At 40.3% G+C, this 121,896-nt stretch overlaps 7 protein-coding genes across 9 annotated transcripts; 4 read left to right on the top strand and 3 right to left on the bottom strand.

The window, feature by feature from the left end:
• The first annotated feature begins 4,151 nt into the window (after positions 1-4,151).
• Positions 4,152-7,243, top strand: LOC113161891 (up-regulator of cell proliferation-like). The gene is made up of 2 exons (XM_026359706.1): positions 4,152-4,338; positions 4,794-7,243. Exons 1-2 carry the CDS (start codon positions 4,152-4,154, stop codon positions 7,241-7,243), a joined length of 2,637 nt encoding a protein of 878 aa, XP_026215491.1.
• A 215-nt stretch (positions 7,244-7,458) lies between these two features.
• cabp2a (calcium binding protein 2a) lies at positions 7,459-25,712 on the bottom strand. The gene is made up of 9 exons (XM_026359704.1): positions 25,656-25,712; positions 25,052-25,234; positions 14,253-14,375; positions 13,770-13,994; positions 11,059-11,089; positions 9,440-9,574; positions 8,983-9,092; positions 8,685-8,832; positions 7,459-8,555 (listed from the first exon to the last, which is right to left on the bottom strand). The coding sequence occupies exons 1-9, from the start codon at positions 25,710-25,712 to the stop codon at positions 8,530-8,532; spliced, it is 1,038 nt and encodes a 345-aa protein (XP_026215489.1). The 3' UTR covers positions 7,459-8,529.
• Positions 25,713-27,724: 2,012 nt separating this feature from the next.
• On the top strand, positions 27,725-51,381 carry vwa11 (von Willebrand factor A domain containing 11). 2 transcript variants are annotated; one of them, XM_026359697.1, is made up of 18 exons: positions 27,725-28,300; positions 43,316-43,505; positions 44,199-44,335; positions 44,457-44,601; positions 45,400-45,493; positions 45,663-45,791; positions 45,930-46,116; positions 46,200-46,369; positions 46,586-46,698; positions 46,800-46,916; positions 47,008-47,181; positions 47,288-47,420; positions 47,510-47,662; positions 47,810-47,902; positions 48,042-48,313; positions 48,459-48,592; positions 49,241-49,400; positions 49,506-51,381. In XM_026359697.1, exons 2-18 carry the CDS (start codon positions 43,323-43,325, stop codon positions 49,884-49,886), a joined length of 2,775 nt encoding a protein of 924 aa, XP_026215482.1. In that variant the 5' UTR covers positions 27,725-28,300; positions 43,316-43,322; the 3' UTR covers positions 49,887-51,381. The 2 variants fall into 2 exon arrangements, with proteins under 2 accessions (XP_026215482.1, XP_026215481.1); XM_026359696.1 differs by lacking the exon at positions 27,725-28,300 and adding an exon at positions 39,195-39,303.
• Positions 29,915-35,772, bottom strand: LOC113161886 (prostaglandin D2 receptor 2). 2 transcript variants are annotated; one of them, XM_026359700.1, is made up of 3 exons: positions 35,660-35,771; positions 35,432-35,465; positions 29,915-31,543 (listed from the first exon to the last, which is right to left on the bottom strand). In XM_026359700.1, exon 3 carries the CDS (start codon positions 31,534-31,536, stop codon positions 30,154-30,156), a length of 1,383 nt encoding a protein of 460 aa, XP_026215485.1. In that variant the 5' UTR covers positions 31,537-31,543; positions 35,432-35,465; positions 35,660-35,771; the 3' UTR covers positions 29,915-30,153. The 2 variants fall into 2 exon arrangements, with proteins under 2 accessions (XP_026215485.1, XP_026215486.1); XM_026359701.1 differs by lacking the exon at positions 35,432-35,465 and having other exon boundaries at positions 35,660-35,772.
• Positions 49,882-59,681, bottom strand: LOC113161882 (flocculation protein FLO11). Its single transcript, XM_026359695.1, has 5 exons — positions 59,164-59,681; positions 56,577-56,758; positions 56,403-56,493; positions 53,699-56,283; positions 49,882-53,461 (listed from the first exon to the last, which is right to left on the bottom strand). Exons 1-5 carry the CDS (start codon positions 59,432-59,434, stop codon positions 51,605-51,607), a joined length of 4,986 nt encoding a protein of 1,661 aa, XP_026215480.1. The 5' UTR covers positions 59,435-59,681; the 3' UTR covers positions 49,882-51,604.
• Positions 59,682-59,844: 163 nt separating this feature from the next.
• On the top strand, positions 59,845-63,472 carry si:ch73-109d9.2 (C2H2-type zinc finger protein). The gene is made up of 4 exons (XM_026359699.1): positions 59,845-60,338; positions 60,831-60,967; positions 61,169-61,277; positions 62,123-63,472. The coding sequence occupies exons 1-4, from the start codon at positions 60,083-60,085 to the stop codon at positions 63,292-63,294; spliced, it is 1,674 nt and encodes a 557-aa protein (XP_026215484.1). The 5' UTR covers positions 59,845-60,082; the 3' UTR covers positions 63,295-63,472.
• Positions 63,473-64,429: 957 nt separating this feature from the next.
• si:ch73-109d9.3 (zinc finger protein 768) lies at positions 64,430-68,693 on the top strand. The gene is made up of 5 exons (XM_026359698.1): positions 64,430-64,679; positions 64,912-65,235; positions 65,317-65,456; positions 65,585-65,693; positions 67,249-68,693. The coding sequence occupies exons 2-5, from the start codon at positions 64,935-64,937 to the stop codon at positions 68,406-68,408; spliced, it is 1,710 nt and encodes a 569-aa protein (XP_026215483.1). The 5' UTR covers positions 64,430-64,679; positions 64,912-64,934; the 3' UTR covers positions 68,409-68,693.
• The last annotated feature ends 53,203 nt before the right edge of the window (positions 68,694-121,896 follow it).

Raw genomic sequence — 121,896 nt, 5'->3', positions numbered from 1 at the left:
AAAAAAACAGTTACCAACTGGATTTAACTAAGCAAATAGGGAAGAGGTAAGTTATTTAACCCTAACTGATGCAGTGAGTCCAGGATGACCATCCTGTGGTCATGGAAAAGATGTTAATTTGTTTCAAAAGGGTCAAATCATTGGAATGTATCAAGCAAATAAAACATCTAAGGAGATTGAATGAAACTACTAAAACTGGTTCAAAAACTGTCCAATGGAACAAGGTCATGTGGTCTGAGTCCAAATCTACCCTGTTCCAGAGTGATGGAAGCTTTAGGGTAAGAAGAGAGGTGGGTGAAGTGATGCACCCATCATGCCTACCGTTCAAGCCTGTGGGGACAGTGCTATGACTTTTCACAGCAGTCCGACTCTCCCATCATCAATACAAGATCTTGGCGAAAAATTAATGCATCTTTGGACAGGAATAACTAAACTAATAGTGAGCAGAGCTAAATTTTATTTTAGACAAGACAGATTATAAAAAGCCAGATAGAGTGTAGTAAACTAAGCTCAGCCTCTTTGTTCTACACTGTACCTATATTTAATGCATGCTTCAAAATGGATTCACCATTTAAAATTTGTCTAATGGCTTTGGAAACTGTTTTATAATCTGTTACATACTGTATAAATATGTTGTTATGGCTTTCAGGGTAAAGGTGAACAGTCCAAGATCCAGTTTGGAATTACACAGGGCAAATCAAGGGATGGGTTTCCCTCCACATGCTGAGTAAGACAAACTTTTGAAACTGTACACTGACATCATCCCAATTAACACTTAGTAATATTACTGTGACTTATTTTAGGCTCTACGTATATATTTTTTGTTTGACTGGAATTGATTAACCCTACTTCTATTTCTTAATGGTTTTAGCCGAGACTTTTTAGAGACAGCGGAATCTCTATACACATCTGACACGTCGGATTATTCATCCAGTAAGTCTGGATCGAAGGATTCCCAATTTGATGAAGAGTCAGTTTTATATGACGAAATGTAAGACATTTGACCTTTTCCTACATTAATATGAGGTATTCTGTTGTGTAAATAAATATGTATCAATATAATGTATATAATATATATACATATAATATATATATATTATTAAATCTTCCTACTGACTGAGAGACTGACATTTCTACCTGTAGGTCTTCAGACTCAAACATGAGAGTCATACTAGAAAAGAATTGGTTTGGACATGATGCAATATACTTATTCAGTCTACAACATTCTCTTGTTTTAAAACATAAACAAAACTAAACTATATTCAGAATCCTCATTAGAAATGTTTCAGCATACACTTATAGCATACGTTGTTACTCTGTGCACTAATTCATAGCTCTGCTTGATTTGTGTGTTTGACAACAGAGAACCGGTAGTCATCTGTGATATTTGCTGCCAAGCTCCAGCTGTGAAGATCTGCCTGACCTGTAACAGTTCCTACTGCGAGTATGATGCACGACAGCACTACACGGTTGAAGCCCTGCAGAGGCACATACTCAAAGATGTGTGTGAGGAAGTTGGGAGAAAACGCTGCTTACACTATTCAAAGTCTCTAGATTTCTTCTGCAGGACAGATCAGATGCAGATCTGCAGCGTTTGCGTGAAGGGACATCACAGAGGACATGACATCATTTTGCAGAGGGCAGAGTATGCTGCAAGTCAGGTGAAAATCAGAAAATGTAAATAATGCAAAACATAGATGTGCTGCAGTTTGCTAAGCAATTCTTTTCTACTACAGATGCCTGGTGGTGAAGAACACCAGGACCTTGGACTGCATGATAAAGGTGAGAAAAAACTTTGGGGATTGAGACAAGATGTCATGATTCCAGTCTGACTTCCTGTTTCATGCTTTTGTTTTTTCCTATTTTCCTAATTAGCCCCTGTCTTCACTCGACTATTTAACTTGCTCGTTTTCACCTGAGCCCTGCTCTCTCATTTATAACCACCGTGTAATCCCTAGTGTCTCTGCCAGATTGTCAGCTTCCACTCTACTTTGCAGCCCTGTTCATTGTGACTCGTGCCTTGCCCTGTATGTTTTCACTTCTCTTGGGATCTGGACCTAACATCTGAGGAACGAGAGAATGAAAAACCTCTTTTTTTTCCCCCCGGACATAAGGTTCTTGAATTCCCATTAAAAGGCAAGGCCCAGAGCATTTCGGAAGAATGACGCTGACCAGAAGAATTCTTGGAGCTCCCCGACTTAACTGATCTAACCCCCAGATCGATTGCTCGTCTGCATGTTTCTTGGCTAGGGGTCTAAGTGTCTCTCGAGTACTTTCAAATTCTCTCACTTCTCTTCTCGAGGAGTTTGCTGAGTTCTATCAGAAGTTCAATAAGGGTTAGTGCTCAGTGGCCTCCCCTCTTCATCATCTCAGCTCCACTCTCAAGACCTGTTTTTTTTTGCTCCTATACTTATCCTTTCCAATACAGATAAACCGTTCATTGTTGAGGTTGATGCCTCAGACTCAGGATTAGGTGCCATCAAAAACAGCAAAGTGGACACCCTCTTGCATATTCATAATCCTGAAGAAAAGATGTTGACCCTGGTCTTATCCAACTCTGTCTGTCTAGGAACTGCCTGCCTAGGGATCAAACAGAAAGTAATCCCCTCCACCCTGGAGAGGGAGCCTGGCCCATCCTCCTGCCCTTAGGGCAAATTGTATTCTGTCCTGAACAGCTCCGTCTGAGAGTTCTCCAGTGTAGCCATGCATCCAGGTTCTCTTGCCACCCCGAAGTCTCTCAGACTCTCTTCCTCGTTACGCAGCAGTCCTGGTGGGCCAGTGCGATCCAAGATGTTGAGGAGTTTGTCTCTGACTACTCTGCAAATAAGACCCCCAGAAACCATCCGGCCGGCTCATCTGGTTTCCACCTTAAATTCAGCCAAACTAAGAGGCTGAACCAGCAGTTTCCCAACCTCAATCCAGAAATCAATGTCTCTTCTGCCCACGCCTTGGTTCAGAAGTGCCATAGGGCGTGGCAGCAAGCTCAGTGCACCCTACTCCAGTCAGTTGAGGGCTAACCTCAGTTACTCTGTTGCCCCAGTGTATCAACCCTTTAATGTAATTGATGTGGGTATGGAAATACAAGGTTAGGTTAGGTTGTGGCATTCTGGTGGATGTTACTTTGAAAAGTATGCCTACCAAGTTACAGACAACTACACCCTTTCATGGTACCGTGGGGACCAGGGACCTGTCAGCAGGTTAACGTGCCCTGTCACAGTGGACAGATTGTGTGGGAAAGAGTTCAAAAGTCATTTTCAATCATTTTTGAAATATGCAATAAAGGAGCACACCAATAAGGAAACAAGGAAACCTGTCTTTCAGGTGATGTTTTTATGAGGCTGTTAAAAGATTTATGAAAGTATTACACCTGGCACAACTGGTAAAAACTGTAATTTCTTAGTTAACACATACTATTTCCTTAAATTGAAAAAAACTATTGATGTTTAAACAAAAATTTTAAAATTGTTTCCAATTTTAAATTATTTCTAAATTATTTCTCCGGCACAGTAACACACGCACTAAACAATAAGAAAACATAAGAAATGAACTGATTTCTCCTACAATGTGTGAATTACATTTTTTAAATTGAAATTCATGAAGATAGCACATGTTGATGTGTTGAGTCAGGTATGACCAAAAGCACTTTACATGTTGATGTCTAGTTTATAGGTATAAAATAGGTGTACGAGTGACTCAACGTTGCCACTTATGCTGTGTTTTGTTTGACAGTGCTGCCTCCTCCTGGTAAAATCAAGTTCCTTTCAGTAAAACCAACCTCTGTGGTTGTGAGCTGGGGATGCCCACAGGAACTGGAGGGGCCTAAGAGCTTCAGAGTGAAGTGGAGCTCCTCTGTAAAAGAGGAAAGTTGCTTAGTTGTCAAAGACTTTTACAAAATTGAAATAAGCAACCTTCAGTTTGGACAAAAATATTTCTTCAGTGTGGCCACAGAAGACATTAATGGCAGAATGAGTGCATGGGTCACAGAATCTGTTTTCACAGGTAAACTTAGACATGCAAGCACAATCTATGTTCCTGTTACTGCAGTTATGTCAAGTGACTAATCTCTTGCAGCTGTGCCGCCCCCCCGGCTCTTAACAAAAGTCCACTCAGAAGCCACAGCACTGTGCTTGAAATGGATCAAAGAAGACATCATGGAGGGAATTCCACATCAGTTCCTTATAACTGTCACAAGTCCAGGGAAGGAGTCCCTGGCGATACACACCACAGACTGTAACAAGACAATCAGTGATTTAGAGCCAGACACAGAGTACACCATCTCCGTCTCAACAGTGCTGAACAGTAACTGCAGTAAGCCCATCGTGATCACCACACGCACAGGTACGAAATTACTAGTTAATATAAATACATTAAAATTCATAGCATGTCTGTTATAATAAAGGCACAGGTACCTGAAATAATAGAAGAAGATAACCTATTAAGGAGCACAGCACTCTTTTTGGCAAGTATTGCAAGTATTTTGAAGCTGTTAACACACAAATCGTTGTGAGCTGTTTACTATTATCCATCCTGTAGTTTCTGAGACATTCCTGTCTGAATCAATCAATAATTTCACCCTCTGGAAGGTGCTTGTGGAAAAGTCAGTGTACACCTGAATCCTAAATATTAAATAAGTTTAATGGACCTAATCAGTGAACTGACTGACCGACATGGTAACAGATCAAGTGACATAAGACTTTCACATAAAATAGTACTTTGTAATATTCAATTAAAAATTTGACATCTGTGATTGTCATGTGCTGTACATTCATTGGTGTCTTCTTGTTGATTCACAGAGGCTTGTCTCAAGGAGGTGCTGTCAAAGATTGGACTTGAAGACCAGTATGACAACAAGCTCACACTCAGCACTGCTCTAGAGATCAGTGAAAGTGATGTATCAGAGTGTAAACCTGAAACTGCAAAGTCACTTTTCGAAGCCTTTTTGAAGAGACTCATGATGCTGAACCCGAATGCTAGAAGTGTCAAATCAAGTGATGTGGATATAGACGAGAGCAATGCCATTAATCCCGTGGACCTGATAACCATACTGTTTCTTTGTTCAGACAGCTTTCTACAGCAGACCATGGTCCTAAAAATGTCCCATTGCCAGTTTGCTGTTCCACTGCTGTTGCCCAACAGTAGAACAAAAGAAATCACTATGATGCTGTGGTCCCTTCGTGAAATCATCCGAACTTTCACACCCTCCAAGCAGGCTTTCCAAAACTTAAGCTGTGAGGAAAGAATAGTTAACTCTAATATTCCTCTGGTGTCATTCGTCAGGCTGGGGAAGACGGTCTTGTCCAAGTCTCAGCTGCTGAACAAACTTCTTAGTAACACTGATCACTACCATGACACATTTTATCATCGCAACATTGGGTGTGCTGATGTCCCGAGGTGTATTTCAGATGGGCTTGTAGAAATCAGCTGGTATCTGCCATGTGGAAACAGGAAAATTGACAAATTCACTGAACCTCTGGCTGTGGCCAACCTCAGAGGGGACATAAGGACTTTTAACACTCAATTGTCATTGCTCTTTCAGACATCTGCAACTGTGTACATCTTTTGTGAGGAATCGGAAACTGATTACTTTAAGAGTCTGAAAAGTAGAGACATCATAGCAAATGTCATTTTGATAAGCAGTGTACAAGGTAAAACCTTTACACTCAAAAAGTTGTCGATGAAACCAAGTTTTAAGACAACTGATGTGACCCAGAAGAAAACCACTGACATGGAGTTGATAAAAGCCCTCCAGGAATCAATCTCTAAGATGTTAGAAAACTGCCCAAACAAAATATCAGTAGCAAATCTGGCTGCTAGAGCTCGCTCATGTGGGATCCCGGTTGATGAGGATAGTAATAAATGCCAGAGTGCATGGAAGAAAGTGTGTAACATCACCAGACACATCACTAGCACCTCAGAGTTCAAAGACAGACAGCTGCCTTTCCAAGGACACATCTGGAGAAAGATATCATGTCTGCAAACCAAGAGCTGGAGACTCCCAAAAGCTGGCAACCGAAACACTGATGCATACTGTGAATCTTTGAAAAGAAAAGAAAAAGAGCTTAGAAGGAAACAGCAAATGTTAGAGATGACAGATGCAATGTCAAGCTTCCTTCGTGGAGTTGTCCCGTCAGAGACAAAGAGGTACTATTTCCTCAAATGGATGGAAATGGAACTGGACGATCTGTCTCGGCACAAGCTGTCAACTCTACAGGATCAATACAAAGAGCTACAGCACAGATCTCCCCAAGAAACTGAAAAAATTGCCATTGACAAGCAAATTTCTGTGTCTGCTTTACGCCTGGATCACTTTTTTCGAGAGTGTGGGCAGCTGTTTGAATGTGCAACATTCTTGCCAGAGCACAGTCGTCAGAGAAAAACACTGGAACAACTGCCTGCACTGTGTGCTCGGATGCTGCTGGATGGTTTCCCTCTTGAGCTTGTTGATGGAGATGCAGCAAACATCCCAATGAAATGGGTGACTGCTGTGCTTACTGACCTTCACTACATGAAGCATTCCAGCAGTAAGGTCAAGGTCGTCACCATCATCGGCGCTGAGAACTCAGGTAAATCAACTCTGCTCAACACCATGTTTGGAGTCACGTTTGCTGTCAGCAAAGGAAGATGCACAAGAGGAGCTTTCATCCAGCTGATAGGCATCAGCTCCAGCATGAGGAAAGAACTCGGCTGTGACTGCATTGTGGTCATTGACACAGAGGGACTAAAACCAAATCAGATGGTTCAAACCGATCACAGTCATGAACGTGACAAGGAAGTAGCGAGTCTTGCCGTGGCACTCAGTGATGCCATAGTCATCAGTCTTTCCAGGGACAGCTCCAGAGAGAAAGACATCTTGGAGATGGTGCTTCATGCTTTCACAAAGGTGAAGGATGTGGGCAAAAAGCCCGTGTGTCATTTTGTACACAGTAACCTGCCTGCTCAAGACGAGATGAAAGGTAAAATGTTGGCAGAACACCTCAACGCAATGATCCAGAACGACTCTCGGATGAAGGAAGCCAACATCACTAAAATCTCAGATGTGATGGAGTTTGACCCAGACTCTTGCAGCTGGTACCTTCCTCCAGTTTGGGATGGAACTCCGCCAATGGCTCCTTTCAGCGTTCGTTACACTGAGACTGCACATTCCTTGAAAAAGCGACTGATGTGTGACATCAAAACATGTAAAGAAAGAGGCGATCTGATGGATTTTATAGTCGAGGTAGAACGCTTGTGGAAGGCTGCATAAGATGTGAAGCTTTCTGTGAGAAAAGAACTATTTCTTTGGAAATGATTTCAGTTTTTAAATGGAATCTCTGGTGGCCTGTAGGTGAACAATACAACACCAACGCAGAAAACAAAACGGCACAGTAAAACATTTTCTTGTGTTTTGTTAAAGTTGTTTATCTTTTTTTATGTTTAACTTTTAGTGTGTGTAGCTAATGTGTAAAAAAGAAGTAAAGATAAGACTTACGTTTTTATTTACAACGCATATTTATCAACGATCCGATCTGGTGGATATTACAGAAATAAAATATTACATATACATATGCTTTCATAAACATGTACTTTGAGACAGTGTGTAAATAAGAAAACGTGTATGGATGTAATTCACACATTTTTATCAAAATAACATAAATGACAGTTTGTGGAAGAACTTTTTTGCATGCATTGGATAGATTATATCAAAAGGAAGTCCAGCTAAAGATAATGCTAAAAGCAATTGACATGCTTAAAATATGTGTATAAATTAATGTGATAGTTTGTACAATAATCATCTCACAAACAGTATTTGCTCTATTATTAACAAAGTACTCACTTTTTCTGTCTATACAGCAATAATATCACATATCACAGCATCAAAGTCAGAGCAGGTAAATTCAAGTTTGAACTGAAGATTCTTTCATGTGGATTTAATAAAATTTCATATCTACATATTACTTCAGACTCAAGTAAGGTAGTGTAGTAAACTGCATATTTAAAGGGTCAAGTTCACCAAATTACAGCCCACAATTTTCTCATTTACCTTTGTGTGTCTTACCTTGTTGTGTCTACTTATTCAGATTGTTTGGTATTTAAATGCATTTGAAATGCTATAACCATAAAAAGCTGTTTCTCCAGGCAGTGGCAGAAATCTCAGAGATGGCAACTGAACCCTAAGTTAAGAGTTAAGGCGAATTAGGAACTACTTTGAATGTATGAGAAAATGTACTTTGTGTGTACTTTGTGTTCCTAATTTGTGAATTGACCCATTCTATAATGTCCTATAAACAAAGATGTTGTCTATATATTCATATTATGTTAACAGTCTATGATTCTCTGCTGCTGCGACGTCACTCTACAACCTCTCATTGCATGCAATGTACAGATTACATTCATACCACAGTAACAACCTGAAGGGTTTCTCCTACACTTGAGACAAAAAATACAGACACCAAGAACTCTTTGTACATCAGAAAGAATTACAAGAACAGTAACAGTGTGCAATCTGGTCCTCGTCGTGTTTAGTGCAGCACAGTGCGGTTTGATGAAGGATCAGCGCGACATCATCCTCACAAACTCTGTGGAGAGACAAACTTTACTATTATTGTTATAGACAAACATAATATTACTGTTTAACCGTGCTACTGACACCTGTGTCTTTATCTATTCTACACTGAGCTTCAATAGCTAAAGTATGAATTACTCACCTTCAAAGTCCACCTGTCCGTCCCCATTGAGGTCTACGTCTCGCAGGATTTCATCGATCTCTCGGTGGTTGAGTTGCTCCCCCATCAGCTTCTTCATAGCTTCTCTCAGCTCGCCGAGGCTGATCTGACCATCGCCATCAGAGTCGAACTGGGAAACATTGAGGATGGGATGAAGAGAATTTATGAAAAAATCTCCAAAAGTGAAAGTGATGTGGGGGGGGGGACCAATGAGGTCGCTCCAAATACAATGATGTGGATGACCTGCTTGGCTAAAATTGTATTACATTACATTACAGACCTCTCTGAAGGCATCTCTCAGTTCCTTGACTCCAATCATGTCTGCAGTCTCAGCGAGCATTTTAGGACCCATTAGTTCCACAAAGTCCTCAAAGTCCACTCTGCCTCCACCTAGATGACAACAAAGTAATATATCTGACTTAGATGTGTTGCTTGCTTTTAACTTCACTTGCAAGTCGCAAACGAGTAAAAGTAAATGTAACCAAAGGGATAGATGACACTTTTATTTTACTTTATGTTACACAAAGCCCTAAGAACTCTTAGGTCAACAAAAGTCAGTCAAAAATATTTTTTATATGAGTTCAATACAATACAATACATGCATTTAATAATAAAAACTAGCACACTTTAAATTTCACTAACTTATAATATGGTACCACAACTGACTGTGCATACAGCCAGCAGCAGTCCACTGTGTCTGTATGTGTGCTGACACGCTGTGTGCATGTAGGACTCACATATCTGCTGGCTGAGCTCTATCAGCTCCATCTCTGTAGGCATGTATCCCATAGTCCTCATGCACTCGCCAAGGTCCTTACAGCTGATGAAGCCATCCCTGTCTTTGTCAAACTCCCTGAAGGCCTCACGCAGCTCTGCATGGAAGATGTGAATATGAGAAAAAGAATGAATGAGTATATACAGTATGTACACTGTATAAAATCTGATGTTAGGGGGTTCGCACAGGTGAAATGCAACTTTTTTAAAAGGAGAATATATTTATTCTCAGCTCATTTCACATTAACATTTACAACATAACTGATATAGCAGCAAACATTTCTAGTATTTAATAAATAATGTTCAACTTCATGTGGAACAAAAACAGCAATTTACGTATTGACAGGTGGTTAACCCTTTCATGCATAGTAGTCACTACAGTGGACAGTTATTCAAGAGCTGTTCTCTTGTATATGCATGGGTTAGAGTTAGGGTTAGTAGAGCCATGGACAATATAGCTCTGTCTCATTGTAGAAAATTCTAGAAACTCTGCAGTTCATGGGTCGGTGGCTGGGTTGAACATTAGAACATGTTGAAATGTGAGAAAACATCAGATTAACTTTTTTTTCTTTTTTTTTTATATTTCATAGCTTTCACGCAGCTTTTCTGCTATTGATTTGGGAAATTTTCTTTTTTTTTGTTAAAAAGTGAAACACATGTAAATTTACAACTCCATGACAAATAGGTTCATAATTTTTTAAATTGCATTGTTTTTTTCATGTCTAGAGGAAGAATGAAAACATCTTGACTGAGGTTCTCATAATTCAAGCATGAAGGGGTTAATTGTGAGAGGCAGTGTGTAGCTGCAGACTGGTCAGTGCCCACGCTAACCCTTGTCAAACACAGATAGCTCTAAAGTGTGCTCACCTACAGTACCAGAGTAAATGTACTTACTTTCCACCTCCTAAAAAGTTTGTTTTCATTGCACTCTGTCACATTATGCTTTTATCAAGACACTAGCTTTTCCACATGAACCAGGCGTAAATACGTCTTCACTGAAAATGTTAAGTGCAGCTGAAAAGAGGCAACAGAAACCGTATGAACTGATGCTTTATAGATTAATGATGAACAACTGAAAAAAACAAAGCAAAAGAAAACAAGCAAAGAGTTGGAGTTGTTGGAAGCCGGTGTGGACAGATGGGTGGAACATTGGTACTCTGTCATCACATTTTCTTTTATCAATGGTGTATAAGATTACTAAACTAGCATTACATCTTATAAGTTCTTTTTCACAGGTATCTCATTAGAAAGTGGTATCCTGACCTGTCACTGCCACCAAAAAGTCAAGAAGAGTGATGTGTGAGCCAAACCTGAGGAATATAAAAGACGGGATAGTAGAAGCCTAATCTCGTCCTTTGAAAAATAATCCTTCGCTTTGATCTTACACAGCTCTGCCAGCTCACATTTCTTACATTCAAGGAGAAGACACTCAGGGAAGTCTTTTTGAAAATCCTGCACTATAAAGTAAACCACAATTTGTCACAGTCAAAAAGAAAGTTTGATGGAAAGCGGTTCAGGAAGACCACAGGGGATCGACTGAGGGAGTGAGGATTTGGGTGAAACTTTTTTGGTAACTCTGTACCTTCCATTTCCTCTGGTCGTAGATCTCTGTCCTGCAGTGGTGTGGAAAGAAGCCATACAAAGGACAGACATACAGAGAAATGGACAGCCAGTCAGGCAGGTTACACACACACATACACACTTTCAATCTCTATCTATTTCACACACACAAACACAACGACAGTAACAACCTGGAAACATTTTCATCTACATCTTCTACTGAGCACATGTTCCAATGTAAGCATTCAAAATGTATAATTGAAAAAAAATAATACAGATGCACAATTGCAAAACACAGAGACTCACATCCTTTGCAACCGCACAGACAAAACGCACACACATCTGTAAGCGTGCACACTCATGCAACAAATCTGATGAGATAGTTTGTATGTTGACATCATTCTGGGAAACCAAAGATAGCCGACACAGCTTAACATGAACTGATGACATTGGTGTAAACTAAAACTGGGACCTGATGAAAAGAGCAACCATTCAAAAGTAGATTAAACAAAAGGGAGATTTTAGCTGCGGCTGCACACATGAAAAAAAAAAAAAAAAGGGTTTATAGTTGATGTTGAACAGGCTCCAGAATGTACTGGCATTGACCAAAGGTGATGTCAGGATAAATTTGTTCACAACGTGTTCTGCAAGACTGTGACATCAACAGCAGGAATAATACAGGCCGAGATTAGAGGATGCAGGGGAGAGAACAGTGGCAGGGAGATTACAGCCGTAAATTGTATTACAAATCACGAAGGCTTATCGGTTTTTCATTTCCCTATCTGCTGCAGACTTTTTTTTTTTTTTCATTTCAATCTGCACTACCGTCCAGTCGGCACTTGATCAAACAAACATTAACACACCTGCACATGTAGCATACGCACCATGGAGCATTTTTGCTGGCTGGCACTTTGGCTAAAAAGTGGGATTTCACTCTTAGGAGTTCTTCCATATTTTCCTCATCATATACTAATGCAAACTACAGACGTATCGTCTACTATACACTGTTTTACTAAAGGAACATTCATTCTATGTGATTTATGTTTAGTTCGCCATTTTAAGAACAAAGGGGATTATGGAGGATTAATAAGGTGTGAAATCTATCAATCTCATCCTATCAGTTTTTAGACTAATTTGTGATCTCTGTTGAGGAATCCCATTTTTCCTAGATCCATAATTTAAAGAAGGATCCAAAAGTGGTCACACAACGACTACAATTAGATTTCTATTTGCGAGACTGCACCATAGACTGTTTAGGAAACAATAGTACTTTGGATTACAGAAAATGATAATGCAGGCATAGGGACATGGAAGTGCTTTAACTCTGTGTGTGTGTGTGTGTGTGTGTGTAGACAGATAGCACAGAAGACAGAAATATTTCCAGGGAGAAACATATAGCCTCCATCTATACTGTTATACTGTATCTAAATTATGCCATTAGTTTAGCACATCATCCAGCACCAGTCTACTTCATTAACCTGGTTTAATTCACCATAGCAACAATCTGCTTGTCCCAGCTTCGTTTATCACTTCTTATCGCTCATCTGAAAACACTGCAGATAAGTGTCACATATGCAAACGTCTGTTTCTGGGGGGCACGTGACGTTTACTGTCTAAGAACGTCTGTAGGTCTGTATTGAAAAGTTCTGTATTGGGTTGTGTTGTCTGTGTTTCGATTGTCCTTCAATGAAGTGCTGTGTTTGTTTTACAACATCACAGAATATTTCACAGAAAGGTTTTGATGATCAAGATGTAATTTGGTAAAATAACATCCTGCTAGATTTGGTATCTTTGATAATTATTTGCTTTGTTTCTTGCTGAGAGATAGATGGACGTATTGATGTCATTTTCATGTGTAAATGTTAAACATGAAGCGCTTAGCTTAGCTTAGCATAAAGTCTGGAAACGTGTCATATTTAGTTTGCTTGCTGTAATACTTAAACATAATGTTGTGGTTTATGTGCTGCATGTGGCATAAAAGTGTGTCTGAACAAAACACTAACGTAGGGTTCAGTACCACTTTCACATGTGACGATAGGAGCCGGAAATCGAACCATATGACCACAACTGGTAGACGACTGCACTACCCTCTGAACCACAGCCGCCCCTATGACTAATACAGTGCAGTGATGTAGCTTTGTATTATGTTTCCCCTCTAGACTCCAAAGTCTTCCCGTATCTCAGGACCCTGTGGCTCAGTAAAGCTGTGATCAGGGACCACACCACCGGTCTAATGGCTCTTTTCAATTAGCACTGCCGGCTGCAGCCAGCAAATGACTCGTTATCGATTCTGCCACCTCTGTTCACTCGCTACATAAAACATTCATCTGAAGTGTTGCCAGTAAGTTGTCATTACAGTACAATCCTCTGCAAAATATTGATTTTCTATAACGTGCACCTTATTTCTGTTTTTCATTATTATATCTGTTACATTTCATTTTTACACCTTGTTCTAACATTCTGCAGCGGAGCTCCTCTAGTGTTAAATATAGTCAAATGGTGGTGTGGAGGATTGATGCGGAGGTTTGACCCTCACAGGATGAAATTCTCTTTGGTGGAGAAAGGACGATGATGTCACACAGCGTATGGATGGATGACCTTAAATTCACCTTTCTTTTGCACAGCCAGGGCTCTATGAAAACGGATGGTTGTAGAGATTTATGGGAGATTGTTGCCATGATAATTCTGTATGATATGTGTGTGTGTGTGTGTGTGTGTGTAAGTGATACATACAAGCTGGCTCTGAGCGAAGCCTTGTCTGAGAAAGATACAAGCGGGCCCCACTATATTGTGCAGCATGTTGCAGTTCTTAACCAGAGCGCACAGCGGCTCATCAAACTCCCGCTCGCTCCCTGCTTCATCCTCGTCCTCTGTGGTGTCCACCTCACCTGCATCACCCAGGGCCCCCAGCATGGCTGCTGCCAATGGGGCGCCACTTCGTTCTACAGGTGACGCCCCCTAATCCCAACCGGATTAGGAAACAAGCAAAGTGAAGATTCACTCACTGCAATGCAATTGGCTAATTCACATGTAAAGTTCAGCCTTAAGACAAATGTTATCCAAAACACAGATGTATTCACTTTGTATAGTATAAATAAAATCAATCTGAACTACTGAACTACGTTTAGATGTGAGCGTCCACTAAGAACCATTTTACACATCTCATCAGTTCAAACTCCTTTTTTCTCAGCTAAAAGTAACTGAACGAACCCTTACCTTCTTGCTCTTACTGTTCTTTTTAGAAGCCTTGTTGATGTTTCCCATCACCCTGCCCTCCTTTTCCCGTCTTTTCCCCCTTCCTCTCTTGTTCCCCTCTTCTTTTCCTCTTTCTGTCCCGCTCTGGCTCAAATGTCACACCAAAGTCCAAAATCCATTCTACATCCAGTGCATCCCAGGGGCCTATCACACCCGCTGAGGTGAAAGCAAATGTTTCTACTTGCACCACTACTGCTGAAAGCGTCTCCCCTCAGAGCACATGCTACATTCCAAGATCCTATTGGTCCTGTGAGCAGCAAGGTAGGCATATGATGTCGCATTAAATCCTAAACTCCTATAGGTTGCTGGAGGCTGTCATGATGAGCTTTGAGACGTGTAGTGTGTGATATTTAGAATAGCTGGAGATTGATGGGGTGGGACGTGAGAGCTGGGTCATATCTGGGCTGAAACAACCTGCTGCTGCCAAACTCTGGCTCTGATTGCATGACTCGACCATTTTCTCTCTTTATCTCCCTCTGCCTATCTCTCTCTCTCTCTCTCTCACTCACACAAATGCACACTTTTTTTTTCTCCCCACCCTGTTTATCTGTCACCCTCTCTCGCCACAAGTGATCCCTTGAATTTGGACCAACTTAATCTAATCCACGCCACCCACCTTCCCCTCTCTGGCTCTCAAACATTGTGTGTATGGTCTCAAAATGACGAGTCTGGCGGAATTGCGCTGGTATGTGTGTGTATGGGAGTGAGAGAGAGAAAGGGGGAGGGGATGGTAGAATTATGGATGGAGAGTTGGCTGCTGGTTTAATCCCTGGCATTTCAGATTAGAGGGAAAGAGTTATGTTGACAGGCCATGGGAGTACACTGTTGAAGCGGGAAAAATAGAAGAAAAATATTTATAGTGCTTTGTTTTTAAAGTACAAAAAGGTAGAAGCACAGATAGAAATGGAAAGAGTGTAACCTCAAGAAAGCACATGTGTAAAGTTTGGAGTAACAAACCACAGGAATAAGAAAGATTTTCAAACACTCACTTGTCACCTTTTCTATATTTTCACTTATTATGCCATATTTCCCTGACAGCTACGCAGTGTTTACTAGTTTGTTTTTCAGGTCAGGATTTCACACTTAGTAAAATTATATGTTTGATGTGATTACGGGTCATAATCGGTGCAGTAAGTTGCTTTCAGCCTCTTTATTGGGAGTGATAGAGGTTTCTATCCACACTCTCCGTCATAATACATCGCTGTGAAAAAAGTAGGAATTAAAGAACAGATATAAACATTGTAAAATTAGACTTTATACTGTCATTTTTATTTATAAAGGATTTGAAATATGAATGTTTTATCCCACTAGCTGGTTTTAAACCTAATTTTCCACCCACTGTTTTCTCATTTCTTTCTTTTTACCACTGAAAAGCACAAAAGTGCCTCGACTTCCTTTACTTTTTAGCCTACACAGCTGCAGTCCAGTCGAAGCTATGAGAAGGGATTATATGATCATATATATTATCAAATATATTAAACCTGTAGTCTGTAGGACAGACTTTGATTCAACATAATCTCATGAACTGTAACTTCATAGTCTGCTACATTATCCTGATGCTAAATTTAGCCCAGCATATGTGGGTATTACCGGTGTATTATATGTGGCTACAGTATATAGTAAATATGTATACACTTCCACACGTGCACATCTGTGGCTGTCTGAGGACATTGTCTGACATAATGTATTGTCACCACTTTACCCCAACAATCATTCCCAAAAGCCTAAACCTAATTCTAAAATCTGGCACTAAAAGAAAGTCTTAACCCCCTGAATTCATTTTTTTTGCATCTTGTTTTCTACATTGTACATTACTACTGATGTATCAAAACTAAATTGCAGCATGGAATTGTAAAATATATTCAGTTTTTCTACATGCAATTACTGTTAAACCCTACTTCATTACTCAAACTGTTATTTAGCTTAGAGACACATGTCACATACTGATGGTGTAAACGTTGTGTTTGTGTGCCACAGATTAACGCAGTCCTGTATGTGGAAGGCCAACACAGGACGCCTGCAGCATTAATCCTCCACAGTCAGTCTAGGTGAACTAACACATTCTTTATGTCTCTTATTCTGATTCCTTTCATCTGATTTCATCAATATAAACTAAATGAGAAAAAAAACACCAAAGAAACACTAACCAGGCACATATATGATATCGCATTCATGTGGTAGTTTTGCAGGAATAAAGATTCATCTGTGAGCTGCTGGGATGCACTCGACACTGTCAGTCTACGATCAGCAGAGCGCAGCAAAGCTCAGTTTGTTGCAGAGACAAAGTTGAATCTGCGCTCAGTTGTGATACTCCTGAAACACCACTAGATGTCAGTATAATGGGTTGCTGATATCTATGTGTCTTCAACTATGCACCACTGTGCAAGACTGTTGACAACCGCCATGCATAGTTGTATCTGACATTTTGACATTGAGCATTTTTAGACAGCAAAATGCATCACTGTGGAACAGTGAGAAAGGAAAGCTGCCTGGCATAAAAAGTCCATTAAGTAGAAAGAATAGGGAGTGATGAGATGACTTGCCACGAAGAATCTGAATCCACATATCTATCTTATATAATAGAGTGTTCCCTTGCCCACTGATCCAGCTGGACACCAACCAGATTAGTAAATGGAAGCCTCAGTCCCGATGCAAATGCAGTTTTGCCCTGCATTTGAGCCTATCACATATTTCACAAACATGCACAGGATCCTTCAGATTAACTGAAGCCATGCCTTCAGGTGGTATTAAGTGGACATGTGACACAAGTAAATGGCAGATAGCTGCAAGTGCAGAAAAACACGTGCACACACAAAGAGAAACAACGTTCTGGCTCAAATGGAACCGATTTCACCCTGCGTCAATCAACAGCTTGGTGTCAGCCGTAAAACCCAAAACAGGGCAGCTGGGCGACAATTCATGCTCCGTTCCTAGACAACAGCAAGCGCACCAGATGCCTGATAGACAAAGACAGAAGACAGGCCAACAGAAGAGCCAATGCCGGCGCTGTGAGCAAACATGATGGACACATTCCAAAAGTCAGGATTTCGCATGCCCTACTACACTAACAGCGTTGGTCAGGCCAGGTCAAAAATCTTAGCCGAGATGGAATGCATCCATGTGTATGTGCATGCTCACATATGCATGCTGACATACAAACACACATTTTTCGCAGAGACTATAAATCTGTTTATACATTGCACATGAGGTGACCTACATATGAAACTATGCAGACACTGGCGGAAAGTTTCACAGTCATCACGACACTATAATTAAGTAAGTTTGGTAATAGAACTTCATTTCAATGAAAGTGGCAATGAAACCTTTCTGTGTGGTATATGTGAAACCTGTTTGATGTCAAACATGAATATACAGTGCTTATCCCTTTCTAGTGCCATCCACACACTTTAAAAAATACTTGTAGGCTACATACTGATGTTAAACGTCAGCTGATGTGCCTCAATTTGAGATGAACTGAGCTGAACCCATCTAAGCAAAGTGTGTGTTTGTATAGAAGTCCATCATACTGACTCAAAAATAGTTAGAATAGTTTGTTGCCGCTGTCCCCAAATGGCCAAAAGATATGAGAACTGTCCTGAGTTTTATGTTCCTCTTGGTTCTGTGGACCTTCTTAGCATCTTTCAGCTCACTGCTTTGGTCTCTGTGGTTTGCAACTTTAATGTTTTGGTTCAGTCTCACAGCTCTCAACAGCTGGTAGCTGCTTTCAGTGGATAGGCCATAAAAAAACAGCATCAAATGGCGAACATACAAAGTTAGCCATCAGCTACATTTAGCAGTTAAATAACCAGATATTTCCATTTTTGAGTTGACGAAGACCAAAACAGGGCCAAAAGACTCACTCCCCAGAAACACAACTACAAATGCTCTGTTTGCTCATTTGTCAATGACTCTGGGTGGAGCAAAAATATATATTTTATATTAATGAAGCTTCAAATCCATAAACATAAGGAGAAGAATTATGCATTTAAATTGAAGGAATCAAGCCAGAAAAATCTTGTTCAACATCAGAAATATTAGGTTTAGTGAAATAAGGAGAATAAAGAACTACAGAAAAATTCAGTGGTGGAATCAGACATTCATTCATTCATCAGGATTCATTTTACAGACTCGAACCACATATGGCTGTGTGGATTGTTCTACATTTGCTGCTCTCATTCTTGCCCACTTATCCATTTCCAAAAGGAGGATAATGCCTTTTGCACCTGTCCAAATATTGTTGATGCATTTACATGTGACCTAAAAGTTAGATTTCAGTTTCCTCTGAGGTCCTGGAGGTCATGTGGATTAGAGATTCTCTATGAAAAATAGGATGACGTCACGGTAGGGGTTTAACTGCATGTTGCTTATCTCCATCCATGAGTATAGGACACAACTGTTGCTGCTCAGAGTGTCCCAGTGGTAATGGTCCATCAGCTAACCCACTTTTAAATCTGTTTACCAAAGCTGCTCTTGTTTTTAGTTCTCATTGCTTTGTGTGCACGAAAGCTTGCAATGAAAATAGCTAAGAGCAAGTTGTTGTTGAAATTGATATGAATAAGTGTTCACGTTCAAAAAAACTGTTCTTTAAGTTTACGTGTAAAGTTCAGAGCATGACGGAAACATAACGAAGTTGTAATAATATCAAATAGAAGCTCATGTGATGATATGATGGAATACACAAACATGAGAACTTGAACTAAATTGTGCCAAAGGAAAACAGATGTACACAAACTCACAGGAAATTTCATGTGTCTCAGAATTTTGTGAAATACAAAAGAAAAATGTTTTAATTTCAGTGGACAGAAAAAATTATATATAAAAAATAACTTTAGTTACATTTAGGTAAACAACCTAATAAATAAATAGAAAATGAGCCAATTTCAGGTCATAATAAGAACATTAAATGCTAGCACACATGATAAAGGTGAACATATTTGCAGAATGTCCTCTGTTAGCCCTGAGAGGACACTTCTCGGGTATTTCTTTTTAATAATTATCCTCAGTACAGTTTTATGTAATAAAAAAGTTTTATATTACAAAAGACTATTTCTTCTAAAACAATGACTGTTTTGTTCCCTTGAATCATTTTGGTTGTGACTAAAATTATTAGCAATGAATGATAATTATAGCCAATGTGAACTTCCTGTTTTGAATAACACCATGTTATTGTGAGTAGAACTATTCCCACAGGCTTTCCATTGATTCTTTGGATTCCTTTCCTAGCAGCAACATTTTGGGCCATCTGCAGACGGGAGGGTAAAGACTGGCTCATGCTTGTATATTGTTGTACTGTAATCAATCCAGCACTGTGGTTCATACATAAATGCACCACAAGCAGATTCTCCACCACTGATAAAATATTATTTAAACTTATAATGGTCGCAGATTCTGCAATGTGCATTAATGTTTGCTAAAATTCATTTGAATTGAGATATATTTGAATACTTTCACAGCAAACATGTATATGCTGTGCACAATTAATCTGGGTTCAATAATAATCACAGAGCACCTCATTTCTTTAATCACTTGAAATCCCTAATTATCAGATTTTGGGCAATGAACATACCTCAGGGTTGACTGCTTTGAGGTGATAGACCAGAAATCACCTAGTGTTGCCCCATGATGGATTGTGTAACCCCACCACATCAGCTCTGATGACATGTTGGGACATACTTAGACAGCATGTCCCAACAATATAGAATATGTCTGTGTGAAATGGTTAAGGTCACATAGTTTGTTTGCCATTTAGCTTTCTTCTTTGTGCCAAAAAATTGGTAATGCATGTCCCTCTTCAGAGTATACTGTGCTTTCCTGGGGGACTCAGGTAGTAGACGGACAAATAGAAATAGGATTATTATAGGTTATAATATAATAGGGGATGGGAATGGGGGTATGCAGATGGTTGCAGTCTACAGACTTACACACTGCACCTTTAACCAAGATTCAGATTTAGGTTTTGAGCGCTTAGTGTTTAAATGAGTAACAGATTCTGTCACAGCATATGTGAACAGGGCAGGTAAATGCACATAACGCCTGTGAAAGGGGGTCTTCATCGAAAAAAACACCCTTGTAGGCTATGAGACACTATCTAGCAGTAGCAGGACTAAGTGAATATAGCGTAGCGAGGTTTGACTGCGTGACATGAAACTGAAACACCAAACCTAACAGGTCTACGATCACATAGAGTTAAACTGTAGGATAAAATGTGTGTTCATGTTGATGTGTTACAACTTTAACTCACTGAAAAAGAGTTGGTTTAAGAAGTGTTTTATCAAATGTTTTGGTTCGATATTATACATTAAGTTCAAAATACCACAGTCAAAAAATAAGATGGTCATACTTATATCGTTCACATGATTTCTGCTAAAATGTTGTTTCAAACTAGCCAGTTTCAACTCGTCTAATATCAGGCAATTACAGGAAATTATTTGTCAGTTACAGAAACTGGTTCTTACAGTACAATAGATCTTGGATTTTTCTCACAGATATAAAAAGAAGCTCTCAAATGACACAGAAAAATGTTAAGATGGTGGTAATGTTTCATGATACCAAAGCTTGACATTTTTAAGAGGTGACATTTTCAGTTGGCGGAAGAATTGTTTTTATTGCTTATTCTTACTTAAAAAAATATAAGAATAAATATACGATCACTTATTTAAAAATCAGCCCATTTCATTCAGCATTTAGAATGGTGAATGAACATGACATTATTATGTGATTACATTACTCACATTGCGCAATAAAATAGAAAATCATTACATATCATCATTCTAGCTGCGCAAAGAATTAATTTAGGAACACAGCTCTTGTTTGGTACCTTTAGAAACAATGAAAGGAAAAAAACATCATCTACATAAAAGAAATGTCCTACTTTTAAGCAATGTAATTAATTGATATGTATTATCCCACTGAGAAGTACTTATTGCATTAATATAACAACTTATTTTTATCCAGTTCAAACTGTTCAAATATTGGACATGAACAATACGTATTAGTATAATGTAATATTCAGGAATACATATATAGAATTAAGATAATAATATTGCACAAAACTAAATAGCAGTATGTATGACCCTAAGCTCTAACATGATGCAAGCCTTTGAAGAAATTGCAGTATGAATACAATTTCCTGTATAAATGTGATATTGTTTTTTAATTAATCTGTTTTTGTACTTTTTTTCTCTGAATAATGCTAAACTCATACACACATGCACCCTGTCTCCCCTGCAGCCACGGTGCATGGGTAGATGAATCAAAAGCACACACATTCTTTAAATATGTTGAGTCTTTGTCTCTTCTCTGTCACTTCTTTGACTCCAACAGTGTCATAACCAGTATAATGGCACAATACCTTGGGAAAGTACATGATTCATTCCTTTTGAGGAATAGTGTTTTTCCTTTTTTTCATCTTAAGAGATGGTGAGCTTGGAGATGACTGGGGTTTAGGTGAGTCAAGATTTGTAAAATCATTTTTTGCATTAAAGAAAGGAGAATCATGGTCAGTGCATGGTCAGTCTCCAAACATGTTTCCGCCTGTTGTCAATCATGCAATTATATTTCTGCAAACAGCCCATCAGTGAAATAAACAATTTTCAAGATTGCACACGCTATTTTCTTAGTACATCATGTCCTTACTGTCTTCTCTGAAGTTGAGACCAGATATGTTTGATACTGTATGTGTCAGCTGAAAACTTAATTATTAGCTTTAAAAAGGGTCATATAATGCCTCTTCAATAAGCAATTAATATTCTTATTGCGATTGGTCATTCACAATAGTGAATGATAATGTTGCTTTTGACAAAATAAAACAAAGAAGTGATTTGACGTCTTCATGCTAAAATACATAGAAATACAAATAATTAAAATCACTACTGTAAGGAAAAGTCTGCTGTAAAACATGTTTGTTTTTTTTTTTATTGCAGAAATGGCTACCATTGACACAGTTGCCACAGCTGACAATTCAGATCAGCATGTACGTAGTAGGATCACAGTTGAAACTTATACTAGCAACAAATTCTGTTCCTATACAACCAAACGATAATCAGAAATATGATTTTGTGGGGAAAGTAATTGCAAACTGTTAACATTATAATAATTATTTTACGTAACCCATTTTTGTTCACCAAAATATACAACATCCTGTTATGTCTTCTGCAAAAATATCTGATCTGTAACAGTTACACAATAGTTTTTGCAATTAAACTGACAAATAATGAAATTTACAATGGATTGTAAATAAAGTATTAAACCCGTAAAGAATTAGTCAGTCTCAACTGTGTCTCACTGACACTAGACTGAGCCAATAATGTCTAATTTGATGAGCTTTATTTGATGCAAGTTAATCACATTAATCACAATTAACATGTGGCTGAAATGCATCAAATGTGTCCTTTCATCTGTAGGATGACTGATGTGAGTCTGACTTGAGTGTTGTCCTCATTAAAGCACTAATCTCCCTTTACGTAGCAGCCAATCTCTTTGCTATTTCTTGATAACATTCACCCACACATCACTCTCCAGCTCTCATCCCAGCCCTCCCTTCCTTAGCGTTCTCATCACTCCCTCCATCTGTTGCTGAGTGTATGGATGACTCATGGGAACAATAACAACTTGAAAACAAACAACAACCTCTCACTCATCTGATCGTGGCAAAAGACTAAAACAGGCATTTTGAAACCTAAGTGATCCAAAGTGACTGTTTGCTCTCTTGCTGTCATCCTGAACATTCTGGCATAACATAAATTGGGGTTTCAAGTCGTTCCTAAAAATGTAGTTGCAGCATTAAGTTAGAACATATAAACAAGATGTCGTATTGACTCCTTACACTATGGGACCATTTTCTTTTTTTTTGCCAGTGGACGTGATGCTGCACATTCAACGTTTCTCTGTCGCGAGTGTCCATTAGTTCAGTTGAGAGACCTGAAACCCAAGACTTATAAAAACCTAAAACACAAAACATACTTCTGCAAAATACTTTTAGTTGATATGCAGTCAGAATCAACCACATAAAAAAAAAAAAAAAAGCTTTGCATAATACTTTCTTTCAGGCTTCAGGCTGCTGTATGCTGAACCACAGATCAAGACACAGCGCCTCTGAACACATCGCGGTACACTGTCATCAGGATAACTTAGCAGGGCATTTACTTAAGTGCAGCCTAAGCACAGGCCACTTATCGAAGTCCAGTCTGCCATGTTTGTTCTGCTATTCTGCCTCTCCTGCTCTTCTTTTACTTTTACTTTCTTTCTGATACACTCTGCATGTCCTCCTCCGCCTGCAGCCTGTTTTTCTGAGCTCTTAATGAGGCTTGTTCTGTCAGTAATTACATATTAATCTCTTAACATGAAGTTAAGTTGAAATGAAAAATAAGAAAACCCTGTTTACGCTGCATGATCACTCATAGAGTGACAGGGATACTGTCAGTGTGTTTTTTAAGAATGTACCAGTGCGTGCTTTTACTACTAGCTGCTTCCTTTATTCAATATCTACAAATTGTTCTAATTCATTCTGGATGCTATTTTCTTAGCATATTTTCTTCCTCTCCTGTAATCAGAGGTCTCCTGACTTTAGTAATCACTTTTCCACAAATGACTGAATTATTGTTGAGCTGTTGATCGTACAGTACTAATAGTTACATCTCAGGAACGTGCAGCTCTTCACAGACTGGTGGCATTCATCAGTCTGAAACTAATCATTTATGACAGGTTTGTGCAGTTATGTGAATCCGACTTGGAAAACTAGTATGAACAAGTATTGAAAAGTTTGCTCTTATGATGGCTTTATTCAGTAATTAGAAGATTAAGACATTGAAATCAGCTTCCTTTAAATAAGACAAGCATCAAATTAAAACCTAGTGTGATTATTATTGTGTTTGTAACATTTTCTTAACCTCTTGTATGTTTCCACACCCTGATCTGACTCCCTGAACAACAGAATGTGCTCTTTCCCAGTTTGTGTCTCATTTAGTAAACTGATTTAATTTGTGTCCAAAACTTAAAGATCGACATAAGTTCAGTCACCTTACGTGAAATGACTATGAGTCACAGTTGATCTCTCCAAATGCTTGTTTTAACTTGTAATGCAGCAACCGTTATGTGTCAATAATGATGCATCATTGCATTGTTCTCCACTAGTCAACATCTGCTCTGAGGTGTTTGAGAGGATTTTCTGTCACAAACCAAGAAAATAGTCAAATTTCCTTAAAAAGATGTTGTCTTCTAAAGATTTAAATTCTAAACTAAAGTGTAATCACAAATATTTATTTTGGGGAGCCTGATGGTAAGATGTTTTTTGTTTTTTTCGCAACAATGTCTGATCTACAACAACCGGTTTTCTCTACAATATCCGACCTTGTGGTGCAACATCCTGTCTGCTGTTTGCCCATCATCCATTCCAACCACTTCCCTTCTTTGCATTAATAACTGTAGCTCTTCATTCATTCAAATGTATCATATGATTCTGCCTGATATAAAAACATTATTGCATTTGCGATTTAGTTGCACAGGCAGAGACAGGGTTCCTTCACATGTGCACAGCTGTACCAGTGAGCCACTCTCAGACAGATTTTCATCCACTCCATCACAGCTTGTCAGACAGTCACACAGTGTCTGAAATGATAATGTCATTTTCAACACACCGTGCCGACAGCATCTGTACTTTATGTGTTCAAGCCAAGCATACAGTATGTTCAGTTGGTCCCACAGACACAGATCTGCTGTTATATGAAATGCGCTTCCACTGGGGCTGTAAGACAGTGTCTTACCTGTCCAAAGACTGAGTCGACGATGGGTCGCAGCTTCCTCCGGTCTCCCTCTTGCAGCCAGAGATCTTCAGGGTCTCCCAAAGGGGAGGACAGACTGAGGGTCTTGGCCTTTGGCTTTGGAGGCCTCTTTATACTAGCTGAACTCCATCGCCTGAATGATTCGATTTTCTTCTTGATGGAGCCCTGGGGAACGGAGAAGCAACATTTAACGGAGGTGAGGGAAGATACGGCAAATGAAGGATGGAACAAAAATGAAAGAGAAAGAGAACTAAGAGAGAGAGATTGTTATCCGTGCAGCAATGATGGATAAAGTGAACTCAAATTCCTAGAAAGGAAAGTATTAGAAAAGGTTGAAGTGAAGAAGCTGCAGCGTGTACCACTTAATACAGCCCACAGTTTGCCAGCTCAGAGAAATATTATATAGGAAATATTATAGGAAACACACAGATCCTTCCTGAAAGTTGCATTTAAATACATAAATATCCAGCCAAGCTGCAGATGACCAAACCTGAGGGACCACAGTGTAACCTTGTTGATTCTGTGAGTGCAATAATTATTTAGATGATTTAGGACATGTCACATTTTGGGCTGTACATCCACTGACCTTCTTGGTTAACTTCCCCTCTGGCACCTCCACGGATACGCTTTTCATGTCGGTCATCCTTGCAGCCCAGCTCACTTGCACAGACACGTCCTCTGTCTCTCTGTATCTCTCTCTCGTGTTCAGGCCCCCCCTCTTTAGTTGTCTCTACAGCATCTGACACTGCTTGATAATCTGAGGCATCTCTCCTACTGTCATTGCTCCTCCTTCTCTCATCCCTCATTCCTCTCTCTCTTCATCTCTTTTCATCCCTCATCCTGTTTGTACATCTATCATTTACTTTTACATCATCTGGCAGCTTGGATCCACCTTTTCCCTGTGCTACCTTTTTCTTGTAAATATCACATACAGGCTCAATCTCACAGACCCTTACATTTAGACACATCAAGGTGTGATGTCTAAATTCTCTTAACGCACCGTCTCATAATGCTTGTGTTTACAGGGTTTTTCATGGAAAAAAAAGTTAGATTTTTAAAAATCTAGTAAAAAATACGTTCTGAAAGTGTGCCAGTGGCAGTAGTGTACACATATCTAGTCTTTTTTTAGCCTGACACTATTTTCTGTCCATGTATGGGACATATCCAGTAATCCTGTATTTATTTCCCCCTCGCTCTGTCTCCCATCTCATTTGTTCCAATGCTGATGTGGGCTTGTCCCCAATCCTTTGCGTGTTCTAGCGCTTCTCATTGTATATTACATTTACAGTATGGGCTCACGCTGTGCACACAGAACACATTGCTTAGGGCCAACACACCATTCTCAACTCAATCTCACTTGCATAGACACGTCCTCTTTCTCTCTGTATCTCTCTCTATAGTTCAGACTGCCTCTTCGGTCGTCTCTTCAGCGTCTGACACTGGTTGATAAACTGCTTCTGGCAAATTCCAATAGCAACATATTGGTTCCCATTGTAATAGTAGTATACTGTAGAAAACAATGCATTGCATGTATGCATGTATATTTATGGCCGAGTGTTTCCTGTCTTTCTTTCTTTAGTCAGCGGGCCACTCTACAAAGAGTCCAAGTGAGTCCAAGTTTCTTCTATTTATGAAGGATGGAGGCCACTGCTCTCACTGGAACCTTCAATGATGCAGAATCTTTTCTGTACCCTTCTCCAGATCTGTGCCTCGATACAATCCTCTCTCTTAGGTCTACAGACTTCTTCCCTGGACTTCATGTCTTGGTTTGTGCTCTGACACACACTGTTAACTGTGGAGGTGTAAATAAATTTAATAATAAATTTGCAAAGATTTCAAACTAACTTGTTTCACTTTGACATTGTGGGGTATTGTTTGTAGAACCTTGAGAAATATAATGAATTTCATCCATTTTGGAATAAGGAATAAGGGAAAATGTTGATGTTGTAAATACTGTAATAATGCAATTAACTGTGCAGGGAAGCGGTCTGATTATGTAGTTTCTGTAATATTTTTAGACTACTTATATTACTTTTACAGCCACAGCTTCTGCACAGTAGAAGTTACCTGACCTAAATCCTCTGTGAAAGTGAAATGTTTGTTAATCTTAGAGTTTCCCAGACTCATGTCTTGTTATTTTCAGTTTTATGTAACTCACCACAAATTAACACACACATTTCTGAGAATTTAGAAATCACGTACACAACTGTTACATTGAGCTCCTGTTGTCTATACATTAAATGCTACTATTGCATGTCATTTACTTGGTGCTTCCTCCTCTCTGTCTCCTTCTCTCTGACATCCTCTGCAGGTATCGGCCTTGGAGCTGTATATTTACAGAGTGCAGCTACTGGCACGACCACTCAACCTTTTTTATATAATTTTATATACAGTAAGATTTCGTAAGGGCTTAAACCTAAACACTGTAAAGTGCTTTTCCACTTTGCTACAAGTGAAAATTGTTGCTTCTGCAAGGAAACAACATTTATTCCCGTCCAGAGTTGAATTAATATTCGTCAAGCTCTTGTATCGATGATGGGACTAATAATGCATTGGTCAGTAGAAATGAGAAGCTACTCACTGCATCGGTTAGGGTTAAATAACTTGTTGCCAGCTGAAAAAAAAAAATTTTTTTTATTAAAATAAATAATCAGTAATTATCCAATGGGATTAACTATTTACTTAGTTAAATCAAGACGCTGACTTTTTTTGGACAGTGTACATAAAGTGACAAGCAGCTATCATGTCATGGAGCACAGACATCCATGTTCCATCATCACCACTCAGACTATCTACTGAAACTGAAGAATCAGAACCCCCAAAGGGGAAATGACTGTTTATCTCCCACTCACAGTGACATTATAGTGCTGCTACATAGTCCGAGTCAATTATGTAAAATACCAAAATCTTTCTCATGATCTGACTCTTTAACCTTGAGTACAGCTCAACCACATTCACTCCCACTTCCTTTGTAATGTAATCAGCAAGTCGCAGCAGCAAACAAATTCACATGTTGCTGCATGTGCTCAAACATGGATTCTTCCATGCACTAACGAACATAAAGACAGAATTTTGTTCTCAGATATTTTTGATTAAAAAAAATACGTTTTTGAAATAGCTGAAGGCGTGTCACGTTTTGGAACCACCTTCATAATCAGACCAGAGCTTTTCATCATCTGAATTCCATCACAAGCTTGAAGCCAAACGTTTGTGCTGCTCCGGAGCCCAGAGGTAAGTTTGATTCCGACATTCACAAAAAGTAGCTCTTTCTTTACGTTCTCCAGCTTTAAGCGACCTCGTGGAGATTTGCATTGTAGGATAGTCACAGAAATAAAACTAGAACATAAAGAGCAAACATAACACATGATGTAACGTTTCATAATCCAATCTAAACATACACAAATGTATTGTGATGTATATACATATACACTCACTGTGTGTGCTCTCTTTCTGCGCACACTCTTTATATGTGTTTGCATGTGTGTGTTTTATTACATGATGGTCAATAGAAAATGACTGATGTGCTTTAATTCTCTACTCAGCATCTGTTAGTTATAACTACTATACTATAGTACAGTGCAGTATAATGCTTTAAACTGCCCCTGCCTGCTTTTTCTCTCGCATTCCTTCTTTATCTATCTGTCATCTGTGCCAGCACTTTTTTTTTTTGGCTGCACTTTATATAATCTCTGGTTCTATCATTTTCAATATCTTCTGTTGCCAGTGTTCTTACTGTTCTCATGCTGATTTTTAATCCATGTATTTCTGCTTTTTGTGCAGCTGACCACCTCTAATCTGGTCTCTCCTCATTCCATTCATGAGATTTTCTGAATAACATTGTGTAATTTGAAGAATATGCAGTTCAGCATAGAGTTTGGCTTGCGGGGCTGAACCTCAACATGCCTACTCAATTCATTTTGAAAAGCACAAAGATATAAAAGTGATGGACCTCTGTTTACACCATTCTGTCATATTTCCTCCACCATACTCTTGTTATACAAACAAATGAATAAATCATTATTTTTCTCCACTTTCATTGTTAAATTTGATGAATGGCGAACATACAGAGAATGCATTGCAACATCTGATAACCATCCTTACTCACTGCCTCTTTCTCCTTTTTTATTCCTCTTTGTAGCTTCACTTATTTCCCCTCGTCACTTTCACAAGTTCACTGTAGGTTATTTCTTTTCAGCGTAAAGATAAGGAACACATACTGTGCACAAAAACAGATGAGTAGAAACAGCGAGAAATGCTTGTTGCAAACGGAAACAGAGAGAGAGAAAGAGTTAATCTGCTCGAAGTGAATGACTGAGAGCAAAGTGGAGCTCTGTATGTCAGTCTGACCCGGCAGGTTTAATCCTGCTCTGTCTTTATAGTCTGGATCTTCACTCTCTAATATTCTATCTAAATTACAACTACCTCTGTGGTAATCCCATGTTGCTGTGGCCTACATTACACTTACAGCCTGTGTGTGTGTGTGTGTGTGTGTGTGAGAGAGAGAGAGGATTGGTGTATCTAGCAGACTGTGACAGAACCAGAGACAATGACAGAAGCAGTTTTGAGAAAGTCAATCAAAATGAATGTCAGATATGATCAAATCCAATCACTCAGAAAGGTGGTCAGACATTCATCAGCTCAGATTTAAAGTGCCACTAGATTACAGGACCTGAAAAGCATAATCCAGTGGATTGTGAAATCAGTGCTTTACTGCTCTCTGGTGGCCAGAATGTCCATAGGATAACTTTCAAATGGATTTGTGGCTCTCATGTCAATAAAATGGCTCTAAACCCTTTTATTGGGGGAAAAAGTGACAGAAATCCCAAATCAATCGAATCAGACTAATAACTTCTGTGCAAAATTTAATTGTGAAATGATGACAAATATTTTATAGCAGTGATTGAAGCTGTTCAAGTGTCAACATTTAAATGTAGTCAAAATGCAAATATCAGCAGAGCTTTGTGCATATGTAATACATGGCTTTGTTTTGGTTAAATGCTGAATATATTTGCAGTGACAATGCTAATATTTATATTAAGTGTTTTTCATGTGTTAACAACCCCCCCCCCCATTTCCACCTCATTTCATTCATTTCCTGTGTTTTCTGAGTGATTGCCTTTGTGATCTTCAGAAGACACAGACAACGGGATGGGTGGTTGGATGTGAGGTGATATGCGTGGTGAATATGAACCCTTTGGTGACCCTGGTGTTCCAAAGCTCACGTCTCGACTGCTCCTCCGCCTAATATGAGCTCTTATGCTCCTCCCTGGGATCATCAGTAAGCCCCCTCCTTCCTCCACCAGTCCGTCAAACACTGCTCCCAGACTTTGACGTATTCTGACACAGAAGTGTGGACAGCTGAAGGCGTACAGAATGGGGTTTAACACTGGATTCAAGAATGCAATGGTTGTAGCCAGGGGCAGCCCCACTTCCACCAAGTAGAGATTGTTCCAGTACTGGGCTGTCACTTCAATGATGCAGATGATGTGATAGGGAGCCCAGCACAGTACAAATGCTGCAATCACAAATGTCACCATTCTGGTAAAGCTCTGGGATAGCTGGCCCTGGCTAGTCTGATTAGACGTAGTGGGGGACAACAAAGTAGGTGTCAAAGTCAAAGGTGGACCGGTGGACGCAGGTTTGAGAAAAATGTTAGTCTTTTTTGTAGATGTAGGGGTATCTGTTGTCCCTGATGCTTCATCTTTGTTTGAGGCAATCAGTGCATCAGTTAGCCTGTTCGTACTCTGCTTCCTCTTCATGTCCCTCTTCCTCAGGCTGAGACCTATTTGGATGTAGCTTGCTGCAATCACCACCAGGGGGAAGAGGAATGCTAACAGCAACTTGGTTATGGCTGTTGCTGCTTGCCTAACTTTGCAATCTCTCTCCAGAGTGGCTTGAGAAGATAAAACCAGGGCGAAATTATGATAACACAAATTTTTACCATCAAGTTTTTTAGTAACGGAGCGGAATAAAGTGTAAGGTAGTGTATTAATTGCTGCCCACACCCAACCCAGGGCGCACACCTTCCAAGCTCCTGCTATTGACCGATGATTCTGGCTCCACACTGGCTTGACCACCATAAGTAAGCGGTCCAGTGAAATAGCTGCCAGCAGGAAAGCTGACACATACATGTTCAAGAAGAAGATAGATGCCTGTATTTTACAGAGTGGGTTGCCAAGCACCCAGCTGTGGGAGGAGGAAAGGTAAAAGGTGAACAAAGGGAGTGTCAGGGTGGCCAGGAAGTCAGACATGGCCAGGTTGAGCACCCAGACAGAGGCCACGGTGCGGCGGCGCAGACGGAAGCCAACCACCCATAGGATCAGTGCGTTCTCCAGAATACCCAGAGAGGAGAAAAGACCATGGATGCAAACCACCACCAAATTGGCTTTTGTGTTGTTGTTGAGGCTGTGCTCCCGCATGAGCTGTAGCATGGGGCAGTAAAGCTCCTCTCTAGTCGAGTTTGACATGGGTGCTCTGAAACGAAAAAGAAGAAAAGTTTCTAATCAGAGGAGCTGAAATTGAAATCTAAATGAATAGGATGCATTAACCGCTGCACATTCAATTTTTTCCAAATTTTTTCATGGGGGCCTGCAGTTGATGATAACATTAACATTTAAAGCACACTTTTAAACAAAACATAGTTAGAAAACAGCAAGATACTAATTACAGTATGGCCTTTATAAAGATCAGAACACTTATTGTAATTTAAATTTATAGTTATTCATGAGAGAAATCAGTTTTAGACAAACAAACTTGTCTAAAACGTTTGATAAAAAGTATAATTTTGTCATTAGTCAAACATTAGAAGTGAGTGCACTACTCCGTGCTTGGACTTCTTCTTTCTTGCTTGTTTTGTTATGAGTCATTTATCAGCTGGATGACTGAGAACCTTCACAAACATACTGCACGCAAAAGACAGGAGGGAGCACAGCCAGCTAGACAGGAATCTATTCATGATGGATTGTTGGACCAACACCGTTAAAAACCTCCTACAGAAATTTTGCACGCATAACGTCTCAAGAACCTGATACGATCTTGAGTTTCACAATTGTGTCTTTTAAAGTAAAGTGCGTAACGGCAATGCCTCTAAACAATCCAATGAGGCGAGTGCGGAAAGCACAATTAAAAAGAGAGAAATTGTAACAGAGGAGGCTTCAATTGTTGAACAGGAGATATTTTTTATGGAATCAGTGGTTTTGATTAGTTGATTGCGATGAATATTGTGATATTGGAAAAACAAGAAGACCCTTTACTGCTTTGTGATAAAGTATGTGGATGTTTTTTTTTTTTTTGTTCTTGTCTGCAGACAGCTGGAGAATCAATAGTGGCTTTCATCATATACTATGACTACATCAAATAAGCACTGTAATCATCTTTGCTGCTGTTGACAATTACAAATTGACTTTGCTACCAAGGAAACAGTAAAGACACGATCAACTGTCTGTTATTTTTGGAAATAGAAGCCTCTGTTGTGTTATAGTTATCCCACCTTGGGATTTTCAACCATACAGTCACAATTTGCTCTAACTAGCCTTTCAAGTTGCATTATAACACACTAAGACAACAACTACACAAGCAGATGAAGTATTTCAGGGGAAAGTGATTCATGTGTTAGTTGAGAGTGTACCTTAGTCTGACACAATAAACTGAAATGTTATAATGCGGGATTACAGTTTTAAAGTTTATTCATTTTTATGTGGAACGCCAAATGAAAAAAGTTCTGTCCTTTTGACAAAAACATGTCAAAGCCTGTAGCTGCGGCCTGACCACATACCAGCTCTTGAGCAACTACACATGCTTATTTAAGCAATACAGTCTGGGAATGCTTGCGAACACAAGATACCAGCACGCCATTGTCAGGATGAAAGTGTTATTATCAATGTACCCATCGCTTTTTTTCATGTCAACCCTTCTAGGTGAAACTACATAATACAGATGTTAAAGACATGAAGTTGGCCAAACCCTCTTTTGCAAATATGTTGTTCAACCTTACCTTTCAATGGCAGAGGTCTGTACAGCATGAAAAGAATAGCAGTGCACCGTCTGCCAATGCAAATCACCATAAGTGGAGGATGTAACCGAAGCCTCCTTGCATAATAGCATGGTAATTGGTTGTTAGTTTTCCTCGGAGTGATTTCAAAGTTGGCAGCACTTATGAGGAAGTAAGTCACCAGAATACTGAAGATGGATTGCTAGGCTGCCTAGTTAGTAACTGGATGTCACAATGTTTGTATTGCTGCAATAATTACTAATATAGAAAATGCTTAGAGCTCTTGTATTAAGACACAGAGCTTAAAAGAACAAATAAAAACCTACTCGTAATAAAAACTGATCTTACCCACCATAAAGAAGCAGAAAACCAGTCATATTGAGGCTCTACTCCTATAAACTATGATTTTATAAGTTGTATAAAAGAATGATCAGTACATATAATACTAATATTAATACCCTCACAGTTTGTCAGGAGGTGGTTGGGGTGGATGGTGGTTCACATAACAAATTAAAGGACTTTCTCACAGGAGAAATATTTATTAATATTTGTATTATTTTGCATGGTAGTATATTGAAATTGTACCCCTCCCTCTTACATGGTAAGCCATGGCCTTTAAAGCTAGAAAACTTGTTACACTGGATTCTAGTATCAATGCGCGGGAGTGCAAAATGTGACAAGAAGAAAACTTTAAACAACAGGAGCACAGTAGTTAAGTTAAGTTGATAAAAGTCAATTTAACATACACTTACAGCTAATGTACTTAAGTATAATAACGTGTTTGTACCACGTTTGTAACATGAAACATTAGATGAGCCACAATATAACTAATGTGAGCATGCAAATTAGATGCTCCTCCACACTTGAATCCAAGGTTCCATTACTTAGTCACATCCTATACTCAGTGATGAGATGAGGTAAACACCATGTCTGCACATGAATACGGAGACATGAGTAAAATAGTCCATGACATAGTGCTGATGTAAACGCCTCCCATCTTGGGTGTAAATTACTGTAACAGGTGTCTCTGGCAAATAGAAGAGAGGAATAAAGACCCAAGCGTTCCACTCGGCAACCAATAACATCAATAAGATGCTAAATAAGCCAGATTAGATACAAGCTCAGTACTACTATTAAAACTGGGCTTCCTTCAAGACAAAATGTCCACTAAAAAGTGTGTGTTGTGTCTCAGTTTCCTGACCTTAATAGTCACCGTAACATTAGAAATACGGTTATCCTGCTGTTCTAGGGAAGCAAAGGTTGAGCCGTTATGACAATGTTGAGACAGTAACAGAAAAATACCATGATAAATATTGTATTACATTCATCATAGAAAATTATTGATTCTTTTTAGGTTGACAGGTTCTATCCAGATTAAATGAGTCACAAAGTTGGCGACTGTTTCGTGTTATATAAATTAATTTGGTCAGCCTTTGGGATCATGGTGATTAAGTTGGGTACATTTAAAAGCTGCTCTTGGGACAGTTGTGTGACATAAAGGAAAATAGTACATTTTGAACCGTTTTTAGACAATTTTAGAGTTGTTACAAAATATTTTTTATAGAAATAGGTTAATATATGTATTTGTGGAGATGTTCTTTTGTGATGGGTTCCTCACAGAGCAGCGCTGCCAGCAGAACAGATATGTGCTTCTAAAGATTTCAAGTGAGGCTCTTTTATTTTCCTTAAATTTTAACAATTTCTGCTAGAATTTTTTCTTTAGCTTTCTCATTTATTGTAGTTTTCTGAAGTCAACTATGAAGTGCTGAGTATAGCTGAGTGTCAAGGATCATAACAGAGCAGAGTTGATTGATTTCCAGGTCTTGTGCTAGCGTTAGCGTGAGTTGCATACATTAGTTTTAAATTTGAAATTAAAATTAAAAACTGCGTGTGCATCTTTACTTGATTTTGACTCTAATTGTTTTAGCATCTCTGCTGTTTGACACAAACGTATATTGACCAAGTTGCCAGTTTATTTATTGCACCTTACAAACCATAAAACTTCCCCACAATAACCATTGAACAAAAACATCTCACATCTGTATAACAGCTTTACCAAACAAACAGTAAGTCCATCATAAAGGTAAGATTTACAGCTGGAAACGTTTTACCCAGATGTACTTAATAAACTTGCAATTGGGTAAAAATGTATTTGATATTCATGTTCGGACACCAAAATCTTTTTGCAAATTCCTACCATTAAAGTATAATGTTAGAGTGCAATAGGAAACAATGTCTAGTATCAGAACTTCCTTCTACATTAAGAAACAAAGACAAAAATAAACAAACCCTGATGGTGCAATTTTACAGGTTAATGTCAATAAGAAACCTGCTGGACCATCAATTAAATGTAACAGACAAAATCAACATACCTGGAGTATTAGGGTAGCATGGAAAAAAGTAGGTCTGCAACAACCAACAAAAAGATTACCATTAATGTCTGCATAATGTTTGCAAGTGATAACAGTAAAACATAAGAGGTACAAACCACACCATAGCAGCTATGTAATAAGAGCAATAAGTAGATCTCACATTGACGGCTATAGCAACTCAGTCCTTATAAGTCTGTAAATGAAGTTGATTTAGAAGTTAACACTCACCCAGGTGTTTTGTTTCACTCACAAAAGAGAGTTTTTCTTGTTCCGTCTTCCCATCGACGACACTCATCTCTCCTGTTCTATCACTTTCTACAGTTCTCCTGACACCCGCTGAATCCCTGCCGAACACACCCACAAATACCCATATGCATACAGACATACCTGCCTTTGCTCCACCCTAAATACAGAATACATTTCTAATGAGTGTGTGAGGACGGATGAAAATTTCAGTGAACTTTGCATGCATATAAAGACAGGTACAGAGAAATAGAGACACATGAAAATTTCATATGGAAAAATACACAACGAATGTCACAGAAATAAAAGATGTATTTTGTCTCTGTCCTGCGTGACTAGTTCACACAGGTCCTTCCACGGTTGGGCGTGTGTGAACAGGTTCCCCTGACATAAGCTGTGCTGTAGCGTCCATGATGATACACTGCAATGACAAAGACTGTGCTGTTAACACAACGGTTTTAATAAATGTTTAATAAATATTAATTAGTTTAGTTAAAGTTAATTAACTCCTCATTTGATAGCTCACTGTACCTGTGGGAGCAACTGTCACACTTAGAAAGGTTTCTAGCACCATCTGCTGGTAAGCACCAGATAAGACACTTTTCACTATCAAGCCTTTATCTGCTCTTACACTCGTAACTGCTGATCAGACAACATTTTGACTGCATGTTTTTAATGTTGTGATGGACAGGTAGCTTGTACACTGCCCCATAAACACATACCCATCAAGCTTTGATGCACTGTGTCTTCTGACACCTGTCGATCATAGCCTGTAATACATTTCCCCGATAGTATTAAAATGTAAAATTGGAACAACTAAATACTGTATATATGCATTTCCAATAGGTATGCATCTCTGTACTAGCCATTATGAGTATAATTAGTATTAGAAGTAGTATTAAATTATATTGTACTTTAGTATACCTTTTGTGCTATTATAATGTAATGTTATATGATCACATTACTACTATAATATTACACTGTACTTGTTCTATTACTTAATGCGCTGTATGCTATACTACATTGTTGTGCTACTAAATGTCATGGTACATTAGTCTTATACCATATTATAATTATATAACATATTGTGTAAAGAATTATAAGTTTATAATTCTTTACACAATTATACTTCGTAAGTTCTTAAACCTTAAACACTGTAAAGTGCCTTGAGATGACTTCTGTTGCGATTTGGCACTTTACAAATAAAATTGAATTGCACATTCAGTGGCTGAGAGAGAGGGAAGAGGGGAGCATCATTGTTCATGGCAAGATTTTAGTCCATAAAACTAGCGCAGACCCTGAGTCTACTAATAATGTTACCTGGAAAATCTGTTGATCGGTTGATAGCTGGGCCAAGTTGCACGGTATGGAGATAGGTGGAGAGATATTGTAACGTCAACTTGTCTTTAAATGGACATAATAAAGACCAGTGCCCCGAACCACCAGAATAGAGGCAAAGGTTTTCTCTAAAGCGTCTCTCATGTTCAAAGTGAAAATAGCCCACTTTTACCTGCCTGGCCACTGTATCATTCTGGGGCTGGTACTTTGTTTTCACTTTCACCTCCTGCTGGTCTATTTGCCAGGGAGGCTAGCTGGGAGTCAACAGCTGATAAATTCTCTTGGTAAGCTTGGATTGTTTTCTCTCAACATTGGCCCACCATTGGCGAACCTCTTCTGTAGTGGCACTGGCTGGGTCCATAGCTGGCCAGTTCGTACTGTAAGGGATGTTTAAAGGACCCAATCAAAAAGGCAGTCATAGTTCATAAAGAGCACAAGGTTTGTTGACAATGAAATAGATAGCACAGAAGCCCTGGACTCTGTCTAGGTGTTCAAACAGTGACGAGAATCTACGGGAGATAGCTTAAGGGAGTTGAAATGAATAGACAAAAGAACTGACTTACTGGGGAGCAAGGTGTTCTGCGAAAGGTAGTTAGTGAAGGCTGTATGGCTGGGTCCTGGGGGATCCTGGAGGTTGAGTCCAGAGAGGACAGATGGCTGCATCTCCAGGGGAAACCTGCTACAAGATGAATGAAGGTGAGATGGCTGTAGCGTGGTAGGGCAAACTAACATCTCGAGCTTGAAGGAACAGAAAGGGGAGAACAACAATAACAAGCGGTGATCACAGGAAAAAACTGTGAAGACTGAAAATCACTGCAAGTAAGCAGCAAAAACTCAGCGGTGGGTGATAAAATCCAAGGTCCAAATAGAGATCTCTGTAGGTCCAGAGTGGTGTAGACTGAGGGGAGCTTATGAAGAGGAGACTGATCCACAGGTGAAACTGAAAAGAGGGAGAGCGCACATGCAACTGATGGTGATAACGAGTGGTGGTTGACAAAAAGTCCAAAATCTAAGTGTGTTAGTGATTCTCTGATGAGCTTGGAGTCAGTGTTTACATGACACTAACATCACCAGTTGTATGTTCAGCCTGTGCCGTTGGTCATGAACCAGTTGCTGCTATCCTGTTATTTTATATCAATCCAGGAACATCCTTTCTTTAAATCTGGGCCATTTGCATCCACTTGACCTCTCTGATACTTCCCATCGCCTTTACTTCCTCAGTACAGCACTAGTGAAAGATTGATTAACATGATCTTTGTTAAAATCGCTGACTTGGAGCACGTGACAAGCAAGGATGGTGGAAAGTAGGACAGAAAAAGCATTAAGAAAGAAATACTAAAGGATACTGACAGGACAGTTTTCACATTATTAAAAGATTCTGTGCTGCAGTTTCTCATTATTATGAGATATCTATTCAGTTATGAGATGTTATACAGTATCATAAGCATACACATACATGATTGAGACCATAAAGCAGTTATAAAGATGCAAGGTGTGGTGTTGGTGTGACAGAAACTAGCAGTCTAGCAGTAACACCATGGTTTTCATGATTTTCTTAAAGCTGAAAATACAGCATGGTATCACAAAAAATACCACAGAGCATAACAGATTTATTATTATTAGCTCAGGAGCGCAGGAATCATCACCCACTTGTTTTATCATGGGGCTTTGAAATGACTGTAAAGTGTGAAATGATGGCATCATCATCACAGGCCTCCTCTGATCATGTTTCAACCACAAATTAAAGTTTATATACTTTACTACTGCTGTTTCACTTCATATACATTCTGTAGTGTTAGTATAACCTGATGTCTCCCCCTCCTTATTTATAGCCAACACAGGATGTTCTTAAAGGGGACGCAACATCCTAGTATGTGAATAATAGGTATTTACAGGTATGTGTGCACGTCGGATGCTGCAAAATGTGGTAAACAGGTGTAAACAAACGCTAATGTGTATGTACCGGTCCAAAATATAAAACCGAAAAGTGGACTGTTAGACGCAACAGCGACTTCTTCCTGTGTGCGTGCGTGTGTTTGTGTGAGTATGTGTGGAGGGGGTCGGTGGGTGGGTGTGGATGTGTGGAGGGGGTCGGTGGGTGGGTGTGGATGTGTGGAGGGGGTCGGTGGGTGGGTGTGGATGTGCGAAGAAAACATCGAAGTTTTTTTTTTTTTCCCTTTAGAGAATACTCTGCTACTAAAGTAAATAAAGCACCGGGTCGGACTCCGGATCTGGAGATACACCTCATTCAAGGGTCCCTGAATGCGTCTCGGAGCGCACACGGTTGAGCAGTAAGTAAAGAGATTTGTTGGTGCGTGTTGTTGAAGTGCATGTGTAACATGCTCGCTGCTCCTGCATCAGGGCGTTGTACTACGTAGATACAGATAACAGATGCATTATCTCTGAATGACAGTAACAGCTATTTAACTGAGTCACATCATTACACCCTCTTCAAACGCTGTTACCCCTCTTATACTTATTAGAGGGGTGACAGCTGATACTACTCCTGCACTTCTTTCTCCCATTTCTTGAAATCGTCTGCTTGTCTCTCCATTGCTCCACTATGGAGTTGCTTCACAAGTTTCAGTGATCTCTCTATCTTCCAGAGGTATTTAGAGATCTGTGTGGTATTATGGGATGTTTATCACAGGACTACATGCCATGTGGTGCTGGTACATCAGCTGGATGGTACTGTACCACATGCTGGGTGGTACATGTTCTCTGTTATACACACTGTGGCACCTATAATGAATTATTCTAAACTAGTGAAAAGACAGAATAAAACTCCATTCTCTGTGCTCCTTTTACAGTCTCTGTGGTCCAACCCCAATCCTTATGTTTAGTTGTTTTTCTCTTTTGAAGAGATTTCTGTCATTGAAAAGTTAATTTCTTGCTGCCTCATGCAGGACAGAAGTGGCAGCGAACCTGGCAGCCACCACTGCTGCATTAGTAAATTCGTGTGATATGAATCACATCCTGGTCAGTGTCTTTTCACTCTCCTGCCCTCGGGCAAGAGATATAGGAACATAAAAAGCCGGACAAATAGGCTGAAAATCAGTTTTTACCCCTGGGCCATCAGACTTCTAAACAACAACAAACAAACAACACAGTTTACTCTGTACGTTCACTGATGTACTCTGACTGATAAATGATATTATATGATATCAGTAAAAGTCTAAGCTGATAATATTATTGGCTCACTACCATAGTTGACTAGGCACTGCGAGTTATAATGCCGGTCATTGTTCCAGCAATGTGAGCAAACCCTTTAGGAGGAAATCCAAGGTATTCTATTACTTTGAATTGGTTTCTTCTCATTCTTTTCTCACAATATTGTTTTTTGTTCTTTCTGTGAAGCTTATTTTTGTTGGCTTGTCCAGTCCAAGAAACACTGTCCTGACTGTGTTTCTTCAGAAATCCAAACGTGTTTCTTCAGAAATACTTCTGGGGATGTTGCTAAATCTCTATCAGTGGTTGTTGAATAAAAACAATCATGGATTGTCAACATGTAATTTTCTCTCACTTGTTGTTTTTTTCTGTGTTGTTTTTCAGTGACTTTGGTCATGAAGTCTGTGCTTAGTGTGTCCCTGTTAGTTTTACTGGTGGAGCCTACAAAAGAGGGAAATTATGCACATTGTTGGCACATGTTAGATGTTTACAGGCAGAGTCTCTGACCTTTAAATCACCAGTATGCTCTTCCACATAGTTTTTCAAGAAGTGAATCCGGAGAAGAAAAATACTTTATTATTAATACCAGCAGCATGTGCATTTACACAGGAGGTGGTAAGTAGCTATGTAGATGGACTCCACTACACTTATCTGACATCTTTAGTCACAGGTTACTTTGCAAATGTAGATTCTTAATACCAAATGTAATCAAACAAAAGTTCCAGTTTATTATAATGCCACTTTATAAAGTAGTAGTTTGTTTTGAGTTTTACAGTATCAGTTCATAATATAACCTTACAACAAATATTATCTAGATTTAAAGGTTTCACAGCCTCCAACATTTGCTTTTTATTGCTACTAACTAAAGGCCCCGGGGGCCAGGCTGGCCTGGTGTTACTGGTGTCTCACCACAAAGAGTTCTTTGGAGTTCCATAACTTGGTTTTGTGTCTTTCTAAACTGTGTCTGGTCAGTTTGAACTGTAAAATGTAAAATGCTGTTATTTCTATTTCATAATTGAAAGAATTCCTCAAAGGAAATATTCTATAAATATTCTAACTTGTTTACTGCCCATGCCCAACCACACTTTACTCATGTCTTATTTAGATTGATATCAAAATATCTGCTTTTTCTGTGATACTGAAATGTTTTTCTGTTTTGGTACAACAGGAAATGTTTGTAAGGGTTATTTATCAGCCTCTTATCAGTGTTTTTCCAGGCCACACATTGTTTGCTCTCTGTACCGCTGCACTCTCCCACTTTTTGGGAATCAGGGAGGAGATGGGATGAGATTCAGCTGGTCCCTGCTACTGTACATGTCACAGGCTTCTCTGAGATTTCCTTTTTTCAGGAGTATTGTGGAGAACTTTAGGGCTGTGCTGAAACACTGTCTGTCCAGTATCCAGGTATTTGGCTGGACCTGAGCACATGCTTGTTTCCAACACTATAAATGCAGAGAACCCAGTGTATAATTTTTAGATGCCAGCGACATGTGTGATCTCACTGCCATTTTAAGCATAGTTAAGTTGGTCTGTAATCTCATTTTAGTTTAAGATAAGAGCCAACTGGGAATAAAAGCTGAGATGTTGATTCTTTGCCTCATATCCATCCCTTATCAATCAATACACTGTTGTTGACCTCATTACCCTCCAGTCCCCCACCTCTAAATTGAGAGGCAGGGAATAGATATTAAGTCATATCTTAACTTGACCCACCCTTTTTTTAACCTTTGAACAGTAACAACTACAGAAATGGGCACACATTGGAAAATCCTATACTGTAGGGGACAGGTTAACTCATTATCAATGATTGGAATGTGTTTCGCCATGTGCACTGTGATGTAGGAAGCATACAATGTTCATTTATGTGTAATTAGGATTTGTGATATTCACTTTATGGTGCTATTTAGAATTTATTGTGGGAAATCCTTCCACTGAATTCTGAACTCAAGTGTCCATGACTGGAAATTACATCACAAGGCTAATATACTCACACACCCTGACACCTCACAATAAACCTATTCTAACTTATATCTAACCCTAACCATAAAACCTAGACATGACAATCTCTGAACATGGACAAACAAAGGACAGCACGGAAACATAATTTGTCCAGACAAAGAAATAAAAGCATGCAGAAACACACCTTGCCCGTTACACAAGAGAGTTGTTAAATATTCCATTCTCCACCCTCCATTACAAACACTGCTGGAGAGGGGGCTGCATGTTACACTACTTTAAGAATCAGTGGACGCATCACAGCTGAGAAACATCAAGGTATTTCACAGTTTACTTTTGTTCATGATAATTGACACAGTACTGCACTGACAACACTGTTGTCTGTCCATGACATTAACAAGGGAATCAATAAATAGCAAATGCTATAGTCTGTGTGATCTCTATAGCAAATATAAGTATCTACACTTATATTTGTATATTTCCACGTGTACATTCTTATATTGGCTATAGAGATCACACAGACTATGTTTTCGAAAGCAAAATTTTAAAAAAAGTTATATAATATTTTGTTTCCTTCAAACTGTCATGCGTTCACGTTTTTTCATTACTAAAATGTACATAAATTATCTAATTAAGTACATTCACACATTTGTATAGATTTTATAACCTATACCTGTACATTTTAATTGGTTTTATAGCTGTTTTATTTTTGATGCACTTTGTTGGAACCCACTGTCCACATGCATCAGTTTCAATACTATTCATATACTTTATACTTCAAACCACTTGACTGGACTTAAAATTGAAATTCCCTTTGTTGTGTGAAAAATATGTCCCTGATAAAAATTTCAAAGTCTATGTTGTTTGTCAGCCACTGTTTTTTTCTCACTTTGTCCTTTTTACAGAGTTGTTATTTGTAATCTTTAAAAATTGTAATTATTTTTAATCTTTAAAAATAATCATGAACGCCTCTGGTACTCAGTACTTTCATTTCCCTAAAACAGACTATTTCTTAATTTAAGGATTTAAATTTAAAATACATTTTTATGTGTCTTATTGAGTATATCTTCCAGAAACATTTGCGAACATAAAGACACATCAAAAAATAATAAACAATCATTTTCCATTTCGTCAAAAATTCAACCTGCTAACTGATGATTCATGTTTTTTCCCCTATAGATTTATCATGATGGCAGCGCTGGGCCTAGCCCTGATAATGTTGTCCCTATCAGGACCCACGTTGGCCTTTGTACCCATCGGGGGTGGAGCGTCTACTCATGTCAGCATTACAGGAACGGCCTTATTGCAAAAAGTGACAGAGACATGTCGGGCTTTGGTTGAGGCGGCTGGTCAAGAGTTCAAACTCACGGTAGGAAGCAAGAAACATAGTTACACAACCTGCAGAAACATAAACAGTTGTTTGCCCTCATTTCAACATATCTTTGTAATTTTAATCAGCCTGAAAAAACAAACCACACAAACCCAGAGAACAATACTGGACACGCTCTTCAGATAGATGCTCAATTTGTGGTTTGTTTTGGACCACATTTTTACTGGAATAATTTGAAATATTGCAAAGTTAAAAAGTTGGCTAATTCGTTATTGACTACAGCCAGCAGCAGTTAGCTTGGCTTTTATAAAGACTGGAAACAGGTCTAGGTGGATTTTGTTGCTGTTACATGCAGGCTAGGTATTCTCCTATATATTTTTTCAGTCTTTGTGCTAACCTACAGTAGCTGGCTGCAGGCGGTATAGATTTACATTTAGAGAGAGAGTAGTATGAATTTTCTCTTTCTTTCTAAAAGGTCCCAAACGATTCATTTGAAGGGAAGTAGTGAGTGTACCTTTAGCTACGTCAACAATTTAACAGCGTGAAATGTAAGTGGGGAGGGGGGTTTTATCTGAGTATTATTTATCTAGAATAACGTGATGGGCTCTGTGTTGTACTGTTTGTGTCCAACATGGCTCTGTCTTTAAGGCCTTTTACTTTTGCATACCTGTTTCCAGCCTTCCCGACACTTAACTGCTGCTATTCCTTCTTGACTCTACTCTCTGCCTCCAGGGTTCTTCTCCTGAGGAGATTGTTCAGGCCTGTCTAGGACCCACAGCAACAGGACAGGTATCTGGTGCTAAATTCCATTCTGCTCTTCAAGAAATCTACACCCAGAATGGACTGGTAGACCGTGACTTTGTCAACAGGTAGGAGAAAATAACTAACTAAAACAAACAAACATAAAATAATGGGACATTGTGTGTTAAAAAAATTAAAATATAAGTTATCCTTACACTTATTATTATTATATGTGGAAATGTCTTCCAGTGCGCCCCACCACTTCAACTCAGAGGCCTTCCTGCAGGGACGTAGCCTGATCACTCAGGGCATGGTGGCTATTAAGGCAAATATTCGCATTGACAACTTCCGGGCTGCCAGGGAAACACTGGGCAAAATCCTTCATACCCTACAGGTGGGAGTGCAACTAGGTATTAGTAACCTAAAACAACTTGAAAAGACACTTTAGATAAAAGCCACACTGAAGAGATAATAATTATCCTCATCATCAATTTGTTAAACCTACTGACTCACTGACTACATGAATCACATTGATTATCAGTATCCTGATAATGATCAATACTGTCCCAGGAGTCTGGGTGTGTCAGCAACACTCCAGTAACTTCCCTGGGTAACTAGAGTGCAGTGCTGATACATTTTCTTCTATGTTAACCCAGTTAGGTGCTTAACATTTGGTTTTATCACGTTTGCAGTTTACTTGTCATGTAAGCAGAAATGAGACTGGTTGAGAGTGCTTGATTGTACAGATAATGGCTTCAGAGGATGTAGGCCAGTTAGTGATGTGTTACTGATAAAGTAACAAAAACTTCACTTAATGCATTTACTGGGAGGGATTTCCTTCCTTCTCTTTACTCATATGTCATTTGAAGCCAAGAGTATGACTAAATGAAGTGTACTGTGAACTGTAGTGTTGCAAAAGTTATAAACAGTGTTTTTTTAAACACTATTACAGGCACAAACAGCAGACTTAATAAACAAGAAGCAAATGCAAAACAAATGCAAAGCATTTCTACCTTGCCCTAGGCGGCTGCCTATATGTCTTGAAACAGGCTTGCATTAATGACTCAAGAAGGTACATTAAGTGAAAAATAACTAAAAGAAAAGATTTAAATGTTGACTTATCTAAATTAACTGTTTAGGAAATCTGACCTTGTGAGTGTGCAGAAGTATTAGAGTATGTGTTTCTGTGCAGGACTTTTACAGTCACAGCAACTGGGTCGAGCTTGGAAACAAAGAACCATATATCAATCTCATCCGCTCAGATTTGCCTCTGGATAACCTGGCAGGTGAGTGTGTGTGTGTGTGTTTGTGTGTGTGTGTGTGTGTGAGAGAGTGTGTCACTCATTTTCATCCACATACATTGCGTGTTTATCTGGGTTCAAGGCTTATAAGTATGCAAATCTTAATTAACTACTAAATATGAATCTGCATCCTTTATCCGTCTTGCTTGAGTAGACTACAACACAGCCACCTGCAGTGACTGCGCAAGTGGAACATGTCCCAATTCAATCCTCCCCAACATCCTGCAAGAGAACAAACTGACGTCAGGTTACATGGGAGTCTTCTCTCCTACCAAGCCTAAAGGTAACGGTGACAGTTGACCTTCAAATTATATTCAAATACACATGGATACTGCTCCCACATCTGTTCCTATACCGTGATATGACGTTGTGAGGCAGCGAGCAGAGATTCCAAGAAGTGAATACCGTCTCTTCTGTCTAGGTAAATGTAGTCATGGAGGTAAATCTGACCTGACTAGCACGACACATCCTCGTGGTGGCATCAACAAAGACGAGCTTAGCTCCGATAATGTGGCCTTCCACAACACTGCTGTGAACCTAGCCACAGCTGCCAGCCTCCAGCTGCTGGAGGACATCCGGTCAGCTGTAGGGGATGATAACTTTCTCAGGTAAGATGGTAATACATGAAAAAATGTCTTTTTGTACGTGCTATGAATGAGTGAAAACTGAAAATTCTTTTTTCCTTTCTCAGAATGGTGGGGATTGCCCGGCCATCTGCTTTGTGCTTTGTTATTGACACCACTGGCAGTATGTCAGACGACATTGATGCAGCCAGGCAAATTACTTATGATATTATTGACAGCAAGAAAGGAACTCAAGATGAGCCATCCGAGTACATATTGGTGCCCTTCAACGACCCTGGTAAGAAGTCTTCTACTTGATTAGTCCTTTTCAGGGTGCCATAAAATGTAATGTACAATGTTTAATCCTTGGCTGTATACCTAATGTACAGTTAATACTAGTTAATGTGGCTAATAATAGTTACATTTAAGTACATGATCTTAAGTAACATATACACTGTAATGCACACTGTAAATCTAAAATACTTTACTTTTCTGTGTTGCGTTTCATATGTAGAGTATGGACCCATGATCAGAACAACAGATGCTGATAAGATGAAAAAAGAAATCGCTAAGCTCACAGCTAATGGAGGTGGTGATGTCCCTGAGATGTGTCTGTCAGGTCTTCAGGTATTAAGATGAATTATGATGTCTTGAAATTGGAACTGGGATGGTGATTGGTTAGGGCTGTCACTTTTCTGTTGTTTAACTGAAGTGCTTTATATCTCCAGGTGGCTCTCTCTGGTGCCCCTGGGTCCTCCTTCATCTATGTGTTCACTGATGCTATAGCCAAAGACATCGAGCTGAAGGACACAATAGATGCTCTTATAAGCAGCACCAAAACAGAGGTAAGTACCTACTAGCAGCCCATGATACCCAATGATCACTCACTTCGAGCAGATTAATTTACTCCAGGTGTTGGGGGTATGATCTCCACAGGTATCATTTTTTATGACCTCAAGCTCTAGAAGACGCCGTCGTTCCTTGAGGGCTGCTTCCTTTGAAGACTACAAGGACCTGGCCTTGGCCTCTGGAGGTCAGGCCATCCAAGTGTCCAAGAGGGAGCTGCCTCAGGCCACAGATATCATCCTTGACACGTCCACTTCAGCTCTGGTAAGACGGTGCAATTCTAGTAGCAGTATCTATAGTAAAGCTTGCACCAGTCCTTACTTACAAAAATAGGTGCATTTAGCTTCTCTTGGTTTCTCTTCCACATTAGGTGACAGTTCTTCAGCGAGCAAGGAACCCTGGGAAGCAGGAGACCTTTACCTTCATGTTGGATGAATCTCTTGAAAACATCACCATCTATATTACAGGGACATCCATGACTTTCACGTTGACCAACCCCACAGGTAATTCCCATGGTTATGTCACATGTTAAAGACTTGCTTTTAATTATGATACATATTTAGGATTATTGATGCATGCTAAACAATTGCAGGACTTAGCCAGAGCCAGAGTGAGGCTAATGGTAAGCTGGGAACAGTTCAGACTGTGGGCAATCTAAGGAGAATTCGACTCAACACTGACAAGCAGACAGGAATCTGGCAGATCAACATCAACACCAATCAAGCGTACACACTCAAGGTCACAGGTCAGTTATGGTTATATTTGTTAATTACACATAGTAACCTTTGCAGAGCCAAGCATTTCTCTTCTATTCCTAAAATACTTAAATTTTATTCATACATTCAGAAGCTTTACTGAGTTCTTTACTGTGTATCTGTGCTTGTGCCTGCAGGCCAGAGTACTATTACCTTTATCTATGATTTTGTGGAAAGCTTTGAAGGACCTCACCCAGGTTATGCAGTACTTCCTGGGCGTCCACAAGCAAGTAAGTTTCATGCAATAAAGCACTTCATAATTTCTCTTTAAACATAACATATTTTGTTGTTAAACTGCAAGTTCATTAAATATTAGGAATAAAAATTTGAAGTGGCAAAGGATTAAAAAATGAATTGTTGGAAACGCAGGTCAGCCAGTCACACTGATGCTCTCAGTGATGGGTAGGAAAGGCCCATCCTCTGTGAATGTAGGAAACGTTGGACTTGTAGCTGTGTCTGGTGCAGAGGCTTTCACCAATAGCACTTTAACTGACATGGGGAATGGAAACTTCCTGGTGACTGTCGATGCAGTCCCTGAAGGGGAGTTTGTGATCGCTCTGAAAGGAACAGACAAAGTGTCAAACAGTGAATTTCAGAGGCAGTCTACCACTCAGATGTCCATCTCCAAAGTGAAAATCCAGGTCTGTCTTCTCACAGCTTTTGTTTGACTGGTGACAAAAATCATGGGGATAGCAAATATATCCTGGCACACCACTGCTGTTAAACGATTTCACTCTTCTTTTCATATGTTTATTGCCCTTTGTCCTCATTGCATTTCCTTTCTAGGCTGTGGTGGACTCCAGTGTGGAGCCTGGGAGCCAGTTCAAACTCCCCTTCAGTGTAATGACCGAGGGCCCTGGCGGTCAATATTCCATCAGTGCCAAGAACGACAAAAACTTTCCCATGTCCTTCCCAAGCAGGTTAGGGGAAACAGCTGAAAATATTGTCCCTGCTGACATTGACAAGAACTTTCAACATTTAGCTATTTCCTTTTTGTGGCATGTAGGTCACAGAGAGGAGATCACTCTCACATATATGCATTACTAGACTACTAGACTAGACTCTAGTAAAAAGATCTAGGCATCTAAAGCTTAACCCATGAAAAAGTGCTGTTTCTTGGCTCTCAAAATTTGCATGATTATCAGGAAGTCAGTTACTGGTCCTGGCCAAGAAAAAGTCACTAATAAGATCCTCCATCAAACTGTCAATTGCTTTTTGTACAGTATTCTTGTACAGAGTAAACAAATAGAATGAGCTAATACTGTAAATGGGCTTTATTATGTAGATGCTGGTATGTGGCTGCTGTCTGTCATCAACAGATGCTGTACATACTGTATGTGGAAATGCTATTGAATAAGTGTGTCCCTTAACATGTACTTTAAATCTTAGCTTTTAGATTAATCTACCTGGTAACCTGCATGTAACTTTTCCACATTGGGGCAAAAGTACATATCTACCATCTTACCACACTCTCACCCCTTTCCTCTTTAATATCATACTCAAATGTACAGAAATGCTCTTACAGTTCCTGTAACACTGAAGTGGACGTTTCTCTTTTGTCTTGACAGCCTCGCCTTATCAACTGGGCAATATGCTAATGCTACCTTGATCATTACACCACCTAACAACACACCATCAGGCACTGACGTCACACTGACATTGGATGCCAAGTCGGCCAGTGGCGTTGACTCCAATTATGCTGTTCTAAGATTGTCTGTTGTTACCAAGGTAACAAATTGTAGGAAAGAGTGAAACAAGTAAACTGAAAAATCTTGAGAAAGATCTAGGCATCTGTTTGCTGTGATTCATGCCCATTTCTCCTGTTCTTCCCAGATAACAGATTTTGTTCCACCTCAGTGCGAAGTGTTCAGTGTGCTGGCTGCCGATTGCCCTCGAGATGCGTCTCAGTGTAGACCTTTTCTGTGGCAGCTCTCGGCTAACCTTACTGACGGAAACGGCACAGGGATAGAGAGCATCTTTCTGCGCCAGGGCAATGGAAGCCTCTCATACACCTCCATGTCTTCTCCAACCATCCAGGCAAACTACAATGCCTCCTGCTGCTCGCAGATTGTTGAGATTATTGCTGTAGATAAAATTGGCAATGTGGGAAAGTGCTATCATTCAATTGCTCCTACGGGTGGGTCCCCTGCTTTAACTCTGTCACTGCCATTGTGGCTGTGCCTGCTGGTATCTGTTTTTGCAATGAGGCTTTAAAGGGTTACATTTCTCAGCAGCTTGTCTGTACACTGCAAGATATGTATTGGATCATCATTTTTATTGGATGCAGTATTAAATCTACTGTTTACAAAGCTTTCTACTGTATACAGTCATCTTATGCCCAGATGTCCTGCCTTAAGAACCTTTTTTTGTGCATTAAAATCTAATAATGCTAAAACTATACTATAAAAACTAATTTACCATGGAAAAAATATGCATGTGTAATTGATCTTCTTTGGATGAATTTTAATTTTTTAAATAATTTCATTAATTGTCTAAAGGCTCATTTTTAGGAGAATATATTTTTGGTGGTTCAATGGTACAGTAATAATTCTAATATATATGACATTCAGTGGAAACGGACAGAAAAACTGAGAACATGGACAGAGAATTACTGCAAGAACAATGGATGTTGATTTCAGTGATGTGAAATCACAATATCCTTACTGAGCAAATGTTGACCAACATTTTCCAACATTAAAAATGTGTTTTCTGACAACAAAAAATACACGGAATGGAGTCAGTTGATAATCTAAACATTTATTTACTATTTTCCTTAATGACAGTGCCAAGACATTAAATTAACATAATCAATAATATGTACAATTTCTTAAATGAATTAACAATTGGAGAAAGGAGTCTGAATGCACCTTTATTAAAAAAAAACTAACAAAAAAAAAAAACTAGTTAGTTGCTAGTCAATTATTGCACAAGACGTATAAATTACCCTTAGTGCCATTTTAGCAATGACAGTATGAAAAAAACAATGTCAATATAAATATTGGAAATTTTATGAACAAGTCAATCTGTTTTACAGTTAAATAACAGCACTTTCAATTCAATAATTCTTACATATTTACTGTATATTACATTACACTGCTTTTCATAATATTGTCTGGTTGAACACAGTGGAAAATGACTACAAAGCTTCCGTTTATTAATATTATATAGTCTATAATTTTTAGCTTCATAACCATAGAAATAAGAAACCAAATTTATAAATTAGGGCTACTACTAACAACTGCTCTCGCTACAGACTGTGTCAATTTATTGATTAACTGTTTAGTTAACAAGATATCAGACAGTTGCGGCAATCATCTGTTTTCAACTTTTTCAGAATCCATAGAGATATCTTCTAATCTTTACTTTTGTCTAACCAAAACAAATTATGATATTCAATATTCACATTACAATATTAAATAGAAAAAAGTAGAAGTAGGAGTTGTAGATTAATTTTTACGTTGATCTTAATAAATAATTTAAATAATGTAAATCATATAACAACAGCAGGATATTTTTATATGTATGCTGATGATATCCAAAAACTGTGGATCTTTCATGATGAAAAAACGTTACAGTAAAAATGTGAGATATAGCAGGACATCTAGCAAGAGATTAACAGTTTTTAAAACTTAAAACTTGTTTTTGTGTGAGTCCTGTGTTATCATTAGTTCAAATCAATTTCTTATTTACCAAGAGAAAAGAAATTACTCGAGGCGCTTTCAGTTACACAAAAGCAAATAATGTAAATAGTTCTCAAATACTGAACCATTATTTTAAGCATTTATGGAAATTAATAAACCAAAAAAGGAACTGCATACTGTATCCTTTACATTCTTTAGAACTACACCACGAAATGGAGAAGATAAAAAAAAAACAACAACTCAGAAATCCAGAGAAAATGAAATTAACAAGGCATTTCCTATTTCTATCCCTTATTCTATTTTATGTACATTTTTAACATGTTTTTTCAGATGTCCCGACTGTGTAAAACGCTTGGGGCAGTGTGGGCAGGAATGTGGTTTCTCCCCTGTGTGGATATATTTATGTCTTTTCAGGTTATTGAAGTCTAGAAATCCTTTTCCACAGTATGGGCACCAGTGTCTCTTCTCACCGTTATGCCACCTCAAATGCACATTTAGTTCTACTCTCCTTGTGAATTTTTTTTCACAAAGGTTGCAGTGGAATGGTTTCTCTCCAGTGTGGATCCGTATGTGGGCTTCAACATCTCTTTTTGTGTAGAATCCCTTGTTGCAGATCTGGCAGACAAAAGGTTTAAGCCTGCCGTGCACCATCTGGAGGTGCTTAGTGAGGCCGAAACGGTAAACAAAGCCTTTTCCACACTGAGGGCAGACGTGGATCCTACCATTACGGTGGACCCGGCCGTGCCGTTTAAGACCCTTGGAGTCTGTGAAGCTCTTTCCGCAGAGTGTGCATGAGAAAGGTCGACGCCCTGTATGGAGCCCAACATGGCTCTCCAGAGCAGCACTGCTGCTGAGGATGCGACCGCACTCCCCGCACTGATTCTTTAGGAGATGGCCACCAATGACTAACAAGGGCTGTAATGGTGATACAACAGGTGGGGCTTTGACAGGTATGGGATGGATTGTAAGACTAGGGGCATAAACTGCTGTATGATCTGGAAATTTTGTCTCTTTCTTGGGTGTTTTTGTGATGGGCATTTTAGGAGGAATCCAAATAGCTTTAGACGTACATTTTTTCACAGGCTCACTATTATCTTGGTTTCCTGCTAACTGGCTTGCTTTAGCTCCAGTCTGCAATTTTTGTTTAGACATTTTCATTTTAGCTATTGTTTTGGCTTTTGCTGCTTTGGCTAATTTCTTAGCATTCGCCACTCTTAAATTCTTTTTACCATCTTGACTTAATCTGGGTTTCTTAGCAGAAGTAGATTCCACAGTCCTTTTAGGACTGAAACCATCTTTACCTAACCACCTAGCAGTTAGACGAGCAGTTTCTCGCTTAGCTTTTTTAGCACCATCTGTAGTTACACTAAATCTCCTGAGACTGAAGGAACTGGACTCCCTTTTAATCTGTTTAGTGCCAGGACTAAGTGTAGCCAAGCAGGACCTCCTTTGACTGCCGAATACTGGTTCACTTGTACTTTTAGACATTCTGGGACTAACAGAAACACATTTGGTTTTTAGTGGGCTAGGACCCTCTCTAGCTGAACCTGTCCTCCTAGGGCTCACAGAAGTGGGTTTTGTGTTGTTAGGACTGGTGCCATTTTCATCTGAACTTGTCCTTCCAGGGCTCACAGACCTGGAGTTGGCCTTTTTCGGGCTGATGCCACCTTTGGTTGAACTGGGTCTTCTAGGACTCACAGAGCTAGACTGCTCATTTGTAGAGTCTATACCTGTACCTAAACTAGCCGTAATGCTAGCATCCTTTGATCTTCTAGGACTGGCAGTTGTTGGTTCACTAACACTTCTTTTGGATCTCATATAATGTTTACACAGTTCAGACCTAAAAGGACTAATGGGGGTGAGTTCATCAGTAGTCTTATTAGGAGATGCCACATTGTTAACCACAATTGCATTTGTAGGGCTAACAGCAATAGGCTCACTGGTATCATTTTGACTATCCATCTCTAATCTAGGTTTCTTTGGGCTTACAGAGGTTGTCTCGGTTGCCATGCATAGCTCTGAAATTTCTTCAGCTCTTCTTATTTGCAATTGAGTTTTGAGGTGACTTCGGAGACGGGCCACAAGGGAAGTTTTCTGTAATGTTTTTTTGTCACAAGCTGTGTCATCTGCAAAGTCATTTACAGAATCCTACAAGAAAAAAGAAACAAGAAAAATACATTTACTACTCTTACTCTTTGCAGGAAGTTTCAGTTAAATATAAACAGTGGATCCAGTTATGCAGAAAATCACCATCAATCAGATTTTAAAAAATACAAAATAGTAGCAATATCCTGTCTGAATGTGTAGAAACCAGTGCAAATATTATTTTATCCCTGTAAAAAAAATTTTGCCAAACAGAATTGGGAGCTATACCTATTATATTACCTTTTCTGAGGCCTGAACAATAGGTGACACTGCCAGCTGTGCCAGGAACTGGGTTTTAGTCATCTGTACATGAGGGTCAGATGTGTCCTTGGTAGTGAGGGCAGTTAGCTGTATTGAGGCGGCTGACTGTTTCTCAACAGGTGGATAATTAGTTAATGCACAGTTTGGTACTGCACTGCTTACTATTTCATTGTCCAATTTAGAAATATTTTCATCCGCTGAAGGTTCAGTCGTGCTGATGACTAGTGCTGGCACACTGGATGATGTAGATGGCTGTGGATAACTACTGTCTTCCTTCTTTTGAACATCATTTGGCTCTAAGATCTGATGGGCATTTATAGAAACAGATATAGATGTTTTCTTTACATTGGGACAAATGTTAGTGGATGACACTGGTGTCTCAGATGGCTGTGTTGATACAATCTTTTCTGCGGTACTTCCTTTCAACTGGGGCTGAGTATCAGAAGACCCTTTTGAAATCAATCTTGAGACTAAAACCGATTCTTTGGTTGAAACTGGAAATGGCAGTCTAGTTAATCGGACCATTGCAGAGAGTTTGTGTTCAACAGTGGGTAGTTTGACTGGAATTACTGATGGAAACACTTTCTCTACTGCCCTTTTTAAACTGGTTTCTGTAATAGCATTTGTTGTTACAGGAACAGTGGTGGTTTGCTTGAGAGACTCCAAATTGTCAGATGTATGAGCTCTCTTTTGAGATAACAATGTAGCCACTTCATCTGAAGTGGTTTGTGCAGCCAAAGAAGCTTTCAGCTCCTGTGATGAAGAGCTCAACTGAGGTGATGCAGCTGAATCCTGCTTTGCTTTAAGAACAAATGTCTTTGACTGCGACGGTCTTGGAATTAAGATAATTTTGGACTGCTGGTCTCTTAAGATGGCGCTGGATTGCAAAGGGACAACAGTAGGCAATTTCCTAGAGGTAAGATATAAACTTTTCTGAAGGACAGAGGAAAGGGAAGGTGTTTTGACGGGCAAGCTTGCAGCTGTAGAGGTTGAAAGTGAATTAGCATTGCGAGCAATAACTGTCGACACAACAGCAGGAAGCTGGGTTGGGGACAGTGCTGCAATTTTCGGAGACATTATTGAACATGCTGATCTTGGCACAACAATTATTTTTTGAGGTGCTGCGTTACTCAGTTTACTAGGTGCCACAGACATCAAAGGATGCCGATTGAACTGCTGAAGTGACCCAACTCTTGTCTGGGTTGCAGCACTTGGTAATGGATAAGGCAATGTAGTAACACTGGACAAAGTACCTACATGCTGTGGATTTGGTATGACACCTGTAAGTTGTCCTTGGGCTTCATTGCTCAGAGCTGCATTTTTAGTGTTAGGGGTAGCATTATGCGTCTTCAGTTTTGATTGCTGTAATGTGGACATCTCTGTTACAGGTAGTTTGCCTTCAATTTCATAAAAAGGAAGCCGCGCCATTGGTCCCTTGGCTGGAATCTCATCTACAGTTTGCAATTTACCCACAAGGGAAGCACACTTGGTTTTTGGTGGCACTGCCCTGTTTTGTGGAGAGGACGATGCATTTTCTTCAGTTGACCCATTCATAGCTTCAACAAGTAACATTGCATCCTGAAGCGTTACAGACGTGCGCCGACGTCTGTCTTCAAGTGCTAGTGCTTGTGGAGTGTTCAGTGTTTCATTTGAAGATGAAACTTCATTGGATAGAGTCTGAACTTCCACTTCTTCCAATTCAATGCAAAGCTGTTGAAATCCAGGTGTTTTTTCCTGTTTCGATAAGCATCCTTTCCTCAAAAATACTTCTGAAACAGGCAAAGAGGAAAAATCATTTTCCTCTAAAGCAGTGTTTACTCTTTCTTGAACTGATCGAGTAATAATGGATGAAGTCTTTTTAAACTTAACTGGAGATAGTTTTGGAGACTCCAATGTAGTTATATTCATTGTATCAACAGCAGAAGAAACCTGAACCTCTTCCTTGCTTACTGAAGAAATTGTTGTGTCCTGTTCTGTTGTTGTAGACGGTAAGTGAAGTACTTTTACCGCCTGCTTCAGTTGTTTCACTCTCTTTGGTGGTCGTCCTCTTTTACGATGCACTGGCTGGAAAGTAGACTCACCTTCTGCCATACAGGTTTTTGGAGCTTGATTTGCTACTTCTTTGTTTTGTGATGTGGGCACTGATGGCTCTTCCACTACACAGCACACACTGCCATTTTGTTGCAGAGTATCAGTTTGATCATTTACGGACACTTCGCTCTCTCTTTGACAATGTTGGGGGGCGACTGATGATTGCCCTCTTTTAAGGGGTTCAACATCTGACTCATCCTGAGCAACTATTAATGGATATTCATCAGAAGCTGTCTGTGTCCCCATTTCTGATATGTCCAAGCTACTTTCAGACTCCTTTTCAAAGCCATCTTGTATTGCAGCAAATGAGATGACTAGTGAATGCTCTGGTCTAGATGACTGGCTCTGGACTCCTTGTAGACTGCAATCAATTTCCATAGAGGGTAGTTCCATTGCCACAGTAGTCTTTTCATCTTCTTGAGGCGATGAAATATCTCCAGTTTTTGTTCCACAAGTAGAGGTTGGTGTTGAACCTAGCCACAACAGGAAGAATAAATGAGAGGCAAACCTTACCAAATTTGTAGAATTTGTTACATTTTACAAATTATTTTTTTTCTTTGGAGATGTAAAGTCAGGTTTAATGAAACACCACCTGCATTAGCACTCAAAACATGCCCACAGATTACAGTGGGCTCATCTTCCTCTAGCTTCAAGATTGTCTGCAGACAGGAATCATCATTATCCTGTGGAAGACGGATGCATAGTTCACTATCAAGACAACACAAGTAAAAGAATAAATGTGTCTACTGCTAAGATGCACACGCACCTCCTGTTTGATTTGTATATATGCCATTTGAGAATCAGAGAGGCCTCTGTGGGACACATAGTTGTGCTCCTGCAAACCATAGTCTGTCTCTTCATAATGCCACTGTTGTTCTTGATTTTGCACTGATGAGTCTCTCAGTGGTTGACACTGTTCTACCAGCATGTTGCGAAGTGGAACAAGATCTGTTAAAAAACAACAACACACACACACACACACACACACACACACACACACACACACACACACACACACACACACACAAAAAGACACAGAGTAAATTGCTAGTGTGAATTCAGTTATATCTTATTTTTAACTGAGCTGTCAGTCTAAGAGCAGTTAAATTGTTGCATTGTACCTTGTTGCCTAAAAAGAAATAACAAGGCTATTTATTTTATTTAGCCCCAAAACTGTCCCAGAGGCCATTTTATTTTCCTCAGAAAAATCTGTATAATGCACATTTTAAGCCTGGACTTAAGGTTTTATTATTTTAGGACACTTCAGAATTCAAACAAAAATTGATTGGACAGAAAAAGAATCAGCAGGTTAATTAATAATCATTATTGATCCAGTTTATAAAAGTACTTTTTTTCCTCCTGTAACTGGCATGCTTATTATTACATTAATTTGCCAGTGAGCTGGTTCACGAAACCCTGTAAATGTATAGCGATAGTGTAACTGCAGATCTTAGTTCCAACAGTGTTACTTTTGATGCACATCGGGTGTAGAGCCAAAGATTGTATATGAGTTTAGACATATCGCTTCATAAGACTTCTGTGCAATGTGCCAAAAGAAAAAGGTGTAAAGCACCAGTCGATCTTGCATTAGTTTCAGGATCTAGCGGCAAGAATATTTACATCATGTTAATAAATGCACATCAACTTTGGTCTCTAAATCCAGACTTTCAGTGTTTAAAAGTGCCTGCTGTTCTTTTTTCTCTCCTCTTTCCACTCACACCAACCGGTCGAGGCAGATAGCCGTCCACCCTGTCTTCTGGGGATTTCTTCCATTAAAGGGAGTTTTTTCCCTCTCCACTGTCTCCTAGTGCTTGCTGAAGTGGAGTTGTTGGGGTTTTTTTTTTTTTAAATAATCCTTTCCAGTTATTTTTTGTAAGGTCTTAAATCTTAAACTGCGAAGTAACTTAAGATAATTTCTGCTGTGATTTGGCGCCATATAAATTAAACTAAATTGAATTTGAGCCAATCACCTATTGGCTCAAATTCATAGCTTAGAAAATAAGCTATGTTAAAATGTAGAGGTGGGAAAAACGAGTCTTTGAACTGACTCAGATCCGTGAGTCTCGAACTGTAAAGTGAACGAATCATTTTGATTCATTTTGTTCATTTTACAGCGGGTTTCGGTGTATCCCTCTAGTGGGCATTACATTATTGTATTATTATTATTATTATTATATTATGATTCAATGACTAAATAATGTCTGTCTGGCATCAGGTGACAAATGACCGTCAGATATCAGACATCATTCATTTCCTTGTTTCTCAGTCCACAGCTCCTTAGCGGAGCTACAGCTGTCACGTGACAAATGAACGAAAGAACGGTCCGTATGAACGACTCGTGAACTACTGTAGTGCTGCTGACACAGAGCCTGAGCGGCCTGACTGTCACGTGACAAGAACGAGGACCTGAGTACAGACTCACAGTTGAGTGAGTCGTGAACGAATCATTTCTGTTTCCTGTCCTGCTGACTGAGCTTATGCAGCTGCTGCCATGTGGCGAGAGAAGGTACTGCAATGAACTGGAAATGAACGAATCACTCACTGAGAGAACTAATCACTCCCAAGTCATAGAAAAGATTCGTTCATATTGAACGAATCGTTCAAGACCGAAACATCACTAAAAGTCAGTAGTCCCCCTCTACTACACTAGAACCAGTTTTATTGGCCTGAAGACTCTTCTTTGCTTGTCAAAAAGCGAAGAACTGCTTGGAAATCAAACACTGGCTCCCAACCAGGCTGGGAACTGGCTTGATGGAACAGGGTTAATAAATAGACAGTATCCTTGATTCCCATTTAAACCAATACAGGGAAGGGTTGTACGGAATAATCCTATTTTAATTGAATGGTGGTACTGGTCCTAAAAACTTCAACTAGATGTTTTGTCCTTGATTTCAGTTTCAGTTGTCACTACATTTCCATTGTTATGTCGCCTGTATCATTTCTACATCGTGCCTTTTCCATATGCTCACTCAATGTTCCCACGATGTGGGAAAGCCCTGTATGTTATTTACGGTATCAACGTAAAAGTGAAAATAGTAATGGTTTAACCACTTAACAGTAATGCAGATTGATATCGGTTAGGTAGCACATGGACGATGTGGTTGAGAGGTATCTTTCCTAACATCTTTCGTTAGCTGAGATAGCTCAGTGTGGTTTCGCTCCCATTTGGATCCCACGCTGTAGCGTTAGATAAGACTGGGCTAGGCTAACGTTACTGAGAAGAGGGTACGTGTAACACGTATAGATATAATACACAGTGAGATGGGCTTAAAAACACCGCACAGTATCAATACAGACGGCTTTAAATCAGCTGTTTTCTGGAAACGTTGACGTTAACAGGTACCACGACTCACCACACTGAATGGCGGTGTCACGCTTTTCAAAGCCAGCGCCAGTTCCTGGAGGTGGCTCGCTGACTCTGCTGTACACAGGCGCTGGGCTTTTAGTTTTCTCAAACCGGCTACATCTTGTTTTGAGATCCTCGTTTTCTTCCTTCAGTCTGAGTATTTCTGCTTTCAGCTCATCGACCATAGTTTCGAAAAGTTTCGTGGTCTCCGCCACAGCACTCTTCAGCATGCTCTCCATGACAGAGGCGTACTTGGTCTGAAAATCGTCCGCCGACATTTTTTGGGATTGTTTAACGTAGCCGTTCGTCCAAGTGTCGATATAAATCTACTTTTCACAGCACGTTTACCGGATCGTTATTAAAGAAATGCGGTATTAGGAGCTGGTTCAACATGGCTTCTTCCTGTGAACAGACGCGGTCTTTGCTTTGTGTGACGCACATCCACCGAACTGAAGAAGGGAGCTGAGCTAAATATCCGGTGAATCTGTTGAATTAATAAGCCTGTATTTTCTACATATGATCAGGTGATAACGTATAAATAAACGGATGTTTATGCTAGTGACTAATTTCCATTAATGCTGAATGTGTCATTCTTGCCTCATTCTTTAACACACTTATATGCTACTGAAGTGATTACGTTTGTCCCCTCTCACGACCCGTATTTTAAATCTCGGAAGTGCGGTTGTTTACGGAATCAAGGGGAAATGCGATAGCTCAAAGGAGCAAACTGTAGCGTTAGATTACAGAGCACTGCAACCATTGAACCATTCGACATATCTAAACTACTTCGATGTTTAATATGGTACTTTTATGTGCCCGACGTTAGTGCGACGTTAACCGAGTCAAAACCAGGGCAGCGTGCTAGTTGGCTAACATTACATTACGAACGAGTCTACGTTAGGTTAGGTGTGTTGGAAATAACCACAATGACCGAGACTATAGTAACGTTTCAGTCCCAGCTCTCTGGTGTAATGGAAACGGTCTTCAAGGCTGCCATGTATGAGATCACAAGGCTTGTGGAGGACAGTTTTTTGGAAGAGGTGACACGGTGCAGAGAGCAGGTCGAGTCCCTGAAGAGGAGACTGAAGTGGTCGGAGAGCCGAAGAGAGGGGGACAGCCGAGGGAGATGTGCTGAATGTGGGAGAATCGAGTTGTCCGGCGAGGAGAGAGCCAGATCGACGGGTCAGTCTGTGTTACTCATAGTTTTTCATTTAGCATGTGATTAAACGCACACTTGCATGCTTGCTTGTATGATTTACATTACCAATTAACCGGACTACATAATCCGTCTGAGGTTTTCCAGTTGGTATATTAGGTCCACATAGTTGATGAGAACATCAGTGATTATAAGATAAAAAGGAAAAGTAATGAAAAATCAATACTAAATTACATCAGAAACACCACACACTGTGTATGTGTATCCTAAAGTGATCTACAATGCTCTAACACACACAAACCTGAATAACATGGATGCAGTGTATTAAACTATCCATATTTTAGCACAATGATTGCAAATTTACTGGTATACAAGTGTGCAGTGCTGCATATCAGAACAGGATTGAAACATTTAGGTCAATGATATGAAGAATGCTCCCATCTGACCGTTTCTAAATGCTTCATATGCTAGTAATGTAAACCATAGCATCCAGTTATAAACGTACATCTCCATTTCAGTTACAGATAAAAGTTTGAAACAAGAGAACATGATGCAAGAAGAGATAAATACTTCTCAGGACGTTGATGGAGGAACACATGATTCTGAAGTGGAAGAGTCAAAACCAGTGCCCCCAAGTGTCACGAAGGGAACACAGGTAGAGGAGGGTGTATTACACTACATAGTCTTCCATCATTTAGGTTGCAATGTTTAAAATATTTAGTGAGTATGGTATGTGTGTTGCTGTCTTTCTTCTTTTAGCATTAAATTAAACCTGTTGAGCCAACAAACTGCAAACACCATACATATGTAACATTAAACATCCAGTAATAATGATTTCTCCCTGCTCGTCTTCCAGTTTGTGGGTGCACAGAGTGAAAAGCTGGATAGGATGTTCAAGGAGGAAGCCCTACGGATCACGCCAGAAACCAATGAGTGCCAAGAGAGATGGGAAGCCAGCTTGGATGGTTAGTCTGTACGCAGATACACATAAGCATACATGCATAAAGTATAATAGACATGCTTAAACCCCTCTTATAAAAGTGTGATACTATGCACTAAGTAAAGATGCAACATGCTCCACTATAGTAAACTCCATTGGCTTTGACAATTGTCCTCATGTTAACAGAAAAAACAAACTGCATAATATGTTCCAGGGGTAAATCCATAACAAACAAAAGATGAAATGGTCGCTTTCATTATTTTAGCACTTTAAACCACAGACTACTTAACTTTAGCTTTTTATTTTAGTAGCTCCCAAAAATTGTGTAGAAAAGCAATAATGTGACACTGAAACTTTCAAATTAAAAGGCTTCTTTAGAAAATTATCCATAGTTTTATGATACAACATATGAAAATGGCATGGACAACCATGTTGGGAAGCCCAAACCTAATATGTTCTATCTCACCCTTTTGAGACATTCACTGGAATCAAGTACTCTTTGTGTAGACAGTAGTGTGACCCATTCCTTCTAACCAAACTGCTTAATTTCTCTTAAGTTTGATGGTTTATTTCTCATAACAACGAGGTTTAACTAGATGTGTCAGATTAAAACATATAGCCAAATCTAGGGAGGATGGTTGCAGTCCCATTGTCTGTAAACTTGTTAATAGCAACTGTTGTCATAGGAATATTAAGCTGCATGTAGAGAGTTTTGTATCCTTTAAATTGATTTTTTTCTTACTTCTCACACAATTTTCTACTTTCTCTTGTCTATGTTTGGACAAAACTTTTAATTTTAACACTTTTTAGGAATAGCCAAGCATTGTGTCAGTGAGATCAGTACTAATGCCACATTTTATCATTATTCAGAAACAGATGCATCAGGTGTGCCTGGGCCCAGTAAACGTTTCTGTGACCAGAAGATCCCAAAGTGCCATATAAATTGGGGAGCTGACTTTGACCAGAGACCAGAGTCAGACCAAAATGAACACTCGGGTAATCCATCTGAACCTCTTTTTCAGAACAGGTATGGCATGGAAGACTTAGGCGGCTTTGACAAAGCTAGCTACGGCGATACCAGCATGATAGACATGGATAATTTGGATGGGTTACCAGAATCACCATCCCACCTGGCAGAGGATCTGACTTACATGGGGCATTATGAGGGGGATGTAGAAACACCCAAAGGAGCTGAGAATCAAGCTTACCAAACATCCAACCCTCGGAATAGAAGGGCTGCAGTCGGTTCACCTTTAGGCTCACCTTCAAGGACTAACATTGATGAAAGTAGGGAGTTCAGCTGTTTACTGATTAATGAGGAAGGATATCTGCAGGATCCAAGTATCTTATACCCCGGGCATATTTCTGGTGAGTCGGGCAGCAGATTGAACTTCCGGGGCCAGGGAATTCGCATTGACCCATCTTTAGAGAGCACAGAGAGCATGTATGGACCCTCAGTTACCAATAACGACACGTTACACTTGGGAGACAGGTTGCAGCATGAGACAGGGAGGAGGGCAGGAAGGAGACACACCTGTAATGAGTGTTCAGTGTCCTTCCCTGATTCTGCCTCTCTTAAAGCCCACAAGCAGACACACAAAGGCACTGCACAAGGGCCACCATTCTCCTGCACCCAGTGTGGAAAGACTTTTACTCAAGCTTGCAACCTCAAAGTCCACCAGAGGATTCACTCTGGGCAGGGGCTCCACCTCTGCAGCCACTGCGGCAAAGGTTTCCTCTCGTTTTCCGACCTAAAAGTGCACAAATGTGGCCAAACAGGCGACAAACCTTACTGCTGCACTGTGTGTGGGAACAAGTTTAGCCGTTTGTGGAATCTAAAGTTGCACCAGAGAATCCACACACAAGAAAAACCCCATCAGTGCACCATGTGCGACAAGAGCTTCACACGGGCGGACATACTGAAGGTTCACCAACGTATCCACACAGGGGAAAGACCATACTGCTGCACTGTGTGCGGTCTCAGCTTCAAGCGCCTGGATCACCTGAAGTCGCATCAACGAAAACACATGACAGATATTTAAAACTATAAAATTTGGAGAAAGGGTCCTGGATAATTTTACTTTTTTGTTGTAATTATTGCAACATGAGTGTTATTTCTGTTCAGATCAGTTTTGAGTTTGTTTTCTTTCTTCCAGTCTTTTGCTTTTAAATAAGTCTTATTTGTATAATTGCATTTGTTACTGAAGAAACCACTTAGTTTCAGCAAAATGTTTTGGTTACAATAAACATTAAACAAAAAGTGTGTTGGATATTTTGGTTACTCTACAGTGTGTCATTGTCATCACATTATTCTGCATTTAAATTTTTCAATCGGTGAATTCACTTGAATTTCTCTCTATATATTTTAATCACCAGAATTGACAAGGGTAATTCTAGCATCAGTCACAAGTCACAAACTTCAGTAATGACCTAAATCTTCTGATGTGATTAATTGTCCTCTCACTGACCTTCAAACATGAAAGCTTTTCTGTGGTCAGTTTTTACACACAGACTTACGGTCAATAAAGGGCAAGTCTGTATATTTTATTTTTATTTTCAGAAAAAAAGTCTAAATATCCTTATGTTCACGTTAGCGTAGGCCAAACCCGGATTTTGTTAATTGGCTAAACACACTGCATTAAACAAATACGATCTCATGTTTATTTTCTGTCAGCCTTTAGGCTTCATCCTTTACAAGCTGTTGAATAACTTTAAGTCTGAGGTGGTAAGTACATTTACTTAAGTATTGTACTTAAACAATTAGAAGTTCTTGTACTTGTACTTAAACTTTATGACACTGTAAATGAGAGGAATATATTGATTAGTTACTAGTTAGTTTACACAGGATTAGGTTATCAACATTATATAGTAATAAAATGTTGGTGTATCATTTATGAATCCACCTCATCCCACTATATAAGGTTGTTGAAGGTTGTTGATCAGCACCACCTTTACTGACATGTTACTACACAGTTTAGAGTTTTAATCCACTATATTCATCATATTAAATCAGTGTTTAATTCAAATCCGTTCCAGTTGTGAACAATGAGCAGAAGTTGTATTTGACTGCTTGGTGCAGCCTATGGGTTTCACTTTAATAAAACGCGTTTCGTTCTTCGCAGAGTTCAGGGAGCTTCAGGCCACCGTACTGCGTCGGCAGTGACATCACGTGCACAAACAAGGCGCCCAGGCGACTGCTGAGCAGCTAGCTCCGTGAGACGATCAACACACACATGAACTCCCCCAGCCGAGCAGGCGTTACTTGTGAAAACCATCACTGAACTAGACACAGATAAGCTCCACTATGGTTTATGTCAGCCATAACGTTAGTAGCGCAAGATCTGTTGACGATGTTAATGTTAGCATCAGAATGCTACCGTTAAGCTAAGGAGCCAGCTGGACCTCTGACAGTTCACGAAGACAAATAGTACGTGTCGTTACTAAAACCTTTTAAACGTTTTAATCTATTGGAAAGCTGTACATCGCCTCATATCTAAGAAAGCCACAACAGAATAGATATGTTTTTGGTGTATAGAGGCGACACTCGGACAGTTAACCTAAACAACGTGGTGAAATTATCCGAGAAAACAACGTAAAACAAAGTCTCCTCCACGCTCTCTGTTATTTTCCCAAACATACGGGATTTCTTTGTGTACCAGTTATTACACACAGGACACTGATCATGTCGGACCTAGACACCCTCATTGTCACCTTCCAAACCCAGTTGTCAGATGTGATGGAGACTGTGATCAAGACAGCCATGTATGAAGTGACCAGGTTGGTGGAGGACGGCTTCTTGGAGGAGGTGAAGCGCAGGAACCAGGAGGTGGAGTCCCTCAGGATGCAACTGCAGTGGGCTGAAAACAAATTAAATGACCATGATGGGAAAGAAAAGAAGAGTAAGAGATGTGCTGACCGCGCAAAGGAGGATGTGGAATTGTCCATTGCAGACAAAGCTGAAGAAAGGAGCGAACAGAGAGATGGTAAGAACAGACAGAATTAAGGACTGATCACCCATTCAGATCTTTCATAAAGCCATATTTAAGTGATTGATTTATTCACAGGAGTTGTAAGGGACGGTGGTGTGAAAACGGAGGGTGACTCTGTGGAAAAGTGGACAAGAAGTTGCCGACGGGACGTTCTATCAGCATCACCACAGGCAACAGAGGAGACCACAGCCTGCATCAGTGAAAGGACGTCACAGGTCGGTCATATGTCTGCCTGACAGCTAAATGAGTGTCAGTGACACTCAGTCAGCGTTGCTGATAGAGGCTCTATGCTTGTCATCTGTGAGAGGTAAAATTCTCAGAATTTGTTTCCTGTGCTCTTCAGGCACCAGAAGAAGACAATTTGTTGCCAGATGCGAACGTGAAAGAAGAAATAGTTAAAAAACTGTCCTGTTCTTCTGTGCATGTGGGATTGTGGAGCGGCGCTCTTAATGGTGAGTATTATGCTGGGTTTATTTCTGCTGATTCGAGAGTTATCATTGCAAAGAACACATTCACATACTGGAATATCAATTCAGAGGACACATCCCTCTGTGAAGCGATCTATACATTTGTCCTTGCACTCTATTGTTACTTCCTGGGCTGCCGTATTACATTCACCTTACATGTAGTCATTTCTGTTACTAATGGAGTAACTTTAGGCTGCTGGCTCACTGGTCATCTGTGCACAGTCCAGTCCGGTTCATATTTTTATTTGTTATAATTTCGACTCTCGTGGATGTCAACAGAATCGCCTGGGCTACTTGGGGTTCAGAACTCAACTACACTTTGACATATAGACAAGATGAGTCAGGGATCAAAATGCCAACTCCACAACTAATGGATTACTGCTCCTGCTACTCCCTCATGATTCACAGCTGCCTCTCTGACATAATTGGGGCACACATTCAGATGCTTTCTGTTGCCATCTTTCTTTTCATTTGCTTGCATGAGTCATACATGGAATCCATCAGTTTATTTGTTTATGAACAATTTTAGATGAAACACTGCCTCCCAGGTGTGATAAGAGGTGAACTCCACGGTATATTGCTTTCCCTCACACTTTCACACTTGAGGAAGGCCCTTTTGATATTGAATTTAAAGCAGATGAACAAGGGGCCAAGTCATCGTTTGGTCATGTGTGAAGCCTTTACTGGATCAGTGAAGTACTTGGATAAATGCAATGGAGCATTGACCTGCATCAACATCATGGTCTATTTGAATGCTGCACACTGCTTCTCATACCACCGCTTGATGAAAGTGTCTTCCAGAAACTGGCAGTAGTTTTTGGAGTCCATTTTCAATCCATCTGCCGCCCAAAAAGGTCCAACTAGTTTATTATTGATGATAACAGCTTTCATCATTACCTCTGCAACCACAACCAAGCTGACACATCAGACTGGTGCCTTGTGTCCATGAACGATCCAGCCACTGGCCGATACTGTTTTCAATTTGTGAGCTGAGAATATTATTATTATTAATATGTTATATGTACCTGGCTATTCGTATATTAAACTCCCATTTATCATCACCACGACGCCGCTCGACTTAGAACTGCGCTTCTGAGCAACAAAACAAGCACCACATCCTGCATTGAAGACATGCTTTCCTCTAATGTCCTTGTCTTGGCGCATCCGGATGCATTAGCATTTCCATTAGCAAATGCAAAATTAGCAAATGCGTCCCAGACTGCCTTCACAAGTGGTTTGACTAATCGAATCGCAATCCGTCTTAGTGGTTATTTACAGTTGTATTTAGCACCGTCCATTTGTGATCAAACTGGCCAAACACGTTTTAAATGGTCTCTATAATTGAGCACCTGGGGAAAGCTCCAGAGGTACATACATTTGTTGTCCTCTGCATGTTTCCTGCATGCAGAGGACAGTAAGTTCAATGCCTTTTAACAAGTTGGTAGTGGAAAAATTGCACTTCTGTTTAAATTTCTCATCAATATAATAATATAACAATAATAAGTCATCAATATAACGTCTGTTTCCTTTAATTTCTTAGATGAAGCAGGGTCTGAACTCAACAGCGCCAATGGGGCTGAGGCTGAAGTACAACCAAAGCAGACTCAGGAGAGCAGTGAGGAGTTACAGAGGGAGGTCATTAAACAAGACAGACAGACATCTGCAGGTTATGTTTTCCCTGAAGACTCGGAGGACTCACACGTGGCTACAGATCCATCTCATGCTTTATCTTTGGAGTTGGACAGCAGTTGGGCTGTCACAACAGCTGGATTGCTGCAGAATCACAGACTTGCAACCGACAAAGACTCTGATCCGGTCAAAACTAGAGGTCATCTAAAGCATCCAGAGCATATGGTGTCCAGTTCTGTCTCAGTAGATCAGGTTGCAACCGCAGTATGTCCTCAGGTGAAAAACAGCACTGCGCTTGGTGTGACGATAAAGCAAGAGGTTATTGTAGATTCTGATGGGTGTGAGGAAACCGAGCACACAGAAAAGAAGGTGGCGCCTTTCTTATGTTCAGTCAAACAGCAAAGCAAGGTGAGCTCCAACTCCCAGAAACAGAACCACATTTCCCATAAAGCCAGTTCACAGGAGGTAATGAAGTTTCATTCCAAGGTGGGCACAGGCCTCAGATTGCAAGCAGCCTTGCAGCACCTCCAACGACCAGTGAAGAAACCGCCATCCGCGCTCGCCAACAGCGCCACTACAGCACTGTCTGCCACTCACGCTCAGGTCGTGAACTTTAACAGACTTCCCTCCACATCTAAAGCTGCAGCATCTGCTCTGCTCTCAGTCCAACGGGTTCACCTGGGCGACAAACAAAGCGCAGCACTCAACCGGGCCAGCGCACCATGGGTCAGCGTTAAAACCCACCATCAGTCGGCTAACTCCCATCACACCAACTCTTTACCCCACCCGGACTCTCACCTTCACGCCGGCCCCAGGCACCTCCTGCGCTGTGGCCAGTGTGGAAAGTGCTTCCCGCACCCCAGCAACCTGAAGGCCCACCTGCAGACTCACACAGGCGAGCGGCCTTTCTGCTGCTCACTCTGCGGCCGCAGCTTCACCAAGCTGAGCAACCTCAAGGCCCACCGACGAGTTCACACCGGGGAGAGGCCGTACTGCTGCCTGGCTTGTGGCAAACGCTTCACCCAAAAATGTAACCTTAAACGTCACCAGAGGATCCATCTGGATGTATGATGACGGACAGTGAGTGATTGGAAAGACAAGTGTGGTGTGTTTGTTTTGTTTAGATTGAGATGCCCCAGTGTTTCTGTGTTGCATCGCAAAAATTCTTCTTGTGTATTTGTCTCTTGAAGTGATTGTCTGTGCAATCAAGAAAGGTTCAGCTAGTAATATCTGAAAGTGTCTTAGTGTTATTTAAAAAAAAAAGTGTCACTTCTGGTCAATAAAGCACTATTTATTCTGGGAATACTCAACTTGTTCATTTATACCAACTTCATCATCGCGCCATATGTGAGCAATGAAGCACTTACTAATCTAGCATCAGGGTTATCATAGTCATCAGCTGCTTAAAGCAAGTTTTATTTAAATGAACATTTTATAAAGGTGAAACCAGTTTCTCCTTATAGTTTTCAACTTGCTTCCTGTGGATCTATTAGTGCGTGTTTGTAAATCACATCAAGTTTTCTGTCTTCATCATGTATTAAATATCTCTCTGCTTCCATCTGAAGAGCTTTTCCAGGTGATATCATTTTGGGGAAAAAAGGTTTTCTGTTCAGATGATATCATGTACATGAGCAACGCTCATACTACAGAGGTGTTATAGTCCCCAACCCTGGTCCTTAAGGCCCACTGTCCTGCAGGGGGCAGTTGGAAGACAAGCACCCTAACCCTAACCCATTACTCTAGAATCTATGGCTCTGTTACAAAAGGTATCATAGATGATACCTTTTGTAACAGAGCCATAGTTTAATATATGGAAGGCAGCAGGGAGGTTTGAAACAATAATTATATATGTTCTCTTCAATTTATAGTCATGGGAAATAAGTTGAAAATAGTTGAAAGTGACCTCTAACTGTAAGAGAGCACTACTCAGCACTGTTATTACAGCACATTGTCTTTTTGTTTCATTACAGACATTATTTTTATTATTATTATTATTATTATTATTATTATTATTAAAAGTGATACATGTATCAGTATTGCAAGAAAAAGTATCTGAACCTTTTGGAATTCCATGGTTTTCTTCATTAACTTCATCAAAATATAAGGTGCCTAAAATAATATGTGTTAGTGGATAAGTATGTGACGGTTTCAGAGGATCTACAATCAAGAATTGTTGATTTAAATAAAGCTGGAAAGGATTACAAAGTTAGACAAACAATCTAGAAATGAAGACACCTTGGGACTGTGGCTACTCCTACCAAGAAGTGGGCGTCCAGTAAAATGACCCCAACAACAAATACTCATTGATGAGGTAAAGAAGCAACCCAGAGAGACAGACAAAGATTTGAAGTCATTGGAACTGGCTAACATCTGTGTTCATGAGTCTACAGTAGGTAAAACATTAAATTAGCAGGGTGTCTATGGCAGGACACCATGAAGGAAGAGCACATTGACAGAACAGCAGTATTGGCAAAATGTTTTGTGGATTGATGAAAATAAGATTGATCTATTTAGAAAGAACACACAGCACTACATCTGATGTAAAAAGGGCACAGCATATTGATTGAGAGGAAGATAAATTCCCAAGTGTATTAATAAATTCTTCAGGATAATGTGAGAATGTCTGTACGTCAGCTGAAACTTTGTAGAAGCTGATTGATGCAACAAGACAATGACCTAAAACACACAACAGAATGGCTTCAGAAAAACAAAATCCTCCTTTTGGAGTGGCCAAGTCAGAGTCCAGACCTCAACCCAACAGAGATGCTATGAAACGACTTGAAGAGAGCCACACACGAGACGTCCAAAGAATATGACAGAGCTAAAGCAGTTCTGCAGGAAGAATGGGCCAAAATTCCTCCTGAACAAAGTGCAGGTCTGATCCACAGCTACAGGAAGAACCTGATGGTTGTTCTCTACAAAGACATGAAAGATCACTATTTTTAAAATTATTTTAGGGACATTATATTTGTTAATACTCTTGATTTAGCTGGAGATCAGATCATGTTTTATGACACATTAATGCAAAAAACCATGACATTCCAAAAGGTTCACATACTTTTTCTCGCCACTGATGTGTACGTGGGACAAATACAAGGTAAGTAAGTTGTGATCACAAAGTGAGGGTTGATTGTTGTACAGTGGGTATACATAGTGTGCACAAGTTCACAGCACTGCTTCATGGTCAGTTTCATGAAAGGTTTTATTTCTTTATTAAAGTGCTCAAGCTCTCAGGTTGGGAAACTTGAGTGAGCACGCCATCATGCTGTGTTATGACTTTTTTAAATAACCTTTTTGAGGAGATGCTTGGATTGCTCTTTCATCTTTGTGATGCGGCTTTTGACCAGCGTATTGATTCACCAGCGGACCCTCCAGAAGCAGGTGCATTTTTACTACAATCACTTGAAACACATTCACTGCACTCGGGTGATCTCCATGAAACTAATTGACTTCTGAAAGCACATGGCTTCACCAGTGATGATGCACGGGAGTCACTTTAAAATGAGGCGGAATACTTCTGCAATCACTTGTTTTCTGTTTCGTGGTTTTAATCAGTTTAGATGACTTTGGTTTCGCTTTGATATGAACAGTTCTTTTTCTGTTGATTACTGTAGTGTCATAAAAAGCAAAATGACCATGATTCAGTGTAGAAATATAAAAAATTAAGGGATGGGGCAGGGATGCAAGCTTTTTATATTTATTTACAATGAGCTAAGACTTTTGCACAGTTTATTTATATCATGAACAAACCCTTGATAACTGGATGAAAGGTTTTTCAATTCAAATGTATGTTTTTGTTTTCTGTGAATAAGCACTCAAAACTCATAAATACAAGGAGGCCTCCCCAGTTGGTCACAAAATGTAATTTTGAGTTTAAGAGTATTTATTATGTTTTTGCTGCAGTTGATAGTCTGTGAGGTTTTGTTCAAACTTTACCACTGCTGTTCTGAAATCTTGGAGACTATAGCTGAAAGCAGCCAGATCAGCCGGAGGCTGCAGCAGGAGGGATGACTTGTAGAAACAGCTGTTCATACGGCAACAGAGGAAATTTCATCTATCATATACCTCAGGGTTACATTTAATCACAACGTTGCAGTACGGTAATTGACCACTTGGTGCCAGCCTTCCACCAAACTGTGCAGACATCAGGCCCTTAGCAGACACTTTCAGATCATGCCCCGTTCTGTTAGTGGGCTGCTAATGTATTAATGGAATACAAGTGTACACTTAAAGAAAACCGCTGCATTACCAGTGCATGAGCACAGGTGTCTGGAGACAAGTTTTAGTCGAACTGTCTGCCCAGGCCCGTGTGTGTGTGTGCGTTTCCTATCGCCTGCTCAGGATTAAGTTTGCTGTGTTGGATCTGTAGTTAGAGTCGCGACTGTGCAGGTGGTGCAACAGATAACATTTAATCTCATTTTCAAGGTGAGAAAAATCTAGCAGAGGTTCAAGTGTCCCCCTCACGCTCCGTGTCTCTGTGCGAGAGAGTGGATTAAAGTGGTGTTGTTGTTGTAGATGATATCTTTGTTTTTTGATTTTGAACCTAAGACAAGTCGTACATGAAGCACAATGGAGAAATACCTACATGGTCAAATCTTCATTGAGAGTAACACACACGGAGAGGAGACCAGCCTGCTGCTGCTGTGTGTGTGCGTCGGGGTGATCAGTATATATCAACATATTCCACTATGTTGGCCAACAAGATCGAAACACAGTGATATGAGCTATGTCTTCTAAAGATGCCTAATTAATTCATGAAAATAACCACCCACAAAACCCCTCCGCTTCCCAATCATTCTCTTTAGTCTCTTTATTCATTTGGTCACATTTTGTGCTCTTTGTATCCACACCCTCTCTCGCCCTTCAGTGAACAGTAGGCCTCACACTAGGACAGCGGTATTATGATGAGTGAGAGGCTGGGTTTTTGTGTGGGGAGGAAGAGATCTGTTTGATATTTTGTTTGGCTCGTATCTGAAAGCTACAGTACAGCCAACTCAATGTGGTTTCAAAAAGAAAACATACAACTAAAAGTTAGAAAAGAAAGAGGGTTTTTGGATCTGGCAGGACATGGAAGATAAACAAGAGCAACTGTGCAACTCTTCTTAGATTTCACCTTTTACTTTAGTATCATTGTGCATGTTACACCAACCAAGGGACTGTACTTAAATTATTTGTATAGAACAGAGTGGAGATGCTATTTTATATTGTATAAAATGATTATTATTGGATATAATCATTTTATACTGATTATTATTAGATATTATTATTATATTAGATAAAACCAAAACCAAACATATCTGGTCCTCTCTTCAAATGTTCACTTGTTACTGTGTCTGCCTGCTATGTGACTCTTGGTATGTAATGTGCAGTGATACACTTACATGACAAATTGCCTCCAAGTTATACAGATCAGATATTTTTTTACTGAAATTTGATGTTTTTCACAGCAGATACATTATCTGGCAAATTGTCTGGCTATTATAATCTGTGAGAGTTGTGAGGTTGGAATTTTTTTACATCTCCAATATGTTAGTGTACGTTTCCTGTCACCATCATCTAGTGATAACGTTTCATTGCCTGGTTAGTAAGAATCATGGAGTAGAGCGGCAGGGGGGTCAAGAGAAAGACAAAGAAGTTTCAAATTTGTTGCACGTTTAGAGGTTTCTGTTCAAGACAAACTGGTAAGAACAGAAAACTGAGCAGTTGTTGGCTGTCACAAGTTACGCCTATGTTTGCATACACATATCAGCTAAATCTGTGCATGCAGATTAAACTGCACAGCCTCCTCATGTTGTTTACTGTCACAGCCGCCAACACATGAAGATCATATTGGAATCCATCATGAAGGTTTGTAATGTTAACACAACCTGTGAGAGTAACCAGAACAAAACAGATATGTTGCAGATACATAGTTAAACTATGAACTGGAAGTCACTGTACAGCTGCAGTGTTTTTCTGCATGTGTGTCACCACCAGTGATGTCTTTCTTTATCACATCCTAGTCACAATAGTTTAGCAAAGTTCTTATTTTTGCCCTACCTATGATCCTTCCCTAAACCCGGCAAAGTCATTTTTGTGCCTAAACACTAATCAAAACAGCGGCAAATCTTGTCTTCCTGTCAGTAAGGACACGGTATCATACAGTCATTCTAGAGGGTATGTCTAAATAATGTATTTGGTCATTTATTGTCGTGCAGCATAGCTGCTCGTTTTTACAGCTGCTAAATGAATAGTCATTACAGCCGCGGAATAAGTGAAGCTGGCACAGCTGATGCCTCTGTGCTCCAGGCAGTTTGTGCACTGCAAAATACAATGTATAAGAAATAAAACAGAAATATAGAGAATAGTTTTCCCCTGCTCTCTCCTTCCAAAATTACAGTACCCTCTTCCTTTGCGTTCACTCCTCCGCCTTCGCTGATCATTTTTTGTGTAGTCCCTGAATTACCTAAACGTAGTGCTTGTTAAGTCTTAACTCAAACAAAGCCTCCAGTGAATTCCTTCACAATCAAGACGTGTATTAGCTTTGCCTTCAGCTCTCCCACTGTTTTCAATATGATCACAATTGTAACATGTGCAGCTCAGCACAGTCTAGTGTGTTTTTTGCAACAGCCTTTCATTAGAGAGGCTGTTAACGTGTCCCTGAGCTGGGGGAGAAAAAAGGAAAATGAGAAAACAGGCTGACAAGTAAGAAAGCAGGTGCGGAATCAAAGGATAATACCGCTTTGAATAGGAAGACAGAGAATTACAGTTTCCTCACAGTTTTCATCTCAAATTCCTGATATCACACAGAATTGCCACCGTCTTTACCTCCAGTTTTAAATGTACGGGGTAATCAGTATTATTAGCAGGGCCTGACTAGACTTGGAAAATAAAGTCCGTCCTTCATGAATTGATAGCTGGGCTATACTTTAAAAGAAACGGCGTCTTTTCTCTTCTGTGGCAAATCATTCCAATATTAAATTCAGTGCTTAACAGGCTAGAGAGTGCAGTGTGGAAGATTTATGCCGAGTGTTGCGGAGCTGTGTGTCTTATTCATAGCACCTTCATATTTCATAAAAGCAGCTCAAGCTGAATAAATTGAACTTTGATGTGTTCTTCATTCTAACTTTATACCCATTTGTTCTAAGTCCACTAGATCCATTAAGAGGAGGTTTAAGTCCTTGAGCTTCACCTTCTCTTTTCATTGTGTGTGAAGGAATAGGTGCAGCTATGAACTTGGCACTACTTTCCTTGTTTGTCATAAAATAGCATTGTACCTCATGGTGATGATGAGGATGATGATGTTACAAACATCACAGAGAGCCCCCGATTTAACCTCTCTCCTCTCGTGAAACATATCACCGAGGCCTGCCTCTTAGAGGGAGCTGAATGGATGCTGTTGCTAGGCATGATGCTGTTTTTACATGTAGTGATTGGTCAGTGAAGAACAAATCCAGCAGGCTTCGCCTTTGGCTTCAGAGTGCAGTTTAAAATGAATATGGCCAATGTATCAGTTTGATGTCAGATCTGATTAAGATGTTGGCCACTGCAAATCAGCTGTGCTTGCAAGGTGCACATGTCGAGGATGAAATCGCGTTTATTATAGTGAGAGTCCCATTTTAAGTTTTTTTTCCTGGCATTCATGTTGCAGTGCATTTAAATCCACTGTGTCTGAAACACTTTAGCCACAATGGCAGCATGGCTCTGGGGATGGCAATGTCTGTGAGTGGGTCACTCGGTTCACCATTTTATTCCAGATTGAAACTATTGGATGCGCTGCTGGAAAGTTTTGCGCAAAAAATTGATGGTGATCTCTAACCTTTGGTGATTAGTTGTTTCTCTAGCACCACAAAATGATGTTAGTATTTTCCCTCTTCATGTTCATATTCATTAGGTGCCTTGTATTAATGTTATGCTGGTGTTTGAAACGTTTCCTGGAATTCTCTTCCTCTCGCCTCTGAGCTCTGTTCATTTGCTGTTAAGTACTGCTCTCAGAGCTTCTTGAATAGGTTTGAGAGGGAACTCTTAGCTCGGAACATTTAGCTGGAGCCATTTAAGAGAACTCCTGGTGGTAAGATACTTACGCTGTGAATTGACACAAAAACACACTTCTCTTTTACACAGAGAACAGGACTGAGAGTGGCCACTTGGCATTGGGACTTATTTATGAAAAAATACATTTATTTCTCTCTCTAAACATATCTGAGCGTAGTGAAAGAGAGAGGAAGAGAGTCAAGCATGGCAGCAGGGTTCACGCTGCCTTTGTCAGTGGATAGCCATGCACATATTTCCTCACTGTGTGTGCGTGTGTTTGTATGTGTGTGTGTGTGTGTAATAATAGCTGTGCTGGACTCTTTCCCCCGCCAGTCTCACAGTTTGACGCTTGTTTGTCCTTCAAGTCTGGCAGAAGCCCCTGAAATCACATAACCTGGCTCACTGTGTGTGTGCGAGTGCACCTACGGTGAACAGGCAAAGTAACAGCGAAATCAGCTTTACATATACAAGAAGGAACTTCAGCGCTCAGACGTTCCTCCTCTGCTCGCATGTTGACTGAGAGTGCACTGTGCTACTACTTTTAAGTGCCTTACACGTCTGATTTATTATACACTTCTTCATAGAGAAGCTTTTGGCATGGACCAGAACTGCGCAGGGTCAGACCAAATCCTTGTTAACAAGGCCTTTCAAATGAATCTGAGCGTGTGCAGTGATTCTGTCAGTAATAACGTGGTTTCATTTCGTCCTTGAATACAGGCAGTCTAATGAAGAATTAAGGTTAAATTTATGTTTGTACAGTTGTATAAGTGTTAAGATATAATTGGATACATCAGTTTGATGTGTTAAGGGGCAAAAAAACTCAAAATGCCCAATCACTGCTCTGCCTTAATTATTGTATATACTGTCTTCTGTTGCCTTCACACAGTGGATTATACATGGCATCTTAAATTATTTGCCCAGACACTCCTACTCCTACGCTGGAATACCAACTAACCATCCCATGTTTTCGTTTGTGAATTAGTTTGAGGAATTTTAATTAAACCTTGTTTCAGAATTTTGAAAGTAGAGACTAGGCTGAGGTTTTTATATAGCTTACTTGTTTTTTGACTTTGTTTTTGCTAACCTTATCTTTTAAAGCTGCACTGCTCAATTTGTTAAGATTGATGTTTATATTATTAATGTGGCATGTTGTGCACAGTCATATTGCCCTCATCAACCTAATTTCCAACTATGGTGCTCTGAAAAGTCTAATTAACTGATAATGTACAGTATCTAGTGTACTTAGCAGTGCACTCACTGTATGACTTTTTAGACTTAGAGACAAAAAAAAGGATGCTTTACTTTGTGAGGTGCAGTGAAACATGACTTCAAATCAACAGTGATGTTAATCTATGTCTGCTACTTGTTGAATGTAACAATTTAATACAGCATGTCATTAAGGTTCTTTAAGGTTCTCTAATCAGATTACAATACAATTCATGCAAAGAGACGTTATCGTTGACCAGTTAAGAAATACATTTTTCAAGATTCCTCCAAGACGTCTTTCCATACTATAGTAGTAATAGTAATAGTTTCTCACTTACAGCTCTGCCATAAACTCCAACTTTTAAAAAGTTCTGTGTGTATGGTACACTTTGACACTGCTAGAGAGGTTTTGGATCAATTTTGGGTCTTCGAGGCTGTAATTTTGTGACTGACCATTGTTCTTCCTTGCTGGAGGCAATTTCTTCATGTTGTCATGTCCACTATATTTGCACATTTGAAAAGTCAAGACAGTTTTTCCTCCACACTGAGTAATTATGCAGTTCCACTAATCAATCCTAGCAATTTGGGCATTGACTACATTCACTCTTTGGAACTCTGCTTTTGAACATCTCTTCCATTCAACTGTGATTGTCTCTGTCAATGCTCACCGGCGTTCAACCTATTGTGTGTTTGCCTTTGTCGTTTTGAGTTCTGCAATTTCGTGCATTTGTGCAGCCCCAATTGCTTGTTTTGTACAGGCCCGTTTTCCCACAGCCACGTCTTTGACCTTCCCGCTCCTCCTCCACATGTTTCTCCTCCACCCACATCACAAAGTGCCTCTGGAAATCACTGAAGTGAATTTATTGCTCAACTCATAGTTGGGGTCAACATGCTGATAAATGTATTTACTGTCACTGCGCTGCAACATATAATGCACACTTTTCCAATGGTGCAACGTTTTTAATAAGCAGATGATTGCTCATGTTGAACTGGTAGCAGCAGTAACTATTAGGATCCAGATCATTGATAAGTGCCATTTGGACTTGGCATCTAACCTTGTTTAGCTGTAGGCACATATCCGCCCACACTCCCAAAACATCGGGGTTCCTGTCGCCGCTGTCATCAGGCAGCAGTTTTATTATTCTGTTTAACTCTCTTTCTCTGTTTCCTTGTCAAATGAAATGAAATGCCACCTGTGTGTTGTGTAAATTTAAACAGCACTTTACTACATAGCTTCATGTTTACTTGGGTAGAAAGTAGATTTCATTAATTTCCCTTTTCTCCTGCATTTGTTTTATTTAACCCTTAGTAAAAAAAAAAAGAAATAATTCTTTCTTTTCATGACCAAAAAAATCTTTTTTTTCACATCTCCACACTGATTTTTAATTATAACCCTCTAGAAAGCAGCTTCCATTTATAGCAAAATTGCACTGCAAATTTCCATTCAAACTTATTTGAGCATATTAATAGTGTGATCATACTGCCAATAGTTTGTTATCGTACATATTCTGAGGTAATATAGTTTTTTGTAAAAACAAACAAAAGTATGCTTCTGACAACCTTCAGGACTTTCGTGACTGGCATTTTTATAAACAAAATTTTTAACAAAATAGCACAGCTCAAATATTCCCTTCCCAGAGGTGTCATTTCAGCTGGGGAAGCGGGGGCTGTGAGTGGGGGTGGCATGCCCCCTTCACTTTTATTGCTTCTTGTCATTTTTCTGAACAATGTCTTCTTCCAAAATCCAAATGAGAGAAGAGAGGAGCAGATAAAAATACAAATACATTCATCATACATTTATGAATGAGTTGTCTTTGCTTATTATCACACCCTCAGAAATAATAAAGTTCTTCAGCACACATTCTGCCCCATCTTCTTATTGGAGGCTCTTGGAGCCTGAGAGCAGGGGAAAGCAGTTACACACCTGCCTCTATGCATTCGTCAGATACAGTGAAATTAATTTAGTCATATTTTAACTTGCTGTTAATATTCTGCTCACAATATGCAAAAATCGAGAATCAACAAACATCTGAAAAGTGGGTTGCTCTTTGTGGTGAAGATGAAAGATCAGCTCTCTGTATATGAAACAGGAAGTAGACCTGGCCCCATCCACCGTCCATTTTAAGGGTATTTTTGCAAACCTGTCTTCCTGTCCGACTCCTGCTCGCGCACACACACACACACACACACACACACACACACACACACACACACACACACACACACACACACACACACACACACACAGAATCACATATCAAAAACAGGCTGACATTAGAGGTTCAATCAGCCGAGAGATTGCTGCCGAATCTCCAAACTGCCATTTGAAAATGTCGTCAGCACTCCTCAAGCACGGGGGGGGGGGGGGGGGGGGGGGGGGGGGGGGCAAGAAATATACCGGCTCACGCTCCCGAACAATCATTGCTTTTTGAAGAGAGTGGGGACGGAGGTCATTAAAAGTTTACGCCACTGAAACCAAACACGGCAAACGTGGCCTTTCAACAGTTTTGGCGAGAGAAGAGAACAAAGGAGGAAAGACAGACGAGTGCAGGATCAGTGCTCAAAGAGAATCTTTCCTGTGGTTATTCATTAAATCCCACTCTGATTATTAACGTGGAATCACAGTGAATTTAGCATCACCTGTCAGCCTGATTGTGCTGGATTGTATGTACACGAAAATACAGTACATCATACCTCTGCTTTTCACAACTGAACCCGCCTGTTACATTAGTCTCTATTTCTAGCAGCACTCGACGCTTTGTTCTTGAAAACCTATTATTTCTTGAGTCTCAGCTTTCACTGGCTTGCTATGAAATGCTGTGATTAGGAGCATCGCACTGACACTGATACAGCACACTTGGTGTCTTGCTGCATTCAGTAGGGGTCAGTGTTGCTCCATGGAAATGTGAGAGACCACCTTCTCTAGTGTGTGTTGATTGAACTGTGTGTGTGTGTGTGTGTAAGTGTCATTTGCAGCAAACCTTGTCAACATAAATTGACATGATACCACACACACACACACACACACACACACACACACACACACACACACACACACACACACACACACACACACACACACACTCAAAAACACACTTGCTAATGTTGTCTCTGGCTCTGATTTCTTCAACTATCAAGCAGATGACATATTCTTCTTTACTCTGAGTGCCTTCTCTCGCTTTCTCCTTTTCTAACTTATTGGTCTTTTTCTGCTTTGTGAAGTGCTCTACCCTCTGGCCACACACACACACACACTATAGCGCACACACACTTGTGACGGCAAAGCGAGGGAGGAGAGACAAGACAGACTATGAATGTGAGTGTGGGTGAGAGTGGAGAAGGATGATAGCAATGGTTTGTGTTTTCCCCCCTTTTCTGTCTTGGTAAAGTGAGCCACCCAGAGCAAAATGACACACACAAACACACACACACACACACATACACATACACAGAGCAGATTGTTTTTTTCTCTTTTGCTTGCAAGAGAAGCGAGCGGATGGAATGAATCCCTACAAGGGGAAACAAGCAGGAAGAGCGGCTGAAGAAATGTCTGACACACACTCACCTGTGAGCTGTGTGTGGTCAGAAAGCGGAGTCACTCGGACTTGAATTTGTTTATGGACGAGTGACTATTTCTAGGAAACACGAGCAGGATGAAGGGTGTGCTGTGTGTGTGTGTGTGTGAGTGCACACCCATGTGTGTTATCAGTGTCAGGCAGGATGATTTAAAATCCTTTAACAGTGTAATGTCCACCTATTGCTGCTCTCTACATCTCTCTGTCTCTCTCTTTGCCTCTCACCAAAACCTATTAGATGGCTTGTAGTGGAAGCTGAGGAGGGAAAAAATTCAAGGCTACATTTCCTCTCTCTGGCTAAGCCTCCTGGCCCTATCTGGACAAACTATTGACGGTCTCCTAGCCAGCAGACAGAGGTCTGTCTCTCCATGTACTGAGAGAACGCGATAGAGGGAGGAAGACAGCGGCTGGAGATGGAGAAGGAGAGACAGATCGGATTAGCTGAGTTGCAGTTATTCCATTAACTCTCAGCCACACATACATGAGAGTCAGTGCGCGTACATATATACACACATACAAACACACACACCCACACTCAGTATCTTGCATGATAGTATTTGGCCAGAGACAGCAAAATTTCCTTGCTGAACACAAATGAAAAGGAGGTGGAGGTGGAGGTGGAGGAGGAGGAAGAGAAAAGCAAAAACGGTGAGAAAATTGATTGAGCAGCGACTCCTTTAATTGCATTTTGAACGCTGGTTCTAGAAGCTCTGCGAGTTCAGTGAGAATTAAAAGTATCCTAGGATGTCCTCTGATGATTTTGAGTAGCTTAGCAGCGTAATATTTAATAACCCCTGAGTAAACACTGGGAGGAATTGCTCAATAAATAATTGAAGGGAAATTTATAAATAATTTTCCCTCTTAATCTACTCCAGTGCACTGCCGCCAGGTCCCCGAAGTGATGCTCATCCCTCTGGACAGTCGGCGGTTCCACGTTCCCACCTCATGATGGCGCTCTGGGTACACCGGAGACGCTGTCTCCTCAGGAGCAACAAACGAAAAAAGAAATAAATAAATGGGTTATTCACAAAAAATAGTACATGCTTTTAAGAAACAGGCCCTAACCCTCTATTAAAATCCTGTTTTTGAGAAGACTACTTTTGTTATCGGTGCTGTCTCAGATTTCTGGGCGTTTTCAGGAAATGAGAGAGGTTTTGTGCTCCTCGAGCAGCTGCAGAGTTCTACAAGCTGCTCCTGGGTCTGTGCTAAATGTCAGGAAGTATATTGAGTCAGGACTGTTTGACTTTGGATTGAGGTGCTCATCATTTGTTCTAATCCCTCCCTTCAAAAGAAGAAAAAAAAAATCACAATTAAGTAGTCATTTTGTGGCCATTGTGCTTCTCCTTCCTTCCATCCTTTCGCCTTTTCTTGCAGGATCTCTCTTTTTTTTTTTTTTTTGTTTTCTCCAATTTCCCTTCCTCCACTCTGTCCCTCCCTGCTTCGTCTGGTAGGAGCCTCGTACACGATTAACAACTGTTTGCTAATGAGAATGAGTGGGGGCTCATTAGTCATTATATCATTAACATTTAATTGCTCTGTGCTAATCCTAATAACTATCTCGCACAGTTTAATCAGCTGTCACTTTCCGGTGCGACCGCAGCGTCAGTGTTTGACACCAAGTCAGCCCGCGTGGTCAAGGTTGGAGCTGTGCTCGTGATGAAAGTTTGTAGGTCAAAGCTGTGGCGTTAACTCGGATTCTGGTACGAAGTTGTTTCAATGTCAGACTGTTGATTGACTGTAGATTGTTTTTCGTCTGCTGCTTTCAGCTGTCTCTGCCTTCCTTTGCTTTCTCTTTGGCTTTTCTTTCACTGTCTGTCCCACCATCTCTCTCTAGTCTTCCATCTGTTTTTTTTTTTTTATCCATCTCTCTGCGTGACCGTGTGTGTCTCTGTCTCCTCCCCCCTGACCCTCATCTGTCCCACAGCGGTTCTATAAATTGTACAGGGTCCAAACAGTTGGAGGATGCGGGAGATGCTGACACCCTGAGTGGCAGGGAGGAAGAGCGGAGGCAGGACAGATCCTCCCTCCATCACTCATCAGCAGGGAAAAGAAGGGATACTTGGACATGGATGTGAAAGGAGGAAGGGACAGAGAGCGAGAGAGAGAGAGACACTGCATGAGGACGTGTGGAAAGGAAAAATAAAGAGAGTGAGCAGCCACCCAACACAGTCATCAACTCCCTTCCATCCATCATCTGTCTCAGCCCAAAGGCTGCCACTGCTTCATCAGCATCAGCTCCTTGTACTTTACGTCTGTGTGTGTGTGTGTGTGTGTATATATGCTGTATCATTCAATTTAAGTTCAGCACAAATTATATGAGTGTGTAAGACTGAAGTCCATACTTTCTCTCAGCTGTCAGGTACTTTTGTGATGCTGTAAATATGAGTTTGCATAAAAAAGTCTGTCTTAAAGATTTACACACATAATATATACGCAGAAAAAATTGACTTCTTTTTTGTGACTGACAATTTTTTAACAATTTCTATACCATTTGAAGTTTTATGCGATGTTAAAATGTAAATAACAAATGCATGCTGGGAACTGGAGCCTATCCCAGAATGCATTGAGTGGAAGGCAACAAAACAAAGCAAAAACAAAACATTACAGTTCCAGTTCACCTGAATTTCATGTTTTTACGCTGTTGAAAGCAGCCAAGACTGAAGAAGAAAACCCACATGACATGTAGGGTCACCATGGAAAATCATCAACAAACCAGACGCTAGTCGGAGAGCATGTTATGTATGTATCATCTTTGTGTACTGAGCAAACTATGCTTGTTTTCCTTTGACAATTAATGTCTGCTGTCGTTGGCCTAGCAATGTGTAGTTGGCCGTGTGAACATCCCATAACGCTCACTTGCATGGGTTGGTCTAGAGCCTGACTTTTCTAGCACTGGGGTGAAAAGCCAAACAATGCGACAATGACTGGTGTCAAACAGGTCAATTACATTCTTTTTTCCAATGTATGAATTTATAGACTTTTTTAAAAATAAAACATATGCTGTATCTTGTTTTATTTTCACACAGAATCCTCCCTGAAATGAGTGTATCGTGGCACCCTTTGCAACCTGCAACTCCACTTAACTCAAAGTCCATTTGTGTGAGGAATACATGAGCTTTGACAGTCTTGCAGTTTGATAGTTATCCTATTGTGACAGCCATTCACGCACTGTGAAGTTTATTTCAATTAAAAGTCACTTGTAATTAATTTTTTTTTTTACTAGTATAATATTATAATATTACAAACACAATATTAGAATAAAATTAGTGTGTAACTCCTGCAATTTAGAAAGCAACACCCACTCAGGCACAATAAATATTTTAAAACCATCTTGACATTTCCGTACAGACCGACCAACCTCCATGCAACTTAACCTTTGGGTTTCTTTCTTTTTTTTTTATTATTGCTTCCCGCAGCTCTCTCCCCCCTCTCGCCAGTTGCCTTTGGCATCATATTGCTAATTGTGCTTTAAGAGCAAGATCTAATTGCGCAGAAAGAAATATGGGCTGGAGGAATTATCCAAGCTTTTAGTACTTTAGTTTATTATTCAGCCAAATGGCAAAACCAGTGGTTAATGCCTTCATTCACACCCCAATGGTGGCAGTCGTTTTAGGGGGTGATAAATATGAATCTTTATGCATGTTGGCTTTTATTGATTTATTTTGGGATGGCAGTAACCTGATATGATTTGTTTTACCTTAATAATGCCCCTCAGCTTTTAACAATGAGAAATCTTTATTTTTTCTACAAGACTCTTGGTTGATATTTTGTGTGAGTTGCCTCTTTTTTTTTTTTTTTTACAAGGCTTCTGTATTTCATTAAACTTCTCCTCTACCCTTTTCACAGTCAACAAAGCCACACACCCAAACTTCCCCCAGCAGTCTCGCTGCTCCATCACCCCCTCCTCCTGCTCCTCCTCCTTCTGAAGAAAGGGCAGATGAATGATGCCGACTGTATCGAAACAAAACTTTTCCTTCACCCTCCTCCCTCTTTGCTAATGAGCAACGCTAGCTCTATTGACCTACTTGTGGACTTAAAGGAAATCCAATCACAAATGCCTCAGGTCGCTTTCTTCCCACTTTGGGAGATTAAAAGATTCAATTCTCCCTGCCTATCCACACTCATCATCATCATTTCTCCTTCCTCTCCTTTCGTCTGTCTGCTCCACCGTCTGCCACTCCCCACCGCACCAGACTGTTGCACTCTCTCTTTGCCCCTCCTTACTCCCTAACTAAGTTTTCATCCTCTTTTACAAACTTGCTCTTTGTCTTTCCCATTCAGACTCGGGGAGAGCAGAGTGGAAGAGAGCAGTCGTGCAGATAATTATCGGTGGGAGACAAGGGTGCTATCGGGACACAATGGAGCTGGCAGACGGAGTCTGATCTAGTTGGCTGCGGAAGGACAATGAATCATTGGCCACAGCACATCTGCAATGTGTCTAAATATGCAGTGAAACACAGTCCTCTGCACGTAACATCACAAATGCTCATAAAGTCACGAATGCAATTTCCCCCAATATTCATAGACTTAGTCACGCTCACCTGTGAAACACACAAGTATGCATTTCTCAACTTTGTCAACTTATTGGAAAGATTGTCTGCTAACACCGATTATTCCAACCTCCAAACACACACACACACACACACACACACACAAACAGACCCCATACTGTGCCTCAAATGGCAGAAGGGTGCTGAGCTACTGTTTGCTTTGCCTATTGCTGTGGTGTTTGTTTGGCTTCATGCATACTGCACAGTAATAGTACACAGTGACCCAGGCTCCGAAGGGGGTCTGCTAACAAACACACTGCACTGCATGAAAACACAGGCTCTCTGTGGGGAACATGCAATATTCAGATGATATAGCCGACATGGAGTTTATACTGTATAGGTGGAGTGAACATGGGCAGAAAAGATGAAAGAGAAAGCTTGATGTCATCAAGATATCCATTAGATGTTTAGTAAATGTTTTTACCTTAAAGGGGTCTTATTATGCTTTCCGTGTTCTGATGCTGGCTGCCCATGTTACACAGAGATTGTTGCTAAAGGATGGTGCTGTTCCAACTGGGCATAGTTTGTCCCACAGGAGGAGTTCCACAGGATGTCCAATCAAAACCTAGTTTTGACTGGACATCCTGTGGATGTGGACTTCTGGAGACGCTAAGAACTTTAGAACATACAAAATATTGTTGGATGTAATGTGCCCATGTCCCAATACATTTACTTACTCCTTTCAGGCTCCTCTTTAGCAGGTACAATTCATACTCTAGAGGGTTTAAGTCTGGAGACTAAAACCTTCCACTTCTTTACCCTGATGAAGTCCTTTGTGTTTTGTGTCATGATCTTGCTGCATGATGAAGAATGTCCCTGTTAGGTTGGTTACATCTTTCTTTAAATTGACAGACAATCTTTCTGTAGACTTCTGAGTTTGCTGCCATCATCTTGTGTTACATCATCAGTTAAAATTGTTTAGCCTGTCCCAGAGGAAGCCGTGCAGCCCAAGTCATGACATTACCTCCACCGTTTCACAGATAAACATGTATGTTTGGGGTCATGAACAGATCCTTTCTTTCTTCAATCTTAAACCTTTTTATCACTTTTTTACATCACTTGTTTTAGGGTCTTTCTTTACAGCTCTCACAATGTTTCTGTCTTCTGCTCTCATCTTTCTTAGTCTACCTGTTGGATGTCTGTTACTCAGTGCACCAGTGGTTTCTTTCTTCTTCAGGACATTGCAGATGGTTCTACTGGTTATGGTCTATGTTTGGTCAATGGCTCTGATTGATTTTTCATCTTCTCTCAGCTTTACAGTTGCTTGTTTTCACCCATATACAGCTCTCTGGTTTTTATGTTGATTACACCTCTTAACTATAAATACAGTCTGAACAGGCAAAAACAAAATCTGGTACTGAGCGTAGACATTCCGTGTTATTTATTGTTTGAATCATCAGTGTAATAGGATAAAACTAGGTGACAAAACTCACCTGTCAGTTACATGTTCCAATACTCTTGATGCTCAGATGTTGAAAATAAAGGAACTGTTCTCCATAGGGCGGTGTATGCGACGAGAATTGTAACACAGCATCTTCATTTACATTTCTTTAGTAAGTGGCAGTAATCTATACTGCATTCAAAGTCATTCAGATACACTGTGGCAGTCTTGCTAAGGGAACAAGTCAATATTTTGGGAAATAAATGTATTTGTTGAGGGTTTAACATAAAGAATGTGAAAAAACACCTAATCTGTATCTTTCCAAAATTAAAAACTAAAGCTAAAAACATAACATGCAGATTTTTTATTTTACCTGTTGACAGTAATTTGCCAGTTGCTGAATACTATGTAATGTTGGACTAGATTAGGTTGGCTCCAGTTTTATATTGAACGGACAGGAGGGTCATGTCAGTGATCTAACTCGAAGAAAGTGAATGTTTAACATATGAGTATTGCTTATAAAAAACACCCAGTGCGCAGCTGTGGAGGAAATGTTGACTGTGGTGAGGATCATTTCCATTTGGAGAGGTAAACAGAAAGTAGTCCAATGGAAGTCGCTGTAGCTTTTGTAAAAACTACTGTATGTAACACAGTGGCTGTCCTGCTGTCAGTGAAACAGCACAGTGTGCAGTCCTCCAACTGTCATTTATCATATATAACTTTCAGACAAAACCGTCTTCTCATGTTTTTTATTATTTGCTGAGCATAGATGGAAAGAGGCTACTTTCTGTGTTTACTTCAGGTAAAATGGTTTGTTGATGGTTGTTTGTCTTGACCAAGAGTCCTAACTGACAAAAACACTAAAAGAGGATTCCAGTTAAAAAATACTGTCATTTTCCTTTAATATCAGAGTTTAATATGTCAGCAGTGATTCCTGTCAACGCTGTATGTTTCTACTTAACATATATAGCTATAAAAGAATAAGCTGAAAGCTATGAATGTGATGATAAATGACATTTGTCTTTTCACTTCTTCAAAATCTTATTTTTATTGTATCAAGTCAGAACTTTTCTAGTAAATCCAACCTTAGGAGAAATGTGGAGCAAGAGCTAAGATAAATTCCAGAGAAATTACCCCTGGAAATGGAGAAGGAAAATAAATGAGATCTTACTTAAGATATGTAGTGCTCATAGGTTTCTCCTGAGAGACCATTTGGAGATACAAAGATAAAGAAAAGAGTTGATGTTGAGATTCGCTTTGGTGCTTTGAACAGACAAAGCAACAACTTGACAACAAGAGTCTTTGACAACAAAAGAATTTGTTATGGCAGTAATGGAGAATGATAAAGTGAGTCTCCCATCTGGGGACAAAGTATGTCTGTGAGGAATTCAGAATTTCAGCTGCATTAGACTTTGATCTCTATTTGAATATTTTTTATCATATTTTCTATTAACTTCTAATCTGAAGGTCACGGACAACTGAATGGTGTGTATTTGTGTCCTACACGTTTTGGTTGATTGGATCACAAGTGGACAATTCAAGTGTTAAATACAACAACCGCAAAGATGGCTTGCGGTCTGATCCCACTCAAACCATTTGCTGAGGCGCTCTGAGATGCATTTGACCACATGTTTGACCACGCTAATGCATCCTGATGCCTCTCTGACAAGGACGTTAGAGTAAAATACATCATCTGTAGTTTATGTTAGATTAGATAGTGATGGAGACATTCATCTAGCCATTCTTGACACTTTATTCACAAGACTGGAACAGACAACCTACAAAATTAATCCCACCACCCTGGCTGTTAGCACCACAAAAGCATAAATATGTCCAGCACTATACAGTGTAACATGATTTACTGTAGTACAGTTTGTGAAGATTTTTGACATCTTTAATAGGTGTTAGTGAACAAAAACAAAACCATTAAGCTTTATGTCAGAAATATGACAAGAAATATACTATGTATGCCAGAAAGTGTTGTTTGGGATCGTTGTGGTCTTGAGAACTTCAGAGTTCTTTCAAACAAAAAACTATGAGGGCAAATCAGATATTTTAAAACAGGATCATGATGACCAAGGCAATTCTCAGAGGCTGCTTTTCACTAGATCTCATAGCGGTTTTAAAATAAGCCTAAGTATGTCAAGGAGAAACAATAGAGACAAACAAAGTAGATTTTTTTTCTAGACTGTTTAAGTCTCTCAAAATGCAATGTTATGTAAGGTAAGAGAAGCTCCTATGCTATTCTTCTGTGACACAAGCACTGTAAAAAACAGCCTCTAACTTCCAAGCTTTCTGCATGTCAGAGAAAGCAGAAGACAATTGGAGGAATGAGACAAGAAGGGCAAAGCTTTTCTGACTCCTCTGTCATTCGGTGCTGCCATTTTGTTGTTCTCCCCCACATTTGTCTGTCTGCTGACGTGAGACAGCTGCAATAGTGAATGAACACGAGACAGATCAAATTAACCCTTTAGCAAGATGAGTAAGACAGCAATAATAGGTGAGTGAAATTAATAAACAAGGGAAAAACCAAGGGAATTAGGGATTTTCACAAGAGTGACGTTTTCATTTACAGACCTGCACTGCGAGTCTGAGCCTGAAAAAAGGAGAATCTGCAAACCAATGTGCAACAATTACAAGTCATCTGCATAAAATATGAGGCAACAACTTTCAAACAGCTGAAGAGACACAAACAAACTGTTATTTTCACCTCGCACTTGCTTTCGGCTCACTTATTTTTGTAGCTGAAAATAGTGAACACCATGAACTGTCCTTGGAAGACAGCAAAATAAGCTTTAAGTGAAACATCCCACCAGGTCTCTGCTCTCTGCCACTCTCTATGAGCAAAAAGGATAAAAAAAGAACTACTAAGAGACTCATTCCCTGTCCTCTCAACTTAATCATCTTCTTTTTTTTTTTCCTGTACAGAAAGATTGCACGGCTTAAGTGCATTTGTGCTCTCTAATTAAACTACCCGTTCGTTTTCCCTCCTCCTCACTGCTTTTGCCTTGTGTTTTGTTGTCTGATTGATCCCTGGATCTCGGCACCCTCATCTACGGTAAATGTAAGAATGTTCTTAGAGTGTGTGCATGTGTGTGTCCTCTTGGTACAGCGCTATAAATGTAGAGGTAATGGGTTTGACCGTAGATCTGTGCCTGGGAGTTGTTCTATTTTTACTGGTAAACAAAAATCAATATCAAGTTCCTTAAATGCCTTATAGTTCTAATGGCTTGTGTGTCTCCGTTGTTCTTGTACAAGCGTTAGGGAGGTGACTTGGACATCATGTTCATTTGCAGTCATTTTCCATGTCAGTTCTGTAGGCACCTTTGCCATGTCTGGTGCAATTTCGAATCTCAGAGAAAAAGATGCCAGTGACAGCAATGCTAGTCACACAGTCACTGATTTTAATTCTTTTCTTGCTGCAAGCATCCCATTCCACCTCGTTCCAACGTTCACGTACAGTACATTCAGTTATGGTTTAAAACGTGCAAGTAAGTCGAGTAAAAAGAAGTAGCTATTGTGTTCCTTGAACCAATCCCAGATAATGTGTGCTTCATGACTCATTATGCTGCAGGACATTTGTATTTGATGAAGGGTAGACTGTGTCCATGATGTGCCCATTTAGCTTCATTTTCATGTACTTACTTGACAGCGAGAGAATCCACAATGATTCACTAATGCTCTGGTCTGTTCAAGTGAAAGTTAATGCTTTGTCATGGATTCTGGGATTTTATGAATACAGTCTTAAAATGCTACCCAGTCAAATATCCATTGTCCATTTTGGTGGCTTCAGTATCAAAGACCTGTTTTCGGTGTTGCCACCAGCTATTCACAAATGGAGCAGAAGAGGTAACCTAACAGTTTAAAGGGGTATTGATCATTGTGATGAAATCTAACAAATACAGTTAATAGTGAATCTGAACTGGAGCATTATTTAGAACCAGCATGAACTTATGGGTGTGATGGCAAAGAGGCCTTGTATCCAGACGAGGGCCCGATCAAAACCAATGATGCAATAATGTCCTAAAAAGCAGAAAGTTGCAACTTGTTTTCATGTTGTCTGTTGTCCAAGCCTGAGGAAAAGAAAATAAGAGCTGCTCACTATATCGTCTCTGGGGCTTTAGCCTCGTGAGAATAGCCAACAGGTGGCAGTTACTGAGCTATGTAGAATAATAATCTCCTTTCATTCTTAATTAAAACAAATACATAGAGCAGATACAGATCTACTCTCTTTGTCTTTACAAATCCCACTTCTGTTAGATTTCAATCATCAACCATGTCCATAAAAACACCACTGACAGCCACAGTGGATTGAGTAAGAACAGTTTGCTGGGATGATGAATAAAGCCAGCAACAGGTAAGCAGTCAGATCTAGCAACCAAGTCCAAAAGGGTATAGGCGTGTGGGGGAAATCCAAAAAGGCAAGCAAGGGTCCAAACAGGGTCAGAAAACAGGCATAAGGCCAGAATGTCATGATGTAGTGGGTAATGACAGCAGAAAAAGGAACAGTAATGGCAAGCTGGCTTCATCTATGGATGCCCATAACATGACAATGATAACAGGTTTTGACCACTGGGGTTGCATTAATATAACACAAGTGTCATTAATCAGGTAAAAACTAAAGCATCTAATCTATGCTTGTATTTTGATGACCAGTGTCGCCATCTATTTCTTGAGCTGAACACATTCCCCAGCTGCCCTGTCATCGTCAGTGAAGTTTCTTGAAGTTGCTGGCTTCAGAGAAAAAGTTGATAACTAGTGATAAGTTGATACAGTTCCACTTGGTCTCATGCATTTTGGTCAGCGTAAAGTACACTGCTTGCCAAATATTTTAATTGCTTCCCATGTGATGAAGATCCACTGAACTGAAGACGAATTGAACTGCAAATGCAATCCATTTCTTAGAGGCAGTAAAAGTTTTTTTTACACCCAAATTTAATATTGAGGGACACATGAGCCTCATTAGTGATACTGTCTAGGTCCAATTTCAATATTTGCACTAGTAATAGTAAAACGTACTGTCATTTTGTGTCCCAGAGAATGAGTTCTTGTGAGTTCTGACTTTGAATCTTTTGCTGTCTGCAGGTCAAACTTGTAACTTTTTATACACAGTGTACTCCACAGATCCAACTTTACACCTATGCAGTAGCATTTCTCAACACTGAACCTGAACTGAAAAGCTCGGACAGGCAGGAAACAAGCATAACATACATAAACATAAATAGCATGGCAGGCATTGCCTGGGCTAGAGCTATGCTAATAAGGCCAGAACATAACAGAAGAGCAAGAACTCTCATTTGAGGGCAATGATGTGCATACTTTACATACTACAGAAGACAGGTGGTATGAGAGGGGCGTGAGAGAAACCATTCATGTGGACATAAGTGTGATACTCCAGCCAGTCAGGACTGAAGAGGGGTAAAACATCTTTAAGAACTTAAAGCAGGTGCTGGACGAGTGTAAATCACAGACACAAAGGGCTGTAAGAGTTGGGACTATTAGATCCTAATCACTCATCTACTCACACCCACCTGTCCCCTTGTCCACCTAATGAGCCCATTCAGGTACAGTGAGAAGTGAAACAACCCTGTCTTACTAACTTTCCTCAGACTGAAGAAACTACTTGCATGAGTAGTTACCAGAGAGCAGAGCAGCTGGTTGTGACCAGGTAATTGTGTGTAGCCAGGAACAGAGGCAGGAGAAAAATAAAGGCTCAGAATACACAAATGTTAGTTTACTAGTGCACTATATAATTTCACAGCACCAACTAAGTTTATTCAATAAATGAGAGTTGTGTCAAAGTGTTGGCCGAGTGTCAAAGTCACACTTTCTTGTGCTGCCTTTTTTATTATTTACAAATAAAACCAGTAAATCCAGGCCAAAAGCAAAGACAAACACATTCACAGATCGCAGTTGTGCTGCTGTGGTGCTAATATCTAAAGTAGACATTCTTAAGAAGCTACAACATCCAGACCACTGTTAAAAACACTTACAATACATCACACAGTGGATCTTGATGAACAACTGAAAATTATTGAAATTACCCAATAACAATACAATTAAAATCACAGACTCATCCAAGCTGCACAAATGTTGTCCTAGGGGACATCCTCTCAGACCTGGATCCGGGCATCAGTGAGTTCCTGAACAGTCTGTGGTGCCTTCATCCAGGTACTTCCCACACACTCTGGGCGCATGAGGCTGGGTGTGGCCCAGTGCCTCATCACACCAATGTAAGAGGATTTCATCCCAGTGCCCCACAAAGGTCCTCACTGCCTTCTGTGAGTCACTGTTTACATGGAGGTCTGTGCGGTCCTCCAAGGATATGACTCCTCTGACCATCACTGACCTCCTGCCAAACCAGTCATGCTCGATGATGTTACAGGCATCTCCAGACTCGTTCACACCTGTCACATGTGCTCAGTGTAAACCTGCCACTTTATACATTTTTAATTAAACCCAATCTGGTCCAAGCCTAAGAGCTATGATCTGCTGGTGGCATACAGTGTGGCAACATATGTTTTACAGATACAAATAAATAAATATATATATATATATATATATATATATATATATATATATATATATATATATATATATATATATAAACCTTTGGTTATAGCTTGTGTGCAGATGCTCCATGGGAAGAACATAATAAGACTTCACATATCATCCATCCTGTGTATACTGTAGGTCAGAATTCGACTGTCCAATGGCGGCAGAGGATACGACTCATGTGCTGAACACATCCCACAGAAAAACAGATTCACAGGAGGAAGCAACTCTGTGGCAGCTACTTTGTATCCGTATGTATGAATGCACTGTTACCCTTTAGTCAGACGCACAGACTCAAACAATAAAAGCGACAAGCTGCCAGTTATTGTGAGCGGAACCTTCAAATAACCTCCAGGTGCTTTCCCCCACAATTTAAGACACTCCAGTCACAGGGAACTTGTGAATGGTTCAACTTTTCCTCTGACACAGAGGTGTGACAGCCTGAAGTCGACCAGCACAGCTGTTGATAAATGAGCTGCTGGCTCCAGCTCAACTCTGTAAAAGCACATAAACAAATTTTGGCAAATCTAATTGTCCTTGTACCTGACTTAATAATTGTTTCAGGTGAGTATTCAGTATGGGATAATATTAATATGGTACCGGGACCTGAAGATGTGTGAAAACACATTTGCATCAGTATAAGAGCAATGGGAGGAGACAAGTGTTCAGTCAGAGCTGAGAAGGTTTGTAAGCTCATTAGTCATGTTCATGATAGTATAACGCTGTACTATGAGAAGCTGTTAAGATGGTAAGTATTGTCACTCACTAGGAAAGGTGTCAATGTGTGTTAAGTTCATTTTGCAGTCTCCTGCAGAAACATGTCAGCGACATTTATAGCATTGCCTTTCAAAGCTACTCGATCATTTGCGATGCTGAGAAAAAACTATTTCACAGGAAACAGGTAAAAATTGCACCTCCCCTTGTGTGAGGAAACCATACGTTTCACCTTGATGACAGGTTTTGAATTAAAACAGCAGGCGGTGACACGAGGCTTTTCCCTCTCTGAAAGATCCTATATTACTGACTTTTTGCTTTCGTGCCAGGCACCGTTTGGATAGAAGTCAGGAAATATTTCAAATGGTTGATGAATCAGTGTGGAGTGCAGCACTTCCAGTGCAGATGGAGAGAGAGAGAGAGAGAGAGAGAGAGAGAGAGAGAGAGAGAGAGAGAGGCAGAAAGGGAAAGGAGAGAAGAGACAGAGGAAAACAGGGAGAGAACCGGGGGATTCTCAGATGCAGGTGTATTTATAGCTGGAAAGAAGAGTCTCGCACACACATACACACACTGGAGGCTATCCTAGTCCTGCTGTTAAATAATGCAACTGCTTTGAGATCTGAGGGACCGCTATTATATTAAGCTTTTGTGTGTGTGTCTGTGTGTGTGTGTGTGTGTGTGTGTGTGTGTGTGTGTGTGTGTGTGTGTGTGTGTGTGTGTATGCCAGGAATCTCACACATGGCACGTGTCACTGGAAGACACAGATCCCCCTATCTCTCTGCTGTCTTTGCTCTTTGTTAACAGCTCTGAGTGTGTGTGTGTGTGTGTGTGTCTCTGTAGCCTTGTGCGTTTCCGACAGAAGTCATTACATCCAAGTTTACAACTCCATCATCTCTTTTTCTGCTTTGCATTCGTAAGTGTGTGTGTTTGCAATCGTGTGTAATTATCCGCACCCCTTTATGTGCCTCTCCACGTTGTGTTTATATTAGAAAAGTGTTTTTGAAGTGTTCCGGCACCAAACTTGTAAGGCCTCTTGTGCCCAATTAGACAGCTTGTTTGAGCTGCTGTCGTCACACGGCTCCCTCTCTTGGCATTCCGCTTCGCCTTCATCACTCCATCCCACCGTCCCTTCATCTGTCCGCCCTGCGGTCTGAGAGCAAAAGAGGAAAATAAATGAATGTCAGTCTTGCAGCGTCACAGTAAAAGAATGGCTATTCCCTGTGAAGTTGTGCCTCAAGTCACAGGCGTGCAGAGCCAACGCCACACAGATTTTCACACTTGTTTTTCGCTGGCCTGACACTTGATTGAATGACAGAAGGAACGAGAAGAGTGAGTGATGGAGACAGGACGGAAAGAGAGAGGGAGGAGAGGCAAGAGTGGGAGGTAGGGTCAGATTCTCTGCTTACCCTTCTTCGTTAGTCAGTAGAGCTGTATCCAGGAGATGGGGGTGACACTGATAGCAGGCTGGGTCCCTGCCAGATGCCGTGGTGCACACACACACACACACACAGACACACACACACACACACACACACACACACACAATCCCAGGCATGCTACTTCTCCCAGGGTGCACTGAGACATTCAGTGACCTTGGTAGGGGCAGCAAACTCTACAACCCTAACAAGAACACACATATAATACAGTACAGACACATGCTGAGAAATACACACATGCACACAGAGGAAAACACAGCGGCGCTGACAAGCCGCTTACTCTCATCTAAATGGTGCTCCATGTTGTCACTGACCAGTTATGAATTCAGCAGGTTGGTATGTTTGTATGTGTGTGTGTGTGTGTTTGTGTGTGTATTAAAAAGCTGAGAAACAACGTGCAACTCTGCAGACTCCACTTCTCTTCCTCACTGCAGAGATAAACAACTGGAAGAGTCTCGTCTTGCGTGTTTGTGTTTGAGCCACAGACTGTCTAAAACGCTAATTAACGCCCTGTGAAGCAGAATGTCACGCAAAGACATTTATGTAATTACTGGTGTTTAAGTGTCTTTTTTGGCTGGGCCCATTCTTTCAGGTACATAACGTTTACAGTCTTTATATAGCCTCAAACGCACGCTGTTGATTTGGTGGCTGACTGCACGAAGTGTGCGTTTCTGTCATGGAATGAGGGAGCGAGGGGGCTGGGTGTAGGAGCACAGACAGAGCGTGTGTTCTGGGTTTTCAGCCAAACAGATGTTCATCAGCATTTCAGAGTGTTCCTGTGAAACCATTAGACTACATTACCAAGAACACACTAATTACGTAGGTGCATGGGGAACTGAGGGCCACATGTACACGCACACACACACACACACACACAGATATGCACATCCAGACAAATACCGTCACTGTCATAAAAACCTTCTAGGATGGGGCACACCCAGTGAAAAACACAAAACTGGCATTAGAAACAAATATAGCAATTTTAGATTCAACTAGCCAAAAGCCACTGTGCTGGTATGTATTTTAACAGATTACTTTTCCTCCTGATGCTATTTTGTACTAAAAGTGGAGAGGTGAAAAATCTGAGGTTAAACTCCTGAGACAAATTGACACTACCAGCCACTATCTGCCCAAGATCTCCATCAATTCATACCAGGAGATGGCTGTAATAATAATGATAATGCACAACTGTGTTTCATTGCCAAAGGACAGAGACGCGACACAAAGATCAGTTTTCATACATTCATCTGAATGAACATCTTCTGAAAGGTGATGCTAAGAGGAAAATGTGGCTGGAACTCAGTTTGGTAAAAAAACATTATTTTTCAAATTTGTCTGCATTACTGTCCACACACACACACACACACACACACACACACACACACACACACACACACACACACACACACACACACACACACACACACACACACAGTTTAGCAAACATTGCACTTACTTTCGTTCATTCCCAGAGGGCTTAGTCTGACCTTAACTCTAACCCCAATTAAGAGAGAAACTGTCTTACATTGTGCTGAGTGAAAGTGCAGTGAAATCAAATTTGAGACACAGATCGTGTCTCTGGTTTGACAAGCAGTCCCTGGTCAATTGGTCCAAGTCTGGATTATGCCCCCAAATGTGGCCTATGACAGAAAAACACGTGCAAGATCCCACAAGATGGCCAGCAGCCAGCAAGAGTGAAATTAGTGAAGAGGTGGGGGTGTGAAGGTCGTTTGCCCCCTCTGTGATCTCACTGATCAGACATAGACAGTTTGGCATCACTTTATACCTCACCCTGTCTCCCCTGCTTCTTCCCACCTCTTCTCCAGCTTGTCTGCCCTCTCCCTTTTTCTCCACCTTCTCTCGCCGCCCAGCACATGCACCACGCTGACCTCCTCCTTTCCTCCTTTTTCTTCTCTCCCCGTCTCGCCCAGCATCTGTCTAATTCAGTGGTCGGGCCTGTGGTGAGCAGCAGTATGGTTTTTATGATCACCTTCTGAGTACACAGTGACCTTGGACATTATTCACACACAATGGATGGAGCTGTCCACGCTGGGGAGCACTGCAACTGCTGTGGGCCATTGCCAGTGTGTGTGTGTGTGAGAGAGAGAGAGGCAGAGAGAGAGAAGCTGAAAGACTACTTTAAAAAAGGGAGCGAGGGAGAAAGAATATGAACTAGAGGCAGCATTGCTCCATTTGTGGTGATGAATGAAAAGAGAGTGTGTTGTGTGTGTGCATGCGTATACTTTTATGATGTGAAAAGGTTGTAACAATGACCAGTGACATTACAGTGCAACATTAACTTGATGAGCCCCGTGTATGGTGTGGGGCCAAAAGAGTGTGGACAGCTCTGTTCTGGGTTTTTTCATGGGTTGATTACTTTAAGAGGGTGCTAGTTAGAACCGTTGGAGGTTAAAAATAACAGCAAAGATACTTTATAAGACACAAATCTGCACTGGGTGCTTTTGAGGAGTAAGGACCAGAGCAGCATTTCATCTGTACTACACTGAGATTAGCCTGTGTGCTACTTCCACACCAAGAACTCAAGTTGTAAAGACTGAAACATAGAGGCGGTCCACGCCTTTACTTGAAAACTTTTTTGTGCAGACAGCAGACTCTTCTACACTGCCCATCAGAGGTGGGGTAACCGCAGCTGCCTTGCTTTTCTATTTAAGATACCATACCAGTGTGGGGGGATCATTGCTGATCCCTTAAGCTGTTAGAGGGCTTTGTGTTAAAGACCTGAGGTGGTGTTGGGTGTTGAAGTTTTGGTGACATTTCATTGTGATGTTAATAATAACTTTTACATTTGGCTTTGTTTGAGCAACATAAGCGATCAGATACGACTACACTGGAGAGTTGGTCAGACTCGTACGCAGACAAAGGCGTCTCAAAGAAGGATCCGCCACCTCACTAACACTATAAACAGAGCCAGTGTCACCTTTTGTCAGTCAAATATATTTGCCTGTTTAATGTACTGCTGTGTCGCACATGCGCTACAAATTGATGCTGGCGCTTTCCCCCTGGTGAACGTTTGTTTTACAAGCTCAAGTGCAGGACAAGTCTTGTATTTATCTTTGTAAGTTTGATAAGGTGGAGAGAGCACTGTTCTCAGACTAATATCAGCCGTGTATGGGAAAAACACTCCCAATTCATTAGACGCTTTGTCCTCACAATGGGGGTGCTAAGAAAAGGCAAGACACTGAGGGGTTGTGTACATTATATACAACATATACACTAGGAGTGGAAAAGAGAGGCAGCAACACAACAGGCTCAGAGGAATACACTATATTCATGACCACCACCTGTCATTATATACAGTGTATGGCCCACTATAGCTGAAATGTCCATCTTAAATCAATAATCATGACGATAATATTGCACACTGGCATCATTTTGTCAAAGCTAATCGCACTATAAACTTTTCATATTGGTACATTTGTATTTGTTTATATCCACCAGCAGCAGCAGTGTGAGTTGTTTGTCCACCTCAGTGCATCCACACACACACACACACACACACGTCCACCTTGTTATAACACCAATCAGTCAGCTGTCAGAGGTGGAGAGTGTTTATGGCAGCTTTATGGGAGGTGAAGCAGCACTCGGTAGTCCATTTGGCTGCCCATATAAATGACTCATCTGAGTGTGTGTGTGTGTGTGTGTTGAATGAATGCATGGTTGTGAGTGACACTCTGACTGACTATATGTAACCTACCAGTGGGTGTGCACTGTTTTCCACATAGCCAGGCGCAGCTCTGCGTTTGTCAGAGTGTGTGAGGAAATTACACATAAGTGCGCTTCCGTAGCGGTGTGCACAACACTGTCCTCTGTGTCGGAAAGTGGAGTAGATGAAGTGAACTGTGAGTCAGTCGGAGTAAATAGAGATAAGAAAGAAAAGTGGAGAAAGAAAAAAGAAAGAATGAACCCGACAAACAGAAACAAAAAAACTTTGTCGGCCTTATTCAGAAAGCATTCACACTCTTACCTTCTACCCACTTTGTGTTGTATTGTAGCTTAATTTGAAATGTATAAAATACCATTTGACATAATGACGAAGTGATAACATACATTTATAAAAGTATTAGAGAATTCTTTTAGCACCTTGTTAAAGCTTTCACTTTACATACCTGGTTTTGGGCACTTTATCCTCTACCTCTTCTTCTATTTGATATGTGACTGAGCTTTGGTTGGATCATTCAAGAACACTCAGAGCTTTGTCCTGATCGTATTTTTCGGAACATTTTGATTTTGAAAGGTGAACCAACACCACGGTCTCAGATGACTCTGGAACAGAGGACCTGTCCTTGAAACTGGAATTGACAGCCAATTCTTGTCCTGGTGGATCCAAATTCTTCCATCACTTGTTAAGGTCTGGGAACAAAACACATTAAAAATAGTTGTATATCCTTGACGTAGCCTATCTATGCATTGCTGCAAAATGTTATGGTGGAGCGCCTATGAGCAACCTGACAGGTTACTCGCTCTTAATAGTTTTTAACAATTCAATATGCTTAAAGTGCTCTTCAGTCAAGTTCTAGACACGGTCATGTCAAAGGAAATTAAGCCAACAGGATGCACCTGATGTGTGATAGAACAACTTGAAGAGGAGGATGTGAAGAATGAGATCACAAAAGCATACATACAAAGAATTACATAAAAATGGCTGAATGTACTCATGTTCTCCTGCTGTTCATAGTTCCATATTTTCCCAACAGAACACTCAGTTCTTAGAGTGCAGGTCTACTTGTGGTTTCTAGAGTTTAACTATCAAGCCACTCTCCTGCTCCAGCTCCCAGTTCATGCTCTGGAGGCAGACACCAACTCCACATTTAGGACTAGACTTAAAACTTTCATAAAGCTTACAGTGAGAGATGGCTCAGGTGACTCTGGACCATCTCTTAGTTATGCTGCTATATAGTCTACTGGGGTTACCTCTAGTGATACACTGAACTCTTCTCTAATCTCCCCTCCTATCCTTTCATCTATCCATTCAAATGCTACCATTGCATGTCACTAACTTTTTGCTTTCTTCTCATTGTTCTCCTCTGCAGGTATCCTCCGCCTTTGGAGCTGTATATCTCCAGAGTCCAGTTACTGGTCCTACCAACCTGCCCAGTGTTGCATGTTTTTTGTTGTCTGCTGTTCTTTTCTCTCTCCTATTTCCACTCAACCCAACTGGTCGAGGCAGATGACCGCCCACCTTGAACCTGGTTCTGGTGGAGGTTTCATCCTCTAAAGGGAGTTTTGAATTTAACTGAATTTAATTGTTATTAAGACAGCCACAACCACCACAATTATTTATTTATTAACCATCCTACTTGTTGATCATGTTTAGTTAGTCTCTGTGTTTATCTGATGTTTAAAAGGACAAACAAACATTTCTCAGTAAGCTGTCTCTGATTGGACTATTGTCACAGTGGTTCATAGAATACTCTCCAATGTCCCAAACTTCTCCCTGTTCTGCCTCAAGTTGAGCTGAACAAATGCTGCAGGTAAGGATCAATGGATTGTAGGATTTCTTTATAATAATCCAAAACAACTTTGCAGTATAATGAGCTATATTACAGAGTGAATTGTCTGGTTATAAGAGGGATTGAAATCATTTATTTGACATTTGATTAGATTAGAACAGCAGGTAATCAGTGTTAAATGAACAATTTACACAGGAGTGAGACTTAGACAACGTTGCGAACGAACGAGTTTGAATGGAAGAGTTTCAATTTAATGGTTCAGTTTTTATATGCTGTGTTTTTCTTATTCATTGGGTAAATTTACCACACTTCATTTCAGCACCTTTAACTGTCCACTATCTGACATGTTCATAAAGTTTAGGGTCTGTTTGCCTTCCTCCCATGTGGAATGTGCTAATTATCCAGTTCTTGACATTATTTATGCCTGGCATTTTCTCAGTAATACACATTTAATGTTTGGCCTTCTGTAGTAGCCTGATTCTTGTAATTACAATAACAATATAACAATTTGATTATTACTGACAGCCACTGGAGTCTTTAACATGTGATGGAAATTAGAAACACACACACACACACACACACACACACACACACACACACACACACACACACACACACACACACACACACACACACACACACACAGGATTCTGATTAAAAATATTGTTGAAATTTCTTCGTTACAACGTGATGCACTAAATCTTTTCAGCCCACAGCCTTGAAAACATGCACACTTATCTATTCTACCACATTTAAAATACTGTAGATAGAAGTTAGCCGATCAATAATTCAATTAGATAGAAGATACCCTACTATGATGCACATAATGCAGTGTTGGTGTTTTGTAACACTGGATTGTAACACCAAGTGAAGTCAAGTGAAGCTGGCGAATTGCAATGTGGCATTTTACTGAAGGGGAGACCTAATATTCCTTATATCACACTGAATTTAGAAAGTCTCTAAGAATTGCAAAAATGTCTGTGTGTTGTTCATCAGATTAGTTCATCCATCAATCAAATACATATATAGTAGTATATTATGGTATAGTATAGTATAGTATAGCATAGTATAATATATTTTGGCAGTGATAGAATAGAAGTATATTTCTAGTGGCATTTTAGATATTTAGGTGTGTTGAAAAATTCTGTTTCCCCTGTAATCTCATTGTCAGACTATATTTTCAGTGAAATTGTCCATTTTTGCTTCTCGGCAGTACAAATAAAGCTGTAGTTTCTCATGTGTCCCAGTGGGCAATGCGTTTACCAACTCCATTTGAACGCAACATTTCCCACTGTTTCGCATTTGCATATGTTAAGGGACTCACAAAGGTGTGGGGGTGGGGGGGGGGGGGGTTGAGGTTTTTAGCATGAATATGAGATCAAACAGGAGAATTTGGTATAATGTGAGACACAATACTGAATGTGTCATCACGAGTAGGAATAAAGAGTGCACAAGGTAAGAACACAGGAAACTAACTTTCACTCACACAACTCCTTGTAATTACGGTTGAAATCTTTGTGATATTTTAAAAAATTTCCATTGACAATCTTCTTGAATTCAGTTGAACGAATTAAAATGTCATCCCATTCCTTTGGGCTGGAGAGGACTTTTCATTGTTTGTTCAGCAATTCAAACCTTAACTCTAAAGAGGCAAACTGTCCATTTATGTTACATTGGTACATTACATGTGTATGTTCATGTTTGTAGCCAGTTCTCCACACCAACCTAAGCTCTGTGGACAGCGTTTTACCCTTAGCTGGCCCCAGACCACTACAGAGTGCGTATCTCATTAGAAAGACAGTGTAAAGTTGTGTCAACTGATCAGTGATCTTGCTGCCCAATTAGGAGTGTGGAACAAGAACCCAGCATGGGCCAAACTAAAGTTCTCTTGAGGAAAAGAGAAACAGGACACACACAGAGAGGCCTGCTTTTTACCTTTTTGAGCCAAGACGAGGCTTGCGTTTTGGTTAGAAAACAAAATCTCCTCAACAACCAGGTAGAGAAATGAAATTACAGAGCTTCCTATGGTTGCTTTTGCAAATCATCGCCAGTGAGCTGGTAAGCAGAGAGATATGAAGGTATATTAAACAGACAGACACAGGGTTCCTCTGGAGGCTTTGATGAGGTAGAAGTAAAGGTATATTCTTTGTTTGGCTTTGTCTGTCTGCTTCCTAAATGGCTCCCCTGGTGGACTCAGGAGTGTTGGAGTCAGAGGTAAAAGTAAGGCAAAGAACCCACTTACACAGGCACGAGTAGTTGCACCTATCGTGCACATAGTACTTTCCCATCAAGAACATCAAATTTTCACAAAGAAGCCAACTTTATATACAAGATACCTGCCTGGCTATGGCTCACTGACCGGGAGTGTGTGTGCAGTTGTGACACACTTCAAATCGTGATTGCTCACAGTGAACATATAGCAGCAACAACAGAACCACCACCAGTATTATAACGGGGCTCAAAGTAAATGATGAATTATCTTTGATCTACTCTTACTGCCCTTATAGCCCTGGAGTTTTAAATCCCCAAAAAAAGGAAAGGAGAGGAATTGAGTAAAAAGATGCTGAATGGGAACAATTTGTATAAGTTCCTGTCCGAAGTCTTTTACCACCTGTGGTCCAGCAATGCAGTTTGAGTTGCATTTTGGTTGTAGAAGAGACAACAAAGTCTTGTTTCTTTTGAAATTCTCTTTATCGCTTATGTTCTATGTTCAGAATGTCTTTGATGTTATAAACCTTATGATCACTGAACACTTTATTTTACGGATCTCAACAATGTTTAATAAATTTTGCATCTCATATGTCAGTTTTGCTATGAAAGTGTATAAAAAAGCAGAACAAAACAAAAAACAAATCAGAATTTTGGCAGATGGTTGAATCTATGAATAATTGACATATTTTAATGTTAAATACTTTTTTTTACCTTTTAGCTTGGACCACTGGGTTCGATCCTAAATGCTTTGTATTGAGGTGACAGGACACAGATCAACAAGTTCTTGCTGTGAGAAGACAGTGCTGACCACTACAACACGTGCTGTGTGTAATGTGATTATTCAGCATTCGTTTTTCAACATGTTATGTTTTCTGTGATTAATCACAGAACTAGCTGAAAGGAAGACGCCTTCTTACTCGCCGTGATTAGACTGTTACCTGCTATGTTCACACACAAGCTATCTCGGATATTACTTGGATTTTGTGTAAGGGTCTTGCAGAGTAAAGTCTGGGTAATCTCTAAACTGAATAACCAGACATTTGCGTCTTCACATGTAGTTCACATGGCTAAAGTGCAGACATGTTCAGGGTGTTGGTGCATGTATGAAAGCTTCATCCCAATCCCGGTGGTTACAATGGAACCAACAAATCAAACAGGATTGAATTCTTATGTGAGTCAAAGTAGTGCAATAAACATGAAGAATCAAAAATCTCAAGTATAATAGTTGTAAAAATAAATTTATAAGTCGCACTGTGTTGCACTCAACCTCATTGTATTTGACCGATTGCAAAAATGCTAAAGAAATGTCTAAGTATATCGATTTTTAATTTTACAAAATACATGGAAGCAGGAAAATCTTTGACATAATAAAGGCACAGGTGCTCCTGACAAAGCTGCCCATCTAGCCTTTGCTTCATTTATCCACCATGGCATCGCCTCTATCTCTTCCTCATCTGCTTATCTCGTTTCTTCTTGTTTTCCATAAACAAGCTTACCTGATTTTCTTTTAGTCGTGTGCAGTTTTATCATATTCATTTATTCACTCTGATCCATCATCCCTGGCAGGCTCCGAGGAGCCCAGCTGGGGAGGAACAGCAGCCATTTTCTCCAACGAGGCATCGCCATGCCAACAGTGAGGTAATTTAGCCTGTCTTCCTGGATGATGCAGCAACCGCTCCACCTGGACCAAGTTCGTTGTGTGTGTGTGTGTGTGTGTGTATGTGTGCGTGTTTGGGTGTGTGTATGCATGTGGCTTTGTGAATTATTAAATCCTGCAAGAGCTGATTGTAATGTGACAAATATTAACATCTGCTCATAAACTGAGGCCAGGTCACGCCGTCTTACTACACACTTGGTTATCTCTGATGGAGTTTGTGCGTGTATGTGTGGTCTAATATTTAGATTAGGAATTATGAGGAAAACACAGCGGCCTGTTTGTGTGGGGAGATGTGATTATATGGTGAGATATGAATTCAGTGCATCCATCCCTTACATGAACAGGTGAACTGCTGTGTAGAGTGCCTGCAGAGATGAGCCTCCAGCACTGAGCTTTGGTCTTCCTTTGTTTTGTTGTGTTTTTCCTAGAAGTAATTTCATTGTTCACTCTTGTGCTGTAACCGTATACACAGAATCAGAAATCACTTCAAACATATTGCATGTTCAATAATCAGGAAGAAAGGAAAACATATCAATTACCTTACGCCTAGCCTCTTGTTTTTTCTAGAACATGTGCTTGCAATATATTCACTAGTAGTGTCTGTCTGTTATGCACCACATACAATGTATTCCTCATGCAGGAGGAGATGGGAGGTGGTAATGTACTGGAAAGTCTGAAGTTGCCATATTGTCAAATTCATATGTGATCAGTGAGCAAAACACATTTTCTTCTGTGTCTGTATGAAGTTGTACTTTTCAGATCTACTGTGATTTCTGCTTCCCAAAGACGTGCAGCACTGTAGAGTTTCACATATAACATTCAGAAAACAGTCTTTGGAGCACACATTTGTTCTTTTGGTACTAAGGTGATGGAGATGTTTGATGTTTGTAACCAGATATAGATATTTCTTATACTGAGAGCACAAATTTGGCCATAAGAGAGGGTCGGCTATTTATCTACAATCTACAGCCCTACATATCCTGTAGGGAACAAGACACCTAACTTAAAACACCCCATGGGTATGTTAAGGAAAGGTCAGGTGATCACCAAAGTCAGTAGGAGTCACTTGGAAACTATGAATGAAAGTATAAACCTTCGAGCCTATCTGTCCTGTAAAATCTGAAAAATGATTAGGGTTCATCCTCTGGGAACTTTGAATGTTTGAAAATGTTATTGCAATTCATCCAGTAGTTATAAAGATATTTCAGAATGACCAGTGCAGTTCATTAAAGTGTTCTAGATCCTAAACAGGTTTGTACCAGACACTCTTATTTACCTAATTACGTAGCGAAAACTTTGATTGTCTTTTTCAAACTTGTATTCACTCAAAGATGAAATCAAAATGAATGACATTAGTAACTGCCGTTATGTGTTTTAAAGTTTTTAATTAATTTTGTGCTGGATTTATAGTTTCAAATGGACAGTTCTATGTTTTTTGGCACATACACAACTTTTGAAAGCATTACTTTTTAGACATTTCCTCTCTTGTGGCCGCAGCCTTAAAATAGAGCCCGTTAATGATGGCCATGTTGGTGGGCCTGCAGGCAGCCCATGGAGCAGGTTCAAGCAGTCACTTAGTGTACAGGGAATGAACGTATGTGTGTGTTCAGAAATGTGTGTGCAGCTGGGCATACGGGTGTTCCTGCGTGCATATGGTACACCTATTTTTGATCCAGTCATCCTTTTCCAGAACCACCCACATGTCTCCCCAAACGGAGGCAGGTTAAACACACAGTGAGTGGCAACAAAGGGTCTGAGTGCAGCAAACAGCTCTCCTAAAATCCCAAATCCCTTCATCTGTATGTGTGTGTGTGTCTGTGACTGTGTTTGATCTCTACTGTATAACAGTAGCTCACAACCATCCACCAACACCCCCCCCACTGTTTGCGTTATTTGTTAAAACACCAACCCAACAGTGACTGAACTAAGTATGAACCCCAACAGAGATGCAGTTAAGATAAGTTTCTGTCTACCACTCCGTGCACCTCTCAGTTCTAAACCCTGTTTGCTATATCCAGCTCAGATTGTACCTGCAGATGTTGACCCGTGTGATTCCTTGGTTGTCTAACAGAAGGAAACAAAAGTGTAAAATGGCAAGAAACTTCTTTTTCTTGTAGAAAAAAACACACACACGCACAACATAACCCTCACATAAACCAAGCCTAGTTTTGTTCTGTGAACCCGTAGAGACCAAATCACTTTGGTACATACTGTAGGTTTTCTTTGTTTCTAGTTTCCACTGATCTGCTTTCATTATGTTTGCTAAAATTATCCTAAGCCTCTTGGTATAAACATTATCAGCATTAATTTCTGCTGATATTGACATATAAACATGTGCCAGACCAGGCAGACTTTCAACAACCATTAATCTTAGTTTGTCTGCGTAAAAGAAAAACTACAGCGGCAGAATGGAGAAAGGTTAAAGGAAACTTTCCTGTGTGCTCAGCTGACTCGTGATCCTTAACTGGCAAGCAGTCTGAACTGGTGAATGGCTTCAAAGGTGCCAGGTAGCCCGGCACTAAAGCAGAAAAAAATAAAAGCCTGATTACTGAAGCAACACAGGCACAGCAGCAAAGTCTTCTCTAATGATTGATTGGAAAGCAGCAGGAGAGGAAGGTGACAAATGTCAGGTGGTCAGTGGAACCAGGAAACACAGTGGAAAGAACTAATGAACAGGTTAGACATGGCACAGTCCGGAAAGACATTGGATGTTAGGTAAACAACACTGCAGCTAATATGGAGGTGAGGTGGAGTTGCCATAACAAAGCCCCTCCTCTAGCTGTGATTTACACCCCTGCTGGGTGATCAGTGTGGTGACAGTGTAAGACAGAGAGAATAGGCACACACTGTCACGTTTATATTCTGGCCACCGTAAAGTAAAAACGTCAACAAGACAGTTCTGATCCGTCATTTGATGCGATGGATGGGTGATGTGGGAATATTGGTGTTTTAATGGAACATTTGGAAAATTGAATAAAAGACGTTCCAGTACATTTAGAAACCCTTTTGGGTATCATAAACAGTATATTGACAAATCGACAAAAATGCTGTTTCATTTTTTATCTGAGGTTTCACATTCATTCATAATCGTAAGGGAAATATCTGCCACATTCTGACTCTTGCAGCAAGACACAACGGGTGGCCAATCACATTCTGAAGGTGGCCTGTGGCACCCCACTGGTCACATCCCTGTGTGGGTGGCCGCAAAAAAGGGATGAACACTCACTTAATGTTTGAAGCAAGGCTGAAAAACAGCTTGATGGGCCACCATGTTAAAGAAGAAAGTGAGTCACAAACTGGGCATACAGCTTAAAACAGCTAGACTTGCTTTTATATTTGCATACATAGACCTGGAGTAAGTCTGTCACCATTCTTGACACTTCTTGAAGCACAAAGGACAGGTAGCCAGTAAATGAAAAAGAAGGCGGAGAGCAGGGTGACGACCTGCGTGGATATTAATGGGATTAATGGGAAACTTAAACATTCAAAAGCAAGAATACAATTTAAACCCTAACCCTAACCACAACTTTAGCTTATTTGAATGACAGTGAGTGCATGTGTGTCCATGTCAGCTGTGTTATATCGACTGCAGAACAAACAAACAGAACCAGTGGATGATCTGACTACAAATGTTATGTGACAGCGAGTTTGTAAGAGCTTGGGAGTAGCAACAGTGGCTGTCTCATGAGTTTTCATAACACATCACTGACACAGTTAGCATGTGATAAATAATGAGGGGAGTTATTATAATAATAGGGTGGTCGGGTAAATCAGCTCTCCACCATTTCACTCTAATGGAAAAGACTTTTCCGTTAGACATTATAATTTTGACATTTGTACATTTGGGGATTTGTTTTTTTTTTTTTGATAAAATTATTATTCCAGGACCAAATTATTATCTAATTCTTGTACATCAGGAAACACTGGCTAACACTTTGATTATTATTATTTTATGTGGTTGTGATGTGACGGCCCTTTTTTTTTTTTTTGGGTGTGATCTTTCTGTAGCAGCTGATCTCAGCTTTCCTACACTTTTTCATTTTACCTACCTTGTCTCTGCACTCTGCTTTTAATTCCTCAGCAGTAAATCAGAAATGTTAGAGGAGAATAAAAGCTGCATCCTTGAAACCTGGAGACAGCAACTACTGAGTGAGTTTAGATCGTTTGGGGAGCTGCTCCATGACTGTTCCAGTTAATCTGTTATTCAGTCATGATGATCATTGGCAGTGGAGACAGTGGAGAGACATTCTGAGTCTGATCCGTCCATGGTTTTCAGGTTTTGAACTTCATAGCCAGCACACATGGGGTTAAAGGACGCTCTGTGGTCAGCCAATCTGTCTTTTAGTCTTTAATGGACAGGAGAGGAAAAAAAAGGGGCCAAAAAGATCTAACGGGGAATCCAGCTGGCAGGTAGGAAAATAGATGTGAGGTGTGACACTGTTAACACACTGTTACGTTATTCTTCTTAAAATTTAATAGATGGAAAAAAATCAAACAGTAATTATGGCATGTGCAAAAGTTAATACTTGGTAACCCCACTTTGGCAGAAATTACAAGTTGCAAATGCATTTTTGTAATCAGCTTAGAGCCTCTCTATTCTTGATTTAAGAGTTTATGCCCTTTCTTTGTAGATCACTTCATGCTCTGAGATATTTTTAGCCACTCGTGCACAGAGCATATTTAAGACTCACACACTTTCAATGATGTTTAGGTCAGTGGACTGTGAAGGCCGCTCCAAAAACTTCAGCTTATGTTTCTGGAAGTGGTTTATGGTGGATTTTGACGTTTGCTCTGCATCATTCTCCTGTTGTAGAAGGCAGCAGTTTTACTTTTGCATCCAGAATTCACTGATGATTCAGTCAAATCTATTCCATCCACTCTCTTTGCGAAGTCTTCTGTATCGCTGGCTGCCGCACAACTCCAACAAAGACTGTCTTTTACTTCTTTCCTGCTTAAAAATAAATGAAATATGTAGTTTTGCATATTTAACTTTATAGTGAAGAAACAAATCTCCGTGATTTCACATTTAGCAACATTTTTATGTATGCATACATTTGTTGTTAGTTTGTATGAATTTGTTACACTTGCACCAATCTAACCTCTTTGCTTCTTGGTAGCGTCTTGTTTAAACATGAGCATCAGAGGTCTAAGTGTCAATTTGTCTTCTGTGCCAACCTTCAAAATTTCTTTTTCCCTTTGTTTTGCTTTTGGCAACTGTGAGCTGCATGAATTACTGTATCCACGCTCATTATGCTATTTACACATGATACATTATTTATTTCAGATCCTATTTGTGAAGCTATTTTTTGGAATCTCTCTCCAAAGCAGACACCTCCTCAACCCATCCTTGGCCTTTTCCTCTCCATTTCCACGCCTTTCTCTCACCTCTCCCTCCCCTCGCTCGCCTCTGCCTCACCTGTCCGCTCCACCATAATTCCTGTCACCATTGCCACAGTAACTGCATGGATCAGGGGGACAGCAGCTGTCACATGTAATTGAAAAGAGAGTTACACCCTGTGCGTGCGTATATGTGTGTGTAGTGTGCGTATACGGTTATGTGAGTTTGTGAAGGCACCGCCAAGCAAATCTTCTCTGATTTTAACGCCACTTTCCCCCTGCTCCGCTTTCCATCCCCACTCTCCTCAGCCACCATATCCCTTCTTCTTTTTTCCCTCCATCCTCCATCAGTCACAGATACAGTATCTTCTCTCTAACCTTACCTCCTACCTACCTCATTTTATATCCTTACTGTTTCAACTCCATGCTGGCCTCACTTCTCTCTCTTTGTTTCCTTCCTGTTCTTGCTCTATATTCTCTCTCCTCCATTTCAGAATGATTTTATTTTATTTCTCCCTCCTTTTACAGCTCCTCTCCTCTTGTGTCCAGACTTTACCTCTACTCTCCTCTTCTATCTTTTTCTCTCTCTGCTATCCTTTCTTACAGTTACTGCCTCCCTCCCTCTTGCTCTTCCTCCCTCCCTAGCTGCTGTGATATGATAACCCCCCCTGTCATGGACTCCCAGTCTCTGTGTCATCTGGCATGACAGATAGCACCTTTAGCCTTGGGCTGGGGGCCTTCTGACAGATGGACTAAGCTCACCAGCTACAGCCAATCCCTGCTGTCAAAACACACACATACACACACAGAGCCACACACACACACACACACACATGAAGGTGGCATATAGCAGTGTAGTATATATCACCTTTGCTGTTACTCCTACTCTCCACCCACCCTCCAGCTGCGCCTGCAGTGCCAATTTGGGTGATTTAATTGGTGGATTTAGTGTCCCGATCAAGGTGAAAGGCTGTCTGGGAAACAATTTAAAGGCCCGTCAGATGAGAGTGAAGCCAGGGTGGAGGTGGAGCTGGCCAGAGTATCATAATGACAATTACTTTGTCTCTAATTTGGATCTGAGAAACAAGCATGGAGAGGGAGATTGGTGAGGAGGTGGAAAATGGGAGGATAAAAGAGAAAGCTAGGGCTAGGCAGAGTTAAATAAAAAATGAAGGAAGAAGACAAACAGTCAGCAAGAAAGAGAGAAAGACAGCTGAGAAAAGAGAACATCAGATTTGTATTGTTTTCTCCTCCCTTCTCGTTTTTTTGTTGTTTTGCCTTTTTTGTGGCAGCCAAATAAAATCACGCAGCAGCCTCGTCTGACAGGGAAGAGACTTGATGAGGGACGGACTCAACACAGACAGGATTACATGCTGAAAATGAGGGATTTGTTCACAAAAACAACTTGTCAATCGCTTTAAAGTCAAGATATTGACTTGCACAGAGGCTGTGAGAGCGCTCTCACCTTATTTCTAGACTGCGAGAGACAGCAGCCTCTCAGCATCTATCAATAAAAATAACTCAAATGGATCTTTAAAATGCATGTCCTCAGATGGACTGGAGACAAAAACACACCTTTTTTTTTCTGACTTTTCAAACAGCAAGTTGGGCGAAGTTCGTGCTTTAGCGCAGTGAGAAGAAACCAGAGGTTGGACTCAAACTGTTGATGAGGCACAGATGTCCTGTATAATTTCATCATCACATTTGGATGGCTTAATGTGGGAGTCGCAGCGAGGCAGCTGAGTGACAGCTGCCATTTACTTGTTGTAAGCATCGGCACACACACACACACACGCACACACACACACCGCACTTTGTATTGAGAGTCAAACTAATTTACTTACATCTGTGCTCAAATTAATTGGGCAAAATATTAATACTACAACTTTTTGTGTAGGGAAGTATGAACTATCACGATAAAGCTAATATTGTGCACACCTTACCTGTATTATTCAAGACAATAAAGGTTTTTTTTTTATTGATGCAGAGTAACAGAGTAACAGAGTATAGGATAGAAGGACATCAGCAATTTGCACTCATGCTTTTATGACATATTAAAAAAATAAATTCCCCAAATGGCAAGAATTGGTTCCACAGGAGATAGCATGTGCACAGTTGACAGTCCTATTTCAAAAATAATGGGGGCTGAAAAGGATTTGAAGTAATATTTGCTTTAAATGTCTAAAAATAAAAATGGCCCTGTATCAGCCAGGGAAGCGATGGGCCTGAGACGAAGGAGCAAATGCAGGTTGCAGGTTGCAGACTGGTCATCATGGGTGAGTGGAGGCAAATCACTGTTTGAAACTGCAACTTGTTTGTCTTCTGTGTTGACTGCTAGAAGACATTTGTTTTGCCAATGTGCTCGATTTTACTCAACACAGAAACATAGGACTGGAACAGGAATAATGGAGCAGTAATTTGGAAACCAGGGCTAGGCCTATAGGAGCCATTGTAACTGTGCAACTCTCTATGCTTGTACAGCATGTGAACACTGATTATGCACAGATACCGTACCAGTCCCAAAAAGTGGAAAGTAGCAACCATTCTTTCATTCTTTGCATTAAATCTCTTTCTGTCTTTCCTCACCTATCTCTTCTCACTTGCTCTTCCTATTTCCATTTAACTTCATTTCCATCTTTCCATTCTCCTTCTTGCTACACTGCTCCTTTCTCAAGCACTTCCTCTTTCTGCTTGTCTTGTCTCTGTGTTTCTCCTCAGCTATGTCCCAAAGACAAGTGGCTGTTTATCAAATACCCTGGCAAAACTAGGGAATTAATCTCAGCCCCTTATCCTTCTTGCCGAGAGACAGAGTGAGTGAGAGGAGAGAGGGGAGGAGGGGTTAAGGCAGCGAAGAAGCGAAACATCCTTCAGCTTTTAATTCTATAAATTGGATTAATACCGAACTATGTGGGAGGCAGCAGCCATGCATGTGCCCACGAGCATGTCTGTGCAAGCGAAATGCGTGTGCATGTGTGGTCAAACATGGTTGCGCTGTGTCAGACTAGCCACCGTCTAATATCAAGAAGCCTTCTGAGTTTTACCTCCTCCTCCTCCTCCCTCTCTTCATCGAGTATTTGGCCTGTTTTCAAACGGCTGCAGGCCCAGATGAAATTAGACTGAGTGCAGTGTAATGAAGAGCATGCCAGAGACCGAGATATGATATTAAATGTCACACAAACATGCACACACACACACACACACATCTGCCCTCCCCACACGCACAATGAGCCACAGTACATAATAAAACTGACAGGACTCGTGGAAGTTTTGGGAGGATCACAAAGGCTTGTTTGTCTGTTTACCGTGTTCCCCAAATGCAACACGCTGATTGTATGAGATGCTGTGCTCTTAAATAGTCGCTCAATTAAACTCATTGACTAAGAGAATCCAGGTGAAAGCCCTGATCCAGTATTGATTTCCCCACTTAAATCCACAACAAATCCAAATCACTAGTTAAATGAAAGTCAAGGTTGATTAAGACGAACAGCTGGAGGCAGGTCCATAATGAATTCTGAAGCACTGAGACAACCGAAACATGATTTGCACTGAAATGGGCAAACTCAGAATAAATTAGATAAATTAAAATAAAAGCTGAATTCAGACTGGAATACATCCCCAAGAACCTAAATGAGTGTGTGAGAATAATGTGTATGATCCAGTGCACGCTCATATCAAACAAACAACAATGACTACAAGAGGGGAAGGACCGATAAAGAAAAAAGCTGACACAGACGAGGGCAGAAGAAGTACCATGATTCAAAGCAACATGCTGGAAAAGGGTAGAAAGTGCTCAATGAGGGAGAAACTCAGAAATGGAAGATGAGAAGCAGCCTTAGAGAAAGATAAATGGAGAGAACAGTGAAGCAAGCAGACGGACACGCAGAAGGAAATTTTAGGTAGATGGAGAAGATTGGGAGGGAAAGCAGAGAGGAGAGATGTGGCAGAGATGGATAGAGAGCAAAGGCAGAGGTTGGCTTAAAGGTTAGAGGGGGAGAGATGAGAGAGCATAAAAGAGAGAGCTGGAAGAAATGACAGAGAGAGCGAGAGGAGAGGGCTGTAAGAGGGTGAGGCAGAATAAAAGAGAAAGGGAGAGGGAGAGCATGATGGATGGATAGAGGTGGGCTTAGTAGTAATGAATGAAGCTGCAGCCTGCACATGCTGTACGTCTCCCTCCGACTCCTGCTGAGTGTGTGTGTGCGTGTGTGTGAGACTGTGTGTGTGTATGCGAGTAAAATCCAAATTTCCACCTATATAGTTTGTGTATATTCATGCAGAGATTTCTAACACAAAGTAGAATAACAGCAAAGGAGAGCATCTGTGTGCATGTGCCAATCACAGGCAGCAAGAGAGAGCACGGGAGAGCGGTGACATAGTGCGGGGTCGTGAGTGGATTGGAAAGGTCGTCTGGTTTAAATGGTGCAACCTTCTATGTTATGCTGGGTAGCAATGTCTTTGGATGACAGGTCCATGAGGTGCGGAAGTCAAAGGCCACTGAGGTCACCTGTGGAACTAAATGAAGGTCCTCTGGGTCCAACATACACACTCACTCTCACATCTACTCTCAGTTGAACAGGGTGAGAAAGATAAATAAGTAAATAAATACATAAAGCATGGTCATTATTTATCATTTGCATTATTATCTATCCATTATCCTAATCACTTTGCTCTGGTAAGGGTTGCGGAGGTACTGGAGCATATCCCAGCTGTCATTGGTCAAGAAGCAGGGTACAACCTGGATAGGATGCCAGTCCTAGTGACACCTACAGTGTGGGCAATTTAGAGTCACCAATTAACTCTAATCCCTAATCCTAATCCAAACTAACTGCAAATGTCTGGACTGTGGAAGGAAGCTAAAGCACCCGGAGAAAACACCACAAACACCACACAGACAGGTGCCCAGCCAATCAGTACAAATGCAGCTCCTTCTAGCTGACCACTGCACCACTGCGCTGCCCGTGATCATTATTATTAAAGACTATCACCAGGGAAATAAAAAGACACAGCTTGGGTTTTACAGGGGATCAGGCTATATGCTGGAAGTCTTGCTGGCACAATAAAGTTGCAAGGCAAACACAGGTTATCCCTGTGCTTCGCCAAGAAATAGCCCAACCCTGTAGAACCAAAGCATATAAAAAAATGCGGCATCCTGTTTATGTTAATAAATTACTTCAGGAGCTTTGATCAGAGGAGGCAAATTGTCTCCACTTGGTTCTAGTGTTTGTGCCATGTTAAGCTAGTAAAATGCTGGTGCTCGCATTAAACTGTATTTAACACACAGCTGTGTGAGTAGTCTTTTCATAATTCTAAAATTCAGTTTCTAATTTGTTAAACTGTTTATAAGTCCCTTTGATACAGAACATAAAGTATTTTACTTTACAATTCTGTTAAAGTTCAGTATAGATAGATTAATAGGTAATAGATATTAGATCATCTGTCCCCAAATTAACATGATTTTTTTCTGTTGACTAATAACACATCTTTGTTCAAGCAGTAAGAAACCAGTGTAAAAGAATGAGCAGCGTATGATCAGTATTAAATGCTACTGAACATGTCATTGCCTTGGAAGCACTATTGGTGGCACAATTCAAATGTGCATGCAGTTATGGACTGAACAAAACAAGCGTGCAGCAGAAGGATTTGTGTGTTCATGTTTCTGTGTGTGTGTGTGTGTGTGTGTGTGTGACTGAGTGATTGAGTGCACAGAGTCACAGATCTGGAAAGATTTGTGTTGACAATATAATTCACAACGTAATATTCTGTGGCCAAGAGTGCAAGCAGGTGTAAAACAAGTGTAAAAGGCAAACCACAGGGCAGCCAGAGAGAGAGAGAACGTACAACAACAAGGAAGGAAGAGAGAGACCAGAGGTGCAGTGAGAAAGTAAAAGCAGTCACAGAAACATAGTAAGTTCGTGCTGTATTACCAATTTTAAAATTCTTTAAATTATTGTAAAATGAACAAGGCAAAGCTTTAACTACCTCCACCTCAATCAGTTGACAGTGAGCGTTTCTCCGTTCTCAGTTTTAACCCATCTCTATTAACCAATCGTCTTTTCACTGTCAGTTTTCCTCTGAGCTGCTGTCAGCTCTCACGTCAGTGGCCGATTGAGGTTCCCCACCTCTACTTATCCAGGGTTTATCAGACCCCAGAGTTGTGACACAGCTATAGCTCCAGTCCAGTGAACAGGAATCCAGCTGCAGGTCACGTCAATCCAGCATTTCTTCACCACCATCACTAAACTCCTTTGTAACCTCCTGTGTTTACCTCCCTAGCGTACTTCCACCAAAAGTGTGTAATCACCCAGCAGTCCTTTCATTAAAGCTCCAATATACAGCTTAGGCTAACACCAGCATGACACCATTAATTTATTATGAGAATTTGATATCACTACTGGATATCAAAACATGGCGTCCACTCATTCCTATGAAAGTTATTCATATGCTAAAAAAGTTACCCAGATTATTTTTATTTTTGATTCATATTCTAGAGCATCCACTCTAGCGACCTACGCCACTTGTGTCTCTTGGTACCCGACACACTTGAATGAGGATAAAATAAAAAAACTCTATGGCTGTTCTAGACTAGGATGGTCATTATTAAACTACAACAATACAAATCAGCAGAACGTACTACTCAATCGGCTGTTTGGGGTGACCACCTCTCAGAAGTTGTCTACAAACCCCTGTGTTGGTGGTTCAACTCCTGGTTCCCCTGATTCCTGGCCACATGACAAGACACTGAAGCCTGAACCATTGGTGCCTAAAATACACTGACTGTCCAAAGAAAAACAAAAAAACCCACTCACACTCCAATATTAAATTGGACTGTGTTTAGCTTTGATTACGTCCATTACATCTGCCGTGGCATTGTGTCGATAACTTTCTGCAATTTTTCAACATTTAATCTGGTTCAGAGTTGCATAAATGTTTAATCGAGATCTTGTATTGATGATGGGAGAGTCAGACCACAATGCAAAGTCTTCTCCAGCACATCTCAAAGACTCTCAGTGGGGTTAAGGTCTGGATTCTGTGGTGGACAATCCATGTGTGAAAATGATGTGTCGTGGTTGTTTAGGAAATGAGAAGCTACTCACTGCATGAGTCAGGGTTAAATAACTTGTTGCCTGCTGAAAAAATAATCATCTGTGCAGTAATTATCTATGGGATACTGGATTAAACTCATTTGCTTAGTTAAATCCAGGTGGTGGCTTTCTTTTTGGACAGGCAGTGTCTCTGTGCTTTAGAGCTGTACAATAAGGGAAGGTAAGTGTTTTCTACTTCTTTTTCTATAATAATATATTTTAAAAACTCTATAGGTTTATTCACTTTTACCATTTAGTCCCATAAAGGAATTTCAAAACACTGAGAAGTATGGATAATTACAGATTTAGTTGATTCTGGTGCTGCAACTAATGATTATAGTTAATGTTTACTCGTGATTAATACATTCATTTAGTCTAAAACACAGTAACATTCGTGTCACAATATGAATAATGACTGGTGTACATAAAGCAGCAACTCCAGGCCTGAAAGTCTATGCAATAGTCACGATGCGGTTTTAGGCAAAAGAAAATAAAAGAGGTGACAGAAGCCCAGGAATGGAAAGAAAAGAAGAGGGTAAAAGGTTCCAAATAGTAGAGTAAAAGGATGTGAAATTAGAGGGAGAATGGGTAGGTGGTGCCATCAAATGCATAACATTACATAGGTGGAGCAGGCACTGAATTATGGGGTCAGCCTGGACGCTGCAAAGAGAGAAAGAGAGGGGAGACAGAAAACATTGAGGACAAAGACAGAGAGCAAAGAGAGGCTCTTGTCGAGCTTACTGAGTGTAGACAGCTGATAGAGATTAATGTGTTGAGTGGGTGGGCGGAGGCGAGAGAGAGGTTCAGACTGGCAGCGCGTGAGTTGGATGCATGATTGATGGAGGGAGCAACTCGGGGCAGGGGACGACGAAAGAGGGCGAGAGAAGGGGTAGTTAGGGGCGAGAGGAAGAGTCGAGAAGTTCAGCGTCACAAGTGTGGTCTACGGTGAAACGGTAGATTGATGAGGGCTGAGATGGAGGGACGGCAAGATGGAGTGAGAGCGCCTGAATGAGGGGGAGGGTCAGAGATTGATGGCAAAGTGCAGAGAGGTGAGCGCAGAGCGGGCTGCGAAAGAGAGACAGGAGAGAGATGGAGAGGTTGCCAATGAACGCCTCGCTCAGACAGAAATGGAGTGTGCAAATAACTTTGGAGCTAAGTGCACGCTGGAATATGCATTCACTCCACATAGTTAGGAGTAGGAAGTAGCCCTAAGAGCACATACACATGTCATTATATTCCACGATTCCTCTCATGTTATACGTGATGAAATGTAAATTGAGTGTGTACGTAAGTGACACACACCTCCACAAACACGCATACAGTTTTTTCCTCCACCACAGAGATAAGCAGTAATGAGCTCTGCTGGCACCTTCCACACACCTCTCACAGTCCTGCAGCTGTATATCTCTCCATTACCACATTCTGTCCATTCTCTTATCTTGTGGCCTCTTACCTCTATTACGCTTAGCTATTCCTCTCCTTTTCATCTTATCCGCCCCTCCCTTCCTCTGCCTTTGCTCCTTGCACCTTCTCATCAACTCATACTTCCTTTACTTTTACTCTTTTCTCGACTCTTTATCTCAATTTCACTCGTCTCCCTGCTTTTGTTCTCCCTTAATATTCATTCCTTAATTCACCTTTGGCTAAAATTGAGGAAGATATTGCTCCGTCCTGTATACGCCCTTCACTAAGATGTTTAAGAGGTTGACTTTAATATAGAAAGTAAGGAATGAACTTTTACACTGTGTCAGTTCTTGAAATGGATTGCTGTCACATACTTTGCATCAAGATGGAAGACTTGTGTCTTAGGAATGAATAAGGCCTGGGAGCAGATGAAAGTTGCTACAAGTTTAATTTCTTATACCACAGCCTGGCATTTCTTCAGCATATTATTCATGTTGTTTGTAAAATCTTGGGAAATAAGGTTGTTCATTTTTGTGAGAGTTAGATTTGAAGACAGACGCCCATTCTTCTCTGTTTATTAATTACAGTTCTGACACCTCCATCTTATTTCTATATCTGTTCTATGTTCTTTTGCGTGAATGAACATAATAAAAATAATTTGATCATATCAGGTCTTATCAGTATTAGGCAAACACAATGTCACATGAACAGCAACATGCTATTCTTTCAGCGTGGCATTATTTATATATAAAAAATGAAGACAAAAAGAAAATTCACATGGGCAATATTAACTACTCTACACGATTTAGTAGGTTGTAGATCCACCTTTAGCGTTACTAACTTGAAGTAATCATTTGCTGTATCAGACTGACCTTATCAGACTTTATCAAGTTCTGCTCTAGGACTCTGCTTCAGTTCATTGAGGTATTTGGAAATTTGCGTATGCACAGCTCTCTTAAGGTCCCAACACAGCATTTCCAATACAGTTCAGTGGACAAAACCTCAATTCTTTAATTTTTAGCCATTTAGATGTAGATTTAAAAGTGTGCTTCAGATCATTGTCCTGTTTCATAGCTCAATTTTAACCAAACTTTTGTTGTTGGACAGATAGTCTCACATTTGCCTGTAGAATACAGGTATAGTTCACAGTCATTGGTGGCACCGTGGTGTAGTGGACAACACTGTCACCTCCGGCTTCCTCCCACCATCCAAGGGCATGCATATTAGGATAATTGGTGACTCTAAATTGCTCTTAGGTGTGAATGTGTGTGTGAATGGAGGCCTGTCTCTATATGCGAGCCTTGTTATAGACTGGCAAACTTTCCAGAGTGTGCCCTGCCTCTCGCCCAGTGACAGCTGGGGCAGGCTGGGATAGGCTCCAGTACACCTGCAACCTCATAGGAGGACAAGCGGTTAAGAAAATGATTGAATGAATGTGTGAGTTCATGGTGAAATCAATGACAGCAAGGTCCTGGTGCTTCAAAACAAACCCAAATCATCATCCCTCCACTACCATGGCTGACAGTGGGTATGAGGTGTGTAGGTGTGTCTGCTGTTATGTTGTGTTTGTGTAGGTTCTGTGATTTGTTCAGATGCAGTTTTACAAACCTCATTCGTACTTTTATGTTCTCTTTAGACAGAAAAGGCTTTCTCCTGGCAGCCCAAACAAACACACCATACTTGTTGAGTCTTCTTCTAATTGTGCTATCATGGACTTTAAGATATAACACACTCAGTGAAGCCTTTAGGGTCTGAGATGTAGCTCTTAGATAGGTAGATTAGATAGATGCATATGCCTTTCCTTCTTAGCATTGTGCAAACAAACACCTGAAAAGTCCAGACCAGTGAACTGGCAGGGGGAAACAGTGAACAAAATCCATCCCTCTGAACCTCACTAATCATCATTTATGATCATATTTTGATCTGGTCTCCAGAAAATAATTCTACACAACTATACTGCAATTGCAAATACGTTTTTTTAGGGATCATGATGATTGCAACTGGCTGGTTACAGTATGTTTACAGACTCACAAGACTTTAGATTACACACATATTAAGGTTGGGGAATGATTGTGATCTAGCTTAACATCTCAAATGGAAGTGCTTCTTCACACCAGTCTGGTTTCCTTAAATCTTAGACTGCATCTCATGCTCTCTGCTCTCAGAATGTAGGGCCACTGTGTGTCCCCAGAGCTAGAAAGATATCAGCTTGCTGCAGGGACTTTTCCTGCCATGTGCAACTTGCTCTGGAATTACCCCCCGCTCAGACACTCTGACTATGCAGAGGTTTCTAAATCCAAACTTAAAACTGCTTTGTATGTTTTATCTTTCAAGCAATTACTTAGTTGCAGATTATTGCAGTGACTGATTTGTTAGCTGTCCTTGGCCGATGGGGTTAGTTTCAGTCTCAGTGAATTTATCAAACCCAGCATATACAGTAGCATGTATGTAGTTCTGCCAACAAGGTTATTGTACTATTTTCTGAAAATCTCAATCAATCTCTGTAGCCCACTAGTTTTTTTTTATTCTGTCAAGTACATGAGCCTCTGTGTGCTTCTTCTCTCTCTCTCGCTCCCAACAACCGGAAGTACCTCAACATTGCCCCATTGTCTATTTCCTCTTCTTCTCTCCCTCCACTCTCCACTCGTCACCTGGTTGTGTTAAAAGGCATTTTTTAGGTTTTGACCTTACTGAATTACGTGTTCTCAAGATGATTTTTGTTAAAGTAAACAATGATATCAGACATGATTAAAAAAATATGTAGCATCTGAACATGAGCCACTCACTACACGCTCACTTCAAAAACACAATTACTGTTTAGTGGCATAGGAACATATTGTTTAGAAGAAATGTTGTGTTTGTATATGTTTAATCTGTCAGAAATATGTATACAAACTTTACATAAATACATACTTTTACCCACACACTTAATCATTGTGACTAGAAGCCATCTAGGACCCTTACACATCAAGTAGCCAATAAAGGACAGTCCCTAGTTTCATTTTTATCACAAATTGCATGGTGTCAGCTTTATTCTGTAGAATCTCCAAAAGGTCATGGTAGGTAAAACCTTTCGGTGACATTGATGATGTGCATCGTTCTTCTTTTGTCTTTTACAGAAATGCAGCACAACCCCATAGTTAAGTTTATAATCAAAAGGTAGTTGAATGAGGTGGGGTTGAGGCTGGCAGAGGAGACACATGGTACATGTACATCCTAATTCCTTTAACTGATCATACCGTGATCCTTGATCCTCACTTGCCTCAGTTGTTCTGCTCCTCCATCTTGGTGGACGTCCCAAAAGCTTTAATTTCATTCTAAGGAGCAAGGATACACCAGAGAAGAAGTTTAAATAAATAATATACAAACACACACACGCACACAATAAATGAGCAGATGTTTATCTTGATAGAAAAAAAAAAAACACTTTGGAGACAGTGGTAACAGTGAGTCTTAATTATAATCTGGACAAACATAATCTCCAATCCAAGAAAAGTGACGTTTTGCCTGCTGATCTACAGCTAATCCACCATCGTTAGAAACAGACGTTGCAGTAGATGATGGTTCAGAGGAAAGGACGTTGCTTGTCTCCCAAAACCCTGGTTACTAAGTTTCTTTCTCCTCATATCTTCTCTGTGCATCTTTTAATGTATCTTCAGTGGGAGGTACTAAGATACCAAAAAAAAAAGGTGCAGGTGAGGTAAACACGGATGCAATAAAGTGAATTGCAATCCACCTACAGACACAGAGGTCCAAATTAGCTAAACAGCAGGAGAGAGAAACTGAGACTTACTGTAAGTGTGAATTTTAGAGATACCGGCCTGTGTTAGGATTGTGGCTCCAGTATGTAACAAGTAATTGTTGGCATTTTTGCCCTTATTAGATAACATGGGACATGGGAACATGGGAGAAGAAGGCAGAATATGGCATGCAGCAAAGGTCCTCCGGCAGGAATTGAGGCTACGGCCTC

The sequence above is a fragment of the Anabas testudineus genome, chromosome 1, assembly GCF_900324465.2.
Source record: "Anabas testudineus chromosome 1, fAnaTes1.2, whole genome shotgun sequence".
NCBI classification, from domain to species: Eukaryota; Metazoa; Chordata; class Actinopteri; order Anabantiformes; family Anabantidae; genus Anabas; species Anabas testudineus.
The sequence above is the reverse complement of the archived record's forward strand: the minus strand, read 5'-3'. Positions and strand labels throughout refer to the sequence as shown.

Coding starts and splice junctions, on each gene's coding strand:
- LOC113161891 (XM_026359706.1), top strand. CDS start 4,152: ATGGAGGGAATTCCACATCAGTTCCTTATAACTGTCACAAGTCCAGGG. Junction 4,339..4,793: donor CGTGATCACCACACGCACAG/GTACGAAATTAC, acceptor GTTGATTCACAG/AGGCTTGTCTCAAGGAGGTG.
- cabp2a (XM_026359704.1), bottom strand. CDS start 25,712: ATGACCGACATGAAAAGCGTATCCGTGGAGGTGCCAGAGGGGAAGTTA. Junction 9,575..11,058: donor ACGACCAGAGGAAATGGAAG/GTACAGAGTTAC, acceptor TCTTCCATGCAG/AGCTGCGTGAGGCCTTCAGG. Junction 8,833..8,982: donor TGAGAGATGCCTTCAGAGAG/GTCTGTAATGTA, acceptor AATGTTTCCCAG/TTCGACTCTGATGGCGATGG.
- LOC113161886 (XM_026359701.1), bottom strand. CDS start 31,536: ATGTCAAACTCGACTAGAGAGGAGCTTTACTGCCCCATGCTACAGCTC.
- vwa11 (XM_026359696.1), top strand. CDS start 39,275: ATGCGTCTCGGAGCGCACACGGTTGAGCA. Junction 44,336..44,456: donor GACCGTGACTTTGTCAACAG/GTAGGAGAAAAT, acceptor AATGTCTTCCAG/TGCGCCCCACCACTTCAACT. Junction 46,917..47,007: donor TAAGCAGCACCAAAACAGAG/GTAAGTACCTAC, acceptor TGATCTCCACAG/GTATCATTTTTTATGACCTC.
- LOC113161882 (XM_026359695.1), bottom strand. CDS start 59,434: ATGTCGGCGGACGATTTTCAGACCAAGTACGCCTCTGTCATGGAGAGC. Junction 56,759..59,163: donor TGACACCGCCATTCAGTGTG/GTGAGTCGTGGT, acceptor GTTTTTTAACAG/ATCTTGTTCCACTTCGCAAC. Junction 53,462..53,698: donor TTGTTCAGGCCTCAGAAAAG/GTAATATAATAG, acceptor TTTTTCTTGTAG/GATTCTGTAAATGACTTTGC.
- si:ch73-109d9.2 (XM_026359699.1), top strand. CDS start 60,083: ATGACCGAGACTATAGTAACGTTTCAGTCCCAGCTCTCTGGTGTAATG. Junction 60,339..60,830: donor GGAGAGAGCCAGATCGACGG/GTCAGTCTGTGT, acceptor TCTCCATTTCAG/TTACAGATAAAAGTTTGAAA. Junction 61,278..62,122: donor ATGGGAAGCCAGCTTGGATG/GTTAGTCTGTAC, acceptor ATCATTATTCAG/AAACAGATGCATCAGGTGTG.
- si:ch73-109d9.3 (XM_026359698.1), top strand. CDS start 64,935: ATGTCGGACCTAGACACCCTCATTGTCACCTTCCAAACCCAGTTGTCA. Junction 65,457..65,584: donor TCAGTGAAAGGACGTCACAG/GTCGGTCATATG, acceptor TGTGCTCTTCAG/GCACCAGAAGAAGACAATTT. Junction 65,694..67,248: donor GTGGAGCGGCGCTCTTAATG/GTGAGTATTATG, acceptor TTAATTTCTTAG/ATGAAGCAGGGTCTGAACTC.